General features: G+C 39.0%; 1 protein-coding gene across 5 annotated transcripts; it reads right to left on the bottom strand.

Annotated features, from left to right (window-relative positions):
• Positions 1–20916: 20916 nt before the first annotated feature.
• HTR2A (5-hydroxytryptamine receptor 2A) lies at positions 20917–78513 on the bottom strand. 5 transcript variants are annotated; one of them, XM_014732013.3, is made up of 4 exons: positions 77902–78513; positions 76730–77465; positions 73565–73765; positions 20917–24642 (listed from the first exon to the last, which is right to left on the bottom strand). In XM_014732013.3, the coding sequence occupies exons 2-4, from the start codon at positions 77139–77141 to the stop codon at positions 23843–23845; spliced, it is 1413 nt and encodes a 470-aa protein (XP_014587499.1). In that variant the 5' UTR covers positions 77142–77465; positions 77902–78513; the 3' UTR covers positions 20917–23842. The 5 variants fall into 5 exon arrangements, with proteins under 5 accessions (XP_014587499.1, XP_014587500.1, XP_070095317.1 ...); XM_014732014.3 differs by having other exon boundaries at positions 76730–77379; positions 77902–78321; XM_070239216.1 differs by having other exon boundaries at positions 76730–77461; positions 77902–78287.
• Positions 78514–138202: the final 59689 nt, after the last annotated feature.

Here is a 138202-nt window from a genome sequence, read left to right as displayed (position 1 = left end):
AAGTGAAATGAAAAAGCCACAAAGGCAAAAATACGAGTTCTGATTTTTAATTATTAGATTCAACAGATATAAATTACATTTCAGGAAATACAATCAGAACAACCAAAGAGGACAAAATAAAATAATTATTAAAAATGTTGTTTCTTGAATGTGTTCCTATAAGTGAATAATAGAGAGAATCACTAGTAATTTTTTTTATTCCACAATCATAGGTAAACTAAGACTTGAATGAAATAGTGATTCCCACATGTAAAACGCATACATGCATACTTTGAATGAACATGATGCATATCAATCTTAAAAGTTTCAATGTGACAAATGAGTTTTCTTCTTGTGTGTTACTTTATCTAATCTAAGATGGATTGATAACCATGTTACCCACATGTTAGACGTTAATGGACATCTAAACTGGTTTTATGTTTTGTTTTAATAGCACCACAGAGGAGAAACCAGTCTCATGGAGGCATATCGCAAGAGTGGTAGAAAAAATTTTAAAGGAATTTCGGCAAGTTTGGGATAATCATTTTTGGGTAACATTTTATTATGACATAATTTAAAAGTTATAGAATAATTGCAAAAATAATTCAAGGAACTCCTGTACATTCTTTACGCCTTTTGCTCTATCAAAGCCACTTAATACTTCAATTCTGAAATAACCTAGTAGAATTATCAAAATCAGAAAATTAGCATTGATATAGCACTATTATCTAATCCACAGTTCATATTTAAATTTTGTCAATTTTCCCTTTGATTATTCAGTGTGTGTGTGTTTGTGTGTGTGTGTGTGCATTCTACCCCTCCCAGTCCAGGACAACACATTTAGTTGCCACATCTCTTTAGTCTTCTTTAGTCTGGAACAATTCCTCAGGTTTTCTTTGTCTTTTTTGACCTTGATATTTTTGAAGAATACAAGCCAGTTAGTGTCAGAATATCCTTTAATTTGGATTTTGCTAATGATATTCAGGCTTTTTTCTTGTTCTTGTTTTTTGGCAGAACTAATTCTGAAATAAGTTGTATCCTCAGTGTATCATTTCAGGAGACACGTAGTGTTTGTTTATTCCAATACTGGTGATTAATGTTGATCCCTTGGTTAAGTTGGCGTTCATCAAGTTTCTCCATTATAAAGTTAACAGTTTTACTTTGGCATTTAAGAAATAATTTATGCTTTGAGACTATGTAAATATGATAGATTGAGTTCCTGGGGGAACAGATTCTGAGATGGAGATTAGCATGTAAAAGATTTAACAGAGAATGCTCTTGGGACAATATCTGTGGAAAGGAAGGAAAGGATGCAGGACCAGGCAGAGAGAAGTCGAATTGCAACACAGTCTCAAATGAAGCCTCAGAGGATCCCACAAGATGTTCTGAAGATGGGACGACTCTTGAGAGCTGTCCTGAGTTGGAGCGAGAGGACTGGGCTTTTATACCTTTGTATTGATTAGGTATTGGCTGTCAGGTGCCCTGGAAAAAAGATTTGGCCTTGGGTGAGATGGGTCTCATTGGTTGGGGCAGTTTCCAAAGGCCGCTGAGGGAGAGCTGGAGGCAGGCCTGCTCACAGCACTTCCAGCAGCTGGGGTGAAAAGTCCTCAATTCCCGCATTGGGATCTGAGAGCACATCAAGCATCCACCAGAGTAGGTCTCCTCGTTCTTATCAAGCTCTTATGCACTAGTTTTAGTATTCATTGATGCTTTCGTAGCTCCATTATTTCTTCTATATTTATTAGTTGGCATTCTACTGTAAGGAAGAGCTTTCCCTTATTTATTTGTTTGTTTATTTATTCATTCATTTATTTATCTATCTCAGAATGTACTCATGCATTTTTATTATTCAATGAATTATGTAATCCATTACTAAGATGATTTATTTTGATGCTCAAATTGTCCCAGGTTTTGCCAGCGGCTCCCATTTTTTTTTGACATATTTTCATCATTCTTTGAACAATTTCTTACTTTCTGGAGCAGCAAGATGTTGTAGTCTTATGCCTGCCCCAGCGCTAGAATCAGCATTTTCTCCAAGGAGGCCTGTTTTTATAAATTAAGATCTGGAAGCTAAGTGATATATCTAGTTTCTGTCCAACACCCCAGGTCTAGTCTTCCCCTCTTTCCGTACTTGTAATTCTCCTTTTCATCTTCTAGCTGTCGATTGTCATTAATTTCTAATTTAATTCCCTCATAGTCAGAGAATATACTGTAAAAGATTTCAATCTTTTGAAATCTATTGAGACAATTTCATGACCCGCCGTAATGTCTATCTTAGTAAATGTTCCATGTACACTTCAAAATAATATGTATTATATGGTTGTTGATTGTTCTGTTTATAAATAATGATGAGGTCAAGTTGATTGATAATATTGTTCAGATATTGTATATCTTTACTAATTTTTTGTCTAGTTGGTCTTAAGGACGTTCCATTAATTATTCAGAAAAGGGTGTTAAAATGTACAACCATGATTGTAGATATGTCTATTTCTTTTCTTTAGTTCTGTCAGTTTTACTTGATGTATTTTAAAGCTCTGGTATTAAGCACACAAACATTTCTCTTTTTTTTAAAGTACGATTTTTTTCTGGTGAGGAAGATTGGCCCTCAGCTAACAACTGTTGCCAATCTTCCTCTTTTTTTTTTTAATCCTGGAAGCCCAGGTACATAGTTGTATATCCTAGTTGTGAGTCATTCTAGCTCTTCTATGTGGGACGCCACCTCAGCATGGCCTAATGAGCAGTGTGTAGGTCCACGCCCAGGATCCAAACCTGCAAACCCTGGGCTGCCGAAACAGAGCCCATGAACTTAACCACTCAGCCATGGCGCTGGCATTGAACAGAACTTTTAAATAAATGATGTTTTTATTTTACAGCTAAGCACAAAATATAATGTTTTCATTTTGCTTTAAGATTCATTTTCTGGCATTTTCCAGCAAACCACAGGCTGTCTGCATATCTGGAGCCTGATGGGTCACCCGGACAAGTCTGCAGCCATGGAGGAACCTGCGTCCACGTATCTTTCCAAGCCAGCCTACTGTGGGGAAGCTCAAAAGAAATGTGATGTCCTAGACTTCAGAGAAGAAAAGACGAGCTCATTTAGCCAACATGAAGCGGAGACATCATGAAACGTCTGCACTTCCTGTAAGACTCACCAGCTGTGTATACCAGAGGCCTGTCAGGAAAATAATTTCTCATCTTGACAATGAGGTCAGGTGCAGTCTGTGGGAGGAGACCTTGCAGAAGCCCCAGCAAGTCTGTGCATCCAGGAGACTGTAGGGTCTCCAGGCCTGCAGCACTGAAGGAGAACTTTTAAGTACTTTTGATATTACAAATACTTTAAAAATAATTGTACCTCGCAGTCCAGGTGAATCCCTGGGACATGTTGGTGCTGGGTCTCTACACACCTGCCCCGAGCCCACTGCTGCACAATCTTCAGACTGGGCGGAGATGATCCCAGGAGCAAGTCTCTGTCTCCCACAGTCAGTTTGCAGACAGTCAGTAACTTAAGGAGATATCGGCAGACAGAATCAGAAAGTGAAAAAAGGAAGGGAGAGCCTGACTGAGGCCCTGAGGGCAGACAACCTTCCCGGGGAAAGAGAGAGTGAGGAGCCAAGAAGGATGTTCTGAGACCTCATGGAAATAGGTCGGTTGTGCTGAAGAAGCCGAGAGGTGTGGCCCTGGGGAAGTGGTTCCCATGAGCAGCCCTCAGTTTCACTCGCCTCTTTTAATGTCAATCCTGCTTCTTGTTCTGGACTGTGATGCTTTGTCATATTAAAATTATACTTTATTAAACTTTTTTGAGACATAAAATTCATTTTCTAATTAACAAATTCATATGTTTCAAAAATCAAAGCAATATAGTTAGGAATCTCACTGCTTCCTGTTTCCTCATATCCACCCCCTATAATTTATTTATAGATAGCACACTTTATTGGATTTGTGTATCCTCCCAATACTTTTTACACAAATGCAAATACCTATTTATACATTTCCACTTTTATATGCAAAAGGTAACATACTACATACATTGATCTACACTTTACTTTTTCTTTGAATTAGAGATCATGCCATGTTTGTACACAAAACACTTCCTCATTTGTATGTAAGGCTGTGGAGAATCCCATTTTGTGATGCACCATAGTTTATTTAACCAGTCCTTTACTGATGGAAACTTGAGTTGTTTTCCTTGTTTCGCTATTACAGATAACACTGCAATGAATAATCTTGGATGTATACTATTTCATACATTTGCAATCATATCATGGGGTTTGTAACGTATGTGGATGTAATCTTACTGATGACAAGAGGTAAAAGGATGAGGAGTGGGGAAATAGAACTATACCATTACAAAATTCCTACATTTTTTTTCATAAAGTGATATAATATTAAATCAAGGTATACTGTGATAAATTAAGGATGTATATTGTAATTGCTAAAGAAATCACTTAAAAAGTACAAAGAGGTAAAACTAAAAGATGAACAAAATCTAGCTAAGCATAAGCATGAAAGAAAAGATCTGGGCCACTAGTTAGAAACATAAAATGGGAGGGAAAGGTATTCACATTGTCAATAAAATACCTAAGAATAAGCTTGATCATAAATTTGTGGAACTTACACAAGGAGAAAATACAAAATACAAAACATTATGGAGACTATCTTCCTGAGAAGAAAAACAGATAATTAAAAAATGTAAATTCCTTCCTAATTGACTGACAAGTTTTGTGTAATGCCCATCAAAATTCCAAAGTTATTCTTACAGATCTTGGCAAGTGATTCGAGATTCATCTGGAAGAATAAGAATTAAAAATATATCACAATTAAAAAAACCTGAAAACACAAGATGGATTATTAGCTAGGTACATGGATGGTTAGAGAGGGGTAAAGTGAACATAGTAATACGTAAATTGTAGAAGCCACGTGATGCCTATGGGATGCTTGGTGTACAATTCTTTCAACTGCTTTTGATCTTTGAAAATTTCCTAAACAAAATGGGAAAAAATCTGTCATAGCTCCCTATTTTTATTACATCAAGTCCGAATGCCTCTGCCTGACTTTTAAAGCTCAGAATTAAAAAGTTGTGCCATAACTGTCCAACTTTATTTTCCCCTGCTCCCTATCAAGCGCTGTGCTGTAACCAAGCTAATTTCCTCGCTGTCGCTCACTCCTGCTACGCTCATTTTCTCTCTCACACTTTTGCTGCTGCTGTTTCTCCTGCCTACGATGCCCTGGAATCCCCTCTTCACCCATCCCAGTCTTACCAGTCTTCCATCCAGGTCCTGCTGGATGCAGCCCTCACTCTGGTCCATAAACTCTGAACTCCTGCCATCTTTACAATTTAATGCAGACTCTATTTGCATTGTTCACTTTGTTTACATTGTTCACTTGTAAGTCCTGTGTTTTAAGTCTGATTGTACATAATCATGAACGTGTCCTGATGCTTCTTTGTGTTACTCAGCATCTAGCATAACGCTAAGTAGTAAAAGATCGATTAATAATCCTGACTTGGCTGATGGATGAGCAATAACCATAATCATGAATTCAATCATTGAAAGAATCAGTTTTGTTTGTACTGCTCAGTGGCACAGTCCCTGGCATGGTTATGGTGTCTGGCTCATGGAAGATTTTCAGCAACTTTAGGATAAATAAACGTTTTTTCTCTTTCTCTGCCCTTTCTCTATCTGAATGTCTGTGTTTCTACACGTTATGCTTACTGCATAGGCCAGTCTTCCAGTTGTCCTATATTACACAAGCATAAACAAACAAACAAGCAAGAAAGTCACTCGTTCACTAGGAACTTAGTGAAATTTCAACATCGAAAGTACTTTCAGCACTTGTGTCTAGAAGGGAAGATTGCCTGTGGCTACTATGAAATGAAGGGCAGATTATGTATTAGTTCCCTATTGCTGATGTAACCAATTATCACCAACTTAGTGGCTTAAACAACACGGATTTATGATCTTCCCGTTCTAGAGGTCAGACATCCACAATGAGTCTTCCAGGGCTAAAATCAAGGTGTTAGCGGGGCTGCGTTCATTCTGGAGGCCCTAATTGGACCCAGATCTGGCACAGTTGGGAAGAGCAAGGAAGCCAGTGTGGCTAGGCAGAGCCAGGAGACTTACAGAAGATGAGCTCAGAGAGGTAAGGGCTGGGGCAGATTGTATATGAATTTCTAGGCCCCCAAATGACGGGGTCATTTACTCTGCATGAGATGGGGAGCCACTGGAGGCTTTTGAGCAGAAGACTATTCTCAAAAGGATCCTTTTCACTGTCGTGTGGTGAATAGATTTTTTAGGGTGGGGTAAGAACAGAAGCCAGGAGACCAGGAGGTTATTGCCATCACCTAGGTGAGAGATAATAGTGGTTGGGACCAAGGTGGTGACAGTGTGGGGTGATGGATATATTTTGAAGATTGAGCCAATAGGATTTCCTGATGAAGAAGATATTAAATGTAACGAGAGAGAGAGAGAGAAAGAACCTAAAAGGAAAAAATATTGAATTCTCCCTTTGAACTACTCCTGGAGCATAGGAAAGTGTGTGAAGGATGGAATGACACCAAACTATTGTCAGCGGCGAGAAGTAGAAAAGCCCGAACGGCCGTCCGAGGGACCTTCTGTTTTTGCTGTGTGCTGCTATTTGAACCTTTTACAACAACCATATAGTCTTATGTTACTTGCATAACTTTTAAAAAAGTTATAGATAAGACTGAGAAATTTTGCCAAGGACACATTTCTCTTCATTGAGGCAGCATGTATGCAATTTTAACATGAGCTTTGTCAGAATGCGGGTTAGTTGAGACAAATATTTAGCACCTATAGTCAGCAAGGACACTGCAAAGTGCCATGGAACCATCTCATAAACATAGGATTATAAGGGAAAATGCAATCAAGAATGGAACAATTACATTTGGTATTGACTCAGAAGATTGAGATATCAATACAATTGAGGTTAACAGATGTACAATTATACATCATGGGGCAATTTTTAGAAGGAAAAAGAATTTACTGATTGAAAAGAAAATAGTAATCAAACCACATTGTTAGAATGCTGGAAGGGAGAGAGGAACAGGCTGACTTCTTTTGTTTTCTACAGCAGACCCATAATGCTGTATTATTTGATGAATTCAATATAGATTTCAACATTTTTTACATTGACGTGGAAGTACAACTAATTAGACTGCACGTGGCTTTACAGACTCTTTTCCCTAGAATATCACACCTTTCTCTGCACATAGAGGCTTTTCTGGTATTAAACATATATATATATATGTGTTCTTTATGTTTTAATTTATTGTTTGTTGAGGTCACATTGGTTTACAAGATTATATAAATTTCAGGTGTACATCGTTCTATCTTTACCTCTGCATAGACTACATTATGTTCATCACCAAAGCTAGTTGCCATCTGTCACGGCACAAATGTTCCCTTTTACCCCTTTTGCGTACCCCCCCACCTCCTTCCTCTCTGATAAACACCAATCTGTTCTCTGTATCTATGTGTTTGTTGTTGTTTTTTATTTTCCACATATGACTGAAATCATACAGTCTGTGCCTTTCTCCATTTGACTTATTTTGCTTAGCATAATACCCTTAAGGTCCGTCCATGTTCTTGCAAATAGCAAGATTTCATCTTTTTTATGACTAGTATTCCATTGATGAATGGATAAAGAAGATGTCATATATATATGACATATACATATATATCTGTTGATGGGCACTTAGATTGTTTCCAAGTCTTGGCTATTGTGAATAATGCTGCAATGAACATAGGGGCATATATCTTTCCAAATTAATGTTTTTGTGTTCTTTGGATAAATACCCAGAAGTGGAATAGCTGGATCATATGGTATTTCTACTTTTAATTTTTTGAGAAACCTCCACAGTTTTCCATAGTGGCTGCACCATTTTGTATTCCCAACAGTAGTGTATGAGGGTTCCATTTTCTCCACATCCTCTCCAACACTTATTTCTTCTCTTTCTATTAATAGTCATTCTGGCTTGCATGAGGTGATATCTCATTGTAGTTTTGATTTGTTCCTCCCTAATAATTAGTAATGTTGAACATCTTTTCATGTGCCTGTTGGCCAGCTGTATATCTTCTTTGGAAAAATGTCTGTTCAGATCCTCTGCCCCTTTTTAAATTGGATTGTTTGTTTTTTGTTGTTGAGTTGTATGAATTCTTTATATATTTTGGATATTAACCCCTTATGGGGTATATGATTTGCAAATATCTTTTCCTAGTTGGTAGGTTGTCTTTTCAGTTTGTTGATGATTTCCTTTGCTGTGTAGAAACTTTTTAGTTTGATGTAGTCCCATTTGTTTATTTTTTCTTTTGTTTCCCTTGCCCAGGGAGACATATTCGAAAAGATACTGCTAAGACTGTTTTTAAAGAGCATCCTGTGAATATATTTGTAAAAATATTACATATGCAAAAATAAACTGAATGCTTTTTTTGAAATTAAGATTTAGCCAAGTCTATGAGCACATGTATACAGAAATGCCTAGGGGTTGTTCACAGGACTAAGCACGATAATTTATAGGAAATGCTCTGTAATCTCTAAAGCACTACAGCAATCTAAGGCATTACTGTTTTTGTTCTCACTATCTACTTTTGAAGACTTTTGAGATATTACAGATGTGTGAATTTCTAGACATGCATAATATACCCATTTAAATACTATTTTAAAATAAGGAAGAATTTGAATTGGAAAATTTCTAAGCTCCTATAGAATGTTCCTTAATCTTTTAGCTCCTTCTTCCTCATTCTGGATAGTGATAGTCTTTAATGTCCTAAACTCAAGCCAGAAATAAGATTTTTTTCCTTTCCATCGTGCTCCTGGCTAAGTCTTGTTGATGACCTCATCTCCCTGCTGCTAGGTGTTTGTGAATTCAGACTACTCTGGTTTTAGAAAGATAATCTGGACCCTAATCCATACATTCCATAACATTGCCAGTGGGATCTAGGATAGCTGTCAGGAATCATATACTTATATTTCGGCAGCAAAACATACAAATAGTCACACCAAGTGGGATAACTAAAAATTAGGCACGATCTCATATCAGTTCTGGGCAGGTTTTGCCACAAATGACTTTAGGTCAGATCAGGTTTTGCTACCAATTCAGTTATTTAGAATTACTTTTTAGTGTTCAGAGCTTTTTGGCTTTGGAATTAAGGATAAAGGATTTTGGAATTGAGGTTAAAAGATTGTGGGTCTGTTGTATAATAGTTTCCAAACGGCTTCATGCTACTGTTCTCCCATCTCTAATTCATACCTTATATTAGCAAACATTTTCAACGTTTTCTTCACTCCTGCTACCATTGCTTTAGATAAGACCCTGGCTTGTATGGTTGAAACCATCGACACCTTCACATTCAATACCTTCACCTTCAACTGTGACCTCCCCAGTGGCGCCCAAGTGATCAAAGGTGCAATTGATTACATGTTATTTTTCCACTAATTCCACCAACGGCTCATCTCTGCCCACAGGAGAGATTCCTAACATCAAAAGTTTTCAGTGTAGGGTTCTCTTTGATATGGCCACTGCCTGTACAATTCCACCTCATCTTCTGCTATTCCTCTCCCTGTCCTTCTTCATTCTCTGCATAAGACTAACAGTTCATTGAACAACCTCACTCTTCCAACCTCTGGGTCCATCTCTTATTTAAATTCCCCTTCTCTCGTGTCAGCTTGGTGAATCCACACTTGCTGTTCATGATGCAACTCAAACATCTCCTCATCAGTGAAAGCTTCTCAGCCTTGCTGAAGTAGAGTTTATCACTCTTTTCTTCATGTTGCCAGTGTGGCTGGTATGTATATATAAATATATACCTGTGTAGCATTGATGACACTATTGCAGATTTTACTTACCTGTCTGTATTTCCATCTAAGCTGTGATCTTCCTGAGGGCAGAGACCTTGCCTCCATCATTTCTGTATTCCTTGCATCCAGCACAGTATCTGGGTGCATTTTCTGTTTTGCTTTGTTTTGAGCTACATACAGACACTTTTAAAGAAAACAACAACAACACAAACAAACAAACAAATCTTATCCTTGTGGATACCTGATATAGAAGAAATTTACATCTAATTCCCTCAAATCTTAAGAGTGCATCAGTGTTGACAATGGTCATTCATGTGCAGGGATCATTTGTTACTGCCATCAAGTCAATTCTGACTCCTAGTGACCCTATGTACATCAGAGGGGAACCCTGCTTGGTCTCTCTCTCTCTTTTTTTTTAAGTGAGGTCATATTCGCTTACAACATTGTGTGAATTCCAGGTGTATATTATTGTATTTCAGTTTCTGTATAGACTGCATTGTGTTCACTACCAATAGTCTGGTTTTTATATGGCACCATAGATATATGCCTCTTTATCCCTTTTGCCCTCCCCCCATCCCCTCCCCCTCTGGTAACCACTAATCTGTTCTCCTTATCTATGTGTTTATCTTCCACATATGGGTGAAGTCATATGGTATTTGTCTTTCTCTTTCTGACTTATTTCACTTAGCATAATACCCTCAAGGTCCATCCTTGTTGTCACAAATGGTACAATTCTGTCTTTTTTTTATAGCTGAGTAGTATTCTGTTGTGTATATATATATTATATACAACATACAATATATATATAATATATATATACCCACCATGTCTTCTTTATCCATTCATCCATTGACGGACACTTAGGTTGCTTGCATGTCTCGGCTATTGTGAATAATGCTGCAATAAACATGGGGATGCATAATCTTCGGATTGTTCACTTCATATTCTTTGGATAAGTACTGGGTGCATTTTAATAAATGTTAGTTGAAGGAATGAATAACTGGAGCGCAGTCATACCTTCAGCTCAATGTTTCCTGAAAAGTGGTCCAAGGACTAACTGTTGTAGAAATACCCAAGGTCTTATAAAAAACTTCAGATTACTGGGCCTAACTCTGGGTGGCCCCAAAGAGAATTACAGAAGGCGCTCTGGAATCTCCACTTTAAACCAGGAAAGTTCTCCACATATTCTGAAAGCTGAGAACCATTGTTTTGGGGGCCTCTGAAGCATGTGGGCTTTGTAGCCCAGAAAGAAACCATAGACCTAAGGTGATTTTCTCCCACTACCCACGGTGTTGTTCCTATGCCTACTCCCTGACCATGGCAATTACATGCCTCAGCTGTTCTTTAGATCCTATTTCCTCCCTATTTTCCAGTCTTCTCTTTCTAATGTATTTTGCAGCAAGAAACCAGATAATAGTGATTAACCACACCTCATCCCCTGATTCTCACAACGATCCTGACGTACACAGGATTCCAGGTTGCTTACTACATTGACAGACTGACTCTGCTTCAGGGTTTGAAGGCATTTTCTATGGAATAAAGGACAGATTTGTGTCCATGGCCTTGATAAAAGTTACTTTGGCTACTCAGAAGCCCTTTTCACCCATTTCTCTTCAAAGCTCTGTTCTGGAGAGCAGAGGTTGCTGGACAGCTGGTGCCAAGAAAGTATCAGCCAGTGGCATAAGAATTCCTCTGTTAGAACAGGATCATTCTGCACAGAGACGACTTTACCAGAATGGAATGAGGCCTCCTTCTGCATGGGCAGGCAGAAATGGTAGTCTGTTATATTATCAAAGGGCAGATTTGAAAAGGAAATAGAACTTTCCCCCATCCTTCCTTCTTATTACTACTCTAGATAATGAAACTTGAGAGAAAAAAAAAAATCACCTATTTTTCTAAAAAAACATATCTAGGCCTGAATTTCTCTCCCTGTTCTCCAAAGGTTGGTAAAGAGTCTAGTTTGGTCACTGTTGGCAGGAAGCCCATTCCCTTATTTTGTAAGAATCCAAAGGTCAAGTCCAGAAACTTTGAGATGCATGTGTCTACAGCTGTGCAGTGGAGGGAGGCTGGGAAGCTCACTCCCTCCAGGCCAGCATGAGGCCTGGAGTTCTGCTGAGGCATCTGGTTTTCTGTCCTCTGCCATTCATTGGCAGCCTCACAGAGGCCTTACTGACTCTCAGGGTCCTGGACAGGGCAGAGGGCAGATCTTTCCCACGTGTACAAGTGCTCACCCCAGTACTTCTCTGAGTCTCAGGGAAGCCTTGGCTCAAGCCATCACCGTCAACTGCAGTTTAAAGTGCTAGTGTCCATCCTCTCTGCTGCTGATATGACACAGCTCAATGGGCCTGAAACAGGCCTGTTTACCAGCACCGTCATGGGAAGGTGCTCTCAGACTTTAGAGACAGGTGGTGGTAGGGAAAAGAGATGCCTTCCTTTTAAGTCCATATTGGTAAAAGAGCCCTGATCAATAGTTGATTGCTTTTTTTCCTTGCTAACTCACCTTATATAAACACCAGGGGAAACACAAGGTGGGGATAGATTAGTCTGAGGAGATTAGCAGACCGCGTGAAATTTTTTTTTCTTTTTTTTTTTTTCTGCTTTATCTCCCCAAACCCCCCCTGCACACAGTTGTATATTTTAGTTGCACGTCCTTCTAGTTGTGGGATGTGGGACGCCACCTCAACGTGGCCTGACCAGTGGTGCTATGTCTGCGCCCAGGATCTGAACCCTGGGCTGCCGCAGTGGAGCGCGCGAACTTAACCACTCGGCTACGGAGCCGGCCCCTCGCGTGTAATTTTTGTCTATGGCTTGTTAGCTCTAGGGGTCCCTTTCCCTTCATTTTTGTCCTCTTTTTTTGTGGGATATAGGTCAGGAGGGTCATCCTAACAAGTAGAGTTACTTCTTTGCTCTCTAGCTAGGAATGTTAATAACCATTGCATCTTCGATAATAGTCAAAATCCAGTTCAACTAGCTACGTCTAATTCTTACAACTCCACAAGATGGTATCATCCTGTGTAACAGATGAGGCTCACCGAATTTAAGGAATTTTTTCATTCAACTGGTAGAGGAAGAATTTGAAGTAATGTCTCTGTAACTCCTAAGCCCATGCTCTTCCTAACATCCTCCTAAATCTTTTAGCATTAGATTTAAAATCCAGCCTCCCCACGATGGCCTCACTGTGCAGTTTGAATCATTGCAATATTCACTAAAATAAAATCCCCACATTCTATTATGTAACTTCTTGTGAACTTAAAGAATATGGAGTAACTCAAACAATTCCTACTGCACTGCAGGGGGAAATATTCTATTAGTTTATTTTTATTAGTATCCTATAGTCGATTCTCTCCTTTCTTCTTAGAGTTCTGTTTGTAGATAATTAAATCCATGCTCTTCTCTGCTCCCAGGTATAAGCTAGGCTCCTACTGAGGGCTGCAGGTACATGTGTCATGCTCTGCCTTTCCTCTCCTAGGTAAGTCTTCAAAACTTCAGGGAATCAGATGGTTGGAGAACTACGTCAGCCCAATGAGATAAATGTTTCTAATTCAGTTACTAAACGATTTTCTCCTCTACTGAGGCTTGGCAGATTTTTCCTCCTGATTTGCCTAATTTTCTTTAGATTTTAACATGGCTATTTTAATCACAGTGCACTGTGATTGCTTGTTGAGATCATCAAATCACGATTCCCAGGGCAAGTGTTGAAAAACCATCCTTGAGTTTGGTTCATCTCCTGTCCATTGTATTTCCCGATTTCATATTTAACCTTCTGTTTTTTTTTCAGCAAAGACTATTTTGCAGATTGCCCCATAAAAGAAAACTTGCTGGCTCACTTTTTGGTAACATTCTTTAAAGTGTGAAGGTTCTGATTTATAACTAGGTGACAGAGGAAATTGGAAATAGTTAGATTAGAGGGAAAAAATGTAAAGTAAGAAATAGGAGTGCTATTTGAAACAGATGGCTACCTTTACCAGAACATAAGCCAGTAGATTCTTTTCCTTTTCAGATAAAGGTGTCAATTAGACACAGTGCTGGACCCTTCCTAGCCCCTTGTGTGAAAACTCTTCTTCTATCTAGGGATCCAGCAGGGGGAACATTCTGCACAGTCCACCACAGCTAATTGGATTGGGAAGGGCATCTGGCCATACCCTGGTCAGCTGACTATAAAAGGGGTGCAGAACAAAAGTCTCTCCCCAAACAGGGAGAACCTGGACCAACCTGATCACTGTCTCTTAGAAATCTGAACAGAGGAATATAGAAAAGATCAAGCAATTAGTGGCAGGTGTAGAAGATGAAAGTCCATGAAATAGAGAGAGGTATGGTGGACCATGAGTGAGGATGTCATAAGAAAGGAGAAACCAGAAGGAAGCCAATTGTAGGAGTAGGAGGATGAAAGTGGCATAGAGAGGCCCAGGCGGAGAGAGAGGAGCTGAGTCCCATGGATGGAAGGTCAAGCCCTGTGAAGAAGGTGGAGGAACTTGTGCCTGTGTAATCTCAGGCAGCCTTGGATTTCGTACGAAGCTGGTTGTGTTTTTCTTTCTGGGCTTCTGTGAGGCCGATTTGCCATTATGGCTTCTCCCTATTCACTGCTGTGTGTACCCTGACAATAAACTCCACGTTCTCGGAAGGAACTTGAGCGAGATTTTTCAACTAATCACTATATCTAACTCTCATTTTAAATAGTATTTTTTTCCCCTCAGTCCAACTTCATTCTTTCATTCATTAGTGCAAGAAGTAGAAAGGATATATCAGAAATTTATTTTTTAGCATAATTCTACTTGCCTGAAGGACGTAGAGTTTATTCATTTTCCCCTTCTTTTAAGAGGAACTTAGAGTTAGATTCATTCTCTGAGAATAAAGGTGAGCCAAGAGAACAGACAGCAATCCACATATCATGATTTTTATCTTGTAAGATCAGGAACAATCCTTTATATAGAGAAGGCTGATGGTGAACTATACTTATGGGTTGAAATTACGTTTATTAAGCAAAATCTAATTTTACCCTGCATTGTAAGTTAGGGACTTTGGGAGAAACTGTACCTTCACAAGATTAGAGCTCTGTTCAGCTTCATTCCTCAGTTTAACTTAGGCAGGGCAGTTTCAGACCCAGTGTAGGTGTCGTGGAGATGTACTCTTGCATTTCTGGGTTAGGGAAGAAATAGAGTAAATAGCTGAGAATATGGATATTGATTCAAAACCCAGCTCTACTTAATATGTATGAGCTTGGGCAGTCACTTAATCTCCAGTTTCCTTATATACAAAATGGAGATGATAATAATATCAAGCATGTAGTGTTGGACGAAATTAAATAATATATTAAAGGACCTAACACAATACTTAGCATTCAATAACGACTCAAATAAATAGTTGTGATGGTAATAGTTGTGTATGTTGTAATTGTTGTATTTATTGTAATTATTATTGTTGTTGTTGTTGGATGGCGTAGTCCAAAGGCTGGCTAACTATGGCCCATGGGTCAAATCTGGTCCAGAGCCTATTTTTGAAAAAACGGTTTTACTGGAAGATAGCCATGTCCTTTATTTACTTATTGTCTATGGCTGCTTTCACACTCCACAGTAGAGTTGAATGTTTGTGACAGATTGTATGGTCCACAAAACCTGAAATATATACTATTTGGCCCTGTATAGAAAATGTTTACTGATCTTTGGCGTAATGGAAACAGGAAACAGTCAAAGCTTAACAGTCATACAGATCTGCACTTGAATTCTGATTTTACTCCTTAACTTGGTGACCTTGGGCAAATTTTCCTCTGAGACTGTTTCCTCATTGGTTACAATGAGATATAAATAGACACATTATTGTGGTTATGTATGTGAAAGCCCTTAGCACAGAGTAGTTGCTCAATAAACATTACCATGAGTATCTTCGTTTTACATTCCATACTACAGGAATATAGATTCCTCCTATAGTATGGAATATAGATTGAACGGTTCTAGGTTTAATTTCACTGTTTCGAAAAAGTGTCAAGTCATTGTTAATTTATGCCTTATATACAGATTACAAAACTACATGCATACAAGTAGCTAGCTGTACTTTGCCTGAACTCTTAGAACCAAGTAAGACCACTTGAAGCTGTTAGCAACATAAGCTGTTACTGAAGTCAAACAAAAAATATTCTTCGAGGGGGAAAGAATTCATCTTTCAAAGTCTTTAAAACAAATTTCTCAAAGCAGTGCATGATATAAATGCACCCATAGCTTCAATATTTTATTTATTACATTTCCTATAAATTGAGATAACTTGATAGTTGCAACACGGTTATGTTTATAATTCTAAGGTTGACAAGATTTATCCTTTTTGAGTGGTCCTAATGGGTTTCCAGACTTAGTAAGATCCATATGGTGGACAGGTAAACGACCAAATGTGAGCCATGGCTTCCACATTCTATTGTAGACAAGTGCAGGCATGAATTAATCACAGTCAAGTTCTCTGGTGATTATATTTGAAGGCTGAGGATAGTGTGACACTTTCATGCAAATTACTCTTTTGGCTCTTCAGTCTTGAAGACGTTTAGTTGTCAACTTTTTCATCGTCACAATCACTCATGAATGTCTAACACTTTCTATTTTCCTGCTAATTCAGAAAAAACTCACCATCTCATTTTTAGAAATTAAATAGTTATAGATATATCCCATTTTCAGATTGTCAGAGAGACAAATGAATAAATGTGTACATGCCAAGCAAATTAGTTTTGATTTGTATCATTGTTTGGTTTCTTTTTTATTTCCTGTTTTCTTCTTTTTAAAAAATTCTTCTTGGTTGGTTTGTCTATGTTGACTTAATCCCCATCTTTTGGATATTCTCTTTTATATGCCTCATTGTAAACCTGGGTCTTAGAATGCAGAATTTTAATAGTGGAGCCTGGAAATAGTGATGTTGAAAATTATATCTAATTTTCATTTTTTTTCCTTTAAAACTAATTGCCAAATCCCATGTTCTTAACACTTTTGCCAGAGTCCCACATTAATTGCTTTTCACTAGGGTCTACAGTGGCTGAAACATCTGAATCAGGGTGGTGACACTGCCTCAGGAGCCATCCATCAGATGCAGTCTCTCAAGAGGCATCATTGGGTAGGTGTGCTAAGTTACCCATATATCAGTTAGGCTAATTTGTGACAAAGATAATCAGGCTAATTTGGCTCAACAAAATAAACACGAATTTTGTAAAGAGGACAGGATAATTCCCCACTAAACATCTTATTTTTGTTATTTTTTAAAGAGTAATTCCATCCCCAGACTTCCCACATTTAAAAATGTTGTAGGTATGACACACACATAGTAGGACCCTCGCTAATAAACATGAGAGAATAAGCGAGTTTGCAGCACTGATCACTCAACCTGATTTAAACATATTTTTGGTTATGTGAATAAATAAACCATGCAGACCATAAACAAATGGGCCCTTCTTAGATCCATTTTTCATATAAAAGGAGAAATGTAGAGATTAAGATGTGTGAGGCCTGGATCCCATTGCTGGTTCTGACGCTGCTTTGCTAGGGGACCTTAAGTAATTTCTCGAAAATCGCTGGCTCTTCATCACCACTTCTGCTAAATGAGGAGCCTGGACTAGATGGTGTCTAAGCTCCTTTTTCCCTTAAATATAGTCAGTATGTTTCTTTTCGTTTATTCCATTTCAGTAGTTTAGATCTATCACTTAAGCTAAATAAATAGAACTCATGCAGAGAATTTATTATTTACATATTTAGAGTGTTTTTCTAGGTCTTCTGCAGCTCCTATAGGAATGAGAACGGCAAACCATAAATGTCTTCGCAGAGCCAGAAGGAATTACCTGCAGCATGCCTCTGAGCTTGATTCTATGTAAAATGTGTGTGCTGGTCCTGGGGTCTCAGCAATAAGTTTAGGTGCAATTGCATGATATGAACGTACGTTTATTTAAAAATTGTTGTTAACCATAATAGTACCATTTTCTATTGAAGAGGCATATTCATTTTTGGGACCATTGCTTTTTTTTTTTTTAAAGATTTTATTTTTTTCCTTTTTCTCCCCAAAGTCCCCTGGTACATAGTTGTATGTTCTTCGTTGTGGGTCCTTCTAGTTGTGGCATGTGGGACGCTGCCTCAGCGTGGTTTGATAAGCAGTGCCATGTCCGCGCCCAGGATTCGAACCAATGAAACACTGGGCCACCTGCAGCGGAGCGCGTGAATTTAACCACTCGGCCATGGGGCCAGCCCTGGGGGAGCATTGATTTTAATCACCAGCCGGGTAAAACATTCATGCCAGATCTTGACCAGGTGCCTTTGGCCCACCTTGGCCTTCAGGCAGCTGTGGTGAAGAGTTTCGACTCATCTCCCACTGCTAGCGGAACTGAGCCCTAACTGTCTGCAGTACCCTTGATACCACATTCTTAAATGGACTTTTACTTCTTCCTTAATTCTATCTGCTTCCTAGGATCACTTCCCACATAAACAACCTGCACCCGAGTTCTTGTTTCAGTTCTGCACTTGGAGTCACCCTAACTTAGACAATATCATCTGAATAATGGGACATACTACCTTTCAATATCTGAAATAAGCGTAGGACAGGAAGTACAAATTGTGCTGTTCTCTAGAAGACAGAGTAAAGACCCTTTTAAGATCTCATAATCTTAATTCTAAATAAAAACTTAAATGACCTTGGCTCACTTTCAACAAAAATCGAGCTTCTAAAAAAAGAGATCTTTTCGGCTCCATGAATTTTAAATCTTTTTGAGTTTTTAAATTTTAACCCTTCAAGGAAATTGAACTCAAGTAGTGAGAGCACTTGTTCCTCAGAATGTCTGGAGGCTGTTAAAAAGAGCAACCCAATATCTCACAGCAGCTACAACCTGTGCAGGAGACAGGCTGACTGAGAAGAATGCCACAGCAGGAATCATTTCTGTCGAGATCTGACTCTTGATCTCCTACCTTAGAAATCCCTTAGATCATTAACCTTTGATTTTTCTCATAAGATACCTATATAAAATTAAAAGCTGTCATTTATTTGAAATTCATCTAAAGAATTTAGGAGAATGTGAGAATCGTGAGTTCCAGAATATTCTTCACATATAAAGCTGTGCCTTGGTTCATTGAAGGCTTGACTGGTTTCCCTAGCATTCAGATAAGCACAGACCTAGAAGAGACTTCCTGCAGAGATCATTGACTCTAAGACCTTCATTATACACTTGAGGGAAAAGTGGCTTTGACTTGTTCAGGGTCACACAGGAGTGGCAGATTGGAGCGAGGTTTCCTGCTTCGGTCTTCTGCAGCAATGGAGTCACATCAAATCCAGAGGCTCCACTGGGTATGAAAACTTCCCATAATGTGTTGGCTTAGGTGGACATACTGCTGTTAAATAGCAAAAAGGAAGAATAGAGCTGTGATTGGTGTGTATACTGCTGAGGGAAAATAAGGAAACCATTTGTTTTTGCAAACCACCTGCAAAAATAATCAAAAATTAACAAAGAAGTTTTGTCTTACTGCATATTTGCTGGGGCAAACATCCAGTGGCTTTGAACTTGAGAATAAGCTTAGTAACATTATTATTGTTCTCAGTTTAGAATGAAATCTTAAAAGTCACAGATGTTTCTTTCAAAATTATCATTATTATTGTGGATTAAAATTCAATATTGTTATAAAACTTTATATAAATTATGAAGAGTCTGAAGGTACTTGTTTTTTTGAGGGGGCTGAGTGATACTGGGAAAATATTTCTTGTCTCCAAATTTCTTTCTCACTGGTGTCTAATGTTTTGCCTTTGGTTTCTGCCTTTTGGAGTATGATTATGGTGGACAGCTACAGGGTCTCAGTGACAGACAATGGTTTATCAGCTCGAATTACTTATTAGTGCTCTAGCAGAGAGTAGAAACCTGAGGGAATGGGTCATAGCATGGGTAAGTTTTGGTGGAAGCATAGAAAAAAGGGTACCAACAAGGGAGCTCTGTGTCATGATGAGGACAAGGCAGAAGTAAAAAGTTTTAAAAAATGAGAAGCATTTACAGGAAGGATAGTAGAAGCTGTTGAATAATAATTTTTCCTATCCCACAACTTTGTCCAGAATTTGCTCTGATGGCTAATAATTTGTGGTTTTTTTCTTTTTAATAACAGCGTGTTTATAACATTTACATAGTGTTTTACAGGTTATTAAGCACAGCCATAGCCATGATCTCATTTAAGCGATGTCAGTTAGCCAGGACAGGTACTAATAGCTCCATTTTAGAGACAACAAAATCGAGGCACAGAGTTATTAAGTGGATTGTCCAAGTTCATATAACCAGCGAGCAGAGAAGCTAAGACGGGAACTTGCACGTTTTGGTCCTGAACCCATCGCTCTTTCTCCTGTATGGGATTGGGTAGGGGAAAGAATTTATGCTTCAGAGTCAGATGACCCTGGCTTGAACTTGCCACTTTTCTTGCCAGCTGTGTGACCATGGGCATGTTACTAACTGCTCTGAATCTCAATTTCTTAATCTATGAGAAAGAAGGAATAATAATACCTACCTTGTAGGATTGTTGTGAAGATTCCATCAGGTAAAGCAAGTGAAGCAACCTGCGTAATGCCTGGCACATGGTGGATACTCAACACCTGGAGCTATAAACACCTGGAAAAGATACCTACTGTCCCTGCTTCATAAGCTTTTCCTACACTTAGAGGTGAAGTGACGAACCAGGGCAACTTTCCAGTTTATTTAAGGATACTGTGTCTCCTTGGTTTTACTTTAATTCCTGAAGTTATCTCCTGTGAAAATGTGTGTATGTGTATGTGATTAAGTGTGTGTGTGTGTGTGTGTAAATGCACCTGTGCGTGTCTTGGGGCACACCTGTACACAGGTACCCACAGGTACCTGCCTGTGTCGGGGATACAGCAGCCGTTCTCTATGTTCCAAGGCTGTGTGGAACCAGATTTAGTGATCAAACACAGAGCCTTTTTCTGCTGCAGGTAACTGGAAACTGTATCACAATCATAAATCTAACTGGACCAGGTGGGTCCCAGCTCTCTCACTGAGCTCCAGAAGCACAGACTTTGTCCTCTCATAATATCTGGATGATATCTGGAGTTCCAAGCCTGATGTCCTGGGAGGTTTTGGGCATCTGCCTTTAGTAGGCACAGCTATGGCTTCACAAAATTGCATTCATTTTTGAGTATACTTTATTTACAATTATTCATTCTTTCTTGAAATCTTTTACAATCGCCTTGATTAAAATCATTACATAAAATAATCCTCACTATATTTGTTACACATGGCACAGAATAATTTTACACTTTATAAATATGTTTCATTGATGCACAAATGGAAGAAGCATCCTTTGCCAAAAGCGGTACAGGAACTTAGTTCAATTTGGCCGCAGTAGCACTTTAAAAAATGACCACGAGATGGCGCTGTGGCCAAGGAGATTAAGCATGTTTAAACAGAGTTTTCCCTAATTATGACATTAAATTCCTTTCTTTAAGTATACAAGAATCTACCATTCAACTTAAAGTAGAGTAAGGTTATTTACCCTATTTTAATAGGATTAACTAGGAGTGAGTCCTTTAATCATAGCTCCATATATCATTCAAAGACTGTTTCACTGGAGTAGGGGGTGTATTTAAAAAGCCTCTGTAGTTAGAAAGTCCCCAGACTAAACACAAGGCCCAAAGGTACCATTTTATTTAAGATCGATCATGGTTTTCCCCACCCTCATAGAATTGTGTCTTCCCCAAAATTAGGTCAACTTCCAGTTTATTTAAAGAGCCGATAATTCTGTTACATTTTAATCTGCTTTGACAGCAATGGAAGGTCATAGAAAGATTAGAACATGAATTCACATTTAAATTGACATGATACAAACATGCACACATGTGTATATACTGAGTGTCTTCATTAATGACTCTTGCTTTTTCTCCGTATAAATATATAAACATTAAATAAAGTGCATGGGAACAGGTCTGTACATGTATACAGATATATGTTTGTCTATATACACTTGAATAGATACTTATGGAGAGAAAAAACATACACATTTGTAATATATTTAGTCAAAAGACATCTGTCAGGCAGTATTTATGTTGATTCTGATCAAGATTGAGTATATAGGGGTAGAATCTGTAATCTTTTCTCTAGTATACAATGAGATGAGCAGAGTTATAAACTAAGGCAAAATACATTAGAGTGAGACTTTTTAACATTTGTATTTTGACGAGTTAGTATGGTATAATCATTGAAGTAGTTCAGTTCAAATGTAGCCTCGATACTGGAGGCTTAATATAAATTCTAGCTTTGAAAAAAACACCTTTCAGTGTATGTATAAGGACATAATCAGGATAGCCCCAATGCATTTCCAACCACACAATAGCACCTCTCATATTCTTTAGTCTTCAAATCTATAATTTTTTTCAAACAGCTTAGAGCAAAAAACTATTTCTCATTCAATAGAAATGCTTCAGTATTATAGTCACATACCTAACATCTATTCCAATAATAATGCACAATTATATAATATCAAGGTGAATTCAATGTTGTTGATCTCTTTAGCAAACTTTTCTACAAAATATTATATTACTGCTTTTTTATTTAGGAGAATCCAATTTCAGTGAGTAATAAATGAGTTGATTTTTAGGGAAGCGGAACAAAAATTTTGCTCAAAACTTTGATAGTCATAGGTTGGGTCCAGGCTGAAATGCCTATTTCTAAACTAATTGCCAATTTTGACTTTAGGTGATATTTGCCCCCCTTTTTTGTTTGGCTGTTATTCACTGGCAACCGATCAGGAAAGTTACTGAGAAACTACCCTCAGAGTTGAAACAAATCTGTTTCTGAACCAGATAAGAAGAAAATAAATTGAACTGATTCTCAAAATAAGTCTGTTAATTAACATTTTTTTGACAAGGACCGTTTCAATTAGGACATTTTCTTTAAAGGCAAAGATCTAGTTTTAAGTATTTTTAGATCCTTGGTGGCTAGGAAATTCCTTCACAGATAGTATGCGCTCCATAGATGATTGTGAAACCAAAGCTGAACAGTTTTAGTAAATTATATAAATTGATTGATCTGAAAGCATCAGCTTACCCGATGGGTACCAATAGGAAAGTCACTGCCTTTTACAGAGATGTCCTAGGACCCTACTGCTGTCAGTAGCCAAAAACCTGAGTTTTTTCCTCAATCCTGACACAGTTACATCAATACGGCTTCCTGCTCAAAGGAGCACATGCACGATGCAGTCACTACAGAGCAAGTAACCAAAGACCTCTGTGGTGCTGCTTAGGAGAAGCAATTTCTAGAAATGCATTTGGTAATGTTAAATTATCCTTTTGATAGCTTACCTGGTAGAACAAACACTAAACAAGACCACCTTGGAAATTCAGAATTAAGCATAAATAGAAGAGAAAGCAGCAGTCGTTATTAAATAACATTTAAAATCTTTTTCACTTCTGAGAGGAATTAGCCTGAAATGCAGCAAATGCCAGCAACGTTGTGAACATTTCAAAATGACATCTATGAAAAAGCAGGAATGAAAAAGTTGTCAAGTATTTCATTTAATAATCTTAGCAATACAGACTTCATAACACTGTCCTTAGTGTCTTGTTGTTGTTCAAAATATGTATCATGGTAAGTTTTAAAGCGAAGTTTTCTTTATTTGAGGCCTTTATAGTCAACCAATTTTTCACTGTTTATAGCTACTTTTATTTACAGCAATAGTTGACCAACTCATGCCAACAATTAGCAACATAGCAGCAAGGTTTCCACTTGAAAATAGAAGCTAATTTAGATCTATTTATGGCCTCATTGTAATTATACAATAAAAGCTAATTATTTTAAAGACATATATCATTTACAATGTTAAAAATAAGTATCATAAAGCTCACAGCTTAAATGCTGTCAGAACATTTTTGAAGTGCACATTTTGTGGCATTTAACCCTGCTTTTCATTGATGGAATAAAATGATGCATATAAATATTATTGTTGGTTCCACTAGATGAGCCTAATTTTTTCCAGTCTCCCTATTTCCTTTTTTTTCCCAGATAGGTGAAAACTTGCTCAGTGTGCCCTCCACGGTTGCCATGGCAACTAGTCTATCACACACAGCTAACCTTTTCATTCACTGTGTTGATTTTGTCTGTAGGAGCATCTTCTGAACATTGTTTTCCTAGAGCAACCATAGTGCAGTCATTATCTGTCATCTTGGCATCTTTCTTTGAATTTTTATTTTGTCCCATTTGGAGCTGACTAGACTTGTAGGCCAAGGTTGGTATAGTGTTCACTAAAATTAATTGCAACGGTTTTTTATTTTCCTTGTACTGACACTGGATATACCGTGAAAAGGCTGACCTGTAGGTCTTATTGAACAGTGTGTACACTAGCGGGTTGACTGCGGAGGAGAGGTAACCAATCCAAACAAACACATTGAGCAGGGCTCCGATGACTTCCTCGTTGCAGGACTCTTTGCACATGACAGCCATTATGTTCGTGATGAAGAAGGGGCACCACATCACCACAAACAGAAAGAAGACGATGCCCAGCACCTTGCAAGCTTTTTGCTCATTGCTGATGGACTGCATAGTCCTCCTGCCGTAGGACCCAGGCTCCCTGTGGATCGACCGCTGGAAGAGCTTTTCTGAAGACAGGGAACTCTGAGGGAGGAAGCTGAAAGAAGCTAATTTGGCCCGTGTGCCAAGATCATTCACACACAAAGTAGCTTCTTTCTGGAGAGACTTGATAGTTAGAAAGTAGGTGATCACCATGATGGTTAAGGGAATGAAAAATGCCACGAAAGAGCCGATCAGGACAAAGTTGTCATCAGCAAGTAAGCAACTCCCTTCCTTAAAGACCTTGGAATCATCCTGTAGCCCAAAGACTGGTACTGGCATGGATATACCTGCAGATGGACAGAAAATGAAACATGATTATTAAGGAATTGAATACATGAAGGCAAGAGCATTGCCATATAATGGCGACTGTTCAAAGGATTTTATATCAACATTGTTTAAAAGTTTAACATATGCTTTCAATGAGAATTTAAAATTCCCTTGGACTTACTACCTGTTTTATAAGTATATATTATACAACATAGTTCCGTATACTTATATGTTATATTGCTCTGTATAACTAATTCTTTATTTACAAAGAAGTACAATAAACCTATCTTTAATTTTCATGCTACATTTTTCTGATTATAACATACTTATTAATTGAAGAAAATGCACACAGAGGCAAAGAAACAAAAATAGAAATGACCAATGATGCCATCACCCAGAGGTAATCACCATTAATAATTCGATGCTGTTTGTTTTATTTTATTTTAATTAATTTATTTTTTGAGGATGATTAGCCCTGAGCTAACTGCTGCCAATCCTCCTCTTTTTGCTGAGGAAGACTGGCCCTGAGCTAACATCCATGCCCATCTTCCTCTACTTCATATGTGGGACGCCTACCACAGCATGGCTTGCCAAGCGGTGCCATGTCTGCACCTGGGATCTGAACCGGCCAACCCCGGGCTGCCGAAGCAGAACGTGCAAACTTAACTGCTGCGCCACCGGGCCAGCCCCGATGCTATTTATTTTAGATAAACACACACACATACACCCACACTGTGTACACACATTTTAAAGAAGAATTGGAGTTCTAGATCATACACTGTTCTGTAACCTTTTTTTATGTAACATCATAAGCATGGTTTATGAAAATAACTTTATAAAATTACAAACATATTTTCTTTCCAGAAAATTTGGAAAATGCATAAAAGTAACAATGAATAAAGAAAAGAATATGTATTCTCACCAGCTTGGGCGAGCACAATTTCCATTTTGTGTAGTTTCTCCTTCCATTCACATGCATATGTAAATATATGTGGACATACAGTATTTTATGTCCAATTTTAGATCTTCCTATTCGATTTAACATTAAATCATGAAAATTGCACATATTTTATTTTGAAAAAATATGATTTTCTAATGTGAATTTAAAGTAACTTTAACCAATTTTGATTCTTTCTAAAAAAGCTTTCTTTTATGGAAAAATTCTAATATATACAAAAGAAACAAAACAAAGCAAAATCCAGCATGATGAACCCATTACCCAGCTTCAAAAGTGATCAACTCAAGGCCAATATTGTTCCATCCATATCCCAACCTGCTGCAACCCCTCCCATGTTATTTTGAAACAAATCCTAGACATCATACTATTCACTCTGTAAATATTTTATTGTTCATATCTAAAAGGTAGCAACTCTTAAAAGAACATAATATTATCACAACACCATTCTCACTCCTAAATAAGAATTTAATGTTTCCTTAATGTCATTAAATATAGAGCGGGTGTTCAAATTTCCAATTGTCTCATAAAGGTCATTATATAATTTTACTAGTACAGCATTCAGAAGGGTGGGTTACAAAAAAAGTAAGCAGCCACAGACTTTTCTTTTATTGACAAATACAAGAGTTAGGTATAGCGTGAGAGAGTACATGGGAACATGAGCCCATGGTCATTTGCTCTGTCAGTCAAATCTGGGGAACCTATAAAGCTCCCTCAGGCACAGAGCTTAGGCAGAGGAGGGAGCAGAGTGAGTAAAGGCAACACGTGGTCTCTCATCATGCCAATTTCTCCCCCACGGTGATAAGACCTTATTAAATGGAGAGTCAGCTGGCCACCACCACCATTGTGCATTTTTGGGGGAGTGGGAGTATCTTCCCCTACTGGCCTGTGACTGCCATACAGGAAGAATCAGAGTGACGAGAAAGGAGAGGAATCAGAATCAAATACTTTGAATCAAACAACTTAGTTTAAAGTTGCTCCTTTTATGAAAGGGTCGACACCACAGAGACTGGGAGAAAGCCAGTAAAAAGTTTCTTTCTAACTCCTGCCCATGTTTGCAGCTCCCTCAGAATTTTATAACAGGGAGTGTCTTGGTCACTGCTTCTGACCATCCCTTAGAGTCTAATATGTGGTCACAATCCAGCCAGGAACACAGGTTCATTCGAGTTGGAGGCTACTGCTTGCTTGCCTTTTGCTATCCATCTGGAAAAACTTCCCTTGAGGATCTATAATCTAACTTCCGCATACTCAGAACAGAGTTCAGCTCCACCCAACCATGGATCAGACTCTCTTAACCTCATGTCACCTCACACTGGCCATCCTTGCAAGTAGGGGACATTAGCTTGAGTTAATGTAATGCTTCACACAAATCTTTCTCAGTGACATTTGCCATTATCTTCATAGACTTAATTGACAATATTTGTCACTTGTCTATGCAAGGCCATCCCAGTATTCTTGGAAGGTGGAGATAAATGACATCAGAGCTGTTCTTAAGGACACTTAGTGTGGTTAATGATTCTTCATTTCCTGTATTCCTCTCTGTCCCTGGCCTGCTTTTCGGAACATTCTGTGGGCCAAGAAGAGATGGAAGGACTGTGGCTCCAAGAGGAATATCTCCTGAGACTCTGGATACACGCCAATTTTGCTTATCCTTTAGAAAACTATTGATTGCAAAAGTTGAGATATGGTTTCTAAGAAGAGCGTTTTGTTTTCTAAGTGTTTGAACATATGTCTGTGCAAGGTGTTTCCTGTACTCATCTACAAGGTCTCGGTGAGTGTAGTTGCTCATTGATTAGAACAAATGCTTTGCCTTGGCTCTGTGCTCCTGCTCTGGTTACTCCATCCCTCTAGGCCTCAATTCCCATCTACAAGATGAGGCGGGTACCTATGTGTCTCCGTAGATGTGGTGAGGATAAAATGAATCAAGCAGGCAGAGCAGCTAGGACAGTGCGTAGTCAAGAGTAGATGTTTTACCAGTGGCGGATAAACACGAGAGTAGCTTTCTCTGCAGAAGGATCCAGATTAAATACATTAACTTGACTTTGCTTTAATTTTGTTCTATTTTGCTTTGGTTGTATATGCTAAGACTTTAAAATATATAATAGATCTTCTTAGACTAAAAGAAGTTCAAAAGAGTTTTGGCTATTGGCTATGTAGTTAATAGTGATGTAATTATTATCTTCTGCCAGGGGCACAGAGGGTCTCAATCAATTTTAATTTAGTACAGCTAGAACTGTTGATTGCTTTTCTAATGTGATGAATTGCAGCCATTGCTATTAGTCATGATACATATAAACAAAATATCGACCGTCCAAAAAGAAAAGAGTGTATTATTTTGTTATTAAACTCTTGGGTGTGCATTTCCCTGATTCATGCAAAGAAAGTCACCACCTTGAGAGCCTTTTGCTCTATTTGTTTGCAACCTGGTAATTTATATAAGTGACAATTCTTAATTAACCAGAATATAGGATTACCTAAAACACCAAATTCTTCAATTATCTGGAATTCAGATGTGTCCTTGTTTGGGGAGAGTGTACACACACCCTTCCCCACTCCAGAATGGCTGGATTTCTGTGGTCAGAAAGGGATGATGGAGTCACCTCACTGAAGCACAGATTCTCCCTCTTAATTGTCTGGGATAAAGAGCCACTTCAGCGTGGATAGGGCAAGAGGACATAGGCAGGCTTCTAGAAGGAGGACCTTGATTTGGAGGAGGAGAATCAAGCTGATTAGGTCTTTAAATGGCCCATTCCTCTTTACCTATAACCAAAATAGACTGAATACTCTCATATACCATTCTCAGTGCCTCACTCCTAGTAAGGGGTCAGCAAAGGTTTGTGGAAAGAATAACTAGACAGTTACAGCGATACTCTATAAAAGAGGGGAAGGAATTTTATGACAAAGAACTAGAACACTTAGGCTTTGTGGGTACAATAAGCAGTTCAAAACAGACTCCTACCAAGGGAGATGAAGACGCTGGCTGATATCCGAGATTGCGGCCACAGCCATCTCCAGTGCATTAATTTTCCAGCTGCTTTGTTTGATAATAGCTGCTTCTGGAGACCTGGCATCTCCTCTCACTTGAAATTTCTGCATACAAAGCATTTTCCTTTATGAACAAACAGACAGTAGCTTGAACTGTGCAACTCTGCATTTTGTTTAATATATTTTTCTGAGGAGTGGAAAACAGCAATCAAAACTCAATATCAGTATTGGATCCTCCATGCGCATTTTGATTTCTTTTCATTAAAATTCAGACAATGAAATGAACGGGAAGCATGGATGCTAAGGAAAGCTGGTGTCTTTCTTTTAGGGTCACCCTGCTTACTCTTTGCACATTAAATTTGCATCTCTTGTTAACATCTTACCACAGTCTGGGTAAGTGGCCTTAACTCTGAAGAACTGGCTGTGAAAAAAGTGGGTTTTTTTAGGTGAGGAAGATTGGCCCTGAGCTAACATCTGTTGCCAATCTTCCGCTTTTTGCTTGAGGAAGATTGTTGCTGAGCTAACATCCATGCCAATCTTCCTCTATTTTGTATGCAGGATGCTGCCCCAGCATGGCTTCATGAATGGTGAGTAGGTCTGCACCCGGGATCCTAACCTGCGAACCCTGGGCCGCCCAAGCAGAGTGTGCGAACTTAACCATTATGCTACTGGGCTGGCCTTGACAAGTTTTATTCTTAATTCTAGATTTTTACATTTTAATATCATGGGACTGAAAGTACTTCTGAGACAGTGTTTCCTTGGGAAATAAAACAGTTGCTTTGTTAGGTAGCGATCTTTTGGTGGGGAACACAACAGCGGGAGACCCCAGGGCCTTGGGTCAGGTAGGAGATGGGGGAGGAAAGAAACAAATACTTCAGGACTCCTGTGGAAAAACACTAAATTTTGGTTCATAGATTTCATTTCTCATGGAAATATGACTTTTCCTTTGCATTTTCAGACATGCTGAATTTTTTAAAGTAATAAGAATGGATTTACTAACAGTTTGGCAGAAAGCAGCACAAGTGAATACTGCAGGACAGACATCACACTGCATGGACACAGGGCTTGAGTACACAGGGCAGCTGGGGCGAGCACTCACTGTCTTTCTAAGGCAGAGTTTAAAGCCCATGAGTTGGTAAATTCCTTATAATCTGTGGTCTCTGACAAGGCAGATGTACACAAAAATGAGTGCTAGATAAGCATGTCAGTTACCCAAGAAATTGGATGTTTCCTCTTAGATTAATTCTGAATATGTCTAATAATAAGTCATAACTTTTCAAAATATTTTCACATCCATTCATTTACTCTCAATTGAACTTTTTTTTACAACATTGTAAAAATATCACCCACACTGTCCTATAGGCATTTACAAATTTTACTTTTTTAGAAAAACTGCGACCTAGCAAGCTTAAATGATTTATTTAGAATCCCATGGCATTTGAGGGGCAAAATCAAGACTTAGCCTCAGGTTTCTCCATTCTTATGGCTGATTCTTCTGACCTGCTTATTTGTTCCTTTTATGGTAGTTGTAAAAATCTACGACTATATCAGAAGTCCTTAACATTGGTTTTAGGAAGACTAGGATGAATCGTAAAATCTGCAAAGTTTGCCTACATGCACGTTGTTTTGGAGAAAGATAGAGCTTTCACTAGACAATCAGAAAAACTTCTGTTCTCAAGGTGGTTAACAACCACTGAATTATAGCAACATCCTCTGAACAGGACACACACACATGCACACAGACACACGTGCACACTCCCTGATGGTTCTCTATGCCCCGATACTTTCTTTTTTCATTCTTTAATCTCAAAGTCAAAATTTCCTCTCATGAGACATTATTCTTTGAGGCCAGACAGATATTTTAAAATTAAAATAGTTATAATCACCACCTAGTTTCTTTTTTATACAGCAGTTATTCCCAACTTGGGCTGCATATTAGAATTGCCTGGGGAACTTTTAAAAATTACATTGCCTGGGCTCCATTCCCAGAGATTCTGATATTAGTACTTCAAAAAACACTAACGCTCAGACCCCACATGGATGTTATTATTAAAATAAAAGAACACCTGGGGATCCTAATATACAACTGGTGCTGCGAACCCAGGATGTATAGGATTAAAAGTTTGACAAAAATGTGTTTCTGTTGAAATAAAACTAAATCAAGGAAAGTTTTACAGCTCCAATCTTTGCCTTCATTTAATGTATTTATTAATTTTCCTACAGGCTCAGATTAACTTCTCACAGCAAAGTGGAGAATTGATGGAGAGGGAAAGAAACTTGCCCTCCACCCCTCCCTGATCTTGAGCATGAGTTATTTGGAAAAAAAAAATGTGTTGAGTCAGGTTATTGTGTTGAGCCACAAATCGTTGTTTCAATTCCTTGACTGTTATGACTAAAGCTCTAGAAAGGTTTTAGACCTCGTGTTCTGTCCCAGTCAATATACAATACTTGGAAGAGATGCTCAAAGTGTCCGTGAAGCATAGGCAGTTGTGCACGGCCTGAGCTGGCGGCGTAACGGTCCCTGTCATTGCTTCCCAGAAAGGCAGTCTCTTGCTCTTCTGAACCTCACTCCTTTTCCTTTCTGGCCCAGAAGCTGTGCTTTCATGATGATGATCTTGCATTGAAAGGTAAAGAGACTGAATTCTGACTTGTGGAAAGTGGATTGTCAGCTGTCACTGTGACACACAGAAGCCCATCCCTGTCTTTCACCCCAGGGCAGACTGACTTCATCCACCACCTTCTTTCCCTGTCGATAGGTTATGAAACCCAAACAGAATCTGAAAAATGTGATGGAATAGGGATAAATTATCAGAGCCTCATTTTGCTGCTGGAATTGCAAGTAATAGAGCAATTTTTCAAATTCTTCAGTTGAACTTATCATCCCCTGCTCTTTTCTTTTTTAATAAGCAGAATTACACTATCCACCAACAAAAGAAAAGTGTTCTTTTCCAGACTGCTTATTCAGCAACATGCTCCTTAGCAGAGGTTTATTTACAAAAACAATTCATCTCTGTCCCACATTATTGAGCCTCATCTTTAAATTATTACATCCTTTCTTCCATTTGTTTTCAAGGGGGCAGATTTTGGAGTGCTTTTTTCTGAAAGCTTGGAGAATGAGTCTTACATGTGACACCTTATTTCAGAGACTTTGGTTTAGAAAGTGTATGTAGAAACAGTTATGGTGTCTGGAAAGTTAGCTTGTAGAAGGTGCCCAGATAATCCAGGCCTACAGGTAGTCAGTTTTTCCCTCCAGCCTCTCTTCTACATGGCTTCCTAAAGCACCACATTTATCACATCACGTTATGAAGAGCAACAGTGTCGCTAACGCTCGAGCCATTATTAACCACTGAGCCCACCCTGTGAGGTCTTTGTGATCAGTGTTAATGGAGTTCAACTTTCTCAATTTTTGACATAGTCATGAGGTGTTCTCTCTCTTCTTTATGTTCTGTCTTGAACTGTTCAGAAGGGAATTACGTATTGCTTGATTTTTCAACTAATCACATAGTGTGTTCTGAGGAGCTACCAAGATCTGCCTGCTCCCACCTGTGTCTTTTCCCAGTGGCTTGCTTGGTACACTGCAACGTCCGGCTGTTAGAGTGAGAGGTGCCATTTTGTGTGTCTATAATACCTCAGAGGGTTAACCATTAACCCAAGCGCAAGTTGCAGTGGCACAGAGATGCATAGCAGGGGAGACTCCTGAGGGCACGGGCCTTAGGAAGAAGCCTGTCATAGGAGAGAAGACACAGAGAATAGCTCAGGGATGCAGGTCAGAGAGGGATGTGGTGTCTACGGCATATTGTGTTGTTCCTAAAAGCCTTGAGCTCCATGGGGGAAGATGCAGTGTAAATAGTAATTGGGAGGTACAGACTTACTTCTCCATTTTCCCTTGGACCAGTTCTGATGCCAGCCTCTTCCCTGATGCTCTACCAACCAGGGAGGGCTCCAGAATGTCTCTGCAGCAGAGGCCTAGGGGTGGCAACTGATTGGGCATGGAGGAGCAAGGCAACCTGTCTTGTGGCTACATTTGCACAGGACGCACACTCTTTTTACTTTGTGTGATTAGTTGGGGGTGGCTTGGGGACTGCAGATGGAGATAATGTTCCCAAACTATATCCTGCACTTCTTTTAAGACATATCTCATGCTATCTTTCTTTCAACACATCCCCTGTACGAAGCCTTCCCCAAATTATTTCTGTCTGTAATAAGAACTCCTTTCCTTACTCTATATTCCTTCCTCACTTCCATAAATAATTTATGCTGTGCTAATTCACACTTCTAATACCTTAGAATTTTTCTCTAGAAATCTCATTTTACCCATGAGACGATAATCTCATTAATGGCAGGGATATCTCTTCTTTTTCTTTTTGCAGCCACTGCAGCATCTAAAGCAGCTCTGCTCAGACTAGGGACTTAGGACATGCTTGTGGGACTGATGGGTAAATGAATGAGAGGGACAAAAAAGATAGGGAATTATAATAAATGTGAATCATCTTACATTTTATAGACACCGCTTGAATTTACTGAATAATTTCATAATGTTTCCCTTCAGTTTTACTGGGAAAACATGGTAAATGAGGCTGCCAATTAGCCAAATAGGGCAGAGGGAAAATGGATATTTAGGTGATATTTAATCTGTGTACTCTTCTGAGAGAACTACACATAGAATTAACCAGCACATGAACTGACCACTTTAACCACTAAAGTCACAAGGGAAACGATCACTGTAAAAGGCAGCGCCTACGTGGGAATCAGGAGACCTAAGTTTATTCCTGTTTGTTCTGACTCATAACCTGGAGCTAGGGCTGTTATTTTTCCCAAAGCTCTTTTTCAGGTAAATTAAACAAGTGTGTATTAGGAATGAGCAGTGTCATATAGTGGGGAAAGCAGAGAATAGGGCGTCATAAGACCCAGGCTTGCGTCCTGACTCTGTCAATCACTAGCTGGATAAGCTTAGGCTGCTTAATTTTAAAGTCTCCCTCTGTAATGTGGAGATAATAAAAGGAAGCCTTCCCTAATTTACATATAGGGCTTGGGTGAGAAAGCAGGGAGGTAATGTGTCTGAATTATTTTGCAAACTTTTAAGATGAAAGTGATTATAAATTATTTAGCACTAGACTCTGTGGGTACTGCAAAAGACCTTTGAGAAGCTTCATGAAGCCTAAGATATTGTAGGGAAAACAAAATATACACACATGATCTAATAAGACAGCAGTGCAGGGTAGAACGAGATCCAGGCAAACAAGTGACATGGATAAGCACTCCTACACGATGTCAGAATGTGATGCTCACTGTGGGTTAGTGCCTGCTGGAAAGAGTTGAATAGGACACAGCGTTGCTAAGCTGGGCCTTGCAGGTGAAGAGAATCTGGAAGAGAGGCAGGACCAAAGGCAAGGACACAGGTATATGGTCCCTGTACATCCTGGGTCACAGCGCACCTGGCCTTGCTGGGGCTGAATTCTGCTGTGTTTGGCATGCAACTGTGAGCTCAGGAGCAAGCACACATGTTGCTTGTCAGAGGCATCAAGCAGGTCCTCCCTCCGCGACAGCAATCAGTTTTAGTCATTCATCCACTAATCAAATATTAATCGAGCCTACAGTGAACTAGATACTTTAGGAATTCGAGAGGAAGAAAGTGCTTGAGTTTATAATCACTACTTTACAATCTAAGACTTTTTGCTGTCATTCGTAAACTCATTAATCCAAAACAAGACTAGGGAGGAAGAGGATGCAGAGATGTAAGCAGTAAAACTAGGTTGAGCACTGACACCAAACTGTTAAAAATCGTACAATCAAGGTAAATCTGTAGTTACCTTGGATTTTTTTTAAGGCAGCTATAATGCAGGATACCAGTTCTCAAAAGTTTTGGTCTCAAGACTCCTTTAGACATTTAAAAGTTATTGAGACTCCAAAGACTTTTTGTTTCTGTGGATTATATCTACAGATCCTCCTCAACTTACACTGCGGTTACATCCCAATAAACCCAGCCTAAGCTGAAAATCTCACAAGTTGAAAGTGCACTTCATGCACCTCAGTACTGAACATCATAGCTTAGCCTAGCCTACATTAAATGTGCTCAGAAGACTTATGTTAGCCTACAGTTGGGCAAAATCATCTAACACAAAGCCTATTTTATAATAGAGTGTTGAATATCTCATGTAATTTATTGAATACTGTACTGAAAGTGAAAACAAGAATGGTTGTATGGGGACAGATGGTTGTCAGTGTATCGGCTGTTTACCACCCTGATGGGGTAGCTGACTGGGAGCTGCGGCTCGCTGCCACTGCTCAGCATCATGAGAAAGTACTGTACTGCATATCGCTAGCCCGGGAAAAGACCAAAATTCAAGGTTTCTACTGAATGCATATCGCTTTCACATCATCGTAAAATCGGAAAATTTTAAGTTGAACTACCATAAGTAGTTTGTACTTAATCGTCTGTATAAGTATTTGTCATGTTAGAAATGAAAACTGAGAAAACTTAATAATTTATCAATTCACTTAAAAATAAACTAATAAGGGGCCGGCCCAGTGGCACAGCGGTTAAGTGCACACGTTCCACTTCGGCGGGCCGGGGTTCACCGGTTGGGATCCTGGGTGTGGACATGGCACTGTTTGGCAAGCCATGCTGTGGTAGGCGTCCCGCATATAAAGTAGAGGAAGATGGGCATGGATGTTAGCTCAGGGCCAGGCTTCCTCAGAAAAAAGAGGAGGATTGGCAGACAACATCTCAGGGCTAGTCTTCCTCGGGAAAAAAATAAAACTAATAGACCCATTACATATTAACATAAATAACATTTTTGTGAAAAATAATTATATTTTTCAGAACAAAAAGTGAAAAGAATGGCACTGTTTTACAGTTTTGAAAATCTCTTTGATGTCTGGCTTACTAGAAGACAGCTGGATTCTCATATATGCTTCTGCTGCAGTCTGTTGTGTCACACACCACGTCGCCTCTGGAAAACTCCACTAGACCCCCAATAAAAGGATGAAAGGGAAAATAGCTGTATTTTTTCCCAGCTTTATTGAGAAATAGTTGACATATATGTTGTGTAAGTTTAAGGCGTACAATGCAATGATTTGATACACGTATACCTTGAGAAATGTTTACCACAAGAAGGTTACTTAACACATCCTTCACCTCACATAATTACCATTTTGTTGTTATTTTGGTGAGAATATATTAAAGCTCTCTCATAGTAACTTTCAAGTATACTATACGGTATTGTTAACTCAAGTTGCCAAGCTGTATTTCAGATCCCCAGAACTTATTCATCTGATAACTAACTGAAAGTATGTACCCTATGACCAACATCTCTCAATTTTCCCCACCCCTTAGTCCCTGGTAACCACCATTTTACTCTGTTTCTGTGAGTTCAATGTTTTCAGATTCCACATGTAAGTGGAATCATACAGTATTTGTCTTTCTTTGACTGACATTTCATTTAGCATAATGCCTTCAAGGTCCATCCAGGTTGTCACAAATTCCTTCTTTTTTATGGCTGAATAATATTACATTATGTATATATATATATATATATATCACATTTTCTTTATCCATTCATCAGTGGACACTTGGGTTGATTCTGTGTCTTGGCTTTTGTGAATAATGCTGCAATGAACATGGGGGTGCAGCTATCTCTTCGAGACAGTTATTTCCTTTCTTTGGATATTACTATTATTATGAAAATAGTATTGACATCTTGGACTTCCTGCAAGTGTCTCAGGTATCCAGAGGGATCCCAGGAACAGACTTTGAAAACCACTGATGTAGGAGAAAAAGCCATCAGGTTGGAATCAGAAAACCCCAGTTTGGATCCCCTATTACCTTAAGCAAGCCACTTAATCCCTCTGAGCTTCTTCTCCTATAAAATGGGGATTATTTAACAGTATCCCCTTGAAAGGATAATCATGAGGAATATAAACAAGAATTGCTATACCATTGGTAGTAAATATCATATCGTCTAGCAGATGGAAATCATAGAGAAGAATGTTCCACAGCCTTCCCTAATGTGCCGAGTTCTTCATTCTGTCTAAAAACCCCTTCTGTAGCTGAAACCTCTGATGCCCCTTATTTGGCTCTAACAGAAATGAAAAACAGCTTGCTTTCATCCTTATAGCTTAGCTTAAAAATCTGAACCTTGGTTGCCTCCTTGGCACAGAGTCTGTTAATAAGGAACTAGGTCATCACTTAACATAGGGGCCTTGCAGAGCAAGAGCATTTCCCAGAATGGCTGATAGTGGACTCCTCAGCTCTGTCATTTTCCATAATTGACCAAGTACAAATGGTGAAAATTTCATGACCTCTTCTGTGGATGGTAACAATTAAGTCAATTGCCAGGAGTACTGAGTAATGCGTGTGCAATGTGATATTGCTTTAGAAAGTATACATTAGGATTCACAGGGCAAGGACAAAAGAAAGATTTCTACTGTGCACTTCTCTTTGGGAACAAGGGTGGCCTTAGGAAATCTGGGGCTTCTTTCATAGGTATTAGGGTTCATGGAAATTAGTGTGAAGGGCTTTCTCCCAAGACAGCCCCAATGAAAAGGATCTCAAAGATGGGTCTGCCATTGCTTGTTTTATCACTCAGGGTTCTTTGGTTTTAAGCAGTAGAAGCTAATTTGGGCTGATTTAGCAGAAAATGAGTTTAAATAAAATGATACTGAATAGTTCAAAGAATTCTTGAGAGGGCCAGGTTCCGAGCTAAAATTCCAATGTTAAATTGCGTTGCAGACCTGGTCTGATGAGACTTTTGCTGTTTTCCTTGTCTACTGAGCACTATAAGGAACAAGAACAAAAGCTCCTGCCTCACAAAGGACTCCTATACCAGGGACTCCATTACACAACCACTGGAAGCCAGACGCCTCAGCCACCTCCATGCTGGCGACAACGGAGGTGGCTTGCTCATCCTATTTGTTCACTTTGCTCTTTTCCACGTCACAGTTTTGCCAGGGTAGTGCTGCTGTTTGGTGGAACCTAGGCTGTGAGCCAATGTCCTAGCAATTAAGAAGGCTGGGAATTTGAGTTCTGCCTTTTGGGAATTTCCCCAGATATAGAAAGGCTAGTTGAAAGAGACGGGCAGCCGTGAATATGTCAGGCACCCATTTCACTTGGCCTATGTATGGCATGATTTCTAGCTGTGGTAATTGGGCTGGGCCAGAAAGATGCCTGTTCCAGAGATGGTGATGCTAGAATTTCTGGCCTTTTCCTATCTTCCTCTTTCTCCTGTGATTATCCTCTTTCTCCGTCATCTCTGCAGTCAGCATATGTTCACGTATTTAATACTTCAAAATAAGTCACTCTGGAAATTTCCAACAGCTGTGAACTCAAATGCTTATGGGGCTAGTGTAGTAATAGAACTGAGTTATGTGGTGGGTATAAGATGGTAGGGAGACTGGTGCTTGCAAAACTGGATAGTGTCTAAGGACAATCAGGTTCAATTAAAAAAATATGCAATGTGCAAGCCAAACAAAACAGATCTGTGGGCTAGACAGATTTTTCCTTATTTAATTAGATTGGCACAGGTTTGCAGCTGTAAATAAAGTTTCTTTGGGGTTTTTCTTTACTCACATCTCTTACAGGCTTCTCATTTTGGCCTTGCTCTTGGGGTCACACTCCCTGTACTGATAAACTGACGCTATTTCTACCACAAGGCTCAAATACATTTTTGTTTTGGTTCCTAAGTCCTATGATCAAGAGAGTCTTTCTCAGCTTGGGTTTCAGATGTACCCACCTTGGACTCAGATCAATGCTGTTGTCACAGCTCTTGTTCTGACAGTGCCCCTGGAGGAAGGGGACACAGACATTCCCTAACTAGCGGTTCCTTTTTCTAATGTGAGCTAAACTTCTGTATCTCCTTCCCGTCTTAGTCATTCTCTCTTTGAGCTGCTAGGATTCTAGAAGCTTCTTAATAGTTCCACCTTTCATTCCTTTCATCACTCGTTAGTCTGGTTGGTCCAGACCTCCAAACTTCCCATTCAGTTTAGAAAAGGCTGAGATGAAGAGCTTTGGGCTTTGTTTTCTCTCAGACTGTATTTGCAGTGAGTGATACTAAAGTTGCTACTCAGTGAGATTTCATTTCCCTGATTTGTTTTCCATCTTCTACAAAATTGTTTGTATCCTGAAATTTTGGTGATTTGAGGAGAGAAAATTTTTGCAACATTGGAGGGACATTTCTCTGGCCTAATTTCTGCTTCTGAATGCCCTGTCTTCCCCACTCTAAGTAGGACTTTAGTTTGCAGAAGTATGTGGTGGTATCAGGTAAAAAGAAGCTTTAACCAAGAAGTGTATCTGCTTGTTATCAAGAGGATCATTTATCCTTTTTTCTTAAGAGCTAAAATAGAGCTCAATGATCATCTTGTGAAGCATCTCCCTTTTAAAGTTGATGAACCAAGATAGAGAAATATTAAATGTTTTGCGTAAGTTTATACTGAGAGGTAAAAAGAATGGAAAAAAGCCCCCCATATTTACGGGTGTCCACCATGTGTTAGACACTCGGTAGGTCTTCATAGATGTCAGTAAATTTCATCCTCAAGAGGTACCTATAAGGGAGGAATTACTATCCCTATTTTATAGGTGAAGAAAACTGAGGTTCTAAGATATTCCATAATTTTCTCTACGTCTTTCAATTCATAAAGGAATGAGCTAAGATTCACACCTAGGACTGATTTGTTTTCTTCTGTACCTCATTTGTGTTAGGACCTTGGCTTCATGATCCCTGTCTAGTGGTCCTGTAACCACATCAGAGTGTTTAGTTAGCTTTCTCATTGCTTGCATTTTACAACTAACACTTTTTTGGGTTTTAAGGACTGAGAGTGTTTACTTGCAAAGAGCCTTGAGATACATATTAACACCACGTGAGATCTTATACCTGGGAGGTAGGGATAGCAACAAGAGATAGAAAATGGAAAACAAAATCTCCACCCCAAGGGCTGTGCATTGCCGTTAATATAACTACACTTTACCCATGGAACTCTTCAATAAAAGTGTCCTTCCCATTCAAGGTCACAAACAACTCTTTAATAAGACATAAAGAAATATCTAGCTACCTACCTGGCCTCTCAATGTGGATGTCTCTAAGTGGCATGCCTAACCTTACACGGCCGCGACAGAACTCTGGATTGTATGCCCTCCAACCCCAATTTCCCCGCCTTTCCCCATCCTAGTTAATGCCACTATCATCTAGCCAGGTGCACAGCTCAAAAACTTAAGAGTCATTCTTTCTATCATTCTCCCCCTGAAAAAAACTCACCAACATCCTATTAATTCTACCTCCAAAATATATTTTATGTCCAAATCTGTTGATCTCTTTCCATCTCCACTGTATCTCTGTACTCCAAGCCATTAAGATTCACGCCTGAATTAGTGCAAGAGCTTCCCCACTGCTGTCATGGTTCCCTCCCTCACCTGTGGACCCCCTTGCTTAAACCCTCAGAAATCCCCCATTGCACTTAGAATAATGTCCAAACTCCTCACTTTGGCTACAAGGTCCTCTGTGATCTGGCCCTGCCTCTCTCTCCTCCTTTGTCTCCTATCGTCCATCCCTTCTAGATGAATTGTTTGAGCCACACTGGCTTCCTTCTGATCCTTCAGCCCCATAAACTGGTTTCCACATTAGGCCTTAGGACTGGCTGTTCCCACTGCTGGGAACCTGCCCTCCACTGATATTCCCATGGCTGGCTCCTTATTATTATTTGACATCAGTTTTAATGCCATCTCCTCAGTGAGGCCCTTCCTGACGACTTACCCTCAATCAGCCTGTCGTCACCCCTCCTGAGTCAGTCCATGGCATGTTTCCCTGGTTTGTTTTCTCCACAGCATTTGTCACTGTATGACATGTTTTTGTTGGTCTATTTATTCGCTTGCTTGTTGTCTGTCTTTTTCCATGAATGTGAGCTCCATAAAAGCAGGGATTTTTCCTAAGACAGGGCCTGGCACATAGTATTTAAATATTAAATACTAAATAAAGATTTGTGGAATAAGTGAACAAGCAAATTCTGAGGCCTTTGGGAGCACATGCCACATAAAAAGAAGAGAAGAAAATAATTGTGACTAAATAATAGACTTCATTACCTTGGTTACAGAGGCAAGGGCAAGAATTTGCCCAAATATAGGTCATTTGGGAGACTGAATATTCTGCCAAATTAGGGCTTTGTAGAAGATGAAGATAAAGCTATTACATTTGAGGGCTTTCTAGAGATATTACTCTTCCTCTCTCCTGCAGTTAGTAATGCTCCTTTATCTTTGCAACCTAACACTTCTTCAGGGACACTATGCAGTGGTGGTAGTGATAATAATAATAATACAAATAAAAATAGCAGCAAATAGTTGTATATTTTCTATGTTCCAAGCACTGTCCCAAATGTTTTACACAAATTAGCTCGCTTAATCCTCACAGCAATCCTGTGAGGTAGGTACTATTATTTTCCCCATTTGCTGATGAAAAACTTGAGGCACAGAGAGGTTAAGTAACTTGCCTAAGCTCACACAGTGAGTGGCAGAACTAGGATTTTGAGACACAGTCAGTCTGGCTCCACCATCTGTGTGCTTCTTTGCTCTGTGGCCTCAGCACAGTTTAGCTGTCAGGCATGCCAGCTAGAAGGGTCAACTGACCTCACTTCAGAAAATCTGCTGCTTAACAAATCATATCACTCAGGCCTGGTCCCTGGATCTTGCATCTTCATTTCAGGATCCTGAAATTCATACCATGCCTTGCGAAATATGTTTATGAGCACAAACCTCCTTCTCTCTGTGTTTGTGTACAAATTTCACATTTAGAGCCACTTACATGCCACCTATGGGAAGGCCAGTCAGTGCCTCCCATAGCTGAGATACAACAATGAAGGAGGTATGTACAGGACCTGTCATTCAGGAGCTTAAATTTAAGTTAATTTAAATTATCTACTATAAGTCTTCAATGCACATCTCCCATTTTTTTTTAATTTAACATTTTTACATTAACAATAGTTTTAACACTTTTAAATTACAATTTCCTCCACTATTTCTTACAATGCTTATTCTCTTTCCCTGGGTTCCAGCTGATTGGTGTCCCACACCTGTGCTGATGTTAAATGTTTTTCTTCCAACTTAATCTTTAGATGATTTCAGGGTGGGGGTGGGGCAGAAGCCCTCTGAAAATAAATGCAAAAGTTTATATTCTTGTGACTATGTAAGTTTTTCAGGAGAGAGATAGTTCCCCAATACTCTTAATAAAAAAATGACTCCGGACCACTGAACTTGGATGTACATAGGCTATGTCATGCATATGTGGGTGTGTGTTCTGGGAAAATCACAGCTTCACACTTCATAGTTCCATGTCTTCTGGACAGTAGTTTTCTGAGAATATGGAATTTATACTTTCAAAAGACATTAGGAAACGAAAACTACAGTCAAAAATCTGAAGAGCCACATAGTTTTAAAGAAAGGCAGGAAAATGATAAAGGATGAGCTCCTTGATGAGTTGTGTATTCAGAGTAACAAACACACACACACCACAAAACACATTAACTTTAGTTTCTTGGGGAGATGTTCTAAAACACCACAGGTGGTTCTCATGTGCTGCTAAGGCTGAGCCCTGGCCCCATCCTGAAGTTACCCCAGCGACTGGAGAAGGCGCTGGACTGAGGTTGCTGTTTCTCTGCTTTGCTTGGTCACCAGATAGGCGGTCCCTGCCCAGGGCAGTGTGGAGACTCTCACAGGGAGCCAATTACCCTGTGGGTGGCTCTTAGCGCTTTTCCCATCTGGATTATGTGTCTCCTAGGTGTGGACTTGATCACCTTCTGTTTTCTTAGATGTTTTTCATAGCTTTTATGCTAGTTCTTAGCTTCACCAATTTCCCCCTTTCTTCTGCTAGGTCTGGAAGAGGTGGTCTGCAGTCCCAGTTAACTTGCCTTTGTAACAGTACCCGGAGGCCTCTCTTTACCTTTAAACCTGGAAGACCAAAGGGACAGTAGCCTGAGGGACTCTGCCAGAAGGGTCCTGGTCATCAGCACCACGTGTATTTTGCTTCAGAACGTTATCAAATTGTGGGGGTATCAGAAGACACTGGATGTAGCGCCAAGTCTGGTTCGATTCTTAGCTAACAAAGTAAGTTTATCCCTTGACATTATTGTGCGCATTGAATGAGATACAATGGAGAGCGCCCAGCAGCAGTGGGCTTTCAGGAGATGCCCAGAGATGTTAGCTGAATCTGAACTCTTGTGGTGACAATAGGACAAACATTAATCGATGTGTGACAGGAGGATCAGCTACATGAGAAGAACCATCTAGTAGGTGTTGTTACAAATATCACAGGCTTAGGGGTTCCTCAGTGGCTGTGAGTCATACCTCAGTGCTCCCTTCTGTTAGGATTGCTTACTAGACTTCGTTAGAAGTGTTTATTAGATGTCTTCTCTGTTATGCTACAAGAGGGGCACATAACAGAGCTCATGCAATTTAGCTCATTTCAGGCTTGGACTGGCTGGGCGGTAAGGAGCTGACTTGTGTAACGACTTCCAATAGTGATTTTTTTTCTCTAGCATGCAGTAGAATAAAATATCACTATTCCAGGTGTGGCCCTATCTGACTTCAACTCTTTCCAGGCTGAAATTTGCTCTGGGATTTTAAGATCTACATGACTAATAACAGAAGTCAGCAGAGATTTCTAGACACAGGGATGTGATAATATAATTCACATTTGATAACATCGGAGGCAGAAGCAGATCAGTGCCTTTGGCCAGGAGATCACAGATATGCTCTCTTGTTACAGGTTAGCGTGTTTCTCAGCCCCCGACCCCAAAATGAAGTCCTAATTCCCAGTACCTGTGAATGTGACCTTATTTGGAAACAGGGTCTTTGTAGACAATCAAGTTAAAATTAGTTCATTAGGGTGAGCCCTAATCAGTATGACTGGTGTCCTTACAAAAAGAGGAAATCAGGACACAGACAGACAAGCATCCAGGGATAACACTATGTGAAGATTAAGGTAGAAATTGGGTGATGAATCAACCAAGCCAAGGAATGCAAAAGATTGTCAGCAAACCACCAGAAGCAAGAAGAGAGAGGCACAGAACAGATTCTCCTTCACAGCCCTCAAAAGGAACAAACTCTGCTGATGCCATTGTTTCAGACTTCCAGCCTCCAGATTTGGGAGACAATAAATTGCTGGTGGTTGAGTCACCCAGTTTGTGGTATTTTGTTATGGCAGCCCTAGCAAACTAACATACCCCCTTTCTCTCACTCTCCCTCCCAGAAGTGATGCTATGGATTAGTCAACTTCAAGGATACTCACTGGATTATTAGGTTGAAACACATGAAAAGACTGATATTTAACCATTTTGACCTTTAGAAAGGGCTGTTTCACATGATCCAATCTGACATTTTTCTAGTGGGTGGAGCCACATGTGAGACCTACACAAATCTCCCTAGGGTGGGTGGGGGGCTGTGTCTCAATCTCTGCTTCCTCCCTTATCTGAGTGGGAGGGTGTTCCCAACTGGGAGACATCCAGGCCACTTTTTTCTTTGGCTTTCCCTTATGCTTCGGGGATGCTCTTCTCTATTCCACGTAGCTGGGTGAAATGTAACTGGGGGGAGAACCCCAAAGCTTTGCCTCTCTAAAAAGGCCAGAGGTGGGATGGGCAGGTGGGGGCCTTCTGGTATTCTGAAGGACCTATGAAAATTTTAAGGGCCTGGAAAAAATGATTCAAAATATAAACATGCAACCTCAAAACAAATACAAATATAAAATGCAACATTATGCCAACTAGCCACGTCAGCTCTGATAGTTATATATTAATATGACACATTAAATATAATTTATATAGCTAAGATATAACGAGTGGGGTCTCAAAAATTATCAAAGGTCTTAAACAGTCCTGGGCACTAGGGCAAGTGGTCTTTCCTCTGGCTACCATTGTCTTGTACTTACACCATCTTCCTTACTTGTGTATTTCTTGACATCCAAGATGATAAGATTAGAGACTCAGTGTGGATTTAGACAGAAGGGGTAGAATAAAGCAATGCTTTGTCTGGCTTCATCTCTCATAACACATTTCTCTTGGAAAACTGACAGCAATTCTAGACATTGGGTCAAGAACAAGATTCAGGCATTTCTGTGTCTCTGCCAATGCTATTTTATCTCCTTTGCAAGAGCACCCTATTAACTTGAATAGTTTTTCCCTATAAAAATTCTTAAAGCAAAACAATCTCTCATGGCTTTATATTCAAACTAACATGCAATTTAGAAAAGACTTGAAATAAATGCAAATACCTAGGTACAAATTTCTATCTTTCCAGTGAAATTTCAATAAACCTGATTACTTCTATTTTTCCCCAACAAAGACAGGAAGTAAAAACGTAAGGAAATGTTCCTTCATTCAGTGCGGTATAAGCTGATGAACCTCAAGAGGAAGAAAAGGCGGCAGCAGGGTGTTGAATAGGAATATGAGTCTTCTAAATGGATGTGAGGCTTGGTTATTGTCCTTCCTTATGGGATATAGGTCTATTGACTGGATAAGAGTCTTGGATATACCTTAGTCTGTAAAAGGGAAGATCAGCTTCTCCTTCCCCACAGCTTCCTCAACACCTAGTAACACAGTACCAGGGCAAATGAGCTCCTAGGATAATCTAGTTTGCTGATTCTTATGTAAATACTTTCAAAGTATTTTCATCCTGGGATCAGTTTATTAAAAGACTTGTAACTTAGGTTAAAGGGGTATCATTATCTAATTACTTATTCATCGCAGCAAATATTGTTTTGAATGTCTATTGAGTGATGCTAAGCACTGAGGATACAACCTTGGCCCAAACAGTCACAGCTCCTGGCACGGTGGAGCTCACAGTTCAGTAGGAGGCATTTATAATGCAGAGTGATAAACTCTAGGATGAGTGCAGTTTAGGGTGCTATGTGGAGCATTAAGGAGGGACACTTGACTTGGATTTGGGGACAGATCAAGAAAGCTTGCTGTAGAAAGTGATCCTAAGCTGAGGCCTCAAAAATAAGAAGGGTTTATCCAGACAAATTGGATAAACTCCCTAGAGGCAAGAAAGCACAGCACATAATAAGAACTGAAAGTAATTCGGCGTGAGGTAAGGATCCTCAGGAGAGATGAGCCTGGAGAGGTACGCAAGAGCCATATCTTGAAGGGCCTCATGAGCCATCTGGAGAAGTTTTAACTTTATTCTGAGGGCAATGGGCAGCTATTAAATGATTATAGGCAGAGAATGGAAATGATCAGATGACTGGCCTGGCAATGTGGCAAATAGACTAGAAAATGGACCAGTAAAGAGGCTGCTGCAGTAAACAGCGTGAGAAATGACAGACAGCAGTGGCAGTGGGACAGAGAAGTGGGGATTATTAAGAGAGAGAATTGGAAGAACTTAGCGATTGGGAGTGGGTGCCATGGGAAAACGAAGACTGAAGGCTTTTAGCTTTGTAGAATGGTACCCTTCACAGAAATTGAGAACCTGGGGAGAGAGGAACAAGTTTTAGGGAGAAGTTAATCAGTCAGCTTGGGACATATTGACTTGGATAGAGAGTATATTCAAGTGGAGCTCCAGGTAAAGATACTTGGATCTGGAGAAGGAAGCTGAAGAAGTGAAGGGGCTGAGTCTTGAAGGATGAATAGTAGTGCACAGGTGACAAGGGGGAAGATGCTCTAGAAAGTGGGCGCATGTCAGTGATAGAGACCAGAATGTAACGCGGAACTGTAGGTAGTATAGAGGGGTTGAGATGGAGCAGGAAGGCAGGGAACAGTTCTTGATGGGCCTTGCATGTCATGTTTTATGCATAAGGAACTAGGAATGAGCCAATAAGTTTCTAGGAAGAGGAGAGACATGATCCTATTTGTGCTTTAGAAATTAGACTGGGCACTATCATGAGTGTGAACTGAAAATTGAAATAAGACCAGTTAAGAGAATACAGCACTATTCCTGTCAAAAGAATCCCAAGTCCCAAATTAAGGCTGAGGCAGAGGGGATGGAGAAGAAGGAATTCAGGAGATACTGAGGTGGCAGAAAGGATAGACATAGCCATGGACTCTGGGAGGCAAGGAAGATGGCAGGAATGATGCTCAGGGTTCTGGCTTGGCTGATGGTGGACCACTTGATAAAATGGAAAACAACAGATGGGTGATGGCAAGGGGTAGCTATGAGAAAGTAGGCTAGATGGGCCATAAACCTTGCTTTTTCATTTTACTAAAAGTCCTAAGTTACTAAAAGATTGGAATTTGTGTTTGCTTCAAGAAACAACAATTTTATTTTCATCTGCAGTAAAGAATTTGCAGTGATGTCACTTCACCCTTTTCTATCAATATTAGGCCTCAGGAATTATTTTACTCTGCAAAACTACCTTTTTCTTTTACTAAAGAGACAGCAAAACCCGACATGTAGAGAAAAAGACAAAATACTATTATAACTTAGTATTTGCAGGGCATGTTTCTTTCCCAAATAATCAGATACACATCTCTGCAACAAAGGTTTTTAAATAATTGTCCAAGGTCTCTAGATGTTGTTATACAGCTGATTTATCTTTGCAAGTTTCAGCTTGAAAATAAAAACGGTTAGAAAGGCCTTCCCTGAACACTTTCTTTAAATGGTTGCTATTCTCATAGTATAATGTCCTGTTTGTTCATCGTTCTTCCACCAGCTTTAAATGATTTTTGTTTGTTTACATGTCTCTTTCTCTCTCACTGTACTATATGGTCCTTAGTTGGTGCCTATGTTGTACAGGTTGGTAAATATTTTGACTGTCACCCCTGGATAGACTTCTAATCTGAGGCTAGAATCTACTTTATGTTGCTATGTAATACATGGTAAACGTCCATAATAACCCATTAATCTAAGAAGAGATCCCCAATGGTAACATGACCAAATTGCAGCAAAACCATAGTGTCAGATATGGTAAATGGGTGGGTGAGTCTTGGTGTATGGGTTTGTGTTAGGGTCTGAGACGGGGAGGTCTGCAGCAAGGGAAGATTGCAGAGCAATCGCTTTTATTTCCTTTCTGATGAAAGACAAATTGCTTCCAAAGAGATAAGAGCTTTACTGAAAGAAGTCAAACTTAAGCTATGTTGATTCTGTGACTATATTAGTAAGTGGAGAGATCCTGAACGAGTCTTTCTCCAGAAGCTGGCTTAACTGGATTCCAACTGGGCAGAATGAATTCTTAATCAGAACATATTTCATTTGTATAAAATGAATATTGCTAGTTACCTCCCATTTATCAACAAAGTGGTCACGAACCACTATCAGTGGTTGACCTTGACCGATGGCAATCGGTGGCTGACTTCGATAGACGCCAGTACTGAAATAATGAAGTCTGATGGGTTACTATTAACATTTGCTAGTGGTTTTTCATTGGCAGATTGTGAGACTGGAGTGAAATAGAGCTGCTTACTCAGGCAGGTTGACCACAGGGAGAAGACGAGGAAGGGAGTAATGAAAAGCACAGGGAGCGTGATGAAAAATGAATGGCTCCCAGCAAGAATTTCTACAAATGAGCGCGAATTTATATCTTATAATCACCGCACTAAAAAAGTTGATTATTTAAAATCAGACTCATCAGATGTTTTTGTCATAAGCAAGAATGGGAAGCCAAGAGGCAAAACACAAAGTTATCCTTTTAAAAGGTCCTAGTTGTTTCATAACGGCTGGTAGGAAACTGAACAGAAATGATAAAATGAAGAAAGCAACCAGGTTCAGAGGGAAATGGAGGAGAAAAGCTTAGCGAGAAAAGGAGAATAAATAAGATGAAATCCTATTGAGTGTTTAGCATTTCTGAAGTTTGGAAGCTTGGGCTGACGTACAAAGGATGTGATTTTATTTTTTTCTCCTAAGCAGCTTCCTTCTCACTGACACACTTTTAGATTGTAAAAATTTTCCTTCCCTTATCCCCAAAACCATTATTAAATTTCCAGTATCTCCAGACACATGATCTGGCAACAAGAAATACCAACGGCCCCCCTTCCTCAACCCTCACAGAGTCTCCCCACCACAGAATCAGCTGTGGGCAAAGGAATGAACTTGCTTCTGTGATATAGTTTGGGAGATACACTGAGGAGGTCTGTTCTCAAATTCTCTCTCCCACCTTCCCGAAATTTTCCCATCAAAGATTCATTTCTTTGTATCTATCAAGCATCTTGATCTTTCTGACACACTCTGCTTAAAATGCACACATTTCTGGAAGCAGTATTGCTTAAGAACCCATTAGCTCTTATCAACTAAAACTTTATCCCAAATAGAAGTCCTGTGGGGACTGAAGCAAGTGGAATGGGTTATTTTGGAGAAGCTAGCATTGGAAAGGGGAAAAAGGACACTCAGAAGAGATGGAAGAACCCATCTTTTTTGCCTGTTCTACAATTCTAAAGAGGAGGTTCCTTCTCTGGCTGAATTGATCTTGACTGCCAAAACTTCCTGGATCACTAATTTCCCAGCTGAAGTCAACATCCTTTTGAAATGTAATCACTAAGGTAGATAGGGCCACCATCTCCCAAGTTCTGTGGGAAGGTAGGAACCTAACTTTGGTGGGTGCCTTTCTCCAAGTGGCAAAACTACCTCCTGTCATAAAGATATGAGAAGGTTGTTTTTCCCGTTAGCTAACACAGATGGTCACCCCAATTACCAGGTGAGTCTAGGATGAACTTTGTGTGACCAATTGTGCTTTCAAGTTCTCTGACTTGCGGGCTGGTTACTGTTTATCTTCAGACCATGTAGGTAACAGATTGTATCCACTTGGCTTTATAAAAGGGTGAGATACCTTTCTGTCTTGCAATCTCTTAACAGATTGCCTGAGATGCATATCACATTCTGATTTAGTGCTTATTAAGAAAACTTTTCTCTCTCTACTACCTTTGTAGAGAGGTTTTCTGGGTTGGGAGAACTTGTTCTTAATTAACTTTCCCCAAGATCTAAAATTGATTATATAGCTATATTTCACAGTTTTAAAATATTCCCCCAAATATCCAGCAGATGTGAATACTTCTACAAATACAACAATGGGGACTTTTAGAGAAGATAAGTCACTGGCCTACAGGTAAACCATCAGTGTCAAACCCTAGTTCTCCCGTGTCCAAATCTGGCTGATTTCTACTAGAACCAACGTTGCCACTCCTCTTTTGGCATTATAGCTAGTAATGTTCTGTAACTTTAATTTGGATATAGCAGGTGAACTTTATGATATCTCAAAGAGTGAGATAACAGCCAAGGTAGAAGCTTCAAGGGCCAGGAACTGTCAGATGAGAAAAAGGACTGCAAGTGGGGAGATAGGGAGGGGAGAGGCTCAGCTGTTGGGGCCTCAAGGTCAGTGAGGGTACGACACGACAAAATAAAACACTGTATGGCCGCAAAAGACAGGACAAGAAGAAGCAATGGCTCAAAGTTCACCAACAGAAGAGAAGTGGGAAGAGATATTAGGCTTAAGTTCTAGCACCAGGTTGCGAACAGACTGCCATATAAAACAATTCTGGCTCTGCCAGGTTGAGATGCAGCCTGAAACCAGTCCTGTATCACATGGACTACACCTAGAGTGATGCTGTCCAATGGAACTTTCTGCAATGATGGAAGTGTCCTGTATCTACACTGTTCTATGTAGTAGCCACCAGCCAGATATATCTATTGAACACTGAAAATATGGCAGTGTGACTGAGGAACTGAATTTAATTTGACTTTTTAATCAATACACATCTAGTGGCTACTTTATGGATAGCTCAGAACTATTTGATTCAAGGGAAAATCTTTTGGGTCATTTACTTACAGCATGTATATGGATGTGTGTGCGTGTGTACATACATATATATACCCCTGTGCTATTGGGGCTGAAATCTGATGTGTGAGATGTTGATCAGCATTTATCACTGACTGGAGGATATGAAGACCCTGGAGTTGGAGTCCTCCTAAAAGTTGTTAGCAGTGATAGGAACATTTGGATGCTCAGAATGAGGTAAGCTTTTCTGGGCTCTCTCCAGCATCTCATGAGGCCTTTTGCTGTCTTTTTCTCACACACTTCATTATTTTCAAGTTCTGCTATCTTTTTCTTGCCCACATCCTGGGAATCCTAAGAGGATTCATTTGTGAGAGTTTTATACATTGCTTTGTAGATTAAAGTTCTATATAAAGTGTTTATTACTACGGGCAGCCCTGCCTTGGAGAGATTAGACTTCTGGGTTCAGAGAAATGGATCTGTATTATTAACCCAGGAGGCCGGCTCACACAGATACAGTTGGATCAGGTGATCTGCTTCCTGATCTATGTACCTGTAAAGCTGACCTGTCCTTAAACCTCAGCCTGGCCTCACAGTTCCTCCCTTCTCTGCCTCTCTCCTTTGCCTGGGGACTCTCACCTCCTAGGCAGAGCCAGCCTAGACTTGCCTAGACTCTGTAAGGTAGGGGGAGGCTGAGGAAAGTAGTGGTGAACAGTGGAAATAGTAATGGACTTGAAGTCAGAAGAATTGCACTTATGTCCCAATCCTGCCTTGTTAGTTATGAAATCCTGACTAGGTACCTCATTTCTTTGAGCCTTAGTTCTCCTAGAGTACTGACTATGGGCTAGGCATTGTGTTTGGGGTTGGGGATTCATCAGTGAACTAGACTACAAACCCCTACCCTCATGGAACTTACATTCCAGTGGGGGAAGCTGAAGAGAAAACATGAGTAAATAATAGAAGGTAATAAATAAAATAAGCCAGGGAGAAAAAGTTGGGTAAAGTGGATGGAGAATAGATGGGAGAGAACGTAATAACTTCTTTGGAGGAAGTAGGGTGGGCCTCACTAAGAAATAAGTATTTGAGCAAATTCTTGAAGGAAATGAGGCAATGGGACATGACCCTGTCCGGGGAAGAGCTTTCCAAGCAGTGCAGGTTTGAGCCCAGAAACAGAAAAACAGGAAAATCTAGTTGTTGACCTTTGCCTGGAACTGATAAGAATGGCAACAACTACTCTTAAAATGCTGACTATATGCTAGGCATGTCGTACGTATAAAGCATCTGGCACATTTTATATCTAAAATCCTGTATAGCTACAAGCTGGTGCCAACGACCTCCCTCATCCTAGAAAGTAAAGGCTAACTCCAATATCCTGACAAATTATCAGTCTCCGGAAAGGGGCCATTTTCAGTTTGAATCTGTTTTACTACACAATTTACCATTTATGAATTGATATCAACATTGTGACAGCCTAGTGTGTGTGTGCTACATGGTATACAACCGTGGAGATGATTCTCCAGGAACTCTGAGTTGCTGTTCCTTCCGAGTATCTTTTCAGGGATGCTTGAATAGTAAACAGCCTTGGATGATAGAGACACTGTCTCCATCGGGAGCAAAGGGCAGGTTGCTTACTGCTCATCATAAAGGATTAGAGTTTGATTAAGCTCAGATTCCTTTCCTGGAGTGAAATCCACTGTGTGTGTAGTTGTTACACGGCCCTCTTGGTGTCACCCTGTGGGAACCAGGGCAAGAGAATGATGATACTCTGGCTATTGTTCTTGTAGGAAATCTCTGATCCAAGAGTCTCATGTCATCTGCCAGCACCCACGAAACTGTGGCAGGCTAACTTGTTAGCTTTGCAAGTAAAGTAAAATCTGAGACCTACCCTTTAGTCTTCACATTTACTATTTGAATGAATTAGACATTTTGCTAGAACAGGAGAATAATAAACGAAACTTAAGAAATGATGAACTTTATAAACAAGTTATCGAAGACTTTCCTGAAAACTAAATTTAAACTTTCTTTGTCCTGATTGAAGCACAAAATGCTCAGATTATAAAGTAGAAAATAAAAACGGTTCATCAATTGTCCCAACACTGCTGCAAAGAGATAGCCAATTCTTAAGTAGCTGGTTTTCTTAGGCAGTTGAAAACCTAAATAGTCTTTTAAATTCACAAATTTCTTTATATTATCAATGGAAAGTCTACTTCCATTTTCAAAGATTTTTTCTTTCCATCTCTTTAAAGTTATGGGGACGTCTTTTTCCCTAGAGAGTTGAGACCTCAGGAAACACAACATTTGAATAGTCTGAAACTCAGCATCCCGGGATGTGCAAAGCTGCCAGAGCTGGGTCAGCGAGTCAAGCTGGATGGGATTACTGGAGGCTGTGGTGCGGCTGGAAATGCAAGCTGAAGATGAAATGGAAGGCAAAGCTCTGACAGCTTGGCATTGAGATTGAACATTTCTATAAGGTATTTGAGGGTGAAAGCTCTGCTAAGAACAAATAAAACTATTCAGAGGACCGTGTATTTGGAGGAATCAACCACATGACCAAAAGAGAGCTCAACTCAAGGAATTACAGAAGACCCACTGAACATTTCCCTAAAATATCATCGCTGGAATTTTTTCCCCTTAAATGAGAGAGTTGGGGAATTACACCTAGTTCTTTGAGAGAACCTATTCTCAGGGACTGTATCTTAAATTCCCTTTTACTAACTGAGTTCCTATTCCATCCTTATACAGCATTTTCATATATCTTTAGGTACTTCCCTAAGGAAGTCTAGGGTGGTTACTCATCCTTGAAGCATCTAAAAATGCTTTATAAACTACATCTACGTTCACTAGCTACTGAAATATTGCCATTTCTAAAGACAGAAAAAGTTATTCCCTGCTATTAACATTGCCATGCAGAAAAATTTCCATACTTATTAAAATATATAAATATATCATAGGAAATCAACTTTTTGCAAATTTAATGTTTTTTATTCCCAGATAACTCATTGTTTGATTCCTATTTAACAATAATATAACTTGTGATAATGTAATGGAGTGAAGGAAGTAAAGAGGGAAACTGGATTAAAGGAACAAAAAGTGACTGAAGTAGATATGACATCAAAAGCACAAGCAACAGAAGAAAAAATAGATGAATTGGACTTCATCAAAACTAAACTTCTGTGCATGAAAGGACATTATCAAGAAAGTAAAATGACAAAACATAGAATGAGAGAAAATATTTGAAGTCATATCTGATAGAAGTTTAATATCCAGAATATATAAAGAACAACTAAACTTGACAAAAGATAAACATTCCAGTTAAATGGGCAAAGGACTTGAATAGACATTTCTTAAAATAAGATGTACAAAGATCAGTAAGGACATGAAACAACCATTAGTCATTAGAGAAATGGAAATCAAAGCCACAATGAGATACGACTTCACACCTACTAGGAAGCCTATAACAAAAACAAACAAAAAGAGAAAATAACAAGCTTTTCTGATGATGTGGAGAGATTGGAACTCTTGTACATTGGCTGATGGGAATGTAAAAGGGTGTAGTTACTGTGGAAAGGAGTTAGGCAGGTCCTCAAAAGGCTAAACATAGAATTGCCATATGACCCAGCAATTCCACTCCTCAATAAATACCCCATAGAACTGAAAACAGGACTCAAATATATCCTTGTATGCCAATGTTCACTGCAGCGTTTTTCACAAAAGCCAAAAGGTGGAAACAGCCCAAGTGGCCAACAGATAAATCAACAAGCCAAATGTACATGCAGTAGACTATTCAGCTATAAAAATAAGTTTTATAGCTGTATCAAAACATGCTATAATATAGATGAACCTTAAACACATTGACTGAAGCAAGCCAGACACAAAAAGACAAATACAATTCTACTTATATGAAATATCTAGAATGGACAATTTCACAGAGACAAAGTAGATTAGAGGTTACCAGGGCTGGGGTAGGAGGGAATGGGGAGTAATTGCTTCGTGGTCAGAGTTTCTGTCTGGTGTGTGATAAGTTTGTAAACAGATAGTGGTGGTGGCTGCACAAGATTATGAATACAATACCACTGAATTGTGGCAAATTTATTCTACCACAACAAAAACTCTTTAAAAATGGATATGCCTTTGTGACTTTTAAAAATGTAACTTCTAAATTGGTCAAAAAGGCTTTTTTTAAACAAAAAGAAGCAATTACTGAGACCAAAGTAAATATACCTGAGATAATTACAGGCTCGTGAAACTAAAAGGACAAATATAGACTACAGTAGGGATAGATTAAAATAAATCAGATCAAATGCCAAACTACTCTTTTGAATGTACTACTTCATTAGTCAAAACCAGAAAGAGAATTGGGAGAAAGGCTAATAGATTAAAGGGCACCAACATGAGGGAATATCTTGTAGCCATTAAAATTATAAGTATGAAGCCTATATGGAAAAATGAGAGCCTGTTAATAAAATATATGAAAGTATCGGAATATAGAACAGCATGTATATTATCTGTTAAAATACATCATATGTGGGAGACAAAAGAAAAACCGTTCTAGGATTAAAATGTCTAATGCAGTTGCTTTATTTAATTTTCTTTTTAAAAAGAAAAATGAATAATATTGCTTGGCTCAATACTGCATTTCTATTAGTAATTACCTATTGCGCAAAGGAACGTTGGTGTTTTAAGCTAGATTCCTTTTATCCTGGAGCTGTATCAATCCTATTCAATTTTAATCTGAAGATTGAAGTCTAAATTGGGCTAAAATTAATGACAGTAGAAATAAGCCAGTGGTTTAAAGGTGTTATAATTTAAATTCCAATTAAGTTTTGCTGGGATCTTACTAAATATTCTCTTTTAATACCAAGACTTCAGAGTTTAATTTGTCAACTCCACAGTCCTATAGTTGTATAACTAGTTTAGGAATTCGGTAGTCTGAGCTCCACATTTTACGAATGAGGAAACTGACACACACAGCCCACATGCTGACAAAAGCTGACAGCAGCCCAGGTTTCTGGGTCTCATTCTGGGCTAGTCCTGCCAGTGCAGCTTCTTATCTGGTGCCGTAGTCTGCATGACAATGCCTTATGGACGGAAGAGCTTGGTGTTGGCAGACGCAACTTCAAAATGTTGGCTTATTGCTGTTAATTTATACTAAATTGACCAAACCTATCATCCCTTCTGTCCTGTCTCTCTCAACTTTTAGGATCTCTTAGATTGTGAGAATTACTTCTACTTACCAGCAACCAGACTTTAGCACATACTAGAAGTGTAACATGGAAAAAGCTTCTTAAAGAACTATGAATGCAACCTGGTTCAGATTTCTTATTCTATCCTTGTGAAAAATCTGTTAAAAGCCCACAAACTAAACAGATCAATTTTGACCTGAAAAACAAAGGAAAATCAATCACAAAAGCCTGCTGCCTCTTATGATTGCTGTTTACTCAATTCTACTTGAAGTGGGGCTGGATTATAAGAGAACCCCTTCTGGTCCACGAGTCCTCTCCTGGTCTAATTCTATTGTCCTATTTCAGGCTGCTGAGCCACTGATTGGGTTGCTAAATAATCAATTGTCCGCTCTGCATTCAACCATAATGGAAAAAGAGAAACAAGCAAATCATCCTGAAAATAGACTATTTAGCATTACTCTCTAGATAGGGTCTAAGATTTAGTTTATTCACCCAAGAACCAATCCTATTTCAAGATAATTATAAAGTGTTAGGAAACTCTCCGGGTAGGCAAATAGACAGGAGTTGCAGATAATGCTGCGTGTTTTGGTCAGGCCAGTAAGAGGTTTCAGTGCCTTCTCTGTATTTTGACACCCATCTTGTTATGAACATGATTCTGAAGGTCGAATGCAGACACAGAAATAGAATCCCTCACTACCAGAACGAAAGGATCTTTGTTCAGAGGCTTGCTGACAACTTTAGGTCCTAACAGTAGAAAATGGAAACAGAGCTGGAAAGGATTATCAAAATGTAATTTAATTCTAGACAAATCCCACATAAGACTTAAGATTTTCTAAACTATTTCAAAAGAGCTCCAGGGAAATTACTTTCGTTGTCTCTTTTATTTTTCCTCTTAAATTCTGGTAATGTTATTGATGAGCAATGATAGCTTTAAAATACCACGGTGCTTTTTGAGATGTGAGCAGGTACCTTATTATCTTGACTAATTTGGAATGAAAACTACTCTTAAATTTAGTCTTTTAAATCAGTGATAACATGAGAAGAGATGATAAAGAATCAAGGCCACTGTACCCGCTTGAGGAAATCAGGATTTGCTCATTAATGGTCAGTTTTCCAAGCATTTATTGAGTGCCTACTGTGCTAATGGTAAGGAACTCAAAGACAAGAACGGCCCCTCCCTGCCTTGAGAGGTTAAAAACCTCTTTTGCTCTTTTGCATGATTTGACAGCACTACTAGTGGAAATGCTTACATGGTTCCTTACAAATAAGTTTATGCAGTGTACAAATCTGAAATCTTAAAGTATATTATGTGATGCAATTCATAAGAATATACATTAAGAAATCTATCCAAATTATAAACCGATAATTCAGGCAGTGCTTCTCGGAGCATTCCAATTCGTGGGCTTCCCCTCAGTTCCCACTGAATCGGATTATCTGGGAATGGGCCCTAAGAGTGTGCATTTCCCAGTAATTCTAATGCACTTCCGTTGTTGGAAGGATGTCAGAAAAGTCATCCTTCACAGAAGCAAAGCAGGTTCTCATCCAAGGGTGAAATGGGCTTTAGTTATGGATCATTGTTTTTGTGTCTCTCTCACAATGTTTCAGAAACTCGAGTGAGAATGGTTACATGGACACTTGAGAGTTCACTTTCACAGTTCAGTCCTATTCTTTGAGTCTTTCATTCGGTTTTCTTTAACACTCATAAATGGTTTAGCCAAACGTGAGGAAAATACCTCAAAACCTGCAGGTGAGCAAGTGCTGGCTAAGACAGTTCCCTGAGGAAAGGGCTTAGGGTGGGGAGTTCTGAAGGCCGTAACCAGGATGGAAGAGTCCTCCACTTCCCTGAGGAACATACTCTATCAACACTGTTCCTGTGATTGCTTTCACTTTTATGAGAAACGTAAACAGTCAAAAAATGAAACCTCATTAATATAATGAAAATATTTCTTGAATTAATAAGACTCTCTCCTGCTGAGTTTAAAGCACCTATTGAAAAAGACAAAAGTGTGACTTTTAGCTTTTGCCTACTTAGAATGTGAAATTCTTATGGTACATGTCTCTCATTCTTAGCTTCTATGACCAGCCTTGCCAAGCCTGTTTCTATGGAAACAGACATTAAATCTGTGGGAACACTGGAAAAGCTACTATAGAGATGTTCATCCAGAGTTTCATTTGCTGTACTTTGCCAGGTGAGGTCCCATCTGCAAAAAAGTGGGCACAGGTGGACATATTACTTTCAAGATGGCTTGCTATCAGGGATAAACTACAAGGGTCTGTCAGGAAACTGTTTCTCTCCCTCCTTTTATTTCCCTATCCCCTCCTCCCTTCTTTCTTGTTCATCATTTTATTCATTCAGTCAATCACCGGCATAATTGAGCTCCTAAATATGGTTAAATACATATTTTTTTTCTCCTATATGGGCCAGACTCTTTGATAGATGGCTTTAAGAGACAAACAAATCCACAGAGATACTGTCTTCAAGTCTATCTAGGGAGCATGTTTGTTAAAACAGAATGATAGAAGGGCAGGGTTGGTGTCTTTGCATCATGAGCATCCAACACATAATGGCTCAATATACATCTAAGGATGATGATACCTGAATAGAATACTTGGAGCCACAGTAGAATGCTGGTAGACTTTGTATAGGAAGGTGTTGGGTAGTTAGCATAGCTGAGAAACATAAAAGGGACCTCTCCTTTCCTTTAAATAGAGAAACCACAGGTACATGGTTTGTGGTACATCATGGGCATTTACCAGGGGTTCAGAAGCCAGTGCCTGAAATGGAAATGGACATAATTACCAGTACACCAAATGGACAATAAATGAGGACTATTCTTCCAGACAGGCTTGAGGTATCTTTCATCAGATGAAATAGTTTGAGTAAGCAACAGCCCTTACCAAACAGATGGGTTCACTACTGTATTAGAGAAGTAGAGAGCACCCCTGGGTAGACAGACCTCTGGTTTCTATGTCAACTGGGCGGTTTCCAAAGTTCCTACATCAAATGGATGAACTGGGTGGTTTCCTTGAATAAAATGCACAGTGGGAATTAACTTGGTCATGTTTTAACCATTTGAATGTAGCCTGTAAACATAGCCACTCATATAAACCTTTAAAATGGTCCGTTTGGGAGTTAAAAAGGAATAGGAATATGAAAAGGAATCACGATGAAGCCATACTGTAGAAAATAGGGAAATGCAGAAGACTAATTCACATTTTTGAAGACATTTTAAAAAACTAAGATAATGGCAAGCATTAGCTTATCATAAAGGTTCTTATGGGCACATTCTAATAGGAATTGAGCAAGAAGGTTCTATCCACCTCCACATCTCATCACAGCCAACAGTGCTAACTCTTGAAATCAAGCCTTAATTAAAAAAATGAACTAGAAATTAAATTTAGGAAGACTTTCTTAAGAGCTGACATATTTCATGACTCCTTGTGGCTAAAACAAAGGCTGTTTCTGTCAACTAAGCAAAGGCCCAGAATGCAGGGGAAAGTCAGAAATTGCACCTTCTGGAATTAAAATGAAGAAAGATTATAATAAAATGGAAGAATTTGTTCATCTGCATAAATCTTCATAAAGGTGACAATCTAGAAGACATGTTTGAAAATGTTCCTGACAAAAACATAACTCTGTGTTCATGTAAGATTCCAAAGTACCTCTCTAAAAGTCAGGTAGCAACTATAACATGACTGATGTAAGCAAGTGCTAATCTTGGAACTGCAATATTAATATATAATGGACTATTTTGATGACTGAGATGAAATACTGAAAAAGTCTGATAGTTAAGAAATTTTCAGCATTCTTTTAGTACTATCCAGGGGAAAGATGTTCTGATTCTAGCTAACTGTTGTTGCTTATTTAGAGATGGACATCCCTAGAGTGGAAAAGGGCAATTCATCAGTGTTAGAGTTATAAAAATATCCTTAAAGGATATCTAAGTTCATATATCTCAGTTCTTTGTTTATCAAGCTATATCATAATGTCTTTCTCCTGTATTCTCTCTTCTTAGAAAGTTCTGTCTCATTCCCCATCTTCGCAACTTACGTCCATCCTTCAAAGCTCAATACAAACGTCTCCATCTTCATGCAACCTTCCCTGATCCCTAACTCTGCTGAGTTCTTTGCATTTTTATTATATTGGCAAATTCTGTCTTCTGTTATAGCTAGCTCTTTCTCCATTTGACTGTAAGCTCTTTGCTCTGTACTTATATTTTGATTCATGTTGAAGTTTGAAAACATAAGCATCAAACCCTTTGCCAGATGCTAGCATATTCATTCAGTCCTCACTGTGTCTCTCATATGCTTGAACTGCCCTGGCCCACTGGGGACCCTCACTAATTTCATGTTGCTTTTTTATATGGCCTTCTGAGAGGATTGCCCTGTGAAGGAGTGTCACATGCAGATGAACAGATTCAGGAAAGTGGGTATATATTACCTATGTATTAAATAAGTCAGTTTATTGGAATTTGACTAATCTAGTCAACTTCCCAGAGTACGATTATCCCTGGATAAAGGGGGAAAAAATAGAAATCTAAACTTTCAAAGGTGATGCCTTGACTGTAGAATGTGGAAAGCCTACTAATGCCTAGCCGCAAAGGTGAGATCCTGCCTGGGAGCCTCAGGAGGCCTCTAGAAGACACACTACACCCCTTCTCATAACCACAAAACGACAACAAAACCACAGCCAATTTAATAGAAAACTACCCCGAGATGCTACATAGATTCTGACATGAGATAACCTGGTTTAGAGCAGGATGATTCCAGCACGCTTTTCAAATACACCTTACATCGCAAACCAAAGATCACCAACTGGTAGAGGGGGAAAGCACACCAAAATCTTTCTTACAGACTCTAGTTAGTCGTTTATAATAACTACAACATGGTTGGTATTAAGTAGAAAAATAAAAGTATAGTTTTATATAAATATTAGGTTCTCAAACTATGAGGAAAGCAATCTAAAAATAGCTTTTTGAAACCAAGCGCACAAGGAAATAAAAATTTCTTAAAGGTACTTTCAGTGCCAGACTCCAGAAACTAGGCACGTATGCATACAAAAATTAGGTGTTATCTATTACATAATTTGGGATTAAGATGAAGCATATTTGTTTTGTTTCTCATTTCTTGCTCTCTGGGTACTCATGATCTAGTGGGGGAATAAACAGGTTATTATAATGTGTGAAAAGATAAAATATGGAAAGTTTACGGAAGAGTCAAAGCAGGACAAGTACCTAATCCTTGGAGAGAAGAGAGAGTGAATGAAGAAGGCTTCCTGGAGGAAGTGATGCCAAAAGAAAAATAAAGCAGAAATTAGCCAGACAAGGAGATTAGAAGGCAGTTGAAGCAGAAAATACAAAAATGAAGGTGAAATGACATGGAAATTATAGACAATTTATTTTAGCTGGAGAATAAAATGTGAGACAAGATATGGTAGGAGATAGAGGTGTGGGCAGAAAACCATCCTTATGGAAGCCTCGTGTCTCTCATTTAAGGATCTATAATCTATTGGCAGCAAAGTCATTCAGGGTTTCCAACAGGAGAGTGATTTAATTAAACCTGTATTTCACGTGGTTGACTTCAATGACAGGTAGAGAATGACAGCAAAAAACCTGTGGACAAGAGAATGTTTGCAGTAGCACATAAGAGGTGAGGGCTGAATGGAAGGAGAAGACTGATTTACAAAATCACTGGCAAGTAAAAACCAAAGAAATGGTCAATGGCTTGGATGTGGACGTGAAGAAGGGAAGGAATCCTGGGTGTCTAGTGATTGAGTAGATATTAAGGCCATATTCTAAGATGGAGACTTCAGGAGGAGGCATGGCAGAGAAGGAGTACAGCTTTTAATCTGAGAAGACTGAGAGGTTCCTGAGGGACTTCTGGCTGGAAGTGTCTGTCAGACAGCTGGATGCAGGAGTCTGGTATACTGTGGGCTAGAATATAGATGGGTCAGTTCACCAGTGTTCCGCTAATAGTGGAATCCATGGAAATTAAAGACTCAGCAAAAGCAAGGAGAATAAAAAGTGAGAATGTGGAGAATGGGTCCCTAGAGAACACTACCATTTAAGGAATAAGAGAAAAAGAAGTCTACAAAAGCAACAGAAAGATCAGAGAGGGACGAGAAGGAGCAGAGGAAGGAGACAGTTTTGAAGAAGAGAAATCAACCCGCAGAATTAAATGCATAAAAGGATAGTAGATAAGCAGTGAGGGGTGTGTGTGTAGATTTGGTAGATCAATATAGTATCCAAGTACGTGTCTACACTACCTCACTCTTAAAATTCCGTTTAATGATTAAAAAATAAAACTCATTGGTAAAATAAATTATAACAACCCATGAGAGGAAAGAGTGTCATCTTGTTAGTATTTCACAAATGATGGAGGAGTCTTTGGAAGACAGACAGGAGATGGGGATCTGGTTTAGAGAGAAACAGAACTGGAAAGGGCCAAACAAGTACAAAACTGCAGCAAAGGTCAGCAGGGTTTGGAGGGAATAGCTTGAAATGCAAACAAAGTCAAAGGATATACAAGCAGAAGGGGACTGAGGGGCATTCTCAAAGGGCTGGAGTCTTGAGGGAGCTTTGCTTGGGAATGTTCACTCCCTCCTCTCCTGCTTATGCTCTGCATTGAACACTGACAGTGAGGTTCAAGGTCAGCATGGTGACCGGGTGCAGGTTGGGAGAGGCAGGGAGGGGTGAAGGGCAGCTTCACTTTGTATTCTCTGAGCTGTTTAACTTTCTCACTTTGAGAACGTATTCATGGTTGAGTACAGTATTAAAATAGAAATAAAGTCTTTTGGATTTGATTAGAAATCAGGAAGGCTTTGGTGACTTTGAGGAACAGTAAAAAGGAGGAAGGTCAAAGGAAAAGGAGGGAGCCGTGAAAGAGATGACAAAATGGATCAAACCAGGGTATAATCTTCACAGGGAACTAACATAAGTTGGAGAGGGATGAGGAGGAGTTGAGGAAGCTTCTAGGAACGATGGGAGGTAGAGACAAAGTACAGAAGAACATGGGTATTCTTGAAATTCTCATTTGGAACATTGGAAATTGAAAGTGGAATTGAGAAGTGGAAGTAAAAAAAGAAAGGGAATTATGCTTGATGACCTTTTCTTAGAGAAGAGATGGGATACAGATCTGCTCAGAGAATGGCAATCTGAGGTTGAGAAGAAGACTTAAGTAGGAAAAAGACTTGAAAAAGTCCACTAAGGACAAACCAAAGGATTGATGGTAATGATGAAAGTCCAGGCGAGGTTGGAAACCATGGATATGTGCTGCTGCCCAATTCAGTGTGCACCTTTCTCCAGCAGCTCTTGGTTACACAAGTGCAGCAACAGTAAAGACTGGTTGTCAGAGTGATCCAGGGTTGGGGTTTTGTTAGGCCAATGAAGGAGAAACTACTAGCACATGAAGAGTGCTGGCGAAAATACATCGATCAGATGATCTGCCATTAACTCCTGGCTTGGTACAGGTTCTTACCTTCTGGTCTGGAAGGGATGGATAGACTTAGAGAAAGTGGAAGCCTCTGTAGGCTGCAAGTTCCTGACATAGCCCAAGGGCAGGACATAGGTACTAATCCTCTGCTTTAAGTGGCCAGAGGCAATGAAAGTCCCAGTACTGTCTCTCCTCTTTCTTCTCATCCTTGAAAGAATGATGAGCCAAAGAGCAAAGACACTCACAGTCCACAAGGCAGCACAAATCAACACACTGACAAGGGATAAAGCATTTCTTCTTTATCACTGGATCATTTCTTAATTTGTCTCACCAGGTTCCAGTGGCCATGGAGAGTGTATGCTATTCAGTGCTGTTTTATTGAGCATGTTGTCCCCCAGCTATGCCTAGAGTCTGCCAAGCAGAGAGAAGTCAGCTGTCACTCTGGCAGACTCTGAGCTGCCCGGACCATTAAATGGTCTCTTATCCATCCGCAGGCATCCTGAAGAGCAACCAAAGACATGTCCTCCAACGGCACTGCCTTTCTGTGATGCTATGCTCCTAAGTGTTAGAAGAACCGGTTAGGTGGGGGAGATGTCCCTAAATTCTCCTGCACCTGTGGGCAGAATGGGACAGGATTGCTGCATCCAAGGGACAAGAGAAGGAGGTGAGCCAAATGGTGGGCCTGCAGAGCCCTTGTTTCAGGGCAGTGACAGCATGGCTGGCCACTTGGCAGCTCTCTGGTAGTGCAATACTCGAGAGAAGGGCAGCAGCCCCTCTCTATGTGGCTGTGAGCATCCCTGCTCCTGGACACTGGCCTACTCACCTTCAGGCTGGGGCGGTGCCCAGAGCTCCCTCCTGGACTTCTGAATGCCACCACATAGTGTAGCAGGGCAGAAAGAGGAAAAAGGAGAGCCAGTTTCACTTCACCAGGAGAGAAGTTGAGAAGACAGAGAAACTGAGGGAAAGGCAAACTAGACTAATTCTTCACAAGCTTTCTTTTGTACCACGGTAAGTGCTAACCCACGCTGTGATCTCCAGGCAGTGGGAGAGAGAACAGGTAACCCAGTTCCCTTCCTGTCCTGGTTGCTTGGTGATGAGTTTCTGAAACCCACTTCCTAGGCTGACTCCTGGCAATAAGGAGGTTGGGCATAAACCTGGTGGGTCCCAGAGGAGAGAACCCCAAGTGGCCTCCTTAGAGAGTTCGTTTCAGGCAGTGGGGCTGTGCCCCAGCAAAAAGGCCAACAGAACACCATCTGGCTTTGAGCCTATTTTATTAGCTGATTTATTTTGTATTTTTCCAAGCAGTTTTTTCAGAAGATACTGTATAATGGGAAAATTAAACATACATATTTCACTATCATTTCCTCTTGGACCTAAATGTGCATGCAATTATTTTAAACCCAAGTGCTAAAATTTCAGGTAGTTATATTTGTTTATATACATTCACTTCATTCCACGTAGAATTTCAGAATACTCACAAACATGCCAAAAAAAAAAGAAAAACAGGACCAAAAAAGTACACAGGTATGCCAGCCAAAAGATCTAGAAAGTTGATTTATAAAGTTACATACAATTCCAATAAAACAATTTTTTTCTGGAACTAGATAGAAGCTGATTTCAAACTCATATAAGGAAGAAAATGGTCAGGAAAATGGTCTAAAAAGCACTGAGGGAACACTAGATCTGAGAGATAATCAAAGCCATATTACATACCCTCAAATCAAAGTATGTTATAGGTGAATGAACAGACTGATCAAGAGAAAAGAAGTCCAGAAATAAACCCAAATATATGTGGGAAGTCAGTATGTGGTAAAGGTGGCATGTCAGATCCATGGGGAACCAAATGGCATAATAAGTAGCTGTGCAGAAAAAATAAAATGAAATCACAGATGAAATTCTAAATGGTTCAAAGACTTAAAGTATCAAACAAAACCATAAAAGTAATGGAAGAAAATGTGGGAGCATTCTGTTACAACTTTGTAGTGGCAAAGGCAATTTTAGCAAAGATTCAAAATTCAGAAGCTATTAAGGAGAAAAAAATTTATAAATAATAAATAAAAATACATGTGAAAAAACCACCACAAACAATGTCAAGTAACATTGGGAATACATAGGTAAATTGTAAAAAACAGACAAAAAGCTAGTTCCCCTAATTTATGTTAGGAAAAAAACCAAGAACCTTCAAGAACAGAGTTCAAATAATGTTGTGACCTTAACACTTAGGAGACAAACATATTTACTTGTTTAATCATTAAAACAACCTCATAATATGGGTACTGTTACTATCACCATTCATCGGGACTCTAAGGTGCAGAGAGCTTAAGTAACTTGCCCAAGGTTACACAGCTTTACCAGGGACAGCCAGATAATCTGGCTGGAGACTGTTTTGTTTAACCGCAAAGTTCTACGGCAAAAACTAGGAACAGCCAAACATAAAAAACAAAATATAAATTTGCTTATACACTTGAAAAGACACTCAAAATCCTACATAATAAAATAGAAATTAAAACTACAGTGAGATATATCATTTTCACCGTCCCTCAAAGCTGCTTTATTGGTCTGCATTGTCTAGGCAGATGAGGTTTTTGATTTGTCTGAAGCGGGGAGGTTGGACCCGGGTGACCTAAGCATTCAGTTTAGGATTCTCTACATGGTGTCAGTTTGGGAAAGCAAAGGTCTTTTCTCCTATTACAAAAGTAATAATGCAGAAAACATGTGGTCATGTTTAGCCTTTAGGAAAAAATGATATCTACCTTTATATACGTTTTTTCCTGATATATACCTTTATAAAGGCAGTTGGGGAATAAAACGGCATCTATTTTCTTTTCTCAGATGGCATTAGCAAGGCAATCATCATGAGGAAAGGGTTTGCTTATTTTATATATTGTGGTGAAGTCACGGTTACCTCTGATCAAGGGACTTGGGTTTATAAACGGAAAATGAAATCCACTGAGAATCCCAGGATCATTCTTAATCTAACACTTCAATCTTTGCTGTCATCACTTCTTTACTCACAGAAGCTCACAAATGGAAAGTGCAATTGATTTGTAATTATGTTCATTTCCCTCTGAATTCGATGGCAGCCTTGGCAAAAGTAAAATGACTGAGCTGGTAGCAGTAAGCAGGGAGAAAGAAACAGCCAATCTCAGAAATATCTAGAGCGAGAAAACTTGAGTAATCTATGATGTGGTTATCAAGGTTGCCATTTGTTAGATTCTAGAGAATTTCGAAGGCCAGCCACCATCTCCATGAAGCCTTTGCTCCCATGACACAGGTGCAACTGTTTCATTCCTGATCATCCAAAACTCTATATCATCATAATATTTGTGACAAGACTATACAGAAGTATATAAGGGAAAATATAACAATCCTGCCATTCTAATTTCACCTTCTTGACAAGTGTGAAGTCTTTCAACAGTTGCTTAGTGCTACTATACATATCTTCATATATTATTACTACTGTAATTATTTTAGCAGAATTTGGCTCAGCCCAAAATTTGCTTTTTCCACTTGACATTATGGACATTCCTCCAGTTGAATATCAACCCCAACTCAATATTTTTAAGAGCTGCAAAATATTCTGTAAGATAGATAAAAATAACACATTCAACTCTAACCCAACCTGCTATTCTCTGAAATTGCTGCATTAAAGATTCTTATATGTGCTTTTGTTTTTCTGTAGAACAGATTCTCTCAAGTGGGATTAGCGGGCCAAACTTTAACAACTTATGCTAGATTGTCCAAGAACAAACAATTCACATTCACACAAACAGGACATAAGAGTTTGTGGGACACCATATCCAAAACAGCACTGGGTGTTTTCACTTATTTTAAATTTGCCAATCACAAGGGTAAAAATGGTATTGTTTTAAATTACATTTCCATGACTGTTAAAGAGGCTGTGCATTTTTTTAAGAGCTTTATTGTCCACTCCAAGTTATGTTTCTGTAAATTGCCTGTTCATATAGTTATTTCTTTCCCTATGGGATTGACAGTCTTTTTGTTTTTTACCAAAATGTAGGTGCTCTTTGTGTGTTAAGGTACCAACCCTTGGTCTGTTGTTCATATACATTGAAATATTTTTTGACCTTGCTTATATTTTAGCCATATAAAACTTGCTATTTCTCATGTAGGCAGCTATGTCTATATCTTTATGATTTCTGCATTTTTTGACTTGCTTAAAAAGATCTACTGCACCACTGGATTATTTTAAAATTATAGAAAAAGCTATGAATTTGGACTCAGGGTGAATGAGGAAATAAAACATTTAGTGTAATTATTATTTATTTTAGATATATTCATAGAAATATCAGTGTAATGATGACTAATTGGGAGGGGACTGTAATCATGAGAAGAAAGGAAAAGCCAAGGAGAAATTCAAACTAACTGGCATAGGGTGAAGGAAATGAAGAAGACATTGTACAAGTCGGCAAACATATGAAATGGGTAAAAAAAGATGAATTATTACAAAGAAAAATATATGACAGATATAAGATGGGAGGAAGAAAGTCAATTATGTCAACTGTCACAGTAAATGCAGACAGCCTGAATTTCATTATCAAAAGGCAGAGACTGTCAGATTTGGTTTCAAATCCATCTGTAAGTTACTTGTGAAAATATTCATAAAGGAACAAAGATATTAAACATGAAGAGATGAGAAAAGATACACTGGAGAGATTCAAACAAGGAAGAGGAGGTACGGTAATATCATCAGAGCAGAATTCAAGGACCAAACCTTGTCTCAGGGGCTCAGAGACATCAAAAATTTGAGTTAGGGCTACCAAAGCAGGACTTAACTTTCTGGAGTGAAAGGAAGAGCAAAAATGTAAGGTAACAGTGCAAGCCTCCTTTTCCTTCAAGGCATTTACCAATTTGTTGGAGGGACGGACTGAGAGGCTGAGGAATGAAAGAGTTAGCAGCAGACTTACCACGCTGCTGAGGAGACAAAAATTGGAGATCAGAACTCTTCAAAATGAAGACACCTCGGGCTTCCATCTGAGGTCATGATGGAGTACACCCTAGGGGTAAGGGTAAACTAAGAGCAGCCCAGAGCATCCAAAAACCTAGCCTAAAGCAAACTCAATCCCTGACTGGAGTAAGGGGGCTATTCTAACCGTCTGCTAAAGCTAGAGAGCGCCTCTCTGAAGAAAACATCAGCGCATGCACAAATTCTTTTACAGTGTCCAGTATTCAATAAAAAATTACCAGGCAGATCAACTGACAAAACTAAGAGGAAAAAGACCCCAGAAAATAGAAATTCCCAGGTAATTCATATAGGCAGATGCCTGTGAGTCATATTTAAGAAAGTAGATGCAAACATGAAGAATTATTACAGAGAACTGGAATCTATAAAAAGAATCAAGTGGGAATTCTGAAACTAAAATACAGTAACATTAAGAATATAATACATGGGTGTAGCAGCAAATTACAAGTAGCTGGTGAGAAGCTTAATAATCCCAAAGAAGAAAAGTCAGTAAAACTAGCCAGACTAAGAGGAGGAGGGGCCAGCCCGGTGGCACAGTGGTTAAGTTCAGTGCGCTCCACTTCGGTGGCCCAGGTTTGCAGCTTTAGATCCCAGGTGTGGACCTACACCACTCATCAAGCCAAGCTGTGGCAGCAACCCACATATAAAGTGGAGGGAGGTTGGCATAGATGTAAGCTCAGGGCCAATCTTCCTCACCAAAAAAAAAGGAAAGTGAAAAATGTAGGAAAGTGTTTGAGTCATAAACATGGGTAAAAATTCTACCATACATGAAATTGGAGTCTCAGAAGTGAGGAGTTGGGGAGGAGAGAATGGGGTAGGAGGCATACTGGAAAAGATAACAGCCAAGAGTTTTCTTAAACTGACAAAAAGGCATTGAACCACAAATTTAAGAATCCATACAAACACTATGCAGGATAAAACCAAAATTAACCCACATCTGGGCACATCACAGTAAGATTCCTAAAACACGAAGACAAAAAAATCCCATAGCAGCAAAGGAAGGTAACAGGCGATGGCTTCTAAGGAATGACAATAAGTCTGACAGCTGAGTTCTCCAAAGAAACAAATAAAAAAATAGAGGCTAGAAACTTTGGAATGTCACCTATAAATTGCTTAAAAAATTACTGCCAACCTTGAGTTATATACTGAGCACAAATATGTTTAAAAATGAAGGCAAAATAAAGATGTATAGAATAACAGAAGCTGAAAGAAAACTTATGATACTCCAAAAGAAATCCTTTAGGAGTTAAGACTATATAAACCCAGTCAGAATCATGGAAATGACAAAAGCAGTAAACAGTGAAAGAAAGGGTCAGTATATGGGAAATAAATACTGAGTAAATAAAACATTTATGACAAAAACATACATAGAACTAGAAAATAGGAAAAATAATACAAAAGACAACAGAGGGGCAAATGGAGTTAAAATATTCTAAAGTTTTTGCATTATCCAAGAAGTGACACAAGTAATGATTTGGATTAGACTGTATTAGGCCAAAAATGAATGTGGAGGTTTTTCTTTCTTTCTTTCTTTCCTTTTTAATTTTTTTGGTGAGGAAGATTGGCCCTGAGTTAACATCTGTGCCAGTCTTCCTCTATTTTGCACATGGGATGCTGCCACAGTGTGGCTTGATCTTGATGAGTAGTGTGTAGGTCTCCACCTGGGATCTGAAGCAGTGAACCCCAGGCCACCAAAGCAGAATGTGCAAACTTAACCACTACACCACCCGGCTGGCCCCAAAATTAATGTTTTCATCACTAAGGATTTAAAAGAATGAATATAACAAGCTTATAAAGGAGAATAATGAATTAACAATTGTTGATTAGTCCAAAAGAAGGTAAGAATGGAGAGAAACTGGAATATAAAATAAATGGACAATAGGAAGAAATTCATAAGAAGGTAAACCCAAATATGAGGTACATTAAATGTAAATAGACTAAGTATTCCAATTAAAAGACAGAGTGACTAGGGGTCAGCCCTGTGGCCAAGTAGTTAAGTTCATGTGCTCCACTTTGGTGGCGCAGGGTTTTGTCGGTTTGGATCTGGGTGCAGACATGGCACTGCTCATCAGGCCATGCTGAGGCAGTGCCCCATGTAGCACAACCAGAAGGACCCACAACTAGACTATACAACTATATAGTGGGGGGCTTTGGGGAGAAGAAGAAGGAAAAAAAAGAAGATTGGTAACAGATGTTAGCTCAGGTGCAAATCTTTAAAAAAAAATACAGAGTGACTGTATAAAAACAAAACTTTATATGCTGTGTACAAGTAATACATACTTTTTTTTTTTTGAGGAAGATTAGCCCTGAGCTAACATCCGCTGCCAATCCTCCTCTTTTTGCTGAGGAAGACTGGTCCTGAGCTAACATCCGTGTCCATCTTCACCTACATTATATGTGGGATGCTGCCACAGCATGGCTTGATAAGCAGTGCATAGGTTCAGGCCTGGGATCCAAATGGGTGAACCCAGGGCCGCTGAAGTGGAACACACTAACTTAACTAGTATGCTACTGGGCTGGCCCCCTACAAGCAATATATTCTAAGTATATAGTCAGAAGTTTGACAGTAATAGGATGGGATAAGATATATCGAGAATATGATAACCAAAGGAAAAGTGGCATAGCTATCCTAATATCAAATAAAGTAGACTTTAAGGCAAGAAGCATTACATTTAGTAATGATAAAATAATCCATATGAAAGAGAACAGCTTAAACTTTGTATCCAGCTAATAACCCAAGATAGAAAATTATTAAATAATAACTATTGAAAAGCTTAGCAATGTAATTAAAGATACCATTTGAAAAGGCACCAGGGCGAGAGCAATTTAGAACTGTTTTACACAACCTTTAAAGAATATTCCTACTTAAGTATTTCAAGACCATAGGGAAAAAACAGAAATGTCCCAAATTGATTTGGTGAAACTATAAAAAGAAACCTTGTAAGAATGATAAACCCAAGTCAGCCTAACAAAGAAATCCAAGTCCAATTTTATTTATAAATTTATTCTAGGAATGCAAGGGTAGTTCAATATTTGGAAATCTATCAAAGCTAAATATATTAATAATTTTTTTTAAAGATTTTATTTTTTACTTTTTCTCCCCAAAGCCCCCCGGTACATAGTTGTATATTCTTCGTTGTGGGTCCTTCTAGTTGTGGCATGTGGGACACTGCCTCAGTGTGGTTTGATGAGCAGTGCCATGTCCGCGCCCAGGATTCGAACTAACGAAACACTGGGCCGCCTGCAGCGGAGCGCGCGAACTTAACCACTCGGCCACGGGGCCAGCCCCCTAAGTATATTAATACATTGAAGGGGAAAACTATGATCATGTCAATGGATGCTGCAAAAGCTTTAATCATTGGGAGAAGAAAACATGTTAGACCATCAACAAAAATAAATTCCAACTGGACTAAGGATCTAAATGTAAAAACAATGAACAAAAGCAACAATAGGAATGGAGACACTAGAAGAAAATTCAGGAGAATTTATGCTAAACCCCTACAGGCCCTTCAGTAGAACTGACTTTTTTTTTTTTTTTTTTTTTTACTTTTCCCAAATGCCCCCGTCCTTGGCCATACATCTCACAGACTTGTGGAATAGAGCCTATATAACATTTGCTTTTCTTATGTTTACTTCTCTGCCTTCCTCTCCACATTGTAAGAGATCTCTAAGTGCATATTTAATTTATTGCAGTATATTCAGTGGCAAGCACATAGTATTCATGCAATAAAAGTTTGTTGACCCACGGATGGATGATGAACCCTAAGCACCCCTACAACCGTTCCAGCCTGCCTGCCTCCTGGGGCGATATTTGGAAGGATCAAGAGGCAGATTCCTATTGGGAAGTAGAAGGGGCATGGGCTTTGGAGGCAAAACTGACCCAAGTTGACTCCTGATTATGAGCTATGTCATCTCATCCAATTTCTCTGCAGCTTATTTTTTGTAAGGTGCTTTGTACACTACTGGGTCTGTGGCTGTTGCTCAGAAATTGGCCCTCACTACTAGTGGTGGTATTAAGCTTGGTGAAGATGGGGGAGTTGGTATGCCTGAAGATGGGCAAAAGATGGGTGACCCTCCCAGCCTTGGTCTCACCACTGGAACTGTGTACAGAGTAAAACTAGAGTAAATCTGACAATAGTTTTGCTCGTTTCCTTTGCGTTATTCTTGCCCCTCCCTTGATAATTGCAACTCCCTCTTAGACAGTCTGTCTCAGTCCTCCACCCTGGCTGCACCTTAGAATCACGTGGCCTTACCATGGACCAGTGAAAGAAATCAGCATGCTCCCAGGAGTTTCTATATGCAGTGGTGGTTGAGATCACTAGTCCTTCGTTCTCTTGCTCCCAGTAGAATGAAGCCAAGATTACACAGGCTTAGAAACCACAAGCACTTTTTCGGAGCAAAAACCCTTTCCTAGGGCGGGAGGTACATTCAGCAGTAAGAGGAAGGCTTGGTGCTGGAGGTTTGCAGTCTTAGCCCGCCGCTAGCTGGAGAGGCGACCCAGCAAGCCATAAACCCCCTCTCTGCCCCGCTTCCCTAATCCGTCAAACACACACAGTAAGATCTTCTGTTTTGTCTACCTCAGACTGAAATGTGAAGTTTAACATGGAAAAGAAGACTTTTCAAAATTTTGAAAGTCAGACAAATGTCACTTGTGTTCCCATCATCATCAGACTAAATCTTTGCTGTGCTGAGGTCGACTTTGCACAGGCTATTTCACTTTTTGAACCCCAGTTTTCTCACCTATAACATGGAGCTACCTGCCCTGCAGATTACACATTAGCCAGCAAGGCAAACAATAAGAATGAAAAACACAAGATATTATATTGTTTGCTCTGGTTAATTTGCATCTTTATTATTACAAAGCTGTGGGTAGACTCACACATGTCCTTGATTTTAAGCCTGCCATCACATCCCAGAGTCTCTCATGTTAGTGGATGCTGGCACCCACGTGGCTATAGGCAGGTGCAGCATTTCTGTCTGAAAAGCTTTGCAACTTTAAAACAAATCTTGGGGAATCTTTGGTTACAAACTAAGCCTGCTGAGGTGACAGGTGCAACTCACTTGGCTGCCTGGGAGCTGCCCCTTTAGGTTCCATTACCTGGGCTCTCCTGACTGTTAGGTGTGTGACAGACGACCAACACTGGTGACAGATGAATGCATGCAATTGACCTAAGCAAATCAGGTTGAAATCCTCTGGTATGTGGTGTCACAACAGGAGGAAGTGTTACAGAGGCGCTGGGAAGGCTGAAACGCTTTGCCCCTGAGCAAGTCCTGCCACCTTCCCCTGTCCTCACCTTTTCCCTCTGAGTTACAGCACCTGGTACCTTCTCCAGCCCCCAGAAGCTTGTATTCTCTAGTATTGGGCTCTATGTTCTATACCAACCACAAGTCCAGTGATTATAAATGTTGAGGTCTCTGGAAAACTCAACAGTGAGAGTAGTGAATTTGAAAGCGTAAGATGGGGGAAATATTTTGGGAGGTGGCCACAGCACAGTTATTCCTAATTTTGGCTCTACTGCTGTATACATTCTTACCTGTGCAAAGCAATGTGAACTTACGTTCTCAGCCAATGACATTAACAGATTTTTCTTTCCTAAAGCAAATCTGCTAATTACTATGTCGTAAAATATCTTGAAACAAACAATAGATTCAGCATGTCAGGTTTCAATGCAACAAAACAGAACAAGGCCCCCTGGAAGGCATGAACTGTCATTTCAAATGAGACCCACTTACCTACTGATATGGTCCAAACAGCAATTATTTTCAGAAATGCCCTGGTTCTGGAGTTGAAGCGGCTGTGATGGATGGGGTTCTGGATGGCGACGTAGCGGTCCAGCGAGATGGCGCAGAGGTGCATGATGGAGGCCGTGGAGAAGAGCACATCCAGGTAAATCCAGATGGCGCAGAGCTTGCTGGGCAGAGGCCACCGGTAACCTACGATGGAGAAAATGCAGAAGGTTAACATCAGTCATTGGCCTTGTGCTCTCTCTGGTGTGTGGCATTGACCCTGCTACAACAGTTTCCATCCTGGGGAAAGGCACAGGGGGCAGCAAAGGGCAAGACGAGATATTTTCAATATTTCAAAAACAGCCTAATAGCAACTGTACTTAACCATCGTAAGATCGCACTGGCTGATGAACACAAGGTTTGATGTTTCTTGTGGCTGGAATTATGCCCATGTGCTGTGGTAACTCAAGTTGTCTGTCTTTAGGATTTCTTTCACTCTATCTCTTTTGCCTAACAATCTACCTTTTTTTTTTAATGACAAGTCATAAGTTATGATGTATTTTGGGATCTTCTATTGAAGCACCTCTTACAGTGTACTGTTGTTATTTATCCACATATCTTTCATGTATCGTAGCTTCCCTGAGGTTATAGGTCCACCTCAGTCTATTATTTAAGTGCTCAGTCTCGCACTGCAATAACATTTAATACTTTCTCAATAAATCCTATTGGTGTGAATGAATAAATAATTAAAAATCCAGATTGACATTCCCAGTTTGTAAAAATGAAAACAACTACCTAATAATGCTTTGGGGGTTGAACTCAAATGTGAGGTGTGTGGGGAAAAAATAAAGACAGTGGTGAAGAAAAGCATGGTATTGTCCTGAGAACTGTTTCAGGGCAGTGGTTCTCAAACTTTGGGGAGTGGGAGAATCTCCCAGGTGACTTCTTATAATGGGACTGCCGGCCCCCATCTCCAGAGGTTGATTCCGTATGTCTGCAGAGGAGCAGGAGAATTTGCATTTCTGACAAGTTCCCAGGAGGTGCCTGTGCTGTTGGTGCTGCTGGTTCAGGGCCCACACTTTGGCAACTGCTGTTTGGGGCAGTGGTTCTTACCCCTGGCTGCGCGTTAGAATCAGCTGGAGGGCTTTAGAGAAAGTCCTGATGCCCAGGAGGGTGGGCGGAGGTGGGCACCAAACGTTAAAGGATTTCAAAGCTCTCCAGATGATTCCACTGTGAGAGGCAGTGGAGGAGGTCACCTGCTGTATTAGGAAGTTAGGGTATGCCTTATGGACATAAGCAAAGTGTCTCGTTTTTGTTTGTTTTGGAGGGGGATCAAATACTTAAAGCTTAACTAGTTTTTATGATAGTATAAGCAGTGGCATTAGATCTGTGTGCAAACGAGAAGAAAAACTATACAGACCTCCTTATCTTCACAATATTGCAGACCCACAAAGCTGAACAAAGTTTCCATTCGGAAACATAGGCATATTCTCTCTACCAAAATGCCGCCTCATATATTTAGGAAAGCAAAGTGTGCGGGATACAAGCCTAACTTAGTGCTTTTCACTCTGATTATTTGCAAAGAGCTTGAGCTAAAACGAGAGGAGAGCTTCTTCCTTAGCAGCGCCCTGGGGGGAAGCCACGCTCTGCCTGGTTGGAACTGATGTTGGCCCTCAGGAGAGTTTTTTCTGCAAGGAGGCAGCCACCGGCCTTAGCCTGGGCTTCCGGCGGGGAGAAGGAGGGGGCGCTTCCTCGCCGGGATGAGTCTGGGAGGACCAGTCCTCCAAGAGGCGCAACTCTGGCCGGGAACCTGCTGCGCTAGGGGCGGCCGCCGCCAGGGGGCGCCGTTGCACCCGAGCGGGAGGCGCCGGCCAGGTCCCAGCTTCTGAAGCCGACCGGCGCGTGCCTGCCTTACACCAGCAGCTTGGGGTCGCCCCCACCCTCCCGCCGTGGTTTTGGTTTCCAGACGCGTTGTGGGACAGTCATCCCCCACTGCTGGAGTTTACTTTGGAGGGGGGCGGGGTTGTAGGAAGTGACAGCGTCTCCCGATTGACTGGGAAATGACAGGCGAATTTAATGAAATCATCTGGGTGTGACCTTCAGTCAAGCGGGGGCGGGCCTTGCTAAGAGCCTTATTGCCTAGGTGCAAACCCACGCCTGCTCTCCGTTGCTCACCTCCTTCCTCCTTCACGCTCCTCAGGGCTGGGTTGATATTTTTTTAGCCCCTAAGACCTGGCCAGAAAATCCCCTCTAAAAGACAGCGTTCATAACCAGTTTCTAGCCCTGGGTGAGTGCTGATGTGCCTGTCAGCGGTCTCAATATTCTCTCTTTTTAAAAGGAGAAATCTGGATGTATTACTCATAACTTGGAAAGAATATCACATTCTGCTTCCCGCTGAAGCCGTCCCAGTGTTTGCTGACTTGCTGAGAGGTTTGACTCTTTCAAACTCTGCTGAGAAGAAAGCAAGATTAGTCTCTTTCTGTTTTCCACCCTCCTCCAAACCAGACCGGAGGAGTTTATGCATATGCATTTTTAAAGTCTTGAGGGTATAATTCAAAGGCACACTTCCAAATTAGCTTCTCTGGGCAGGGAACAATTAAAATTGGTGTAATTCATTTATTCTAATGGAGACTCTGCATATTTTAACACTAAACCCAATGCATCATTGATGTTCTCTCTGCAAATGTTTCAAAAGGTAATTGGGAAGGTTTTACCACTCCATTCGAAGTGCTGAAAACTGTGTAACAAAGATAAAACTGTTCTGACCTGAAGACTGGAACATTTGGGAATACAAAGGAGTGAAAATCGAGTGGATTCAGAATGACAGATAAATTATTGCTTTATGACTGGGTTGGGGCATTTATAATCATTTCTGCATAAGATGTACACGTTTTAAAGCGCAACACTTCATAATTCTCTCTCTTCATAAAATGTGCGTGTTTCGAAGTACAAAACTCTCCAATGATCAAAGATACTAGGTTGTCTGATTTTTTAATATGTGAAACCCCATCTTAAGAGCAAAATTTAAGTAATTGGTGTAACATGGTAGATCCCATCTATAAACAAAGCCTTGTGTTTAGTTTGTCACCTGAGCCCCTGCTCATCAGCTACTGACATGCACATGCCCTTTATTACTAGTGTGGGTACAGCTTGGGAACGAATGCCACTCACCATATAGGATGGTTAACATGGACACGGGCATGACAAGGAAACCCAGCAGCATATCAGCTATGGCAAGTGACATCAGGAAATAGTTGGTGGCGTTCTGCAGCTTTTTCTCTAGGGACACTGCCATGATGACGAGTATGTTTCCAGCAATGGTTAGAATGATCACTACAGTTGTCAACAAAGCAGACCAGTTTTTTTCCTGGAGATGAAGTAAGGAGAGGCATGGTGGGGACAGACAGCCCTCACAGGAAAGGTTGGTTCGATTTTCCGAGTCCACTGTCCAGTTAAATGCATCTGAAGTGTTTGTGTCTCCGGAGTGAAAGTTGCTGTTGTAGAGCCTTGTGTCATCATTTAATTGCATTAAGGAGTTCGTGGTTGAGCTCAAAGAAGTGTTTTCTTCACAAAGAATATCCATTTCGGAGCCAGCACTTGTAGCAGATGAAGTCTAGAGAAACTAACAAGTTATAGGCTCTGCTCACCATCCATCTTTGTGTCCCCACACTCTGTCACACTGAAGCTGGTGTACAGGCTGGGCTCCTTTAGTTGGCTTTTTTCCTCCCATTATTATAGTAGTACATAAAGAAGTGTAATGGCTCTTTCTGTTTTCTTCCTTCACAATTTTAGTAGTCCTCTGTTCGGTTTTAGTTTTTTCTCTAAAGCAAGGTCAGAAAAGCAGAATGAACTTGCAACATAGAGGTTGTAGAATTTTGAGCATTCAGGGAGAAAGATGTGATCCTGGCTAAAAAAGAAAAGTTTTGTGACTACTAGGAATCTCCTGGAGCTCTATCTCATTCTGTTGGTTATGTTTGTCCCACTAGTTCAGCCACAGCAGTATTAAAATAGCATGCAATCCAAAACAGCGGGGCTGCATGCATCCTACATTCAGAAAGTCAATTAAAAATACATCCACTGTTAGTGCCGTACTAATCGGATGTACTTTGGGTTATAGTTCTCAGTCAGTCTTAGGCTGAATTGCCGCAGCTGCTGTCAGGAATTTCAGCTTGTATTACATTGCTTAGTTAATAAAAGAAAAACAAAGTCTTAGAGATTAGCAGACAACTTTACACACTAGAAATTCTTGTAAAAATGATTACATTTTGGCCAAGTGTGATTCCAAGCCCGAGAGAAAATTACACAGCAATAAAATACAGCAGCATGAGAAAACAAGAACTTACATTTGTCTTCAGGGTCCACATGTTAAACACAATTTGCTGTTCTGTGACCCGCTGCATCTCTCAGGGTAATGAAGCTGGTGTAGAGTGCCTTCTCCTGGAGCTTCCACCAGCATAATATGATAGTAATTTGATTTCTGTTTTGCTGATTTCAAAACCTGCATGTTAAGAGTCGAGCCAGTTCCAGCACTGCGAGGTCCGTGTTGGCTTCCTCTGCCCCTACTCAGCCGGGTGACTCCCTCCCTGTGTGGCTCGCCTCAGCCAGGCACACGTTTAGAAATCATTCATGAGCCCCTCTCAAAGTCACACAAAAGAGATCGCGCAGGAAAGTAGGAAGAGCCGCCTGCACCAAGGGACGCGTGGTTTCCACGGGGATGGACTCGCTCTCTGGCTGCCTCGTTCACTTCGTCAGACCTCCCTCTCTCTGTATGTCATAAACTGCAAGGTGGCAGCAGTGGGGAGGGGGGACCAAACAGGCATTTTTCCTCTTTTTGCTACATGTGAACGTTGGGAAGTTTTCTTTTGTTTTAAAAGGAGAGAAACTGGTGAAATTGCCTTTTTTACAGATTCCTAAGGCAGGTAAGCCACACTGTGATATTTTGTAGGGTGAAGGGTGAAGAGAGATCGTAAATACAGCTAGAAAATGGTATATTCTGGGAGCACTGTAAGCATGCAGCGCTCCCATCCAGAGCCTCAGGCGCTTCTGTCTAAAGTGGAATTACTGACGTCCGCGATGTGGGCTCAGAGTGGCCAAGCGGATTTTTGGTGATAACTCTAAACAACTAGTACTTTTATTTATTATTAAATAATACACTATTCAATTAGCTTATTTTCTTCAGGAGAAATATACCACCTAGAAGTAATTCATAAACCTCATATGTGAAAGAGAATGAGTTGGTTTTTCCAGAGATAACACTAAGGACAGCCTACTTTACTTATAAGAAAGCCCCTTCCCAGGTTGCTAAAGAAGGCGGGTATATGGCAGGTCTATGTACATGTGTCCATACATACAGATCTCCTTATTTTTACAGGTGAGAAAATGAATTCTTTCCCGAATAGTTGGCGTTTTCTAAGTTTTGGTCCATCTTCTCATTCTTTATGTTCTCCCTAAATGAATTAAAACACTCTCGTGCCTTCAACATGTTTTTGGACAAATCTCTACCTGCCTAGCAGATTGTTTTTCTCAGCCCCTGCCCTGAATATCCACCTGCCCACTGGGCCCTTCCTTCTGTGGCCCAGGAGACCCTGACCTCAGCAACTTCTTTCTCTCATTCCTCTGCCAGCCTCCCAGTGCTTATCTCCACTCATTCGCTTGGTTATTGGAATTGCCATCTCTTCAGACAGCTGGCTGGTGTCCATGTCTCTTCCTGCGTTCTCACTGCCAGATCTTTCTTGGGCTCCATTGCCACCTCTGTATGCGTATTTCTCAAAGCTCTGCTCCAGCCCTCAGCTCGCACTTCTTTGGTGAAGGGCTGCATCCTGTGTCTCCTGGGTTGGAGCACGAGTTTAGTCCTCGCTGCCCTTCTGCCATCCTCCGCCACTCTGCATCCGGCATGGAGGATGAGGTGGTGATGGCTGTGCACCCTGGAGCAGGCAGCTGAGAGCACAGGCTTCGGGGTCACAGCTCCTTGGTTTTGAACCCCAGCTCTGTGACGCATAGGCAGTAGCACCCCAGACAGTCTAGTTGCCCCCTTTAAGGCTCCGTATTCTCACTTGTTAAATGGGATAACAGTAGTACCTCCCTCATAAGATTGTAGGGAAGCTAAGATGTGTAACGTGTAGGTATGTAGCCCATGTCTGGCTTATAGGATGCTCTCAATGAATGTTAGTCGTTTTAGTTCTTATTAATATTCTTATTGATATTATTTTTAAAAAAGTCACTCCCATCAGTTTGTGCCTACTTTCCTACAGTCTCTCCCTTATGGGGCACACGACTCCTGTCCTTCCCTGCCCTCCACTGCTCCCACTTCTCAGGCCTGGACTCTCGTTACTCTGCCGCAAGCAGCCAGCGGGCAGATGAACCTGCCGGTTTCAGACGATTTCTAAACGTTGGTACTTGTGGCTCCTTGAGTCTGGAATGCTCTCACCAGCCCCGTTTCTGAGTCCATCAGGCAAATTCCTACTCAGTTTTCAAGGCTTACTTCCAAAGTTATATCCTCTGTGGATTCCAGGTCCACCACTTACCACCTGTGTGACCTTGGTTAAGGTACTTAATCTCTCGGTGCTTTAATTTTCTCAAAGCTGAATAGGGAATAATCTCTACCTTGGGGCCGGCCCATGGCCGAGTGGTTAAGTTTGCGTGCTCGTTTTGGTGGCCCGGGGTTTCGCTGGTTTGGATCCTGGGCGTGGACATGGCACCGTTCATCAGGTCCTGCTGAGGTGGCATCCCACAAAGGGGGGAGCTAGTCAGTGAGTTTCTTGGTATATGGTTTATATTGTGAAATAATTTTTTTAGTCACCATCTAAGATTATCTGCAGTTTTTATTGTAGTTTTATGAATACATGTTATGGATAAAGCAATATGGGCATAATTTGGGCCCTTGGCTCCTAATACTTAAAGCTTATCTATTAATAGCATGAGAGTTATATTTATATTTGGTAGGATTGGTTTCTTGTAGGTCAGACATCCCTTGTGGGTTTGGTGAAAGGGGTGCATGTTGGCTGCTGTACTGGATACTGGTGTATGTGGCTCAACTCCCCCGTCAGGACTGAGGCCCTCAGTCTCCCTGCTTCTGGAAGTGTTGGTAGCTGATGGCTCTCAGCTGATCCTCCCCGTGAAAATTCCTCTTGGCCAGAGGACACCTTGCCTGGTGCCATGCCCCTTCCCTAGGGCAGCCAGCATACTGTCATTGGTCTGTTGTGAGCATGTAAAAATCTGGCTCCCTTGTCTCAAGGCTGGACAACCCTGAAGGGCCACCCAGGCTTTGGAGCTCCCAACGGCACCTGCTGAGGCCTTTGTTGTGACCACATCACAATGAAAACTCCTCCTGCTTCCTAGTCCTTCTTCCCTCACTCCTCTGCGAAGTGCGATCGAGGTGTTCTGGAGCTTCCCCAATAAATCTCCGACGCACGGGTCTGTCTCAGAGTCAAGTTCCGGGGGAACCCAACATAAGACTTCTATTTTTTAACTTGTGTTTTAATGCCTTGATGCCTCCTCTGGATGGGCTGATTGTCTATATTAATGAAAACTTCCTCGTCGTTAACTTGAGGTTCTTCAATAAGCAACTGGTGTTACTATGTGACAATGGCCAGAAGGAATTGAGGTCAACAACTCCAAAATAAAATTCATTATTTTGGGCAGAATTGTTCCAGTGCTTGGACTTTCTATAGGAGTATATTTTGTAACTAGTTTATTCTGGGGGATTCACCAAAAAATGATTGCCTAAAATTAGAAGTTGATTCTTTTTTTTTTTTTTTGGTGGCCACAGTGGTATTTATAGCCCTTGTTTGCATTTTTTCCAGGGTAAAGTTATTGAGTTCCTGAAACATTAGTTGCTTATAGATGTTAATGTATGTGAGGGAAAAAATAACCTTCACTGAGCAATTAAATGTGGAAGATATGGTGTATATACAGCCTCCTCTTAGAGAGCTGCGGTGCGCATGAGCATGTTATAGGCTCTGAGAGATCCTATGGTGAAGAAACATCTCTCACTCTCCCCTCCGGCCCCCAAAACACTCTGAGGGACACTTATATTTGTTTAAGTGGAGTTATATTTTACACTCATTAAAATATTAAGCTTTTAATCATATAGGTCAATGAGTTTTGACAAATATATATACCCGTATAACCATCACTCTAATCAAGATATCTGCCATTTATATGACTTCTGAAAGTTCCCTCATGCCCCTCATTGACCTTGACTTAAATGGAAACTAGTAGTAACCACTCATTTTGCATCTGGCTTCTTTTGCTCAACAGTATGTTGGTGAGATTCACCCACTTTGCTGTGAGTAAATTACTATGGATTTTAGTCTGAGAAGCTGTTAAGTGGCCTGGATGTTTGGGGAATAAATCATTTTTTTTTCTTGTTCAAAGGAACATAGACTAGATCCTTCTTCTGTCTATCCTTTTTAAGTCTTCTTAACTTTTCAAGACAGTGCCAACCCTATCCTACACTCAACTGATTGTATCTAGTTTTGTTCTGAATTGGCAGCATAGAATTCTTTTACCCTATGTTCTTCTTTAAGAATATGTCCCTGAGATTTCTGCTGGCCACATCTTACTAATGGTCTGAGAATGAGAACAAATTTCCACATAACATTTCCTGAGTGATATAATTCATCATTTCCTTTAGATGCTTCAGTTCTCAGTTTCTGGAACAAGCCAAACCTCCTGACCACTGCAGCTTGGAAGATAACATCTTGAGGTGACTTCTAGTATGCCATTGGCTTACATGAAAAGAAATGACTACTTGAAATTAGCTGATGGCTAGCGTCTATCTTTTCGTTCTTCTCATGTTGGTGTTTAGTTTAACAATATTCATAATTTTAACAGATAATTGAGTGCTATGTCAAGCACTGTTTTAGGTGCTGACTATGAAGATGGACAATGTTCCTGCTTTAATTCATTCACTTAAATAGTTGGTGGTAGCAAGCATGAGTGTGGGGTTTAGGGAAGATGTATAAACTTGGTTGTCAGTGCTGTAGTGACAGTATTTAAAGTCTGAAACTGGGTGAGATCATCTAGAGAGTGAATGGAGACATGGAAGGGAGGAGGCGTGAGGACTGAGCCCTGGGTTACTCTGGCGAGGGAGGTGGAGAGGACCCAGTCAAGCAGAATGAGAAGGAGCAACCAGTGAGTGAGAAGGGACACAGAGTGGTGTCCTGGAAGTCAGGTGAAGAAAGACTGTCAAGAGGAAAGTGCTCAACTGGGTCAGAGCTCCTAACAGACTGAGTATAGTGAGGACTAAGAAATGACCACCAAATTTGTCAAAATGGAAGTCTTTGGTGGCCTTGATCAGAGCTGTTCCAGTGGAGTGGTTGCAATAAATGTCCAACTAAGTGGGTTTAAGAAAAAATGGGAAGAAAGCCAGCCCCAGTGGCCTAATGGTTAAGTTCAGCATGCTCTCCTTCGGCAGACTGGGTTCGGTTCTGGGTGGGGACTTACACAACTCGTCAGTGGCTATGCTGTGGTGGCAGCTCACATACAAAAAGAAGACGACTGGCAATGGATGTTAGCTCAGGTGAATCTTCCTCAGCAGAAAAAAAAGAGGAAGTGATAATGAATATAAACTACTTTGAAGGTTTTTTTTGGGGAGAAAACAGAGTAATGGGGAAGTAATAGAAGGTAATAAGAGGCAAAGAGTTTGTTTTTTTCTAGATAGGATAAATTGTAACATGGTTTTATGCTGAATAATCCAGCAGAAAGGGAGAAATTGATAATGCAGTAGACGCAGGAGGTAAGTGCTGGAATGATCTCCTCAATTTGGCGAGAAGGGATGGAGGGATGAAGGATACAAGTAGAGGGGTTCCTCCATCAAAATGAGAGAGAAGACAGAGGACATGGGTTCAGATGCAGGCAGCTGGTAGACGTGTTCATGTCAGATGATGTTCAGAGTCCTTCATAAGGTTTGAATTTTAGTTTAGGGAGACAGTACATAAAATTATTTACACATCATTTAAGTTCTGTGAAGGGAAGTGGTGTCATGATAGGACTGAGGTTGGGGGACAGTTTTTTATAGGGTTGTCAGGGAGGGTCTCTTGTGGAGGTAGCATCAGAGCTGAGAGATGAGAAGATTCCCAGCAGGAGTAGCATGTGGGGAGGTCCTGGGGCTGAACCAAGCTTAGGGGAGGAGTTGCTGGGAACTAGTTGGGGTCGGAGGGTATTGGTAGGGGATGAAGCCTGAGTCAGGCCTCATGTAAGGCTTTCAGGGGCGTGATAAAAAGTCTAGATTTTATTCCAAGTACAATGAGAAGCCACTTAGAGTTTTAGGCAGTTAAATACCATAATTTCTTTAAGTTATAAAAAGACTGTGCCTGCTATGAAGAGAATGGATGGAGGGTGCTAGGAATGAAAGCAGGGAAACCAGTTAATAGGTATTGCTGTTACTCAAGTGAGAGATGGTGGTAGCTTAGACCAGGGCTGTGATGGTAGAGGTGGAGAGAAGTTGACAGATATATTTCTGAAATGTAAGCACTAGGACTTGTCGATTTATTGGGAGTGGGGCAGTGGGAGTGGGAGGTTGTTGAGTAAAAGTAAGAATAGGACTAAGATCAAAGATCACTCCTACATTTTTGGGTTGAACAACTGGGTAGATAATAGTATCATTTATGGAAATCAGGAAGACAGTTTTAGGGGCAAAATCAAGAATTCTGTCATGAACATCCCAATTTTATTATCCTAGTTAGGATTAAATTTAGCTACATGTGACAAAAATCCCAGGATATTAAATGACAGTGAAGGTTTTTCCTTTCTTACACAAATGCAGTGTGCAGGTGGTCAGTCCAGAGCTGACATGAGGACTTCATGTTTATCATGGACCCAGGATCCTTCTGTCTGTCTAGCTACTCTGCCATCCTTTTCGTGAAGCTTTGTGGTACAAGATGGATGCTCGAGCTCCAGACATCTTGTCCACACTCTCAGCCAGAGATGAAATTTCCCCCTTACTCCAGTGTCGCACATGACACTTCTGCTTATTCCCATTGGCCAGAACTTGAATACATGGTCACTCCAACTGCAAGGGGAGGGGAAGTCTCTGGAAAATGTATTCTTTATTCCAGCTGCCTGTGTGTCCAATATAGATCAGGGATTCTATTACTAGATAAGAAAAGAAGAATGGAAGTTGGGAGACAATTAGTAGGCTCTGGCAAAGACATCTAAGAGGAGTTGTATGAAGGCAGTGGGATATGTGAATCAGGAGATACAGAAGCAGTTAGGACAGAAGGTAGACATTTTGGAGTCATCACCCTGCATAGGTAGTATTTAAGTTGTATGCATGAGTTTTCTATTCCTATCATAACAAGTTACCGTAAACTTAGTGATTAAAAATAACACAAATTTATTTCCTACAGTTTGTTAGAAGGCTGATATGGGTCTCCCTGGGCTAAAATCAAACTGTTGGCAGGGCTGCATTCTTTTTGGAGGGCCTTTCGGAACTTAGACCTAATTTTGTTTTCCATCTTCTAGAGGCGATCTGCATTCCGTGGCTTTTGGCCCCTTCCTCCATCTTCAAAGCCAGAAACTAGAAGTTGAGTCCTTCTCATGCTGTCATCTCTGTGGTTCTCTGCAGCTGAGAAAGATTCGCCACTTTTAAGAATTCATGTGATTAGATTGGGCCCACTTGGAAAATCTAAGCTAATGTCTCCATCTGAAGGCCCTTATCCTTAATCACATCTGCAACCTTGTGCTTGCTATTTAAGGTAACATGTTTACAGGTTTGGAGCACTAACACATGGACATCTTTGGGGGCCATTACTACCACATCATAGTACTTTAAAAAAAAAAAAGTGGTATAATAGAGAAGAACAGAAGGCCTGGGCCAAGCATACCAAAAGTTATGCTCTAATTCTAAAAGTTTGAAAGAGGTAGAAGATTTAGCAAAAAATCTCTTTGAGAAGTGGTAAGACAACCATGAGAGTCTGATGTCATAGAATCCAACAGGGAAAAGTGTTTCAATAAAGAGGCCAACTGAGATGTCTACTAGTGAGATGTCTATTAAGATGAAGGCATGGAAGAGTCCGTTGGATTTGGCAACATGATTTTGTTCATGACCTCAATAACAGCAGTTTCACTGAAAATGTTAAAATGTACAAGAGCAACATGTGGTGAAGGAGGATGATATAAATTAGTTATACGATATATACAAGTGATAAGTATCATGAGAAAAATGAGGCATGGGAAGGGGGTTAGGGATTGGAGAAGATTTGTAATATGAAGTGGTCCATGCGGGCTTCATGGGAAGGTAGTAGTTGATCAGTGACTTGAAGTAGGAGAGGGAAGGATCCATGCAGATATACAGAGGGTGAGGCGGGCTGTTCTAGATAGAGAAGACAGCACGTTTCTCTCTATGTGCAAAGACCTTGAGGTGGGGGCCTGACTGAGGTGTTTGTGGAACAGCAAGGAGGTGAGTAGGGGGGAGTCCAGACTGTGGATAGCCTTTTGTAGGCCATAGAAAGGATTTGGCATTTACTCCTAGTGACATGCGAAGCCATTTGATTTGGGCATAAGTGTGCCATGCTCTGACATACATTTAAATTCATCTCTCTGGCTGCTTTATTGAGAACAGAATGGGAGGAAGGGTGGTTAGCGGGTAGGGTGGAAGCAGGACAACAGTTTCAGGTGAGAAATGATAGTGGCTTGGACTAGGATAGTGCTAATGGGTTTGTGAGAAATGGTCAGATTCTGCGTACATTTTTTTTTTTTAAAGATTTTATTTTTTTCCTTTTTCTCCCCAAAGCACCCAGGTACATAGTTGTATATTTTTCGTTGTGGGTCCTTCTAGTTGTGGCATGTGGGACGCTGCCTCAGCGTGGTTTGATGAGCAGTGCCATGTCCGCGCCCAGGATTCGAACCAACAAAACACTGGGCCGCCTGCAGCGGAGCATGCAAACTTAACCACTCAGCCATGGGGCCAGCCCCTCTGCGTACATTTTGAAGGTAGAGCCAACAGAACTTGCTGATGGATAGGGACAGAATATGGCATGTGAGGAAAAGAGGTGACAGAATAACTCTAAGGTTTTAGATTTGAGCAACCAGAAGGATGGAGTTGCCCTTAACTGAAGTGGCAAAGGCTTCAGGGGGAGCAAGTTTGGGTGACTATCAGATCAGTTTTGGACATGTTAAACTTGAGATGTCTTATAACAAACAAATAACTATGTCTACAAGACAGCTGAATATAAGGGTCGAATAGAGTGGAGAGGTCCAGGATGCAGATGTAAATTAGGAACTTGTCAGTATATAGACAGTATTGAATGCCATAAGATAGGATGAGACTTCCCAAGTATCTAAGGAGAGAAAGAAGCAGTTAAAGGATTGAATCTGGAGAAACTTCAACATTTAGAGGTGGGGGAAACAAGGAAGAACCTGCAAAGAAGCCTGGGTTGAGGGTGGTGAGCAAGGAGTAAAAGCAGAGAATATGGTGTCCTGGAGGCAAAGAGAAAACAATATTTCAAGGAGAGAGACCAAATGAAATACCATGAAGCTTATAAGAATCATATACTTGAAGAGTGTTTCATTATGTGGGCAATTGAAAGTTAATGTTAAATAACTAAATGTTAAAATAAATATTTTGAAAACATTTAAAATAATTAAAGGTCATAGGAAGAGAGCCAGGGATGATCTTATGTTATAACCATGAATGGGATACACTGGCTTCAAGGTGAGATTTTAAAAAATAGTTTTTCAGGCACAATGGTTTTATTATTCAGAATTATTATTGGCAAATGTAAGAAACCCAAGTCACAAAAAGATCAGAGGAGAGTCTCATGTAGTTGACAAGTCCAGGAATGGAAACGTTACTTCAGGCATCGCTGGATCTAGGGTCTAAAAAGATTCTGGCTCTATCTCTGGATATTTTTATCTCTGGAATCTGCTTTCCTCTTGGTTGATCTGATTCTCTTCTACTGCAGATGGCTTCCTTCATATAGCTAGGCAAGATGGCCGTTGGCAGTTTTGATTTTACATAATAGCAGCTTGGGAGACAGGATTTAACTTTGATATTCCTTTATCACATGTAGGGAAGACCCTGGTTGGACCTACATGGGTCACATGCCCATCTCTGAACCAATCATGGTGGCTAGGGGAAAGGAGTACTCAAACTGGCCAGTCTGGGTCTTGCCACTTGCCCATCTCTGTGGGGAGAAGTCAGGGCAACATGGTTGACTGCTTCCTTGGGACTATACAGGAAGGAACTATATTTCTGCCCAGACTAGTAAAGTAATGACTATCCACTGTATGATTGGAAGTAGTACTTGGCTATCTATTTTTTGCTATAAGTCAGATTAGCTCTGGTGCCTGAGTCTTACTTAGGTGCTTCAAGAGGCAGCACATTTATTTCAGGTCATGAGTAGGCCATTTGGTACATTCTTACTTTGGAGGTAAATAGCACCCCAGTCAGTGACCTAAAAGTGTGAATATCTTTCCTGGAATATTTAATTTACTACTAGGCATGACCTAGGTTTAGGAGAAGTGAATATATTATCACTTAGATTCTCATTATAGAGCAAGACGATAACTTCTTTCTTATAAGAAAAGCACACAACTATTTGAGGCAAAATATCTTTTGCTAGTCCCAAAGAATTAGCTTTAAAAAAATTTGCAGATGCCTGTTGTTTGAACCCCAAAGACATCTAGTCAGAATTTTGTTTTGGCACCAACTGTGGGCAAATTTTGTTCTGGCACCAACTGTGGGCATGGCCACCCTGTTAGGTGTCTGGTATGTGCTGAAGGAATATTCTAGACAAGCTTACTTATTCCTACCTAGGACGTGTAGTGAACCAGACTGCACTATGTGGGTTGTGAGGGTTCTGTTTGTCTGATCAGAGCCATGCATACCTAAAAGCCTGTAGGATCTCTTCTCCGTTTGGCTGCAGTGGGGGATGGCGAGACTCATGTTCTGGTACTTTCCAAGGGAGAGAAACACTTTGGGCAATCTTACCAAACTAGCACTATGAAAAAAGTAGTCTATGAGAGGAAATACACACATCTAAAAAGCAAATAATGACAGCTTACCGCCCAGAGGATAGATTTTTAACCTTTTTGCTCCTTTCAATGAAGGCTGTAGCTTTTAGTGCTATGCCCTCCTTGTGATCTCCGTCTTGACCCATATTGGAGCTCTCCCTCCTTTGAGGTGAGTGGGTGTGTGGGAGAAAGAAAAAGTCTCAGATTTTTACAGGATAAAATGGGTAGACCAGAGAATTGGTTCCTCTGTATTCCATTGAGTTCAATAGCCAAGGATCAATCATATGAATATGGAGTATTGCCTTCCTCAGGAATATACCAGTATATCAGAAAAGTCTGGTTTTCACCTTTGTGAGGCCATTTTTAAAATTCAAATTATTGTTCCTCTGTCCAACTGACATTGATGATTCAGGCAGTTAACCGCCTAAGGGCCTTTTATAAATACCTCTGCTGGGGCCCCAGAAACTACTGAGATGGATAAGAATATTATTTCAATTTAGTTTCTCCTAAGGCCATATTATACATTGAGATAAAATTACACTTCCTGTTCTATTTTCCATCTCAAATCATGCTCAATCCTGTTGCCCAAGATAAGGTGGTACATTGTATACTGATATAACTATTAATACCTCCAGAATTTTGGAGGAAAAAAAGATGGTCACATATTTTATTTGTAAAAATAATCATTTGAGCTCCTATTTGCCCTTAAACTGGAAAGTCTAATATCTCCTTTTTGAAGCCCCTCACTATTCCCACATCCTTACAAATTTACAAAAGACTGGTGTCTTAGGCCAAAGAAGTCAGTCCTGCTTCAAACCTCATGTGGAGAGAGGATGAGGTTGATCAGTCCAGGACTGCCCTTGCTGCTACATGGTGTCTGTGTTGAAGCCTCTTCCTGCTCTTTCCAGGGGAGGAAGTACCCTTGCTCCTTGGTGTTCCATGGTAGTTAATACAGTTCTTCATTCATTGCCCATGAAGTCATTCCTCTAACTGTGTCAGAGTAACTTAGTTCTAGGGATCTTCCTACCAGAACCACAAAGACTTAGGCCCCAGAGTTTGTTAATTCTCAGACTAGAGGGGTTGAAGGAAAGACTGAACAACTGCATTTCAAGAATTTTTAGAGAGGAGGCTCATTCATAGAATGAGTTAGCTTTGATGTCTTTGTAGGTCCCTTCCAATTCTGATATTGCTTGATTCTGAGTCTAAAAATACAAAAAAAAACAAAGTCGATACTATGTCTTAAGATTGGCTTTAAAATTTTTAACTGTAAAATAAATGCATATTGTAAAAAAAGAAAATCAAACCATGTAGAAAAGGATCTCCCTTCTAGGCATACTCACCATATTTATGTCCTCCCGGATATATTCTTTGCACATACAAGTGTTTGCATATACGTATGCATACATGTGATATATAGATATGTATTTTATATAATATACATTTTTAAATTATAGGGGCCGGCCTGGTGGCATAGTGGTTAAATTTGTATGCTCCGCTTCGGCGGCCCGAGGTTCGCAGGTTCAGATCCCAGGTGCAGACCTACACACCACTCATCAAGCCATGCTGTGGCAGCATCCCATGTATAAAGTAGAGGAAGATTGTCATGGATGTTGGCTCAGGGATAATCTTCCTCAAGCAAAAAAGAGGAGGATTGGCAACATGTTACAGATGTTAGCTCAGGGCCAATCTTCCTCACACACTCACAAAATTATGATTATATATAAATTCAAAAACATAGCAAGAGAATTCTACCGATATTCATCAGTAGATGCCATAACTCATTTAACCAGTCTCTTCTTGATAAACAGGTTAAATAACATATTAGGATTGAAAGTGCTAAATTTCAGATATCACCAGATATCTATCTAAAATAACATGCTAATTTATATTCCCACCAACGACTTATTATTTTCCCCACACCTAACACAGGGTTCTTTAAATTTGCATCTCTCACATCTTTACATGTTATGAACCACCAGCTGGTTGCTCTAATAAAACTTGTATCTTACTGTAAAATGAAATTCTTATTTTTTCTAATGAAGATATTTACAAAAATACTTATGAAATATTGATATATTTATAAAATTTTCTCTTCTGTATAAACTTTCAAGGTCTAAAAATGTGGCAATATTTGGAGAAGTCACAAGCTTAGTAACTAGTAAAAACCCTGATTTCCATTTGGAATCTTCATCCTATGGTTTGAGATTCTCCGCTTCTACCATTTCCATCAATGTTTGTTTTAACTGTGTTTTAGCAACTTGGTTCCAGATAATTTCTCTACAAAGATCAACTGCCTGTCTCTGGATTATTTGGCATGAAGAAAAATCAAAGGCTATACTGTGTTTGGAGAAAATACTTCACCTGCTAATGCACTGTGCAAATTTAACACACAGGACTTGTGCAGAGCTGTGCTTGTGATCAAGGTTTTTACAGCCCTTCCGACTTTTAAGTATATACCATTACTACTTGACTTATCAGTTTTAATAACATCTATAAAGGAGAGGAAAATCAGCATGCTCACATTACTTCTTACCTTCTTTCCTACTTTTTCCTTTCAATTTTGTTAATTATATCATTTCTAAACATCCAGGAGCTTATAACGTTAAATCCTGTTTTGTGATCATAATCCCCACATCTGTTCTAGGCTTAGTCCCACAGCTCTGGGATGAATGCTTGCCAACATTTATTTTGCCGCAGTTGTCTAGTTATCTCCTGGTTAATTGAAGATTATTCTCTAGAGGTTCCTTCAAAAATGACTCATGGAACTATATTCCCCAAGTGCTTAAAAGTTCAAAAGCATTTCTCTATCTTCATACTCGAGCATGATTTAGTGTAAAATTCTTGTCACATTTTCTTTGAGAACACTGTACATATATTTTTTTAACCACCTTATTATGGTATGATCGACATATCAAAAGGTGTACATACTTAATGTATACGGTTTGATGAGTTTGGAGGTAAGTACACATCTGTATAATCGCTCGCCACAATCTGTCGTAAACATATCTATCACCTTCAAAAGTTTCCTCCTACCTTCCTTATCTCTTTTTTGTGATAAGAATAATTAACATAAGATTTACCCCTTAAGGGATTTAAGTTTACAATATTGTTAACTATAGGCACTATGCTGTACAGTAGATTTCTAGGACTTATTTTGCATAACTGAAGCTTTGTACTCTTTGACTATTACTCCCCGCTTTACCGTTCCCTCAGGCTCCTGGCAAATATTATTCTATTCTCTGCTTCTATGTTTGACTACTTTAGATTCCTCATATAAATGGTATCATCTCATATTTGTTCTTCTGTATCTGGCTTATTTCATTTAGCCTATGTCCTCCAGGTCCATTCATGTTGTCACAATGGCAGGATTTCCTTCTTTTTTTTTTTTTTTTTGTAAGATTTTATTATTTCCTTTTTCTCCCCAAAGCCCCCTGGTACATAGTTGTATATTCTTCGTTGTGGGTTCTTCTAGTTGTGGTATGTGGGACGCTGCCTCAGTGTGGTCTGATGAGCAGTGCCATGTCCGCGCCCAGGATTCGAACCAATGAAACACTGGGCTGCCTGCAGCGGAGCGCGCGAACTTAACCACTCAGCCACAGGGCCAGCCCCCGATTTCCTTCTTTTTTTAAGGCTGAATAATATTCCATTGTATGAATATGTCACATCTTCTTTATCTGTTTGTCCATCAATGGACATCTAGGTTGCTTAAGTGTCTCAGCTACCGTGAATAAGAGCACACTGTGCATATTGTCTTACATTTTCTGGGGTTGAATATGGCTGTGAAGAATGAGTTCAGTGAGATTTTTCCCTTTATAAGTGTCTTACGCTTTTTCTTGGTGCTTAAAGGGATCCCTTTTAAAATTCATTTCTTTTAAGCTTTTGATGTCTAGTAAGTTTAGGAAATGTGTTACTGTTGGTTCTTCTGTGTCAGTTTTTCCTGGAACATAGTGCGCTCTTTTAACATGTAGATTAAATTCTTCTTGAACATCTCTAAAATTTTCTTGAATTGTATCTTTAATTTGGGGGGTTTTCTTTGTGCGTACATGGCTTAAAACAACAGAAATTTATTCTCTCATAGTTCTGCAGGCCCGAAGTCCAAAACCTAGGTGTTGGCAGGGCCACATTCCCTCCAAAGGCTCTTGGGAAGAATCCTTTTAAATTTTTCTTTGTATTATTTTGTCTTCCACAGGGACACTGATTATGAATACGTCGTATTACCTTAACTTCTCTCCATGGCTCCCATTTTCTTTCTAATGCTTGTTAGTTTGTATTTCCTTATATTCACTTTTCTCAATCCTGTCTTGTCTCTTACTGTGTTTTAGCAGTGTCTGTTTTTTTTGCTGTTACCAATGTGGTCTACATTTCTGTGACTACTTTTTGCTTTGTTTTCATGAGCCACCTCTTGCTGTCTTTCCTTCTGGTATCCCTCCTAATTTTACTTGAGATCACTTGAGATTGAGAATCACTGCCTCAAGCTCTTGTTTGTGTAGGAGGTTACTTTATTAAGACCTTTTCATTCATATCGTGTATTTGGTCAAAATTTTAATCTTCTCTATGGAAATTTGAGAGGGGGAAATATTCTTGGTCTGCTAATTAGTTTTTCTTTTCCATTCTTCCCTTTTTCATAGAGAGTTTCTCTGTAAGTCTAGTGGGATTTACAACTGCTTTGGTCAAGTTCCTGAGCATACGTTTTGTATGTGTACGGGTGAGTGACTTTTGTCTGGACTTCTCCCTAGCCGGCCAAAATTGATGCTGCAGGACAGTGATTGGTGCAAATTTCCTCCCATAGTCACCCTGCCTCACTGACAGGCCGCTGCCTGGTTTCTTATTCAGCCTTGGCTTCTCTATGCCAAATGGGATTAGGAAAGCTCCTGCTATCAATGTGCCTACTCTATTCTGTTTGTTACAAAAAAGAGATTGTTGGTTTCCCACTCAGTTTGCTATGTTTTGGAAAAATGGATGGTGCCAGCTTTGTCTGAGATCTTCAGACACAGGCATCTTCTCTTGGCATTTTTCCACACCACTCTTTGACCTCCTCTGAATTTGGCAGCCCTTTCTCACATAGGTAGTTCAAGGTTGCAGTGGGCTACTAGTTCTATTGAAAATAGAACCTGCATTTGTTTCTGACTCTCACACTTTTTAAGGTGCCATTGAAAGGAGAAGCGGCAAAATTATCTTAACTGCATATTTGAGAACTAAAGTCTTTTTGTTCCCTTGGGATGAATCATGTTTGAGTCAGTCTCACAGACTGGATTTTCTTCCCCTACCAATTCTATTTTGTTTCAAGGCTTTATCTTTCTTTTTTTTTTATTTAAGGTTTTGATAGTATGCTTTCTAAGCTTATGAAAACTAGTGAAATGTGTGTTTAAACATCAAGAAGAGAAGGTCTTCTGGCTTTTCTAAGTGTAAGGAGACTTGAAGAACTCAGTCTCTTCTGAGGTATGCGTGCTTAAGCTTTTGGCACAGCATTGAGAGCTGATGTCTTCTCATGGCTAGATTCAGTAAAAAGGTGGTTTGATGTATTCCTCTCAACAGGAAGGTGGTCTTAGTGATAGTCTCTAGAGTAGGGTCAAACAATACTGCTCTCTGCTTGTTTTTCAATAAAGTTTTATTAGAACACAGCCATGCTCTTTCACTTATATTGTCCTTGGCTTCTTTCATGCTACAATGGCAGGGAACTTGTGACAGAAATCATTTGGCCAACATATTCTAAAGTATTTATCTGGCCTTTCACAGAAAAAAAATCTGCTGACCTCTGCTTTAGAAGAAGTAATTCTCTATCACCTTATAATTCTCTATTTCTATTTTTTCCATTATACTCACTGTAAGAATAAATCAGACTTCCGTTTCTCATCTCTGTCACCCCAGTAGACAGTATGTGAAAGTTTGTCATGTAAACAGACCTTTTAAATTATTTCTTAGCCATAGACCTGATCCAATTTTTGTAAGCCATCAATTCACTTTTTGGGAAATGCCAGAAAATTAAATTTTTAAAGATTTAAAAGTAAAGAGCAAAGTTATGATATTTTACTGTTGTCTTCAGCCATCCTTTTTGATATTCAGAAGTTCATCATGTAATATATCAATCTTTCATGACTGTATAACTGCTCCCCAATTTTGTTAGTATCTATTTTGGGAGTGGTCATGATGCATGACTTTTAGGGTAATTTTCAATTGATCTTAGTGGCCAAGGAACATAAAAGAAGACTGTGAAATGTAAAACAACTTTATTCACCCAACCACTCCTTTCTCTTTTATTTTACTTTTTGCTTCCATTTCTAGGCATATTTTTCATTATTGCAATCAGAAGTTAGTGACTATATCGACTGTATATGCTGTTCTAAAAACAAAATAAAGCTGATGAAGGAGGCATCACTCTTGCCTGGGAAATCAGTGAGGGAATCAATAGGCAGGGTGCTAAAAAACACGGAGTAAGGGTAATCACTTGGTTTGATTTTGTTGACAATGTACTTCGGGCATTTTCTCCCTAAATCCTTGATCTTTTGATTCATACACAAAGATTGTTGTTGAATTGTCCCCTACTTTTCTCTTTGTGTGAATAATGCTGGTTAAGTAATGCTGGTTAATTTTAAGTTTTGTCTTAGTTTTCAACCTTTGCTTGTCAATCTTCTCCAAATCTCACCTGCTCTAGAACCCAGTTGAGAACTGAATGGTGAAGCCAGAGGCTCCATACTGCACAGTAGATCTTGCCAATGTGCTATGACTAAGAATATGCCAGTTCTCATTTCTCACCACATCTGATGGTAATCTGCCTTTTAAATGGAAACATGCTAGTGTTGACTGCCATTCAGCTCAAAATCTTTCAAAACCCAGATGTGTTTTTTCTGCTGCATTTGAAGTTGGCTGCTGGAGTTTGATCATCACTTCTTCTTTCCATGATACTTATTTTAGGGACATCCCACTGAGTCAGGATCACAGCTCCTGGTTGTTGAAAACAGTGTGTCACAGCCAATATTCTTTCAGACATCACACACCCCACGAATCGGGTTGCTGAATAAGATGTCTGTCTGGTAACTTAGTCATCACCCACCATTTGCTTTCCCACTCCAGAAAGGATGGAAATTGGAAATATCTAAAAATCCTCTGGAATTATCTAATTATGAACTGGCGTAAACATTTCTTTGTGGTATGCTTGCCTGAGTTGATACTGAATTATACTACTGATTACGCACCCTTACTACATTTAAGAATAATAGCAGTTGCTTTTATATGAAACTTATATTCATATCTTGTTGTAAAATTAAGGAAGGAAGTGAAAAGAATGAATGCTTATTGAACCATGTGCCGAGTATTATGCTTTACATACATATGTTATATAATCCTGGCAACGACTCTGCAAGAAATGAAGAGTCTGTGACACAGATGCCACTCAGAAGTTAAGAGATGTGCCTGAGTTTAGTCTCATGGTACTTGTGCTGGGTTCTTGACCCCGTCTCCATTATTTTTTCTCTTTCTATTATATCACATTTTCTTTGAGTACATATTTTAAATTTTATGTCTTGGTTTTTAAATTTTAAACTGCCAAATAATTGCTATTTGTGTTTTGTTATGGACATTTTAGGTTTGTTTTACCTTTATTATAATGCTGTATATTACAGCAAAATGCACATATTGTAAGTGTACAACTTGATTAATTTTCCTAAACTGAAATACCCATGAGACCAGCACTCAGACTGAGAAACAGAAAAACACTAGCATGCTAGAAATGTTCCTTTTCTTCCTCTCAGTCACTCTCTCACTACTCTGAGGATAGCCACTAGGTAGACTTCCAACAGCAAAAATGAGTTTTATCAGTTCTTAAATTTTTTGTTAATGGAATTACACAGTATGAACTCCTCTGTGTCTAGCTATCTTGTTCAAAATTTTGTCAGATTCATTCTTGCTGTTGCATTAGGTGTTGATTTCTTCACAGCATTCCGCTGGGTCAATAGATCACAATTGATTCATTCTACCGTGACGAGGCTTTTGGTTAGTTTCTAGTTTGGGGCTGTTATGAATTGTGCTGTTATTAGTCTAGTACATGTCTTTTGGTAAATATAACTTTTCTTTCCTGTTGGGCATATGCCTAGGAGGGGAATTGTTGAGTTCCTTTTTTAAAGAACAATTTTAGTGGGGACTCTCAGTCTCACTGGTCCATTCAACAAATATCCATAAATTTTTTCAAGACCTATATGTCTGAATTCTACCTTAGAGGTTTGGATTCAGGTCATCTGGAGTGGGGGTGAGTTTTCTTCATTAATACAAAACCTGCAGAAAAACCCTTGTGCAGCAGAAGTTGAGAATCACTGATATTTTTTTATCATAGAACAACATTAAATATTCCTTAGATATCTTTTCTATATTTTATATAAGGGTTGATGTGTATTCATATACAATCCAATGGTACTTTAGAAAATGATACAAACAGTGTTATTTATACTTAGGTAATTATTTTCTGCTTTTATCTTTCATTTTTAAAAGACTAAAATATTTTAACTCCAGTTCAGTTCTATCTAGTGTTTACTCAGTGCCTGCTGTGTGTTCAGCACTCAAAGGATTTGACGTTTCCATACAGCAGGTGTTTTATCAAGTCAAAAAATTCAATAGTTTTTATTATTAAAAGTAATCCATTCTTCTTGTAAAAACCAAAAACAAGCAGAAGATACGTAAAACAAAAATAAAAGTTCTGCTCGTTCATCCACCACCTCTCAGGCTCAGTTCCCAGAAGGAACTATCATCTTTCTTCATTTTTCTAAGCCTACAATGAGATGTCTGACTTTTGTTAGTGGCAATATGGTAGTCTGGTTTGTGACCTTAGGCTAACCAAGTCACTCAAGGCCTCTATTTCCTTTTCTATAAAATAGGGTGATAATACCATATAGGATATTGTGATGATTAAACGTGATGGCATCTGGAGAATACCAACTATAGTACCTGGCAAGTGATAGACAATAAATGGAACAACTAGCATCGTAATTATGATAGTTGTTAATGATCTGTTTTCATGACAAAGCACTTTAATAAGCAAAGACGGTGCTGTGTATGATGCTATTGGGCAGCATTGCTCATCTTATTAAAATCTCTATCCATTTTAATCCTATTTCCATATAAGCAGAAGCAAGTTGGAAGCTTTTCCCATTCACAGAAAATGTCAGGGATAATGTTTTTGTAATTTGCTGAATTAAAAATATGCCAAACTGCCTGAAAATAAATTTTCAGGGTCTAGACAACTCTTATTGTTAGACACATAACAAAGTTCCATCCTTATATTTATAGCTCTGTGGACATAATGCATTTTACTTTGTGTGTCCCTATTCAAGAGAAGTTTTTAGTGTCATAGTAAGTCTATAATTTCTAAGATATTGTGGTGCTTTTTGGTTTTAACTTTCGTTCTTCTTACAACTAGTTCCTGACACTTTCCTAAAGGATCCGGCTTACCTTTAGTTGTCACACAACAAGCTGAGATGGGTCCTCTGAGTCTCCATTGCCAATTTCAGAATGTGATTAGATCACAATCTAATCTAGATCACACACACAATCATAAATACAACCTCACTAGTTTTACTATGAATGAACTAATTTCTGCTGATTTCCTTAGCACATCCCAGAATACACTTCCTCATTGACAATCATGAAATATCATGCAGTTCACAGACCCACTATTGGTGCGGTTTCCCATTGTCTCTGAGGGTCTTAAGGACTGTGTATTTTATAGATCTAGTTCGATGTGTAACACAGTGGGAGTTCCATAACTGTTGACTAGATGAATAAATGCATAAATAGGGGTGAGTTATCCTCACTATAACAAATGTTTTCTGAAACAGTCGTAGCTAATTTTTATGAATCTGGATTTGATGAGCTAGGAGGGCAACTGCTATTTTAAAGAAATTGAGACAAATGCTTCTTAGAGGATTGCTTCTTTTAAATTGAATCATTCCTCTGCTTTATAAGAAGGGATCAGAATTATCTTTTTGCATTTAATTGAGGGCCCGATTAAGAGCATAAGAATGAGCATAACATTAGAGCAGAACAATTAGGTTTCAGCCACCGTCCGCACAGCCCAGTAATATAGCTTAACACTCATGCTGTCCAGCTTGGAAAAGAGATATCCTTTAAACAATCATGTTTCTTTTAAGCGTTCTCCTTTTGTTTTTCTAATTATTAAACATGAGCTAATTTAAGGAGAAAACGTGAGGTAGGATCAAAATGGTTTGGTTCAACTACTAGAAAAACAAATCAAGAGATTTTCCCACTGAAATGGGACATCTCGATGTCATTGCATAGTTATATCTAGGTTAATCAATACTGCAGCTGCATGTTTACAATTGTAATCAATACTGGTAATGGTATGAATATTTCCATAAACTTAATGCCTCATACTACATTAGCCTTAAAAAATTAGTGCCCTAGCAGAACAAAACAAAAGGAAATTTACCTGTGACATACTCTATACATTTTTTTACATTCCATTTTTTTCTCAGGGTGTAGTAGTCGTGAACATGGCTGTCTTGTTTAGGAATTGTTTGGCAGCAAGAAATAGACCCATCTATACCAGCATAAGCCCAAAGGAACTTTAACTGGAAGGAGACAGGTTCACGTGTCTCACAGATCCCAAAGGTGGAAGTGCTGCTATGCCTTCCAAAGGTCTGGAACCAAAACTTAACCATCAGGAGGAATCAAGGCAGCCCTCTCTTCACATGGCTCGTTTTGCTTAGTTGTTCATGCTTACCTGCCACATTCTCCTATGACTCACTACAGACTTTTTCTGCTTTACCTGGTCCAACATCATCTCCCAGCCTCCACTTTAAATCATCTCAGCTCAAGCTCCCAACAAAGGCTTGCTTTCTCAAAATTTAAATCAAATTCTTTATTTTGAGATAATTGTAGATTCATATGCAGTTGTAAGAAATAATAGAGATCCTATGAACCCTTTACTCAGTTTCCCCCAGTGGTAACATCTTGCAAAACAATAGTACAATATTATAATCTGGATATGGATGTTGATACAGTCAAGATACAGAATATTTCCATCACCACAAAGATCCCTTGTGTTGCCCTTTAATAGCCACACCTGCTTCCTCCCATCTCTACTCTGTCCTTATCCCCTGGCAACCGCTAAGCTGTTCTCTATTATAATTTTGTTTCAAGAATGGTATGCAAATAGAATCATGCCGAATGTAACCTTCTGGAATTGGCTTTTCCACTCAGCATAGTTCTCTGGAGATACATCCAGGATTTTGTGTGTATGAACACTTTATTCCTTTTTATTGCAGAATAATATTCTGTGTTATGGATGTATCACAGTTTATTTGCCAATTTACCTGTTGAAGAACATCTAGGTTTCCATGTCTTTGCTGTTATAAATAAAGCTGTTATAAATATTCATGTACAGGTATTTGTGTGAACCTAAGTTTTCATTTCTCTGGGGGTAAATGTCCAGTGACACAATTGCTGGGTTGTAAGGTAGTTTACTAAAAAACTGCCAAACTATTGTCCACAGTAGCTGTAACATTGTACATTCACACTACAATTATGTGCTGTATAATGGCATTTCCGTCAACAACAGACCATATATACAATGGTGGTCCTGTAACGTTAGTTTCCTATAGCCTACGTGTGTAATAGGCTATACCATCTAGGTTTGTGTGAGTATACTCCATGATATTCCCGCAATGATGCGGTCACCCAACAATGCATTTCTCAGAGTGTATCCTGTCATTGTGACACTTAACTGTGGAGAGGTATGAGGGGTTTGGTGTCTCCATATCCTTGCCAACATTTGGTGCTGTCACTATTTCTTATTTAGCTGTTGTGATGGGTGTGTAGTGATATATCATTGTGGTTTTCACTTTTATCTCCCTAAGTTTCATGACATTGAACATCTTTTCCAGTGCTTATATGCTGTCTGTATATCCTCTTCAGTGAAATGTCTGTTCATATATTTTGTCCATTTTCAGATTGAATCTTTTTTTTTTTTTTACTGTTGAGTTCTGCGAGTTCTTTCTATATTCTAGATACTGGTCCTTCGTCAGATATGTGGTTGCAAGTATTTGCTCCCACTCTATAGGCTTTTTCATCCTCTTAATTGGATCTTTCACAGCAAATTTTTATTTTGATGAAATCCAATTTAGAAAGCTCTCCTTCCATGGACTGTGATTTTGGTGTCAAGTTTAAAAATTCTTTAGCTAGCCCTAAACCCCAAAGATTTTCTATATATTTTTCCTAAACGTTTTATAGTTTTATATTTGTCTGTGATTCACTTTGAGTTAACTTTTGTGTAAGGTGTGGGACTTAAGTAGAGATTCATTTTTTGTCTATAGATGCTCTCCTACTATTTGTTGAAAAGGCTAAGTTGAGCATATTTGTGTGGGACTGCTTCTGAGTTCCTTATTCCATTATCTATGTGCCTGTTCCTCTGCCAATATCACACAATCATGATTACTGTAGATAAATAATAATTCTTGAAATTGAGTGAACTGATTCCTCCCACTTTATTCTTTCTCAAAAAATTTACAGCTCTTCTAAAGCCTTTACCTTTCCATATAAAGTTTCTAATAATTTTGGCTGTGTCTATAAAATTCTTGCTGGAATTTTGCTAGGAATTGTATTACACACTTCAATTTGTATCAATTTGGAGAGAGTTGACATCTTTAATATATAGAGTCTTCCAATCTATGAACATGGTATCTCTCTCCTGTTAGATTGCTTTCATTAGTGTTTTGTAGTTTTCAGCGTATAAGTCCTCTGTATGTTTCATTAGATTTATAACTAAGCATTTTGTGGTTTCTTTGAGTGATTTTAAATGATATTTCATTTTAAATTTTGGTGTTCTTGTATTCATTGCTTGTTTATAGAAATATAATTTTTGCATCTTTACTTTATATCCGGTGACCTTGCTAAGCTCGCTCATGTATAAGAGTGTTTTTTGGGGATTGGGAGTTTCTGCATAGACAATCAGGTCCTTTGCAAATGGGGACAGTTTTATTTCTTCCTTTCCAATCTGTATGCCTTTTATTTCCATTTTTGGCTTATCTCACTTGGTAGAACTTCTAGCACTATGTTGAATTAGAATGATGGAAGTGAACATCTTTGTGTTATTCCTGTGTTTCACCATGAAGTATATTGTTAGCTGTGCATGTTTTATAGATTCTCTTTATCACTTGAGGAAGTTTCCACTATTGCTATTTTGAGAGTTTTTATCATGAATGAATGTTGGAGTTCGTCAAACACCTTTCCTGCATCAGTTGATACAATCCTATGATTTTCCTTCTTTGGCCTGTTAATAACGTGAATTACATTGATTTTAGTAATTTTAAACCAGCTTTTCATCCCTGGGACAATCCCCACTTAGTCATCTCGTATAATTCTTCTTTTATTGCTGAATTCTATTTGCTAATATTCAAGAATTTTTGTGTCAATATTCATGAGGGATATTGATCTGTATTTTTTATTTGTGTACTTTTTATGATGGTAATACTAGTCCTATAAAATAAATTGAGAAATGTTTTACTCCTCTTATGTTTTCTGGAAGAGATTACATAATATTGATGTTAATTCCTTAAATGTTTCATAGAGTTTTATAGTGAAAACTTTTGGGGCTAAAAATTTCTTTTTTGGGAATTTTAAAATTAAGAGTTCAACTTAATTTTTATAGCCCTATAAAAATTATCTATTTCATATTGGGTGAGTTATGGTTGTTTGTGTTTTTCAAGGATTGGTTCATTTCATCTAAATTGTTAAATTTATGTGTGTAGAGTTGTTTATAGTCACTTATTCTTTTGATGTCTACAAGGTTTTAGTGATATCCTGGGTTTTATTCCTGATATTGCTAATTTGTATTTTCTCTCTTTTTTTCAGTCTTGCTCCAGGTTCATCAGTTTTTTGATCTCTTCAAACACTGATTTTATGCTATCATTTTTCTGCTTATTTTCCTTCATTTATGCCCTTTATTTTATTCCTTCTTACTTTCTTTGGGTTTGTTTTGCTCTTTTTCTAGGTCTTTGATGTGGGAGCTTTGATTATTGACTTGACATTTTTTCTCATTTCTAGCATAAGACTTTAATGCTATAAATTTCCGTCTCCGCACTGCTTTCACTCCATCTCACAATTTTTGATATATTGTATTTTCATTTTAATTCAGTTGAATGTATCTTTTTTTATATCCCATGAAACTTCCTCTTTGACGCATGGATTATTTAGAAGTAAGTGCTTTAGTTTCTAAGTGTCTGGAGAGTTTGATTCCACTGTGGTCAGAGAACATATTCTGTATGATTTCAATTTTCTAAAATTTGTCATGGTTTGTTTTATGAGCCAGGATGCGCTCTGTCGTGGTCTGTATCCCATGGGTGCTCGGCGATGATGTGTTCTGTTTGGAGGGGTGTTCTGCAAAGGTCTACTAGACTCTGTCTGTTGATGATAATGTTGGATTCTTCTATGTCTTTGTTGATTTTTCTCTAATTTTTCTATCAATTGTTGAGAAAGAAATGTTGAATTCTCCACCCACAATTGTGGGTTTATTTCTTTTTTCAGTTCTGTTTTGTTTTACATATTTTGCATATCTGTTTGTGCAAACACATGTAGAATTGCTACATCTCCTTGGCTGATTGACCCTTGTATCATTACGTACTGTCCCACCCTCTATCTGGAAATTTTATTGCTCTGAAGTGTATTTTATGTGATAAAAATAGAGCCACTGTTGGTTGCCTTTGATTTATGCTTGCGTGACGTATCTTTTTCCATCTTTTTACTTTTAACTTGTCTGTGTCATCATATTTGAAGCAAATTTCTTGTAGATATCATATAGTTGGGTCATGTTTTCAAATATACTCTGTCAATATCTGTATTTTAATTGGTATCTTTAGACAATGTACATTTAATGTATTTATTGATATGTATGGCTAAGTCTGCCATGTTATTTTGTTTTTCTTTTTTCTACCTTACTGAGGGTTACTTGAACATTTTTTGAAACATTTATTGTGTTTATTGGTTACTTTAAAATTTGTATTTACTTTTGCATTTATTTATTTTTGTATCCTTTATAAAACAAAAAGAGTAAACTTTTACATATATTGTTTGTTGCAAATGATTTTTCCTAGTTTGTTTGCCTTTTAATCTTTTAGGATGTTTTATTTTATTGAGGTCACAATAGTTTATAACATTGTGAAATTTCAGTTGTACATTATTATTTGCCAGTCGTTGTATAAATGTGCCCCTTTACCTCTTATGACTATCCCCCAATCCCCTTCACCTCTGGTAACCACTAATCTGTTCTCTTTGGCCATATGTTAATCTTCCACATATGAGTGATATTATATGGTGTATGTCTTTCTCTGTTTGACATTTCAATTAGCATAATACCCTCAAGATCCTTCCACATTGTTGCAAATGGCAAGATTTTGTCTTTTTTGTCACTGAGTAGTATTCCTTTGTGTGTGTATGTACGTATGTATCTGTATATATACACACCACATCTTCTTTATCCATTCCTCCATCGATGAGCACTTGGGTTGCTTCCAAGTCTTGGTTACTGTGAATAATGCTGCAATGAACATAGTATTGAATATATCTTTCTGAATTATTGATCTCTTGCTCTTTGCATAAGTACCCAGTAGTGGGATAGCTGGGTCATATAGCATTTCTATTTTTAATTTTTTGAGAAATGTCCATACTGTTTTCCACAGTGGCTGCACCATTTTCATTCCCACCAGCAATGTATGAGGCTTTCCTTTTCTCCACATCCTCTCCAATACTTGTTATTTCTTGTCTTATTAGTAATAGCCATTCTGATAGGTGTGAGGTGATATCTCATTGTAGTTTTGATTTGCATTTTCCTAATAATTAGTAATGTTGAACATCTTTTCATATGCCTGTTGGCCATCTGTATATCTTCTTTGGAAAGATGTCTGTTCATTCCCCCTGCCCATTTTTTCATTGGGTTGTTCAGTTTTTGTTTTATGTGTTCTTTATATATTTTGGAAATTAACTGCCTGTTGGGCATATGATTTGCAAATATATTCTCCCTGTTGGTGGGATGTCGTTTCGTTTTGTTGATACTTTCATTTTCTATGAAGCATCTTTTTAAGCTGATGTAGTCCCATTTGTTTATTTTAGTTTCCCTTGCCTGTGTAGACATGGTATTTGAAAATATACTGCTAAGACTGATGTCAGAGGGCATACTGTCAATATTTTCTTATGTGAGTTTTATGGTTCAGATCTTACATTCAAGTCTTTAATGCATTCTGAGTTAATTTTTGTGTATGGTGTGAGATAATGGTCTAATTTCATTCGTTTGTATGTGGCTGTCCCGTTACCCCAGCACAATTTATTGAAGTGACTTTCCTTTCTCCGTTGCATATTCTTGGCGCCTTTGTTGAAGGTTAGCTATCCATAGATATGTGGTTTTATTTCTGGGCTTTCAGTTCTGTTCCATTCATCTGTGTGCCTGATGTTGTGCCAGTATCATGCTGTTTTGATTACTATAGCTTTATAGTATGTTTTGTAATCAAGGAGTGTGATACCTCCAGCTTTGTTTTTTTTCTTGTATTGCTTTGGATGTTTGGAGTCTTCTGTTATTTTGTATAAATTTTAGGATTCTTTGTTATATTTCTTTGAAGAATATCATTGGGCTTCTGATTGGGAATGCAGTGAATGTGTAGATTGCTTTAGGTAATATGGACATTTTAACTATGTTTGTTCTTCCAAACCATGTGCATAAAATGTCTTTCCATTTCTTTATATCTTCTTCAATTTTTTTCAATAATGTTTAATAGTTTTCAGTATATAGGTTGTTCACCTCCTTGGTTAAATTTATTCCAGAGTATTTTATTCTTTTTGTTGTGATTGTAAATGGGGTTTTATATATTTCTCATTCTGCTAGTTCATTATTAGTGAAAGAAAAGCTACTGATTTTTGTATGTTGATTTTGTACCCTGCAAATTTACTGTATTCATTGAATATTTCCAATAGTTTTTTGGTGGATCCACTGAAGTTTTCTAAAGATAGAATCATGTCATTTGCGAACAGTGAGTATTTCGCTTCCTCCTTTCCAATTTGGATCCCCTTTATTTCTTTCATTTGCCTAATTGCTTTGGCCAAAACTTCCAGCACTATGTTGAATAAGAGTGGCAAGAGTGGGTGTCCTTCTCTTCTTCTTGTTCTCAGAGGAATAGCTTTCAGTATTTCACCATTGAGTATGATGTTGGCTCTGGGCTTGCCATATATGGCCTTTATTATGTTGAGGTCCTTTCTTCTATACCCATTTCATTGAAAGTTTTTATCATAAATGGATGTTGGATCTTGTCAAATGCTTTCTCTGCATCTACTGAGATGATCATGTGATTTTCTTCATTTTCTTAATGTGTGGTGTATCTCATTGATTTGTAGATGTTGATCCATCCCTGCATCCCTGGAATAAATCCCACTTGATCATGGTGTATGATCCTTTTAATGTATTGTTGCATTCGATTTGCTAATATTTTGTTGAGGACTTTTGCATCTATGTTCATCAGCAATATTGGCCTGTAATTTTCCTTCTTTGTGTTGTCCTTGTTTGGTGGTGTTGTCAGGGTAATGGTGGCATTGTAGAATGAATTAGGAAGCATCATGTCCCCCTCAAATTTTTGGAATAATTTGAGAGTGACAGATATTAAATATTCCTTGGATGTTTGGTAGAATTTACCACAGAAGCTGTCTGGTCCTGGTCTTCTGTTGTTTGGGAGATTTTTGATTACTGTTTAAATCTCTTTACTTGTGATTTTTCTATTCAGATTCTTCTTTCTTCTTTATTCAGTTTTGTGAGATTGTATGAATCTAGGAATTTATCCATTTCATTTAGTTTATCCAAATTGTTGGTGTATACCTTTTCATAGTATTCCCTTATAATCTTTTGTATTTTTGTCAGGTCTGTTGTAATTTCTCCTCTTTAATTTCTGATTTTGAGTCTTCTCTCTTTTTTTCTTAATGAGTCTGGCTGATGTTTTGTCAATCTTTTCTTCTCAAAGAACCAGCTCTTAGTTTCCTTGATGCTTTCTATTTGTTTTTGCTGAGGAAGACTAGCCCTGTGCTAACATCTGTGCCAACCTTCCTGTACTTTATATGTGGGTTGCCACCACAGCATGACTGATGAGTAACCATGCCACAGGACCAGCCTCTTTCTATTGTTTTTCATTTATTTCTGCCTTGATTTTTATTATTTCCTTCCTTTCACTGACTTTAGGCTTTGTTTGTTCTTCTTTTTCTAGTTCTTTTAGGTATAGTGTAAGATTGCTTATTTGAGATTTTTCTTGTTTTTTGAGGTAAGCCTCTAGTTCTGTAAACTACTCTGTTAGTACCACTTTTGCCGCCTCCCATAAGTTTTGGTTTGTTGTGTATTCATTTTCATTCATCTCCAAGTATTTTTTTGATTTCTCCTTTGATTTCTTCATTGATCCAATAGTCATTGAGTAGCATGTTGTTTAGTCCCCACATATTTGTGACTTCCCCAGTCTTTTTCTTTTAGTTGATTTCTAGTTTCATACGTTGTGGTCAGAAAAGATGCTTGATATAACTTCAAGCTTCTTAAATTTATTGAGGCTTGCTTTATTTCCTAACTCATGGTGTATCTTTGAGAATGTTCCATGTGCATTTCTGAATAATGTGTATTCTGGTATTTTTGGATGGAATGTTCTATAGGTATCAAGTTTATCTGGTCTGATGTTTCATTTTTAAAAAATTATTCTATTGAGGTCATACTGGCTTATAACATTGTGTACATTTCAGGTGTACATTACTATATATCAGTTTCTGTATAGACTGCATTGTGTTCACCACCAATAGTCTAGTTTTTATGATCACCATACATATGTGCCCCTTTCCCTTTTTACCCCCCCCCCCCACCCATTGTCCCTTCCTTTCTGGTGACCACCAATCTGTTCTCCTTATCCATGCATTTGTTTGTGTTCCACACATGGGTGAAATCAGTCTTTGTCTTTTTCTGTCTGGCTTATTTCACTTAGCCTAATACCCTCAAGACCCATCCATGTTGCAAATGGCACAATTTTGTCTTTTGTATGGCCAAGTAGTATTCAAATATATATATGTACCGCATCTTTATTCAATTATCCATTCATCCATTGATGGGCACTTGGGTTGCTTCCAGGTCTTGGCTATTCTGAATAATGCTGCAATGAACATAAGGATTCATAAATCTCTTTAAATTGTTGATTCCATATTCTTTGGATAGATATCCAGTAGTGGGATATCTGGATCATATGGTGTATCTGTTTTTAATATTTTGATCCAACGTTTCATTTAAGGCCCCTGTTTCCTTGTTGACTTTCTGTCTGATCTATTCATTGATGTAAGTGGAGTGTTAAGGTCCCCTACTATTATTGTGTTGCTGTCAATTTCTCCGTTTAGGTCTCTTAATAGTTGCTTTATATACTTTGTGCTCCTATGTTAGGTGCATGTATATTAAGTGTTATTTCTTCTTGGTGGAATGTCCCTTTTATCATTGTATAACGCCCATCTTTGTCTCTTGTATTTTTTGTCTTGAAGTCTGTTTTGTCTGATCTAAGTATGACTACACTTGTTTTCTTTTGCTTGCCATTTGCCTGAAGTATTATTTTCCATCCCTTCACTCTGAGCCTGTTTGTTTTTAGAGCTGAAATGGGTTTCCTGGAGGCAGTATTTTGTTGAATCTTGTTTTTTAATGTGTCCAGCCACTCTGTGTGTTTTCATTGGTGAATTCAATCCATTTATATTTAGAGTGATTATTGATATGAGGGCTTAATACTGCCATTTTATCTTTTGTTTTCTGGGTGCTATATATTTCCATTATTAAAAATAGAGCAGACCATGTAGAGGGGAGAATTAGTGAGTTTGAAGATAGAAAACTGTCTGCTATTTCAGATTGGTGGTTTTCTCAGTTTTCTCTTCATTTACTATTTGTGACTCTGCACTGACTTGTTTGTGTGTGGTTACCATGACATTTATATGAAACATCTCATAGATTAGATAATCCTTTTCCTGATAGCCTCTTATCTCCATTAGCCTATGCAGGTTCCATCCTTTTCCTTTTCTCCTTCTATTTTATTGTCACATCTTTTTGTGTGTGTTGTGAGTTTGACCAAATTGAAGTGGTTATAGTTATTTTTGATGCTTTCTTTCCCTTTATCCTTTATAAGTAAGTGTTTACTAACCTGTTCTGAGACAGAGCTTCAATTTTCTACTTGTTTGTCTGTCTCTTTGCTCAAAGTGTTGTAAATCTTTGCCCTTTGGTTTTTAGGTGGGAGAGCTCCTTTCAACATTTCTGGTAAGGCAGGTCTAGGGGTGGTGAACTTCCTCAGCTTTTGTTTGTCTGAGAAACGTTTTATTTCTCTGTCATATCTGAAGGATAATTTCACTGGATAGAGTACTCTTGGCTGATGGTTTTTGTCTTTCAGTATTTTGAATATATCATTCTACTCTCTCTGTTTCTGTTGAGAAATCCACTGAAAGCCTGGTGGGGGTTCCTTTGTAGGTTATTTTCTTCTGACTTGTTGCCCTTAATATTTTCCCTTTTTCATTGACTTGTGACAGTTTTAATATTATATGCCTTGGAGAAGGTCTTTTTGCATTGAGGTAATTAGGAGTTCTATTAGTTTCAGGTACTTGCATGTCTACTTCCTTCCTCAGGTTTGGAAATTTCTCTGCTATTATTTCTTTGAATAAGCTCTGTGTTCCTTTCTCCCTCTATTCTGGGATACCTCTAATCCCTGTTACTTTTCCTGATTAAGTCAGATTTCTTGAAGAATTTCTTTATATTTTAAAAAAATCTTAGTTCTCCCTCCTCCTCCACCTGAATCATTTCTATCTTCGAACTCACTAATTTTCTCCTTTATATGATCTGGTCTATTTTTAATGCTTTCTACATTATTCATTTCGTTGTGTTCTTCATCTGCAGAATCTGTTCTTTCTTTAAATTTATTTTAGAGTTTCAATCTCTTTGGTGAATTACTTCTTCTGTTCAATATTTTTTTCCCTGAGCTCTCTGAACTGTCATTCTGAGTTTTCTTCTAACTTACTGAGTTTCTTTATGACTGCTATTTTGAATACCCTGTCAGCTAGATTGTAATCTCCTATGACTTCAAGTTTGGTTTCTGGAGAGTTGTCATTATTTTCTCTTCTGCAGTGTTACTGTAGTTCTTCATGGTGTTTGATGAACTGATCCTCTGCCAGCACATTTTTGGTAGGAAACACCTTTTCTTATTTTGGTATGGTTTAGGTTACTTTGGTTCTGGGCTGCTTCTGGTTGTATTTGAGAGCCTGTACTTTCCACCCTCCACTGCCTCTGCTAGAGGCATCATCAGTGCCTTTCTTGTGCCTCTGAGGTTTCTGGTGCCTTGCTAAAGTCTCAGGTGTTGCCACTGGGGTCACCAGGCTGTGAGCACTTCTGCTGCTTCCAAGGTTTCCAGGGTCTCATGTTCCTCCACTGGCTCTCAGTGGGCTCTTCATAGGCTTGGATGCTGCTGCTCCTGGGTTATCTGGGGGTTCTGGTTGCACCAGTGCCAGAGGTTCTGGGTTCACAGGTGTTGCTGTCACTGCCAGGGGCCCAGGTACCTGAGGATTTTTATGCAGCCCCTGTTTCTGGTGAAGTTGGTGTTTGAGGTGCTACCACTGGGGGCTGGATCACCAGGTGTGCCATGGTTCCTGATGCCTCTGGTCCCAGGTTCCACCTGTCACTATTGGGGAGTGGGTAGGGGCTGTTTTTTCTCTTCCCACCATGTCCACTCACAGTTGTGTGAGCCAGGTCACGTGATGTCACCTCTATGCTTGAAGCATTTTTATGATGGTTACTTTAAAATCATTGTCAGAAAAATTTAGCATATGTATTATCTGAGTGTTGGCACCTATTGATTGTCTCTTTTCACTCAGTTTTAAACCTTCCTGTTTCTTACGATTTTTTAAATTGAAATCTTAATTTGAGTATTTTTTATGTGATTCTGGATCTTACTTAGGCCTTTTGTTTTAGTTGGCTTCTTTTGATACTGCTCTTGCACGAAGAGGGGAATGCCTCTTTGTTACTGCCATTTGGGGATAGAAGCCCACGTTCCATAATTGGCCACCATTGACATCTAGGGGCAGGGGTAGCTCATTGTTACTGCTGGGTGAAGATGCATTTATGGTTCTCCTCTAGGCCTCTAGTGATTTTTCCTTGACTGGGAGAGGTAGCAGTACTTCATTTCTGCTCCTCACGTGGCCTTAAGAGACGCCCGAGGTGACCTTGTTATAGGCAGTGGTGAGCATCCTGACCTTCCAGTAGATCTCCTCTAATACCACCCCATCAGGGGAGAGAAAGGGCACCTTATTCCTGCCATATGGTGATAGAAGTCCAGGCTTCCCATGTGTTTTCTGCTGACACTGAGGTGGGGTAGCTTGTTATCACCCAGTAGATATAAGTGTCCTGGCAACCTACTCAGCCTTCTCTAAAACCACATTATGGGGACCTTTCTGAGACTCAGTACAGCCTAGCAAGGGTGGAGGTCTAGACTTTCCACTCAGTCTTTGGAGGGGACCACAGTTTATTTTGTGGTGTTCAGTTGGAGCAGAGTGGTTACTGTCTAGAAATCCTCTCTTCTTAGGCTGCTGCTTTCCTGATCCTTTGGTTAGAGAGAGGCTTTTGTTGAAACTTTTCTTGGTGTTTCCAGGTTGCTGTCTTCTCCAGCACCTAGTCTGGGATATATGAGACCAAAAGAAACCAGGGGACTCACCACTGTGGTATTCCTTGGGTCCTGAGATCTCTAGCTGATCTGTCACCTTGCTTCTACCTTTTGGAATGGTCTTATGTTCATTTTGTATATAATGTCTATAGTTTTTTAGCTGTGTTTAGTGAAAGAAATAGGAAAAAGTACATCTCATATATTTCTGGAAGTGGAAGTTCTTCTGCTATAATTTTTGAAGACCATCTCAGAATTATAGCAAAGACCAACTGAATGGCCCATTTGGGATCATTTGTCCACTTCTGTTCTATTTATCTATAGGGAGAGCAGCAGCACCATCACTTATTACCTACAAAGTTGGGGTAGTGGAAGCAGAGCCTTTGAAAAGGGAGATTGAATAGGCTGATGTTCTGGGAGATGGTTACTCCATTTACTCATAAAGATTTTAAGAATTGTTACCTTACTTCTCAATTGTGCTCCATTTGTGAGAAAATATGCCAGTTATTTAGTTTAGCAATACTTGGGCATTCTGAAAACTGTATAAGTGAACAAATTAAATATGAAGGGATATCAGAAAATAGACTGTTTTCTATTATAAGAGGAAATTTTAATTATAAATAAATCATTGGTATTAATTAATAATCTTTAATAATAAATGAAGGAATAACACATAACATGATTTACAAATATAAAAGGAAACTAGCAAATTCCATATGCATTGCTGAAACATATTAGTTCTAAGATGCAGTCTATTACTCATAGCCTATTCAGTCAGAAATTCATTCTATATTCCTGACAAATTTCAACTTTCATTTTCTTGTCAAAAGTTTGACATTCTCTACAGTGTTTGCCGTGCCTTTTTAACAGTATTTAAAATCAGTTCGATAACTGCAAATGTAATTAGGTTAGAGATGTTATGTCTCTAATAAAAACTCTCTAATTGAACAGAAGGATGTTTTCTCTAACTTCTTTCCAGTTCTAGTTACTCTGACAGTTCCTAATTTTTTACCCCGCTTTCTCTTAAACAGTCTCTGGAATCTTTTTCATTCCTTAACTGTTTATCATAGGCCTACTATTTTCCAAGCAATGCTTAGATGTTGGGCATACAGATGCAAGTAGAGTGGAATTATGTTTCTCCCTTACAGAGCTTCCATTCTATTTGGGAAGATAGATCACAATATACAAAACAATATATAATATCTGACCAGGTGATGGTGAGTGCCAAGAAGAATGATGCAGTGGAAGAGAATAGAGGGCAAGAGGTGGGAATATTTCAGATAGGGTTGTTTGGCAAGATCTTCCTGAGGAGGTTATATTAGAGTTAAGATCTAAATAACAAAGAGAATTCAGTTCTGACGAGAACTGGGACAAGAGCTTTCCAGGGAGTGAAAAGCAAATGTAAAGACCGTTGATTTCAGATTGATTTGGGATATTTGAGGAACCACAAAATGTCCAGTATAGCTAGAGTGGAGGGAGAGAGGAAGGGAGGGGTGGGTAATGAGGTTGGGAATAGGCAACTATCGGATCATGGAGGGCTATGCAGGTCATAGTAAGAAGCTTGGGACTTGAGAAAACAAGAGTGCTCTGGCAGTTGCATAGACTATTGACTGTCGGAAGCAGGAGTAGTAGAAGGAAGTCCAGGCAAAGGTTGTTACAATAATCTAGGCTTGGACTACTGACATTGGTAAAAGTGATAAGATATCATTGGATTAGGGATATATTATGAAGGTAGGCTCAATAGGACTATTGTTGGCTAGAGTGCGGAGTGTGAGAGAAAGAGAGGAGTCAAGGACAACTCTGAAATTTTTGACCTGAGCAATTAGGATGGACTTGCCATTTACTGAGATGTGAATGATTATAGGAGAAACATATTTTGGAGTGGAGGGAAAATGGTAAATTTGTTAAATTTTAGGTGCTCCTTAGACACTCAAATGGAGATATTAAGTAATCAGTTGGATATATGGGCCTGGAATTGAGATTAGGACTGGAATATAAATTTGAAAGTCTTCAGCATTTACATGGTCTTTGAAGCCATGAGGTTGGAAAAAATTACCTGAGGATTAAATGGAGATGAAGAAGAGAAGGTGACTGAGCTCTCAGGTGCTCCAGAGTGTAGAAGTCAGGAAGAGAAGGAGGGCTAGTTTACAAAGGAAACCGAGGGGTGCAGCAACCACTGAGGTAGGAGGAAACTCAGAAAAGTTTTGTGAAATCCAAGAGAAGAAAGTCTTCCAAGATGGCCAGAGGAGGTCAAATGTTGCTGAGCAATGAACAGAGAGAAGATTGATAATTGCTTGTAAGAATAACAAAATAGATTATCATTTCATGACCTTGTTGATAAGAGGGGTTTGGGAGATGTGAGTGGAATGAAGGTCTGGTTGGGATAGATTGAGAACAGAATGAGAGGTGAAAAAGAAAAAAGAAAAGATAGTAAATAGAGACAGTTTTTGAGTTTTTCTATAAGGAATAGAGAAATTGTGCATGAGCTGGAGGAGAATGTGAGGTTTAGGGAGATCTGTTTCTGACAGAAAATGTTGCAGTATGTTTTTATGCTGGTAGGAAAGATTTCACAGCAAGGTGGCTGGAAGTGCCAAGAGAGACTGTAGCTGCATGAAATGTAAAGTAGAATAATATGAGGATTAAAATAGGATAGAATGGAATAAAATACAGTGAAATAAAAGTAGATTAGAATGGCAAAGAATAGAATAAAATACTTGCATTTTAATCTGTTAGATGGTGAACAGAACAATTTAAAATAATCTCTCTCCATACATGCTTTCCAGTTTAACCAAACAGAATTGATCAAGTGAGGTGGACATGTGTTGCTTTTGTCTGCCTGACAGCCCTCTTTCAGTAGGGGAACTGCTCTCTTAAGCCCAGGGTGCTGATGGACCTGCTTTGACTGTCTGCTGACCTCTAAGGTGAGCACAGGACACAGCCAGGCTAATTTTGGGACCCTGCCTCCTTCACCACAGTGCTTGGTCTAGGAGTGTACACAAGATCCAAAAGATCGAATTGGACTCTTGTGATATTTTAAATATAGACTCTAGGAGACAGACTATCTCTTACTTTTGGAGAATAACCCATAACCTTCAGGTAGGAAAGAATGAGGTAAATATATAAAGAGAAGCAGAAATAAGTAAAGACCAGAGGTGGAGAGACAGAGAGTGTGAATGACAATATTTAAGCCTCTAGATCTATCTGTGCTGGAAGTGTATCCTCTCTTAAAATTTCCAGTTGTCTGAGATAATAATTTTCTCTTTTCGTTTAAGGTAGTTTGATTAGAGTTTCTTAAGGTAGTTGATTAGAGTTTGATTAGCGTTTGAAAGAGCCCTAACAATACTTCATATTACATCGCACAATTAACAAAATTACATATTTAAAGGAGTGTGCAGCTTATTGGATGATAAGAATTCTAACCAAGGAAGAAAAATGTTTTATTTGTCAGATAGGATTCCCATTTCAATGTGGAATGGGGGCGGATATTCTAAGATAGCGGAGAAATATGTTGGCTACATTGTATTCTTGAGCTTCTCCCCTCAGATTATTTCTGCCCACATCTAATAAAAAAAACTATATTGTCATGCTGGCTGCCAGCATGTGCTCAAATTATGGTCACACTGCTGAGATGTATGAAACATAATTGAGTTTGTAGGACTTCAGAAACAACCATGTCTGCTTAGTGAGTGTACTCACATTCATCTTGGGAGCCCACCATAGCACATTATCATGAAAATAAAGGAAAGTGTCCTGCCGACTGGAACAAGAAACTATATCCCTAACAACTTTTCACTGCAGTACTTGAAAAGATAGACTGGAAATAATGCCAAAATGTGGAAGAAACTCGTTATTCACTAGGAATTCTTATTTCTGTTCATGCAATGTGTAAATTCCACATAGGGGCCAATGTTCCCTCTGCCTCCTCAGCTAGAGAAGACCACCAGGTCACTGGGATTTAAGTGATGGTTCCTGTGTTTCCGCAGGAAGAAAACGGGATCTCAAGAGTAGAAACAGTAGTGTATTCTCTGACCTATTCTCCACCTACAAAATCATGGCGCTATAGCCCCTTCTTTCCCAGGTCCTGGGATTGGCAGACAGTAACATGTGTGAGGGGATGTGGTGGCCACATGAGGTAACTGCCTCCTGCCTCTCCACAGGCTGTGATGCAGCGGGGAGGCTCAGGACCCAGGTGGCTCCCAGCCTCTTCCACATCCGACATCGACAAGATAGTCTACCCTAACCTGGGTCTTGTTTTATCTTGAAGCAGAGCTATCACCTCAGTTTTCTAGACACTCTGATGATGTCCTTTTATGCCCATTCTGTACTGCAGCTCTCCTCCATAAAAGTCAGTGTGTATGGCTGCGAGGTAGGGCAATCTGAGTAGTATGCACTATGTGTATTCTGAGTCATCCTTCTCCTTGGTAAGCACCTAACTCCTTGGACTAAACTTGTTTGTTTTTGTGGCAGAGTAAAGATGGCTCCATTGGTTGATGGGTCTACTTTTCTTGAACCTGGGCTGGCATGTGTTGGCTTTACCAATAGATTGTGGAGAAGCAATGCTTTGTCAGTTCTGGGCCTGGCTACTAAGGGGATGGCAGTTCCTGCTTATTGCTTCCTGGAATGATTACTTTTGGAGCCCTGGGCCACATATACATGGTCAAACTGTCTTACTGGAGGGAACATGGAGAGTCTCTGAGCCTACATGGAGAAGTTGAGGGGGCCCAGCTGAGCCTAGCCTTACAGCTTCCCTCACCTGAAGACCCCAGGTATCTGAATGCAGACATTTTGGACCTTTTATCTGGTCTAGCCACTAGCTGATTATAGCAGAGTGATCCAAGGTGATACCATTGTGGTGCAGAAGAATAGCCTAGCTAAGCCTTCACCAATCCCTGATACACAAAATTGTGAGATGTAATAAAAATGCTATTTTCTTTTTTATAATTCAGGAGTTTTTAATGTACTCACAAAGTTGTGCAACGAGATATTTTCATAAACCCAGAAAGAAATCCCACACCTATTAGTACTCTTCATTCCTTTCTGTGGCCGATTAATGTACCACTGTATGAGTATACTACAGTTTAACCACTCATCAGTTGATGGACACTTGGGTTGTTTAAACTTTTCAGCTATTTTGAATATTGCTGCTATGAACATTCATATGTATGTTTAAAAAAATTTACTAAGGTCATAATAGTTTATAACACAGTGAAATTTCAGTTGTACATTATTATTTGTCAGTCACCATACAAATGTGCCCCTTTACCCTTCTGCCCACCCTCCAACTCCCATCCCCTCTGGTAACCACTAATCTGTTCTCTTTATCCATGTGTTAGTTTATTTTCCACATATGAGTGAAATCATATGGTGTTTGTCTTTCTCTGTCTGGCTTATTTCACTTAACATGATACCCTCAAGGTCCATCCATATTGTTGAAAATGGGATGAATTTGTCTTTTTTTTTGTGGCTGACTAGTATTCCATTGTATATTTATACCACATCTTCTTTATCCAATCATCAGTTGATGGACACTTGGGTTGCTTCTATGTCTTGGATATTGTGAATAATGCTGCAATGAACACAGGGATGCATAAGTCCCTTTGAATTTTTGATTTCAAGTTGTTTAGATACATACCCAGTAGTGGGATAGCTAGGTCATATGGTATTTCTATGTTTAATTTTTTGAGAAATATCCACGCTGTCTTTCATAGTGGCTGCGACAGTTTGCATTCCCACCGGCAGTGTATGAGCGTTCCCTTTTCTCCACATCCTCTCTAACATTTGTTCTTTTTTGTCTTGGTGATTATAGCTATTCTAAGGAGTGTAAGGTGATATCTGAGTGTAGTTTCCCTACTAATTAGTGATGTTGAGCATCTTTTCATGTGCCTATTGGCCATCTGTATATCTTCTTCGGAAAAATGTCTGTTCATATCCTGTGACCAGTTTTTGATCAGGTTGTTTGTTTTTTTGATGTTGAGTTGTGTGAGTTCTTTATATATTTGGGGGATTAACCCCTTGTCAGACACATGATTCGCAAATATTTTCTCCCTGTTGGTGTGTTGTCTTTTCATTTTGTTCTTGGTTTCCTTTGCCTTGCAGAAGCTCTCAAGTCTGATGAAGTTCCACTTGTTTATTTTTTTTGTTTCCCTTGCCTGAGTAGATGTGGTATTCAAAAAGATGCGGCTAAGACTGATGTCAAAGAGTGTACTGCCTATATTTTCTTCTAGGAGTTTTACGGTTTCATGTCTTACTTTCGAGTCTTTGATCCATTTTAAGTTAATTTCTGTGCATGGTGTAAGATAATGGTCTACTTTCATTCTAGTGCATGTGGCTCTCCAGTTTTCCCAATACCATTTATGAAAGAGACTTTTCTTTCTCCATTGTATGTTCTTAGCTCCTTTGTCGAAGATTTTATTTCTGGGCTTTCAATTCTGTTCTATTGATCTGTGTGCCTGTTTTTGTACCAGCACCATGCTGTTTTGATTTTGATTACTATAGCTTTGTAGTATATTTTGAAGTCAGGGATTGTGATGCCTCCAGCTTTGTTCTTTTTTCTCAGGTTTGCTTCAGCTATTCGGGATCTTTTGTTGTTCCATATGAATTTTAGGATTCTTCGTTCTGTTTCCTTGAAGAATGTTACTGGCATTCTGTTTGGGATTGCATTGAATCTGCAGATTGCTTTAAGTCATATGGACATTTTAACCACATTTATTCAAGCCATCCATGTGCATGGAATATCTTTCCATTTCTGTATGACATCATCAATTTCTTTCAATAATGTCTTATAGTTTTCATTGTTTAGGTCTTTGACCTCCTTGGTTAAATTTATCCCTAGGCATTTTATTATTTTTGTTGTGATTGTAAACGGGATTGTATTCTTGAGTTCTCTTTGTGTTAGTTCATTATTAGAGTATAGAAATGCAACTGATTTTTGTAATTTGATATTTGTACCCTGTAACTTTGTTGAAGTTGTTGATTATTTACAATAGTTTTCTGATAGATTCTTTATATATAAAATATATAAAAATATTTTATATATATTTATAATTTTATATACATATTTACACATATTGTATATTTAATATATGCTTATATATATTTTTATATAAATATGTATTTATATGCAATATGTGTAAAATCATGTCATCTGCAAACAGTGACAGTTTCACTTCTTGCTTGCCAATTTGGATACCTTTTATTTCTTTTTTCCACCTAACTGTGCTGACCAAAGCCTCAAGTACTGTGTTGAGTAAAAGTGGCAAGAGTGGGCACCCTTGTGTCATTCCTGTTCTCAGAGGGATGGCTTTCAGTTTTTCCCCATTAAGTTTGATGTTGGCTATGTATTTGTCATATAAGGGCTTCATTATGCTGAGGTACTTTCCTTCTATATCCGTTTTATTGTTTTTATCATAATGAGTTTTTATCACATTTATTTAATTTTTTTAATCATAAATGGATGTTGGATCTTGTAAAATGCTTTCTCTGTATCTTTTGAGATTTCATGTAGTTTTTATTCCTCATTTTGTTTATGTGGTGCATCACATTGATTGATTTGCTGATGTTGAACCATCCCTGCATCCTTGGTATAAATCCAAGTTGATCATGGTGTATGATCCTTTCAATGTATTATTGTATTCAGTTTGCCAGTATTTTGTTGAGGATTTTTACATCAGTGTTCATCAGCGATATTGGCCTGTAATTTTCCTTCTTTGTGTTGTCCTTCTCTGGCTTCTGGATCAGGGTCATGTTGGCCTCGTAAAATGTGTCAGGAACTGTTCTGTCTTCTTCAATATTGTGGAATAGTTTGAGAACATTGGGTATTAAATCTTCTTTGAATGTTTGATAGAATTCTCCAGAGAAGCCATCTGTTACTGGACTTTTATTTTTTGGGAAGTTTTTGATTAATGTTTCAATCTCTTTATTTGTGATTGATGTATTCACATTCCCTATTTCTTCCTGATTCAGTTTTGGGTGGTTGTATGAGTCTAAGAATTTATCCATTTCTTCTAGATTGTCCAATTTGTTGGCATATAGTTTTTCATAGTATTCTCTTATAAGCTTTTGCATATCTATAATATCCATTGTAATTTATCCTCTTTCATTTCTAATTTTATTTATTTGAGCCTTCTCTCTTTTTTCTTAGTGAGTCTAACTAAGGGTTTGTCAGTTTTATTTATCTTCCAAAGAACCACCTCTTAGTTTCATTGATCCTTTTTACTGCTTTTTGGTTTTAATTTCATTTATTTCATCTCTATTTTTCACTATTCCCTACTTCTTATGACTTTGGGCTTTGTTCTTATTTTTCTAATTCTATTAGGTGTAGTTTAAGATTGCTTATTTGAGATTTTTCTTGTTGATTAAGGTGGGCCTGTTTTGCTATGAATTTCCTTCTTAGGACCATTTTTGCTGCATCCCATGTGAGTTGTTATGGTGTACTTTCATTTTCATTTGTCTCCAGATATTTTTTCATTTCTCCTTTAATTTTTTTCAATGATCCATTGGTTGTTCAGTAGCATGTTGTTTAGTCTTCACATATTTGTTGCTTTCCCAGCTTTTTTCTTGTTGATTTCTAGTTTCATAGCATTATGCTTGGAAAAGATGCTTGATATGATTCCAATCTTCCTAAATTTATTGAAGCTTGCCTTGTTTCCCAACATATGGTCTATCCTTGAGGATGTTCCATGAGCATTTGAGAAGAATTCGCATTTTGCTTTTTGGATGGAGTGTCTGTATATATTTGTTAAGTCCATCTGGTCTAGATTTTTGTTTAGTTCCACTATTTCCTTGTTGCCTTTCTTTCTGGATGGTCTATCCATTGATGTAAGTGGGTGTTAAGGTCTCCTACTATTATTGTGTTGTTATAAATGTCTCCTTTTGGTTTGTTAATAGTTATGTCATGTGCTTTGGTGCTCCTGTGTTGGGTGCATATATGTTTATAAGTGTTATGTCTTCTTGCTGGAGTATCCCTTTTATCATTATATACTCTCCCTCTTTGTCTCTCATTGCTGTTTTTATCTTGAAGTCTACTTTGTCTGATATAAGTATAGGAACACTGGCTTTCCTAGTTTGCCATTAGCTTGGAGTACTGTCTTCCATCCCTTCACTCTGATCCTGAGTTTGTCTTTAGAGCCTGAGATGTGTTTTCTGGATGCAGCATAATGTTGCATCTTGTTTTTTAATTGATCCAGCCACTCTGTGTCTTTTAATTGGAGAATTAAATCCATTTAGATTTATAGTGATTATTGATATATGAGGGCTTAATGCTGCCATTTTATCACTTGTTTTACACTTGTTCTGTATTTCCGATGTTTCTTGTCACATGAATTTCATACTACCAGTTCAGTTTGGTAGTTGTCTATGATGCTTTTCTCAGTTTTCTCTTTGTTTTTCATTTGTGTCTCTGTTCTGATGAGCTGTTTTGTGGTTACCATGAGGTTTGTATAAAAAATCTTGTAGGTGAGGTAGCCCATTTTCTGGTAGCCTCTTATTTCCTTAGTCTAAGCATATTCCATCCCTTTCCTCTTCTTAGTCTAGGTTATTGTTTTCACAACTTATTCCATTTTGTGTTGTGAGTTTGTGGTTAAAATGATGAGATTATAGGTATTTTTGATGTTTTCCTTCCCTTTATCTTTAATGTTACAATTAAGTGTTTGCTAACCTGTTCTGATGGAGAGCTGCAATTTTCTGATTTTGTCTGTCTATTCATCTCATTACTCAAGGCTATGTAAATCCTTTTTTTTTTTCCAAGTATGAGGGCCTTCTTGATCATTTCTTATGGCAATGAACTCCCTCAGCTTTTGTTTATCTGGGAAAGTTGTTATTTCTCCATCATATCTGAAGGATACTTTCACTGAATAGAATATTCTTAGCTGAAAGTTTTTGTCTTTCAGAATTTTGAATACATTATTTCAATCTCTCCTAGACTGTAAGGTTTCTGCTGAGAGATCCACTGAAATCCTGATAGTGGTTCCTTAGTAAGTTATTTTCTTCTGCCTTGCTGTCCTTAATGTTTTTGCTTTGTCATTGATTTTTTTGCTGGTTTTACTATTAAAATTGGCAAAGTTGTGCCTTGGAGAATGTCTTTTTATAGTGATATAGTTAGGAGTTCTGTTCTCTTCTTTCACTTGTAATTCCAGCTCCTTCCCTAGGTTCGGAAAGTTCTCAGCTGTTATTTCTTTGAACAAGCTCTCTTCTTTCTCCCTCCCTTCTCCCTCTGGAATACTGATATGGTGCATTTCCTAATTGAGTCGGATATTTCTTGGAGAATTGTTCATTTCATTTTAGTCTCACTTCTCTCTCCTCCTCCATCTGAAGCATGTCTTTATTTCTGTCCTCCAAATTGCTAATTCTGTCCTCCATAATATCAGCTCTGTTATTCAAAGACTCCAGATTTTTCTTTCTCTCTTTCATTGTGTTCTTCATCTCCAACATTTCTAATTGATTTTTCTTTATAGTTTCAATCTCTTTTGTGAAGAATTCTCTCTGTTCATTACTTTCATTCCTGATTTCATTGAACTGTCTTTCTGAATTTTCTTGTTACTCATTAAGTTTTTATACAATAGGTATTTTGAATTCTCTGTCATTTAGATTGTAAATTTATGTGCCTTCAGTTTTGATTTCTGGGTGCTTGTCATTTTCCTCCTGGGCTGGAGTATTAATGTATTTCCTTATATTATTTGATGGAGTGGTTGTGTGCTTTCATATAGTGATAGTGTGTTGTCTCAGATTCTACCTGCCACCACTGGGTTGGTGGGTGGGCTCAGGAGCTGTGTATTCTGAGCCTGCCACGACTCCTGCTATCTGTGCCTGTCCTTTGGAATATATGCTGACAGGGGCCATCAGTGATTGCCTGTTCACTCCTGCTGCTTTACAAACACATGCACTCTGGAGGGGGTCCCTGGATCTGGCTGGCTGGCAGAGCTGGTGCACCAGGCAGGGGGAGGGCTGCTTTCTTTCACATGCATGATCACATGCTTTGCCCTCACTATCTGCCCTCCTGGGGTGTTGGCTTGATGAAGTCATCCCCACAATAGCTTAGCCTCCTCTGTGTGGGGCTTCCCCACAGCTGGGAGGCATTCAGAGAGTGAAGGTGTTCCTGTGGAGAGCTGTCCCTCCTCTCTCTCCTCTCAGTGACACATGAAGTCCTGCACCCTAGGTTGCTGCTGGGGAGGGAGAGATCCCCTTACCTCCTTCCACCTCCTCCCAGGGGTGCAGCACCTTCACTTGCAGACGTATGGCTGCATGGGTCTCTTAGACTTCTTTTGTGTTGTGTGAATGTCCTCTGTGGGTTTATGGATGTCCTTTTGTCTAAGGGAAGAGCTCACTCTGCCATGATGCTGACATCACTCTCAAATGGTGGGTTTTAAGCCACTGAGTTTTGCTCATAGTTTGTTATGCAGCAATAGGTAGATAATTGGAATGACTTCTGACTTCTCTTGGGATGCATGTGTTCTTAGACCCCCTGGTTTTCAATGCAAGTGGATTTTCAGTAGGTGCCTCTGCCAGTGCCCCCTGCCAGCTCTGTGTGTATGCCTGACCTTACAGGGGCACACAAAATGAGCTCTGCCTCTGTGACCTGCCTGGTATTTTATTATTGGTCCAAGGGAGGAACTCACATACCTTGGATGTGGCTGGCTTCATGTGTTCCACCTTGACTGCTTCCTACCTTACAGCCAGACTCAGCACTTCCTCACACCATTCTCTTACCCCCCCAAAACCCCTGTATCCCACACTTGGGTAGGTTTTCTGAAGGTATCTTTTGTGAGAGGGGATTGGAGAACTACATAATACACCATACAGCAAAAATTAATAAAAATTCCCCATTAAATTAATCTTTCTTTAGTTTTTTTCTCATGTATCTATGTGCCCCTCCATCTGTCTAAAATCCTCCCCCCCCATTATCCAGAGGAATGAAGCTGTTCCCCTTGGCTTACATACCCTTGAGTTCCAAAGCAGGACAACTCTTGCTCCTCAACATGCCCCTTACAACAGAAAAGGGAAGGGAGATGTATTCATTTAAAGAGCGGCCTATGTCTATTGGTTAAGTTTGGTGTGCTCTGCTTCAGCACCCTGGGTTTGGTTCCTGGTCATGGACCTGCACCACTTGTTGATGGCCATGGTGTGGCAGTGACCCACATATAAACTTGAAGATTGGCACAGATGTTAGCTCAGGGCTAATCTTCCTCAGTGAAAAACAAACAAACAAAAAAGAGGGGCTTACATAATATTCACTAGTTTTTTTTTTAATTTCCCTTTTGACTGAGATTCATAGTTGAGCTTCATCTCTAATGCCCTGACACCCACCTCATCCCTGTTCTTTTAGGGCTGAGCATGGCTCATCCAAGGAGCTCTCTTAAGTGGCTCTCTTCAGTCTGGATGTTAAAATGCTGGGAAGGTTTGTGTTCTCTCCTCTGGGTGCAGCTTTCCTGCCATAACCCAGGAAAGTGAGCGGCCCTATGGGTAGGCCAATGCCTTGGGGAACTTGAGGGACCGGGGATTTGTGAGTATTTTTAAGTCAAACTGAGTCATACCAAAGAGTGGGCAGAATCCCCACCTAGGCTGCCTTTTGCTCCCCCTGTTTCCCCATCTCACCTTCTCTTTTAATTTTTATTATTTTATTGAGTTCACATTGGTTTATAACATTGAGTAAACTTCAGATGTACATCGTTATATTTCAGCTTTTTTATTCTTTGAACTCTGAGTCCAACTAACCTGTAATGTCTGACCCTCCCATGCTGTGGAGGAAAAGGAGCATTGGGTAGGTCCCGTCCCCACTTCAGTATCTCCCTCCAGGATCTCCTGCAAGGAAGACTGATGGTTAATTCACTAAGTATATTTCTTTTTGGTGTCTCTCTGTCCCAATATATTCTTTCTCATCATAACTGAAACAAATAAGTAGGTATTGCCACCTCCCAATGTCCTGGGCAGTGCCAGGATTGATCTAGAATCTGCTTCACATGAGCTGCATCTGAAAGAATCCGGAAGTTGGTATTTAATTGGTCATAGCTTTGCTGTTTGCCACCAACCCTGCCACAGTGGTAGCAGACTAGGGGGCTTATAATCGTCTCTGACCCCAAGCAGGTTCTGAGGACCTTACTTGCCAAGGATTTGACCTTTAAGAGGCTAAGCCATTTCTCATCTCTTGTTCTTCAAGGCTGTGCTTATCTCCTTGTTTTGTTCCCAGAGGGAGCCAATTATGCCCCATCTTTTCCCCCATGCTCACTCCACTAATAGCAAGAATTTAATTTCTGAAGTCTGAGTTTTTCCACATGAGCTTCCCAAGGAATAGCACCTTGTCTGAGTGCTTCAGCTGTGCTCAATTCTACAAGGTGTGCTCTTGTGGTCTCCTGCAAAGTTCTCTGGATTTTAAACTCATATATGGAGTATCTCTCTTTTTTATTGAGATATAGTTGACATATACATTGTGTAAGTTTAAAGTGTAGAATGTGTTGATTTGATACATTTATGTATTGCAATATGATTACCACCATAGTATTAACTAACACTTCCATCATGTCGCATAATTATCTTTTGTTTTTTGTGGTGAGAACGGATCTGATCTCTTACCAATTTGAAGTACATAATACAGTATTGTTGACTATAATCACAACAGCATGCATTAGATCTCCAGAATTTATTCATCTTGTAACTGCAAGTTTGTACGCTCTGATCAGCATTTCCACAATTCTCCTACCACTCAGCTCCTGGTAACCATCATTCTACTGTTTCTACAAGTTAGGCTTTTTTAGATTCCACATACAAGTGAGATCAATACAGTATTTGTATCTGTCTGACTTTTTTCATTTAACATAATGTCCTCCAGTTTCATTCATGTTGTTGCAAATCCCCATCTTCTCTATCTATTTAGCTCACTGATGGACACCTAGGTTGTTTCTATATCTTAGCTGTTGTAAAGCTGCAATAAACATGGGAGTGCAGATATCATTTTGCTATCCTTTTTTAATTCCCTTTGGATATATACCCAGAAGTGGGATTGCTGGATCATATAGCAGTTCTAGTTTTAATTTTTCAAGGAATCTCTGTACTGTTTTCCATATTGGCTGAACCTATTTACATCACCATCAACAGTGTGCAAGGGTTCCCTTTTCCCCACATTCTTGCCAAGACTTGTTATCTCTTATCTTTTTGATGATAGCCATTCTAACAGGTGTGAGGTTTTGGTTTTGATTTGCTTTTCCCTTGATGGTTGATGATGTTGAGCATCTTTTCATATGCCTGTTGGCTATTTGGATGTCATCTTTGGAGAGATGTCTAGTTAATTCCCCTACCCATTTTGAAGTCAGATTTTTTTTTTGTTCTTACTGAGTTGTATGACTTCTTTATATTTTGGACATTAACTCATTATCAGCTATATGCTTTGCAAATATTTTCTCCCATTCCATAGGTTGCCTTTTCATTTTGATTTTTATTTTGTTGTGTAAAAGCTTTTTAGTTTGTACTCCCACTTGTTGATTTTTGTCTTTGTTGTTTGTACTTTTGATATGATATCCAAAAAATCGTTTCAAGACGTGTCAAGGAGCTTTTTCTCTGTGTTTTCTTCTGGGAGTTTTAAGCCTTATCTTTAGGTTTCAAGTCTTATGTTTAAGTCTAATCCATCTCAACTTAATTTTTGTGAGTGGTGTAATTCCATTTTTCTGCATGGTACCTCTTTCATGTTCCTTTAAAGGGGACTCTGAACATTAACACCACGTACTCTTATAAATGTTGTTGGCATCTTGCCAGAGAAATGGAGGCTTTTGTGGATTTGAGAGCACATGTTGCTCCTAATGTCCTACTCTACAAAATTTTACCTGATCTCCAAGGATTTGTGTTGCCTTCAAGACTTAACACTCCAATAACAATTCAATGACATACACACAACTTAGATCTTCCTTAATTATCCCTGGCTATGTTCTTCCTGAAAAGGTTTTTGATAGCATATAAGCTTGCTAGTGGTTCCTATGTCTGGTTGCTCACTAGACCCAGAGCCATAGTTTGGTATTCCAGAAATCCTGTTTCAGCAGGTGAAAAAGGGTGTGGATCTTGAATTAGCCAAGACATATCTGCCATATACCTTCTCTCTCCTTCCTTAAAAATGTCTCCATTTCTTAGGAATCTCTGTACCTGTTGAGATTGGGTTATACACAGTTGCCTGCCTGCAAATTCACAAGGGAGTTTCTGAGACTTGTCGTATGGTAACTCACATAGTACTGCACATGTCCAGGTCTCTAACTGGAACACTCAATGCCTAATACCACATTTCCCCAACAGTTGTGATGCTGGTGATAAAATAACTTCACAATTTCCATCCAACGTGGAGGTGGTACCTCAGGGGTCATCGTGACTTGGTTCAAATTGATTTCTGGGTATGCTAGGTTTATCTGTTTGACAGTCATGGTGAGGATGTATTTTTAGTTCAGGGAGGTCTGAATCTGAGGAATAGTTAGGAATTGTGTCTTAGTCACCTGTAACCAAATCCCTGACAGACAATGTCCTTAGGAATGGGGGCTGACAGGTTCAACACAGACTCTCAGCCAGTCTGGGACCCTTTCAGAGGAAAAATTCTGCAGGGAATTCAATGGTAAGCAAGAACAATAATCTTGAAGCAGGGAACTACAATTACAAGCAACAGGGAAGACAGGAATGGGGATCTCTAAGATGCTATTATATCCATAACCAAGAACATAGGCTGAAAACACTGAAAAGAAAAATGGCTAAAAATCAGAGCTTTGAGATTATATAGATGTGGGGTGGAAATTGAGCTCTATCACTTAGCTTAAACTTTCTGAGCTTCAAATTATTCATCTGTGAAATAGGGTAATGGTATTGGCTACCTCATAGAGATGCTGAGATAATTAAATGAGGTAATCCCTGTAAAGTGCTATGCATGGGGCCTGGCACATAGTAAATATAAATCTTAAGTATTATTTATTATTATAATTGTTAGGAAGAGAGTGCTATCAAGGCTGATTTGTAAGAAATAATCTAATTATTTGGGGTTTGGTTTCAGTGGGAACAATTGCATCTGTACATATAGACACAGACTCAGAGTTGGCTTTGGAATTTTTAGAGGATATTGGTAATCATTTCCTAAAAAATTGATGTGTTTAAAAATGACAAGGGTCTTTTGATTTCTAGCTGCAGTGGAAGGTGAAAGATCATGGAACATGGAAACCTAAGTTTTAGGGTGTTGTGGCTGTGCCCTTTAGTAGCCATAAATATGGCCATATGACTTAGTTTCTGAGCTCTAATTTCTTCCTCTGTAAAATGGGAATTATAATAATACCCATACATAGAAAATCAAATTAAGAAAACATTGATAAATATAGTCTTACATGTTAAAAGATAATATTAGTTGTTATGGAAAGATACAAAATTAATTAGCAAGATAGATGTACTTAGGCTATCCTCGAAAAAGATAATCTATTTTCTATGCTAAAACACAGCTTTCCCTTGAAGCTTTTAGAAAGAATGCCAGTGGAATATATCAGCAGTTATTATATGGGGGTTAAAATGAAGAACTTAAGCTTGATGGCAGAATAAATGCTGCCATGCTAAACCAAAGTACAATTTAGTGTAACTTGATGTAAGCATCTGACTTATTTGCAGCACATGTGCATTTTATTCATTCAACCAACATTTGTCGTGTTTCTACTATCTGCCTTACACTGGTATTAGGAATAATTTCATAGAAAAGATAACACTTAAGTCAAGATGACTTTCATTAGATTAAGGCTTTAAGAAATTGCTGTATGCCAGGTATTATGTTGATTGCACAGCATTTAATTGTCCCAACAACACTATGTCATAGGTACTAAGAAAACAGCACAGAGGCTGAAATGATTTACCCAAGGTCACACAACTAGTGAGGCAGAGTTGGAAGTAACTACAAAGTCCATGCTTTTAACCTCTACAATCTGCTGCTCTGATGATACCCTAGACTAGAGGCCCCCTTTTATACACTTTCTTTCCATTCCATACTTTTCCTTTACAACATTTATCAATTTGAAGTGTCTTCACATGAGGGGTAGACTGTCTGTTTTGCTTACTATTTTATCCTCGATGCCTAATAAAGGTCCAGCACATAGTAGGTATTTAGCAAGTACCAGATGAATGAACGAACCAGGTTGACAAAAGGGAAAGGCATTCTAGGCAGAAGAAATGGTACAGCAAAATCATAGAGGCGTGAAGTGACACAGGGTATTCCGGAAATATTAGCTATCCATTGCTGAGAACAAATCATATGCTAAGAAACTTGCCAGTATATCACATACATTAATTCTCACAAAAGTCCTTCAGGGCAGGAGGTATCATTATCATTCCAGTTTTATAGATGAGAAAATCAAAGTTCAAATAGATTAAATAACATGTTCAAGTTCACATAGCTAGTAAGTCGTAGACCTAGGTTCAAATGCAGGCCTGTCTAAATCCTGAATAAAAGCTCATAATGTGGTGGTAGTTTAGGATGGCATTTGTCAGAGGATTTGTTTTTTAGAACCTAATGCCCTCAGAAAACTTGGGAATCAACATTTAAAGTCTTTCATAACCACAGCGTCTATGACCAGTTAAATTATAAACCAGAGTATTTTACACATGTGTATAGTATATGTATGTCTTTAATTATTTCTCTATTCCTGGACATTCAAATACTTACTTGCATTATTTTTGGTGTACATAGATAACATGAAATGTTTTTCCTAATATTCTAAGTTCGTATCCCATGTTCAAATGTTGAAGTTACTGTGTTGTGGTAGATATTGATATGAGTGTTAATGCGGTCTTTGGAATAAGGTCACTTCCCTATAAGGTCACCCCTAGGAAGGGTGCCTCTCATGATGAGGGTGATACTCCTGATATCACCCATTTGTGGAAGAGACTAATCATGAGAATTTGGAAGGCAAACACTAAAGGGTAGCACAGGGAATTTATGACTTCCTTCATTCTTATTCTCTGGATTTTGCGGTACCAAGGCATGCTTGTGGGCATTCCTGGTGTGTAGGGAAAAAAATGATCCACATTGTGTAGAGGCAAACAGTGACATGGCTTAGGAGACCGCTCATTGAAAATGAATTTGTTGTATCTTGTATGCAAGCCATATCATTCATTGGTTCTCAACTCAGGCTGTACTTTAGCACCATCTGGGAGCTCTTAAATACTGATGGCTGGGTCATGTCATATTCTAGACCAATGGTTCTCAAGTTTGACTGCACATTGGAATCCTCTGGAGAGTTTTAAAAGCTATTGATGCCTCGCGTCTGCTCCCAGAGTTTCTGATTTAATTGCTTTGTGGTAAGGCCTGGGTGTTAGGACTTTTAACAGTTCCCCAGATGATTCTAATATGCTGCCAAGTTTGAGAATGATTATCATAAACCAATTAAATCAGTATCTCTGGAGGTTATCAAGTTCAGTGGTTCTTCAACTTTGGCCCACAAGAGAATCATCTCAAGGCTTTTTAAAGCGTGGATTCCTGGGCCCTATCCCCAGATATTCTGACTCAGTAAGTCTTGGGTGGGACTCATGAATTTTCATTGGTAACAGACTCCCAAGTGATACTGATGCTGCTGGCTCAAGGACCACTCTTTAAGTAGCCCTAATCTAGTTAGATGTTACTCTTAGTGTTTATTTTCTTATTATTCCCAAATTTTAACTAAAATCTTGTGTAAATGTTTCAGTCTTAGCTCAACTTTGCTTCAGGATGTAGAGAAGGGTCTTATGTTCTGATCTAGGTGAGAATATTGAAGAGGAGTAGCGTTCCCCCATGAGGCAGCTGAAATCAATAAGAAGATAAATCTCTGGATGAGAAGGGTGGTTATGAGATCCAGTAATCCTTTCTCTTCCGCCTGACATTCTTTTCCATTATCAATGAAAGATCTGGGGTTTGATTTTTTTAAGAGAGATGATGATTTTACCTTATAGCAAATAGTAAGACATGTAAAACTACAAATAAAAGTGACTGCATTTTAAAATACATTAGAATTTATAACTTGAAAGAACTTTGCTCCTTCCCAATATTCGCCTTGGGAAGACAATCATATATTTGAATGAGGGTGCAAATACACTGAAATCTTCAGTAACTTTCTTTTTCAAAGATGCTTTTGGTACTTAGCTGACAAACTTTGAAATACCTTTATGATATCAGAGGCAACTCTTTTATTAAAAATATTTTTAATATATAGAAACCTTTAAACATCCACAAACTAGACTAGTATTTCTTTGTTCAACATCAACATTGAAGTTATCAGGATTTTTTCCTGTATTTGCTTTATCTATACCTTTTAATTCGTTTTTTCCTTTTTGAAGTGTTAGAAGACAAATACCAGATATCATGTCATTTTGTACCTTCATTCCTCAGTGTGCATTTCTAAGAAAGAGAGACATTTTTAATGTAACCACAATGCCATTATGATATCTAATAAAATGATATATATTTCCTTAGTATCAACCAACACCATTGTCTCAAAGATGCAAAGATGTCTCTATTTTCTTTCAAGCCAGGATCTGAACAATATCCATGTAATGGATTCTATGATTATGTTTCCTAAGACTCTTGTCATCTATGTTGACTCCATCTCTATTTTTCTTTTTCATGATGTTTTGACTTGTTGTAGCACCTGGTTGGTGATTTGTCAACAGAAACTTGTAGAAGGTCCTAATTTTGAGTAGTTTGTTTACTGCCTTGTGTCATTTATTTTTTATCTCCTGTGTTTACTGTAAATGAATTGGCTTTAGATACTTGTTTTGATTCTGGCTCAACATTTTTGGCAAGAATACTTCATAGGATGGATGATGTGTGCTTCCTATTACATCACATCAGAAGGCAATAATGTCTGCTTATTCCAACTCTTGGGATACTAAGATTCAATTGCTGAAAGCCTGATCCCTCCGCTGTAAGTCTCCCCACCAACCTATTGTCTAGTGGTTTCATTTTATTAATGTTTGTTACCTGAATAAATTATTTCACTTTGGGATTGTAAAGTATTGATTTTCTAAATCTGTTATCCCTCCCACATGGTTTAGCAAGAATACTTCAAAAAAAAAATTTCCATCATCAACTAAGGCTAGTTAGTTACCCTGAAATACAGTCCATCTAGGGCAGGCAAGATGACTCCTTAATTCTTTCCTCTTAATTTCCAATTGCCAACTTCTAGATTAAAGAATTGGTGACCTAGTTACTTCCAAAGATGTTCAATGAGTTTTTTTGTCTTTCTTTTTATCTCTTTTTAAATTAGCATTATAAATTAATGTATTTTTAAAATATTCATTGTGTTTCAGTAAATCGCACTCATTCTTCTTGATAGTAGCCCTTTCTGATTAGCTTCTGTGCCTTCTTGACACAACCCAGTTGTCTGATATATTCCTTGCGAACTGTTGAAAAATGCCTCAGTAAATGTGGCAAATATTTGACATGTTTGCCAGAAAACTTTGTTGCATTTGATGGAAAACTGACCTTGATGATAGCAGCTTTGTTTAAATTAAGCAAGCAAACAAATAAAACCAATATGTAACCATAAAGTAAAGATGATAAAGTTTTTGTGGTTGGTAAACTTATCTTAGAGGTAGATCAAAAGGGCAACAATAGATTTTTAGAAAATATTTGTACAATTTGAGACCCAGACTTTTAATTATACTATTTTGGTGAAGGCATGTCTCTATGGGTTATGTTTAAAAAAAAAAAAAATCCTTGTGCTTGATAGGAGAGTTTCAACTGTTGCTCCTTTGCCTTGAATTTTTTATTATATTTTTAAGTTCTAAAATTTCTATTTTGTTCTTTTTATTTGCTGAATCTTTCTCTTTTTCTGTTTGTTTCCAGAGTATTTACAATTGCTTGCTGGAGCATTTTTATAACAGCCACTTTGAAGTCTGTCAGATAGTACTTATGTCCAAGTCATCTCAGTTTTGATGTCTGTGGGTTATCTTTCCCATGTGACAAGTGAATGGAGAATTTCCTGGTTCTTCGTATGCCCAGTAATTTTGGATTCAATCTGACCCATTTTTTAAAACCTTGCCACATAAAAAATTTATTCCAACTGTTTAATAGTATGGAAAATAAAAACAGGCTCGTAAACCTACAACCCTGAAAAAGGAGCTTTCTCTAAGAAAAGAACACTGTATACAAGGGATTAAGCATATCCAGGAACTGCAATACAAGGCCGGTAAGAAAATCCCAACAAATACAAACTGTCATTTTTCAATGGCCCCTTAACACAGAACAATTTAAACATTACAAAAAATTGAAGAGAAAATACTATTAACTGATTTAAGAAGAAGCACTATCTAGTAATCTTTTTTGTTGTTTTTTTTTTTTGAGTTTTAGGTCATAATCGTTTATAACATTGTGAAATTTCAGATGTATATTATTATTTATCAGCCACCATATATACATGCCCCTTTACTCCTTTTGCCCACCCTCCAACCCCCTTCCCCTCTGGTAACCACTAATCTCTTCTCTCTGTCCATGTGTTTATCTTCCACTATGAGTGAAATCATGTGCTGCTTGTCTGTGTCTGGCTTATTTCACTTAACATAATACCCTCAAGGTCCACCCATATCGTTGCAAATAGGATGATTTTTTTTTTATGGCTGAGTAGCATTCCATTGTGTATATATATTTATACCACACCTTTTCTATACATTTATTAGTTGATGGGCACTTGGGTTGCTTCCACATCTTGGCTATTGTGAATAATGCTGCAATGAACATAGGGGTGCATAAGTCCCTTTGAATTTTTTATTTCAAATTCTTTGGATGAATACCCAGTAGTGGGATAGCTGGGTCATATGGTATTTCTATTTTTAATTTTTTGAGACATCTCCACACTGTTTTCCATAGTGGCTGCACCAGTTTGCATTCCCACCAGGAGAGTATGAGAGCTCCCTTTTCTCTACATCCTGTCCAACGTTTGTTATTTTTTGTCTTGTTAATTATAACCATTTTGACAGGTGTGAGGTGATATCTCATTGTGGTTTTGATTTGCATTTACCTACCAGTTAGTGATGTTGAACATCTTTTCATGTGCCTCTTGGCCATCTGTGTATCTACTTTGGAAAAATATCTGTTCATATTCTTTGCCCACTTTTTGATCAGGTTGTTTTTTTTGTCATTGAAGTGTATGTGTTCTTTATATATTTTGGAGATTAACCCCTTGTCGGATATATGATTTGCAAATATTTTCTCCCAGTTTGTGGGTTGTCTTTTCATTTTGTTCCTGGTTTCCTTTGCCTTGCAAAAGCTCTTTAGTCTGATGAAGTCCCATTTGTTTACTTTTTTTGTTTCCCTTGCTTGAGTAGATGTGGCATTTAAAAAGATGCAGCTAAGACTGATGTCAAAGAGTGTACTGCCTATATTTTCTTCTAGGAGTTTCGTGGTTTCATGTCTTACCTTCAAGTTTTTAATCCATTTTGAATTAGTTTTTGTGTATGGTGTAAGATAATGGTCTACTTTCTTTTTCATGTGGTTGTCCAGTTTTCCAAGCACCATTTATTGAAGAGACTTTCTTTTCTCTCTTTTATGTTCTTAGCTCCTTTGTCAAATATTAGCTATCTGTACATGTTTGGTTTTATTTGTGGGCTTTCAGTTTTGTTCCGCTCACTTGTGTGCCTATGTTTTGTACCAATACCATGCTGTTTTGATCACTATAGCTTTGTAGTACATTTTGAAATCAGGGATTATGATGCCTTCAGCTTTGTTCTTTTTTCTCAGGATTGCTTTAGCTATTTAGGATCTTTTGTTGTTCCACATAAATTTTAGGATTCTTTGTTCTGTTTCCATGAAGAATGTAATTGGGCTTCTGATTGGGATTGCATTGAATCTGTAGATTGCTTTAGGTAGTATGGACCTTTTAACTGTGTATTCTTCCAATCCATGTGCATGGTATATCTTTCCATTTCTTTATGTCATCATTGATTTCTTTCAATAATGTCATATAGTTTTCATTGTATAGGTCCTTCACCTCCTTGGTTAAATTTATTCCTAGATATTTTATTATTTTGTTGTGATTATAAATGGGATTGTATTTTTGAGTTTTCTTTCTGTTACTTCGTTATTAGAGTATAGAAATACAACTGATTTTTGTAAGTTGGTTTTGTACACTGCAACTTTGCTGTAGTTGTTGATTATTTCTAATAGTTTTCTGGTGGATTCGTTAGGATTTCCTACATATAAAATCATGTTGTCTGCAAATAGTGAGAGTTTCACTTCTTTACCAGTTTGGATACATTTTATTTCTTGCCTAATTGCTTTGACCAAAACCTCCAGTACTATGTTGAGTAAGAGTGGTGAGAGTGGGAACTCCTGTCTTGTTCCTGTTCTCATAGAGATGGCTTTAAGTTTTTCACTGTTCAGTATGATGTTGGCTATGGATTTGTCATATATGGCCTTTATTATGTGGAGGTATTTTCTTTCTATACCCATTTCATTGTGAGCTTTTATCATAAATGGACTTTAGATCTTGTCAAACGCTTTCTCTGTGTCTATTGAGGTAAGCATGTGATTTTTATTCCTTATTGTTTTTACTGTGGTGTATCACATTGATTGATTTGTGGATGCCAAACCATCCCTATCTCCTTGGTATAAATCCCACTTGATCATGGTGTATTATCCTTTTAATGTATTGCTGTATTTGATTTGCTAGTATTTTATTGAGGATTTTTGCATGTATGTTCATCAGTGATATTGGCCTGTAATTTTCCTTCTTTGTATTGTCCTTGTCTGGCTTCTAGATCAGAGTAATGTTGGCCTCATAAAATGAGTTAGGAAGTATTCTGTCTTCTTCAATTTTATGGAATAGTTTGAGAAGTATAGGTATTACATCTTCTTTGAATGTTTGGTAGAATTCTCCAGAGAAGCCATCTGGTCCTGGAATTTTATTTTTTGGGAGGTTTTTTCTGTTTCAATATCTTTACCTGTGTTTAGTCTATTCAGATTGTCTATTTCTTCTTGATTCAGTTTTGGGAGGTTGTATGAGTGTAAGAATTTATCCATTTCTTCTAGATTATCTAATTTTTTCACATATAGTTTTCATAGTATTCTCTTATAATCTGTTGTATTTCTGTGGTATCTGTTGTAATTTCTCCTCTTTCATTTCTAATTTTACTTATTTGTGACTTCTCTCTTTTTTTCTTAGTCTGGTTACAGGTTTGTCAATTTTGTTTATCTTCTCAAAGAACCAGCTCTTAGTTTCATTGATTCTTTCTACTAATTTTTTTGGTTTCTATTTCATTTATATCTGCTCTAATTTTTATTATTTTCCTCCTTCTGTTGACTTTGGGCTTTGTGTTTCTTTTTCTTATTCTGTTAGGTGTAGTTTAAGATTACTTAGTTGAGATTTGTCTTGTTTGTTAAGGTGGGTCTGTTATTATGAATTTCCCTCTTAGGACTGCTTTTGCTGCATCCCATATGAGTTGGTATGATGTGTTTTTATTTTCATTTGAAATCTGACCCTTTTGATTATTTTTTTTTTTTGAGGAAGATTAGCCCTGAGCTAACTATTGCCAATCTTCCTCTTTTTGCTGAGGAAGACTGGCCCTGAGCTGACATCCATGCCCATTTTCCTCTACTTTATACATGGGACACTTACCACAGCATGGCTTTTGCCAGGCAGTGCCATGTCCACACCCAGGATCCGAACTGGTGTACCACGGGCCACTGAGAAGCAGAAGGTGCACACTCAACCGCTGCACCACCGGGCCAGCCCCTGACCCTTTTGATTATTAAGTTATGAGATTCTGGGTTTTGTGAAATCCAATGGTGAATGTTGATATTTCTGTTTTAGCAGCCTGATTAGGTTCAGGCTGCAAATTCAAAACAGCCTTCAGTGTACTGTCATTCAAAGCCACAAATGTCAGCTCAGTTCAAAGCCTTTGCAGGGTTTTTGGATCTACTCCATGTGTGTATCAGCCAGTGGCCAGTCTGGGTGGTGGTCTGTCTTTTAGTTCAGTTCTCAAAAATATTTTATATCCTGATTAAGATCTTAGCTACACACACACAGCTCAAATGTGAGCCCAGGCGTTAATAAGCAACTTTATGAGGTTACTTTCACAAGCTTCTCTACCACTGTAATCTCCTCAATACTTCCCATCTTTATTGGGGATTTCCTTTCCAGTCTTTTGGCCAGAGATATGAGGTGTTAGTTATCCTGGTCTGCCATGGACTTCTGCAGCTGTACTCACAAGTGGGGCCAAATGGTGGGAATTCTGACTGGAGGGGAGAAGAACAGCAAACTTACCACTGGTTTGTTGAAACTTTGAATTGTGATCTTTGTCCCCAATCCCCCTGCTGCTACTTTTCAGCATCCTCTAATAGTTTCCCCATGTATTCTCTCCAGGTTTTATAACTGAATCAAATGGGAAAGACAGTAGGAGTATGTTTACTCCATCTTACCCAGAGCCAGAAACATTTTTCTAGAATTTATATTAAAGGTTAGCATTTTTTTTCTGAGAAGTCCAGATAGTAAATACTTTAGGTTTGTAGGTTGTGTGATTTTTGTTGCAACTACTCAGTTCTGTTTTAGCACAAAAACAGCCATAGACAATATATCAATGAATGGGCATGCTTGTGTTCCAATAAGACTTTAAAAAACAGCTGTCTGGCTTGCAGACTGTAGTTTGTGGAACGCATTTTAGACAATGAGTGTGATGTTTACTGAGTGAAGGATGTTTAGTAGGGATGTGGAACGACAATAGGAAATATAAAAAGTTTTCTCTCATCACCTTACTGTGGAAATCTAGCAGAGAGGATGAGAACTCCCAAAGGTTACCACTTATTTTATTGTGACTCAATTAATGCTGTGATGCTCCCACCTTGATGCAGCATACCCTACTAGGCATTAAAGTACCAAGGGTTTACTTCACAAATTACAGGATAAGTTGTGGTCTTACATTCTTCCTGCCAATAATGACTTTGCTTTTTTTCTTTAGAGCTACTTGGTTTGTGGCTGAGATTTAGATACCTATGTTTTTTCTCAATGTTGATTTTTGACAGGGTGAGGGTGAGACAGCTAATTGGCTCATTATCTGAGCTGGCTGTATAAGCATACTTGAAGGTGGTGCTATCCCTACAGGTGTCAGTCAAGAGGATGACAAGCAGGAATAACGCTTTAATAGTACAAGGCTGACATTTCTAACTAACTCGTATGAGCGTATCAGTGCAGTATTTATTTACCATAGAGAAGATTGCTAATATTAATCCTGGTTAAACAGAAGCATTCTCCTTCACATTTGTCCCCAGGTTACCAAACCAATTAGAAGATACATCTTGACCAAACAAATTCAGCCAATCTGCAAGTGTGGAAACAAATTGCAGGAGGGTCTAACTGGATGGTTGCCTCTCAGGCCTAAGTCTTATCCCAATGATACTACTTTTTCCCCATGGAAACACAAAGAAACAGTGTTCTAAGACCCCAAGAACCAAGGGAACTGGTAGAGATGTATTGTCTTAATTCTAAGAAGAGATCTGTTAGAAGAATGGCTTTAATTTTCAATTTTATATTCCAGACTGAAGTCTGGTCACTCTTGTTCAAAGCAGGCATCCCTAGAGAGAGTCACAGCCTGACTTGACTTTGCAGACTCAATATTCCTAAGGTTCTAAGGCCCTTCTGGGCTGGTACTGAGGCATAAGAGAGAGGATCATCCGGCTGATAGAACATGGCCAGGAGCGGCGCCAACTGTGGAGTGTTGTCATTGGGTCCAAACCCTACTTTCTTATCCTGAGATATTATTCATTTTTAGACTCATTATGACATTAGTAATAGCTTTTTGGAGAAAAAGAAAACGTTAAATATGTGCATAGATTTTTAGAATTAAAACAGTTACAAAAATATTAAAAAGTGAAATAAGGTGACTTTTGATTATATTTTCATGTTTATGTGGCCCGGTTACATAAGTACCTTTCTCAATATTGCATAACTAGTTAGGCAAAAGTTGCTTGAACCTGTGTATGTTTACTTTTTCCACTGAGTGGTTCCAAATGGCATAAATATCAGAATCACTTTTCGGGGGTCGGGGGGCACCTCTAAAATAT

Source organism: Equus caballus, chromosome 17, assembly GCF_041296265.1.
Source record: "Equus caballus isolate H_3958 breed thoroughbred chromosome 17, TB-T2T, whole genome shotgun sequence".
In the NCBI taxonomy this organism is placed as follows: Eukaryota; Metazoa; Chordata; class Mammalia; order Perissodactyla; family Equidae; genus Equus; species Equus caballus.
The sequence above is the reverse complement of the archived record's forward strand: the minus strand, read 5'-3'. Positions and strand labels throughout refer to the sequence as shown.

Excerpts from the sequence above, each read along its gene's own strand:
- HTR2A (XM_014732013.3), bottom strand. The coding sequence starts at position 77,141 with ATGGATATTCTTTGTGAAGAAAACACTTCTTTGAGCTCAACCACGAAC. Across the intron at positions 73,766-76,729 it reads CATGTTAACCATCCTATATG|GTTACCGGTGGCCTCTGCCC; the intron begins GTGAGTGGCATT and ends TCTCCATCGTAG. Across the intron at positions 24,643-73,564 it reads TGTTTGGACCATATCAGTAG|GTATATCCATGCCAGTACCA; the intron begins GTAAGTGGGTCT and ends GTCCATCTGCAG.